The sequence below is a fragment of the Crocodylus siamensis genome, chromosome 2 (genome assembly GCF_052110815.1).
Source record: "Crocodylus siamensis isolate JL-2025a chromosome 2, ASM5211081v1, whole genome shotgun sequence".
NCBI classification, from domain to species: domain Eukaryota; kingdom Metazoa; phylum Chordata; order Crocodylia; family Crocodylidae; genus Crocodylus; species Crocodylus siamensis.
In genome coordinates this window covers 16,223,288-16,359,037 of record NC_143396.1, presented here as the reverse complement: position 1 = coordinate 16,359,037, position 135,750 = coordinate 16,223,288, and the positions used below count along the sequence as shown (strand labels likewise).

General features: G+C 46.7%; 1 protein-coding gene and 1 long non-coding RNA gene across 2 annotated transcripts; both read left to right on the top strand.

Moving 5' to 3' along the window:
• Window positions 1–18,176: 18,176 nt before the first annotated feature.
• Window positions 18,177–31,161, top strand: LOC149870000 (uncharacterized). The gene is made up of 3 exons (XM_090034489.1): window positions 18,177–18,196; window positions 21,120–21,796; window positions 30,206–31,161. Exons 1-3 carry the CDS (start codon window positions 18,177–18,179, stop codon window positions 30,211–30,213), a joined length of 705 nt encoding a protein of 234 aa, XP_089890615.1. The 3' UTR covers window positions 30,214–31,161.
• Window positions 31,162–37,762: 6,601 nt separating this feature from the next.
• On the top strand, window positions 37,763–129,936 carry LOC149869999 (uncharacterized). The gene is made up of 5 exons (XR_016440413.1): window positions 37,763–38,796; window positions 92,388–92,620; window positions 124,701–124,798; window positions 124,962–125,076; window positions 129,299–129,936. It is a non-coding gene; the product is annotated as an uncharacterized LOC149869999 (long non-coding RNA).
• The last annotated feature ends 5,814 nt before the right edge of the window (window positions 129,937–135,750 follow it).

Here is a 135,750-nt window from a genome sequence, read left to right as displayed (position 1 = left end):
GGGCGGCTAGGGCCTGGAACCGGCTTCCAGGGGAAGTGGTGCAGGCTCCTAGCCTGGGGATTTTTAAAAGGAAGTTAGATGAGCACCTTGCCGGGGTCATCTGACCCCGGTGCTCTTTCCTGCCAAGGCAGGGGGTCGGACTAGATGATCTACCTAGGTCCCTTCCGACTCTAGCTACTATGAAACTATGATCTCCTGTCTGGGGTCTTGTGAACCCAGCATTCATTCCTGCCTGTGGCAGGGTGGCAGGTGAGATGATCTGTTCAGGTCCCTCCTGACCCTAGCTACTATGAAACTACTACGACCTACTATGAAGTCAGGCATTGGCAGTCTTGGTCTGGCTCCTCTTTCCTGCACCAGTGAGTCTCTCTGCCCTCCACAGCAAACTTTGCTGACTTTTGAAATGAACTCTGGATTTTGGAGGCTGGTGAAGAGTGCAGTGGGGGAAGAAGCTCAAATGTGATAGTTTTGATATTGCTTATGTTTAAAGGAAACCAAGCAGCCTGCCATCTCACCCATCAGCCCTTCTGTAATGTGAGGAAATAGCTGAAAGAAACAAGAATCCAGCACTTAAAACATTCTCTGCCAAGCTCCTTTCAGAGCCCACGAGCCCTCCTCCTGCATTTTCTGGAGAGGCCTGTTGGCACATGCACTTCTATGCTTCCTTCCTTGCCTCTGGTGTTGAATATGCCAGTTCTACAATCAGACTGCCCAAAAAAGTGAGTACCTTGCCCTCATACTGGACAGTACAAATCCTGGGCATTGTGTATGTATGACTTCCATGGAAGAAAGTTCTGTGGAAGAAGTTGTTATGGAAGAAAGTTGCAGTGGGCGATGTGATAAGAAGCTGTGTCCAAAATGTAGGGAGCCCTGAAATTCGGTGTCCCAGATACCAGTATTATGACAAGCTCTCATTTAAATGAGAGGTGTTGGCCTCTCCATGACCATTCGTCTTGTCTAACTCTCATCCATCCCATTTTATCTTTGGCTTAATCAGTTAGATGTCAGTTTACTTCTCTTTTTTTAGCACATCTGAGGTCACCAGTTGTGATAATGCTGCACTAGGGGTCTGATCCTGCTCCAACTACTCAGAAACCAACGGCAAAACTCCCTGTGACATCAGGGCAAGAGGCGCTAACACTGTGCAAGCTTGTACTAGCCTTGTAATAACATCTGTCTGCGGGATTTACAGCTCATCATTCCTACAAAGCAGTTCCTGACAAACAAGGACTTACTTCCACTAAGGTTGCATGCTGCGAGGAGCAGGGAACTCTCCAATGGGTTTCACTGCAATGGGATGACAACACAGTACCCTCGGAGTAGTAAGGTACTGAGGTAATGCTTACATTTCCCATTTTAGGCTGCTGGGGAGGTGACGGCTGGCAAACCAAGCTGTTAATACAAAAAAGAATTGACTGAAGCCTAAATGTAATCTTAGGGGTGTTGTGACTTTTACATGTGCAGGTAAATGCTGCAATTAGTCCCATACCTGTCAGTTCCTGAAATGTACAGGGGGAAAACCCAAATGCATGTAGTGATATAGGAGACCAAGTGGTAAGCCTCATGCCTCAGGGTCCCCAGCTGGGGGGAGACAGAGATAGTTAGCTGTGTTTAGTTTGAGTCAGGCAGAAGATGGGACAAAATGGCACCTTAAAGACCACCTGGTTCAGAGAAGCAAGAGGTTTAATGAAGTAGGCTATCATCTGTGAAAGCTTATGCCTTTCTAAACTGGCTAGTCTCAAAGGCTGCCTATACCCATGCTTGGGGGAGTGGGGGGCATTTTAATTAGACCAGTTCACATGTTTAAGCCCTTGCACATTTCAAAATGGCCATGGGATGGATGTTTTAACTAAAGCTCACTAGAGAAGCATTAGTTAAAGTGCCCCAGCAGCCATTTTTAAACCTGCAGGAGCTTATACACAAGATGCTGTGGCGATGCTACGCTGTCCTAATTAGAACGTGGAGCAAACTTGATTAAATCGAGTCTGCTCTGATGCATTCTAATTTGAGCAAGTCGGAGCACGTGTATAGGCACCCTGGGCATTTATACACATACCTTTTTGTCCCATGACACCAGAGATCTGCCGCTTCAGAGCAGACTCTTGTTAATTGAGTCTGCTCCGCACATGAGCGCATCACGTGCAGTTGTATAAGTGGCAAAATGCACACAGAAAGTGGCAGTGTGCTTTTGAAATAAAACACCTTCTATGGCTGCTTCTGTTTTTGCAGCGCTGACGTGCATTTCACCGCTTATACAACTGTAAGTGATGCAGCACCAGGAGCTTTTCAAAGTGTCCGTCACTGCGGTGCTTATATGTGTGAAAACGCCCCCTAATTTTGGAGGAGGGGAGGTTGAAATGAATAGGGAAATTCAGGTGTTTCCATGACCACCCATATCAGGCAGTTCAAAGTGAAGGGACAGGATGAGCTTGTGGTTAAAACACTGGACCTGACTCAAGAGTCTCAGCTCCTTTGCTACTGATTCCATTTTTGGCCTTAAGCAAGTAATTTTCTCTGTGCTGATTCCTTTGGTAAAATAGGGTAATACTAAAATAATGGGCAAAATACAAGTATGTAAACAGATCCAAACACATCAGGCAGTTGTCCACTGCCATGCAATGACATAATGACAATGCTGGGAATGACATTAGGAAAATAAATCTACCCTCTGCTCAAAGTTTTCAAGTCACTTGTCAGCCAGAGAGCACATCAGCTTCAGTAAATCCAGCAGTATTTGCTCCTAAGTAGTCCTAAGGCCAAACAGTAAGGGCCACATCCTATTCCACTGGCCAAATATCTAAGTGGACTTAGGTGCATAAATGCAATCCTGTTACACCCTACTTATGTCCCTGAAAATTCATGAATACATCTTTTTTTGTAACACATGGTCATTCTTGCCTTCAGACCAAGTCACAGTTGAACAGGGGAGAGAAGCGAGCCACCCACCCACTTTTTCTAGGATTCAGGGGCTTCAGCAGGATGAAATAGGATTACACTTTAATCGCTTTGCCCACATAAGGCCAATTCACCTACTACATGCCTGAGTGCTTAGGGGTAGTTGCCACCCTGACTATCTTTTCAGTTCTGTCCCTGTGGAAACCATCAGATTTATGCTTAACATATTGAAGCGTGGCATTGTAGGCTGCCTATTGTCCATCTTGTGTATAGAGCACACATGTTGCATCAGTTGTACAAGACAGGAATTATGTAAAGATTATTCTTAGTTTCATAGAAGTTAGGGTCAGAAGGGACCTCAGTAGATCACTGAATCCCACCCCCTGCCCTGGGCAGGAAAGAGGGCTGGGGTCAGATGACTCCAGCCAAGTGCCTGTCTAGCCTCCTCTTAAAGACCCCCAAGGTAGGGGAGAGCACCCACCTTCCCTGGAAGCCTATTCCAGACATTGGCAACCCTTACCGTACAGAAGTTCTTTCTGATGTCTTACCTAAATCTGCTTTCTGTCAGTTTGTGGCCATTGTTCCTAGTGAATCCAAGGGGTGCCCTGGTAAACAGCCCTATTTCTTGTTTTCCCCCCTTGATGAATTTGTAGGTGGCCACAAGATCCCCTCTGAACCTTCTCTTGCGGAGGCTGAAGAGATCCAGGGCCCTCAATCTCTCCTCATAGGGCTTTGCCTGCAGGCCCCTAACTATATGAGTGGCCCTCCTCTGAACTCCCTCAAGGTTATCCACATCCCTCTTGGAGTACTGCATGGCCAGTTTTGGATGCATTACACTCCAACTGTGGCCTGACCAGTGCCACATAAAGGGGAAGTATCACCTCCTTGGACCTGTTTGTCATGTACCTGCTAATGCATGTGTGAGGGAGTGGTGCTAGGAATGGCCGTGAACTCCCTAGCGCCCCCTACCGTCACTCGCGGTGGACTCAGCACCCTCAGAATCTCGGCCGCCACGACTTTGATCTTGAATGGTTAAATGGGAGGCTGCCTTTGTTCTCCTGGTGAATGGTATGCATGTTCTTGCCCCTACTCCAAATGGGGCGCCTCCGTGCGCCCCTCCCTTAAGGGGTATGTGTGCCTCCAAACCTCCCCTTTAGCACACCCCAAGCCTCGCAGCTGTTCCGTGGGACGTTGTACAGTCCCCTGCCCCTCAGGTGCTCTCTCCCTGGCACCCTGGGCTCCTCACCCGCCTGGCGCCCCCTGGGCCGGGCTCCTACCCACCGGCCTGTTACCGGTGCCCCGGGCCTGTCTCCCGCTGTCCGGCTCCTACCGGCGCCCCTGGCCCGGCTCGTCGCCACCGCCCCGTTCCCGGCGCCCCTGGGCCTGGCTCGTCGCCACTGCCCTAGCTCCTACTATTCACTCCAATGTCCTGCTACTGATTAATATCGAATTGGGCTCAGGCGGCCGGAGCCTTACCTGGCCTCCCCGACCCTACTGGGTTTTTGCCAAGAATCCCGGGTGGGCTCAGGCAGCCAGAGCCTTACCTGGCCTCCCCGACCCTACTGGGTCTTTATTAATCAGAGCCTGCCCCACTCTGGGGCCCGGGCCACGCCTCTCGCGCCTGCCGCCCCATTCTGAGGCCTGGGCCGCGCCTCTCGCGGCTGGGGCTACAATCCCCACTCAGCGAGCTCCCTCCTGGCACTCCTTATACTGTGCCCGCTGTGGCACTGTGCCCCTGCTGGGCACCAGGAACCCCCAAGCTCCTGGGGAGCTCCCATGAGGCCTCCTCTCTCCCCTACAGCCTCACCCGGTCCTCCGGAGTAACTATAACCAAGACGCCAGCCACCTGGCTTCAACATAAAACACAGAGCCTCCCGCTCATAACATAAACACTGAGCCCCCCCACCAGGGCCTCCAACCATACCTGTCATCAAGGTGCTCTCCTCCCCAGCATCATCGCAGCCAGTCAGCACCACAATGCTGCCACTACCAATTCAGGCCACTCAGCTCAGCTGCAGAGCTCCTACTCCTGCAGCTGCCAGAAGGGCTAGTAAGGCTCCGGCCTGGGCTGTTTATAAAGGCCCGGTCCTGCCCCTTCTGGCCACTTGACCGGCCTGGTTGCCCTGGCAACCGGCACCTGAGCTGCCCGGTTGATTGGCAGCTCCGGTCCTTTTGCTTCCATGGCACAGGACACCTTGGTGCTCCTGTGACAGCATGATAAAGTGCAGTTGGCTTTACTGATCACTTCGTCATGTTGACAACTCATGTTCATCTTGGAGTCAACAGTGACTCCAAGATCCCTTTCTACTGCTGCACTGCTGAGAAGGTCTTGGGACTTGGGGTTGTGATTTGAATTATGTAATATTTGCCCTATCTATCATAGCTTGGGATGGATGCATCTTAACAACTAAAATATCTACCAAAATGTAGCATTCCTGATCTTGAACTCACACACGTGATTTCTGAATATGTATAATCACAGGCTTTGGAAGATAGTACAGTACAGGTCAGTTAGTTCTTGTCAGCATCAAATTCACAACCAATATTTTATGCAATAAACAGGAGTTGGGTGCCTTCTTCAGGATCTGGCAATTGTAGGGTCTTAATGAAGAACTAGAGACTGACTAAGACTAAAGAAGAATTCAGAATTTATGAATTTTGGTTGCCCTGGAAACAGGACAACAGTATATGAACTTGCTACACACATTTTGAGTGTTTTCATCACAAATATCTGCAGCTTTCTCCTGCTGTGGACATGAATTTCAGAAGTCTAGAATTTTTTTGCAAATTAATAGTGGAGATCAAGATAGACATCCTGAAAAAGCCATTAGTAACAATGGTTTGTGGAAATGAGATGCAGCTAATCAAGATATGTGTATGTCTGTGATCTATTGTTTTACTGTTCACTATTAATGATCCCTAATGTGGTTAATGGTAGAGGTTTAAGTCTCATTCTGTATAGTTGTTTCTGTACCAATGTAACTTCCAGGCTGGTTAACACAGACTGAATGTACTTGATCTTGGAAGTTAAGCAGTCCTGATCCTGACTAGCACTTAGATGTGAGGTCCACTAATGCCTCAAGCAGAAAGAAATCATGAGTGTACAGATGTTCAAACTTTTTCTCCCAGAGTAAAAATGGCTACTCCAAGAAAAAAATAACCTGGGATCAACCGGAGTTTCTCCTGGGAGAGAAAATGTCTGTACATGGCTTCTCTTATTAGAGAACACAGTCCTTCAGCATCCCCTGCCTTTTCCCCCCATACCAATGCAAGTACATTTATACTTCACTTATACTGACATAACTGCATCCAACTAGCATGAAAGTATAAACCAAGCATATTTTTAAGGGCTTTTGGACCCTCAATGCACAAAAGGTCTGAGCCCACTGAAGTCAGTGGGAGCTGCCTTCACTTGGTTTCAGTAGGCTGAGGATTAAGACCTAAAACCTTGAATTCCTGTGGCATAAATTTGCTGAACACCCTTTCTTGCTATAGTGCTACCCCCACTTTTTTAAGGCAGCCCCAAACCTTCTAGAAGTTGCTTATGTTTCCTATGAAACCCTAAAACACTGACATCTGCTCCTTTTCCAATGCTGAAACCAATGGACTTTCATAAGAGCTACTGTAGGCCGCAGGCTCTTGGAGTGCCTGTGCACAAGCAGCAAGGGTGCTCTGATGTGGTATGATTACAGTGCATCAGAGCAGACTTGATTAATTGAGTCTGCTGGAGCATGGTAATTACCACGCTCCAGGAGCCTCTAGCATCTTGTGTATCAGTATCCCTACACTTAAAAATGGTGGTGGGGGTGCTTTAACTAAGTTCATTGGACAAGCTTTAGATAAAGTACCTCTGCCACCATTTTTAAGCACAGGGATGCAGATACACAAGACAGCGCAGGTGCTTTAATTAGAATGGCTCTTGGAGCCCCTCTAATTACAGTATCCCCCCCCCCCAGAGCACATGTATAAATGCCCATGGTCTTGCCTCAGGGTCAGCCATCATGGATTCTAGTTGTAGTGCCAAATGCTTTGTCCATGCCCTGAGTGAAGTTTGGTTGGAGCAGCAATGTCTATCGGTGAATGTACTGCAGATGTTGCCAATCAAAACCTAGCAATAACAAGGCAATGCTGTTGCCATCATAGTATTAAATAGCCTTGTATGCTGGGCTGCTCCATGCCACCCCCTCATACCTACCCAGTCTGGAATTTTTGTGTAATTTTGTCATGTTTTCCATCTTCTCTCTCTTTATTTTCATGTTCCTCCTAGTTACTTTTGCACAGGGGAGTGGCAGATTTGGGTGTTATAACCAGGCTTCTCAAGCTGAAAGTAGCAATGAAAAGTCCTGTCAAAGCTTGCAGGGACTTAATCATTTTTCCAAGCAAAGGGAGGTTCTTAACGCTTATTGTTTATTCTAGTACCCATTGTTTCCCCATCCACACCCATTTATTTCTTCAACAACTGACTATCAAAAGCTCTTTGATAAGGCTTCATCTTTAACTTTTGTGCCAAAGACTTGTACCAGGTATTTTTACTGCTCTATGAACTGACTCCTATGGAGATATTCTGTAATTCATTCCATTGGCAACATAATGTGTTTTCTGGGTACATACTTGCTAGCTAATAAAAACTGCACAGATTTTTTTTAATAAGAATGTGCTGTAGAGCCACTGTTTGTTTTCTTCTTTTCTTTTTTTAAAGTAAAGCAAGAATGAGTTTTATAAAACCCATTTAATGCATAATAAGGTTATTTGTAATGAAGATAATTAATATGATCATAACATATACTTTGCATATACTCCATGTAATGATCTCGGTACTTTCCAGACCTTAAATAATTTCGCTTCTCGACAACTGTATTTTGGGGTAGGGGGAAGATGGTAGTTAAATGTATTGGTTCCAAGCTAAGTGCCTCAAGAGAAGGTGACACGTAACTCTTACTTCTGGATGTTGCTCTGGGGCCAGGTAATGGGGTCTTTTTCTTGGATTTAGCACTTAGTGATTTGCCTAGAAGACATAAAAGGAGTCTGTGAGAAAGCTAAAGCTGGACCTTAGATCTCTTGAATCACAACTTTGTGCTTTGACCTTAAGACTAGTCTTCCTCTCTGTGTTGAATATAAAGATGGTCTTCATGCTTTTAGCTTTTATGTTTTATTGCCTACTGCTTCTCTGATATCTGAGGAGATGAGGGATCTCGAGGGTCGTCTTAGTCCAACTCCCTCAGAGTAGGTCTCTGAGCTTGTCACACTTAACCTTGAATATCCTGGTTGTTATGATGTTGTATAGCAGGGGTGGGAAAATATGGCCTGTAAGCCAGATCCACCCCATGGAGAGATTTTGTCTGGCCTGTGGCAGGTCCCGCCTGGTCCAGGCTGTGTCTGGCCATGGTGCGTCTTGCTGCCCCCTGGGCATGCAGCTAGGCTGGGACAGCTCCACAGCTGGACTGCCTTTCTAGGCAGCCCAGGTGGTGGCAGCTCCTTCCAGCTGCTGCTGCGGCTGGCCCCGACCCTGTGATACCAGAGGGAACCAGCGCGTGCAGCCCTGACCTGGCATGCCCTGCGTCTGCTCCGGACTCACTCATCCAGGCCAAGAAGCAACAGCAGCAATGGCGCTGGGCAAAAACTGTTGCTTGGCATGGGGGAAAAGTGGCCCCACCCCCTCACCACTACTGGGCAGTTCTCACTGCAGCTGCCTGGAGCCCATGTCCAGTGTTTCTGTCACCACCGTCTCTGGGCTGCCCTGCGTCTCCATCACTGCTGCTTCTGAGCTGCACACCAGGGCAGCGGTGACAGTGCAGAACAGCCACAGGGCAGCCCAGAGGTAGCAGTGACAGAGAGGCAGGGCAGCCCAATGTGGTGCAGGCTCCAGGCGGTGGCAGCAAGAACTGCCTGGCAGTGGTGAGGGGGAGGGGCTGCTTTCCCTTCATGCCAAGCAACAGGTTCTGCCCGGTGCCACCACTGCTGCTGCTTCTCAGCCTGGACAGACGAGTCCAGAGCAGGCGCAGAGCGTGCCAGGTTGGGGCTGTGCACACTGGTCCCTGGAAAGACAGTTCAGCTGCGGAGCTGCCCCAGCCTTGTTGTGTGCCCAGGAGCAGCAGGAGACACATGGCCAGGCAGGAGGTGCCGTAGAGTGTGCAGGCTCTGAGCTGTTGCAGGGGGAGGGGAAAGGTGCTGACTGGCTCAGGGGGGGTGTGAGGCTCCCATGCACACCCCACCATACCCATAAACCCTCGCCCACAACCACACCCTCCCTCACACACAATCACACACCACACAAGCACTGCACCCACCCTCACCCTCCCGCACCCCCCCCACACTCACACCTGGGCACCTCTGAGGGGAGCCCCGCTCACTGCTACATGGGCACATCCCAGCACACACACACCCACCCACACATATACCACCAGCCACGCTCCCCTCCACACACCCCACAGCCCCCCCAAAACCCCATACCTACCCACACACATCCACACATACCCCCAAACCCTTCCCCACACCCAACTTCCACACACATACACACACAATATACAAGACTAAGAATTAATTTTGAGCTATTATGGAATCACCTCTATATACACAGCACAAATGCACACAAATCAGGACTTAAAAAAATTAAATTAAAATATGTTATTGTGGATGTTTGATTTTTCGTATATAATTTGTTTTATTTTTCCCATTCCAAGATGGCAAACCCCCTTTCCAAAAGGAGGACTTCCAGGGGCAAGAGGAGGGATGTCCGGTGGCAAAGGTCAGGGGTTAGTGGGTGGGGACTTCCAGTCCCAAGATGGTGACCAAGGAGTGGGGCACATGTTCGATGGAGTGGGGCCACCCTTGCACAGCTCGCCAAAACTCATTAAGCATCCCTCCACCCGAAATAATTGCCCACCCCTGTTGTATAGCAATAACCAGAATATCACAGTAATGGATTTTCTGCAAGTGTTCATAGTCCAGTTTATTTATCTGGTGCTTCTAATTCAGTTCAGTGTATCTTGAAGCACACGATCAGCAAAGACCGAAATGTTCCTAGGGCAGAATGTCTTCTCAGGAGGTGGAAATGTACAATCTCTCCTTCCAGGGCTAGCAAACAGCATAAAAACCAAAGCTTCCCCCCGCCCTGCCCCACCTTCTGCAATTCAACTGGAGGCTTGCCATATCTGACGTCTTTACAGCTCTTCAGCCTTAGCAAGGGAAGAAAGCTGCTCTCAGTTTAACGAACTTCAGCTCTGGTTTCCATGTGCTGTTTTGTTAGCACAGGGGCTGCCCCTTAACTGAGGACATTAACAGACAGCAAACTCCAATTAGGAAAAAAGAAAGAAAATAAATGGAGGCAAAATCATTCGGCTTTCACCAGATCTGCAGTGCGCTTTTTATTAAACAGATGGAACCATGTGGCCATTCGCTTGGCTGAAGCCTGGCCTCCCAAGCAGGTGGTTGTGATTCAGAGGGGCATTCTGGAAATGATGAGCAGTTTGCCCTTCTAATTCATGGCCACCCAGCTTACATTGCACATATGTTGATTACAACTTCACTTGGCTTCTGTTGTTGCAGGAACTGGAACATATTTGTCTTTCCCCTTCCCTCCCTCGCTTCCCCCTCAATAAAACAAAACAACCATAAGAAAACAAACGTTACCAGCATCCTACACTTGTTGCTTTTGGGTGGATAGAATAAACCCTAGTAGAGAACCCCATGGGCATGATTTCACTTAAGTCCTAATTGCTGCCTGCCTTTCATTGAGAGACCCTTCCTGTTATCCCTGCATTTCGAATGCATATTCAGATGGGCAGATGGTCCTTTGCTGTAATACAAGGAGACGCATCTAATGTTACAGATGGATTATTATGTTGATTTATCCACTAAAAGAAAAACTTAACTCACAATAGGGCTTTCATTTGTGCATTATTCCTTCTCAAGTTTATATTCCTCTTCAATGTTTCTGGCTCTTTGCTCTATTTAAAACAAAGCTCTTCCTTAGTAGGGCCTGTGCTTCCCCCCCAAAAATGGGAAAAAATGGTGCAAGGAACCAAACTAAAAACAAACTTAGTCTTCATTGGGACATGGTTTTACAAGATACTGAATATCTGCCATTCCCATTAATCCTGAGATTGGGACCAGGGAAGCTATGCATGGAACAGTCTTGTATCCTACTTGTATTATGTTGTTAGCTAGGCTTGGCCGAGGCCTAGGACAAACTTGTGACACTTAACATAAAGAAACGGAATTGTTTTAAAGCCCAAGATAACTCACATGGAAAGAGATACCATCATGACTATTTCAAAGCATGAGGGAGAATGGTAGGTTTGGTTAAAAAATTGTCATTGGCAGAGCCAATGCTTCTTGTACTATTTTGTTTAATTTGCTCTTCTTGTTCTTGATAGCTGTCGTGGTCTGTTCAGTAAGGGTAGCAAAGATGCGTTCTTTAGGACCCATTCCCCTTCATCCTTAGCAAGGATGAGGAGACAGAGTGTAACAGGAAGAGTAGGAAGTCACCTAGTACACATGCAGTGCAGGTGAAAAGGCTGTTTGCTTGAGGGTTATTCTGTGGCAAACCCAAAGGATGAGTGCTAATGGGACACATGAATAGTTGCACCCCCAAAAAGTTTCAGGTTCTTTAAGATTTATGGCCCTTAAACTTGTTCAGTCCCATCAAAATTAATATCAATCGCTTGTCTGCATCTAACCTCCTCAAAACTCTCTGCATGGGACAACCCATGATGGGAGGGTGGGAATAAAAAGCTTCTTGTAGCAGCCTCTGGGAGACACATATCATCAGCTACATCGCAGGCCTGGCTGTGAGTGTCACTGTCATACCATTCACCTTTTGCAAAAGAAAAAAGTTCCATTTTTCCTTGTCAATGACCCCTCTCCCCCACTTATTAGAGCTCAATGTGCCATATTTGGGTACCGCACCATTTCACGGTGGGGTTATTTAAATGCCTGCATTTTGCTGCCCACTGTTGCTATTGGTATTGGTTTAAAATCTCTGCCGCTCATTCTGTCTCTGATCCGAGTAGAAGTGGAATGAAGGACATTCCCTGGGAGACTGAACTTGGAAAGAAATCTGGTGCAAAAGTCTATTCCATATACCTATTTATAGAGTTCCCTAACAGGCAGATTCATAGAATGTCTCTGTTATTTTAAAGCTGACCTATGCTTCAAGAGTTTTAATAGTGGAACAGCAGCAGAAAGATACAAAAATATGAGCAGAGTTGCCGTACAGCTGGAACATATTCTGCTGATGTCTGAATCACTCGCCAGTCATTTTTGTACTCAGATTTATAGTCTTTATTACGTATGATTTAACCCTCGCACTGCCTTAGTGAGGCGTGGGGTGCTTCCTCTACTCTGTGGGTTATCTCCAAACTCTCAAATGATAAAATTGTTTCACCCATTGAATGTGAATAGCAGGTCATTAGTTGTACTCACTCCAATTTATTTAGGGCTTGACTATGCGGTGTAGGTTCCAGGGTCTGTGCGGAGCCATTATGAGACATGCATTAAAGAAGATAAAGGATTGACTACTACTATCACCATACTACTGTTAAAGGAGATCTCCAATAATTCAAGGTCAAGATTTTCACAAATAGGAATCGGATGTCAGGCCCCTAAATCCTTGCATAGGCTCCTAAATACGCCTACAATTAAGCAAGGCACTGAAGCAAGTCCTTCAATCCTACTGGAGCCAGTTATACAGAGATGGGAAGACTTAGGGTGTGTACAGAAGTGCTCCATGCACATTTTACAGTGTTGTAATTTAGAGCACTTCGACAGCACGATGAAGTTACAGCGCTCTTTTACATGACAGAAGTGCAGTGTTGGGAGAAGGGCTGATCCTTCCTGCACTTTCCAGGCTAGGGGACAGGAGACGCTCTACAGCCTCCCAGGGCTTCACCACTGGTCAGAAATTTGACCGGAGTACAGGAATCATTTAAAGTACTGTAGTTTGCTAAAGTGCTGTAAAATACAGCACTTCAAATTGAATACCTCATTTAACAAGGATTAATTTAAAGCTCTGTACCCATTTTTAAAGTGCTGTAAATCTGTGAACTTCTTTTAAGTCATGGCAATAAAGTGCTTTAAATGGCAGAAAAAAGCAACTTCTGTACACACCCGTAAGCACTTGTTTAAAGCTAAGGGATGAACTGAACTGTAATTTAAGTACTGTTTTGAACTGGTGCTTGTGTCTTTGGCAAGTGCAAATCCAGACCCATTTCCGTTTAAGTAAATAAGATCCTTCCTTCCTTGCTTCCCTTCCTTCTTTAGATTGATATACTGCCTTTCCCAAAAAGACGCAAGGCAGCTTACAGTTATGGAAGACAAAGACTTGCGTCAATCACTGTTTTAAGTTGTTTAAGCACGTGGGGGTGGAAGGCACTATGTACCGGGGCCTGCACCAAACCAGAACTTTGCACCCCAAAATGCCCAGACTCTGCAGGTCAGCGTGGACTTGGCGGTTCAGGCATTTCTCTGTCCCGTCTGATGAGAAACAAACCACATTGTACAATGTTGACGGAGTTGCTGACTCGCAAGCCAAATTCTTTCAATTTTTTTATTTGCCATCAGGATGGCAGTGGGACATGGACTTTCCATGCATGTAGAAAGCCTTATTGCACCGAGGACAGGGCATTGGAAAGGCACGCTAAGCCCATCAAAGACAGAGTTTTCAAATCTCTTGGCTAGTTCATGAAGCAAGTGTTGTCTCTGCATAATTCACAGGTAATGTTACTCTTATGAACTACGTGAGTATGTGGGTTACCAAACAGTCACAGATTCTGAACATCCCACATTTTTTCTTAATGAGAGCGGTATGTGTTTGCCTGGCTTTTGGCCCAAAGTATCCCAGATCAGTCGAAATGATTCAGCTCATCAAAAAGATGCCAATATATAAAACACAGACATCTATTTTTATTTTTCTAAAAATGATTTGCATATGTTTGGGTCCTGAAAATAATCTCATTTGTTTGCATGGATTTTTTGACACATTCCTTTAATTTTTCTTTCACGTATCTATTGCCCTCCTGCTCAATGCAGCATTGGAAGCGTTCATTAGCAGCTCCCCCCAAGCTCCCACTCAGCCGCCACTCCCACCATTGATCTGGCTGCAGCAGCAGCTGAGGTCTCCATGCTCCCTCCACTGGCTTCCACTTCCTGCCCCTGTTTCAAGAGATGGGGTGGTATGGAGCGGCACAGTTCATGCAGGGGGGCTCCTGTGGCTGGAGGGCTGAGGGTGGGGGCGGTGGCTTCTGTGAATTGTAGTACCACCAGGGTGCACCCATGTGGCATCTACCTTGCAGGGCTACAGCTTGCACTGGTGTGGGCCACAGGGCATGTGGCTACCAGCCGCTTAGAAATTGGGCAGCCCTGTCTGAGGCATTAACAGAAGTCCGGCTTGTGAGTTGCACTGTGTGACACTTAGGTTTAGATTTTTATCTTGACCTGTCTAAACCTGTCCTTATATGACTTTTATCATAATAAGTATCTCAAAATCACTAGTGGATTTTTGTCCTTAAAATACTATGAAACTCTTGTCTCTTGCCTCCCGAGAGTCCATCGAGCAGCTTATCTTGTTAGATAGCTTATGACACTGATCACTGACCACACTGTAGTCATCCCATCACGCTTGCATGTGTGTGAAACTTGGACGACATATCAAAAACACCTGAGAGCCTTGGAAGTTTACCATCAAAAATGTCTTTGGAAAATCCCCCACATCAACTGAAAGGACAGAAGAACAGCTGGCAGCATTCTGGCTCAAGCAAACACCACCAGCATTGAGGCCATGTTTATACAGCACCGGCTCTCTCGGACAGGATGTCACAAGGATGCCTGACAACCAGCTGCCAAAACAGGTCCTATACTCCCAGCTTGCCAATGATCACCACTCTAGAAGTGGGCAAAAGAAGAGATTCAAGGATACCTTGAAAGCCAATCTGAAGAAATGCAATATTAACGTCAGTACCTGGAGGACTCGAACGCTGAATCGTCCCCAGTGGAGCCATGATGTACAATAGGGCACTGAGCATTTTTCAAGCAAACTTGCCTCACTGTGGAGCTGGATAGTTGAGAGAGACAAAGGGAAAGAGCTGTGACCTGACGTCACCTGGATCTACTTCTCCTTCCCAGAACTATTTGTCTGGTCTATACAGTTGAATATGCAGAGCTCAGACCGGCCTCCTCGGTTATCTGCAGACTCACCAGTGACGTCCTTATTTACTGGACTGTCGTCCTTGTATTGAGGGCCTGCCAGTGACAATGATGACAACGCTGGGTCGCCCTGATTGAGTGACTTGCTTGGTACATAACTGATTGGGACATGGGGTGGGCATTCAGCTAGCTGAAATGCAGCGCAGAGCAGACTGCATCATGCTTGTGGCTCTGGGGCAACAATTATAGTAATGGCTTGTAACGCGCTGGCTCCCTTGACTGAAGGATTTTCTCTGCCAATCAGGTTAGCACTAAGCATTCCTCCCTGTAGATCTGTTGAATCTTCATTTGTCACTATGGGTGCTCACAGTAGCAGCAGATAAGTTCTTTTATTACCTTCTGCTTGGCAAGAAGGCTGTGATCTTCCCTTGAGGGTGCCAACATCTTTATCTTGATCTATGCCTTTTTTTTTTTACCAGGCTTGCTGCAATGTGCTCTGCTCCTGAAAACCATGCAGAAATTTCAGGGAGGGCAGAATGGGGCTACCCAATCATTAAGCAGTGTATTCACTGCACAGAAACTCACTGACTTGCACTAGCCTTTGCTTGGTTTTTTGGTAGAACTGGAAGTGGCAATTTGGGATTGCGTGGTCAGAAAGGTTTGGGACCTGAGAATCCTAGGGAACACCTCTCAGTAAGACATCTCAGCAGCTGCAATCAGCTGAAGCCCTTGAGAAGAAAGCCCTGTGGTTAAATGGCAGGGTGTTTTCAAGACAGGAGCCTCAGCTCTGGAACCTCCTCCTTTTCTCTGGCCCCAGTGCATTCCAGTGGTGAAATCCTGTCCTGCAAAATCCCCTGGCAGACTTCCCATTGCCTTTAACAAGGCCAGGTTTTCATGCCAGATACGCTGACTCTTCATGTTACCAGGCTTTTGCTGATAGGCTGCAATGTGTGAAAAGGGGATGGGAGCAGGAAGGGGAGATGTTGCTGCTGATGTTTGGCACTTCAGGAGTTACGGGTCATTCCGTGTTCTCTATTAGCATTTGGGGTGGGGGGGTCGCCAAGGGGTATTTTGATTTTTAACTGACTAATAACAGGTGTCTCAGGCATGATCAGCTGCTCAATACAGTCAGTGGAAGGACTCTCATGGATTTCAAAGAGGCATTCAGTGAAGCCACTGGAGCTCTGGATGGGCACTGTTCATCTGCCAGAATACAAAACTGCAATAAACTAAGGAATGTCACATGATGAAGGCCTGCAGTTCTAGTCTTAAGGCAAGAAATAACTTCTACGTGTCTCTGTGTTTTAGTTTCTAGCTGGTGCAAAATAGCTTCATGCAACAGTTAGCCCAACTGTAAAATAGGGGAGTTGTTATTTACCTATATCCCAGGGGTGCATATGAGTCATTAATTAATATTTGCAAAGCACTCGGAGGACTGTGGATGAAAGTCATTTTGCAGGTGCAAAGAATACTCAATAGCATCCCCTCTGCTCATCAAACAAAACCCGAGTTGCAATCTGGGCAATCTCATCCACTGCACATATGCGTACATGTGCGTGTGCACGCACGTGTGCACACGCATGCATGCATGCACGCAGGCACACACATTTAACAAAAAAAATACCTTTTAAAAGGTCAAATTTAAACTGATGGAAGTAAATAAAGTAATTGTGAATTATTTTTACTTTGCCTAATTTCAAGCTTTTGCCTTTAGGCATTGGAATGGTTGTTGGTCGTGATACAAAGTAATGTGTTTTGTGTAGTAAGAATGAAATGGCCAACTTACAGACTTTTGGGCATCCAACTAGATGGCAAAAAGGTTCTTTTTGGTCTTAAAATCTGAGTATATGTGTAGCAGGGCACTAAGGTGCTTGCTACTTGAGAAACAGCAGTATGGGCTCAGGTGCTGGCTGCTGGGGGCAACCAGGCAGGGTTAAGGTCCCACACCTGGTGAGTCAGCTGACTGGAAGGGGCAGGGCTGACTACTATAAAACATGGACTGGAGGCTGTGAGTGGTCTCTCAACTGGCAGCCAGAAAGAAGGAGTACTGCTTGACTCAGGAAAAGAGCTCGGCCCTGAATGTGGGAAAGGGAAAGGGCCTGGATGCACAAGCCGCTAGTTACACGGGTGAGAGATGTGGTGTGGTTTGGGAGAACGTTTAGCCAGGAGGCTTGGATTTGAGTTGTAGCCGATTGGTTTGCGTTAGGGCTTTCGTTGTTGTTGTTACACTGGAGGACCGGGTGAGGCTATTAGGGGTTGGAGGAGGCCTCACAGGAGCTCACGGTAGCGTGGGGCCCCCGGTGCCAGAGAGGGCGCAACATCCAGGGGTGCACCAGCCCCAGAGCAAGGGGGGCAGCGAGGAGCCCCAGAGCGGGCGGCGCGAGAAGCCCCAGAGCAAGGGGGCAGAGATTGACGAGTGCCAGGGAGCGCAGTTGCGAGGCAAGCCAGAGGCGCCGGTGGGGCGCAGGAGAGTGAAATCGACCAAACGACGTCTGGTATGTCTGCGAGGCTTGGGGCGTGGTACAGGGGTGGTTGGAGCCCCGCGTAGCCCATAAGGCTGGGGTGCCCGGAACCCCATTATAGACCCGAGCCACAGGGGGAGCCAGCAGAACCGCAGCCAAGGGAACAGAGGGCAGCCTCCCTGCATAACTACAGTACATCAAAGACGTGGCGGGCGAGATTGTGAGATCACCAACTTGGCACGGTAGGGGTGCTAGGGGAGATCACAGCCACCCCTAGGACCCCGTGCTGTTACAATATGCAACTTGCCATAATGCATGCTACCTGTCATAAATAAAATGCATGTTACCTGTCATAAATCTAGGGTCCAGTAATGTTTATTTCATATCCACCAAGCTATTTACTTTCTGATTTCACCAACATATAATTAGTTTTCAAGCTCTGCATAACTGATTTCTGGAAGCTTAAAACAGAAGTATTCCAGAGACACAAAGGCTGCTGACAGATGTGAACCCTGCCCCCACCCCCACATACTCTACTGGAAGAGGCAGTGTGTGAGTTCGGCCTGGCTCTGCAGCATCTGTATAGATCAGGTGCTTCAGTGGGGCTTTTTGGCCCTTTATCTAAAGCTGTTTCAATCAGCTACTAGATAAAAGTGCCAAAAAGCCCTGCTGAAGCGCATGATTTATGCAGACATTGGGTGAGTCGGGTCAAACTAATGTGGTGCCTCTTTTGGACATGTGCTGTGCTTAGCACGGGGACACACCAAAAAGTAAAACACTGTTTTGGGGGTTTTTCACATCTATAAGCAGCTGAAAGCAGCTAGGTTTTCTAGCATGTACCAGCATAGAGAGTTTTCTGCGTGTAATAGCTGCCATTATCACCTTTATGAATTCTGCAACCAACTTCCAAGTACTTCTTTTGGTGCCCAGATGAACTCCTCTTTGGAAATCCATCTGAAATAGCTCTTCTTTAACTAAAAAGAAAAATAACTGTCATAATTATAGCCAACCCAAAGACATTCCCGCATCTATCTCATTTAAATCTTCTCCTTTTACAATTTTCTAATCTGGCATCTGCAGAACATATTCCCCAAATTTTCAGGAAAACAAGATGGCCGAATGGCAGAAGGAAGGAAATGTAGGAACACATTGATGCTTTTTTCTGCACAGACCGTGACGTAGTAAGTTAGTTTTGGGCACCATCATGGAAAATTATCCACTGAGGTTTTCAGAAGGAAACAAACAGAAAAGCCCATCTGGTTCAGGATAGTGAGAAAAATGTCATGTTTCTGTCGTGGCACAACTCCCATTGCATGACACAAGTGGCCCACAGAGCCACTTGATTTGGCCTACGGAGTGGGGTCTTTAGCAGTGTTCAGTAGCAAGGGCTTTGCCCGCTCTTGGCTGTGCTACACCACGTCATGGCTGAGTAGCAGAGAGAAGCGGTGGCACTGGCTGCGTCCTGCTGCTGGCCTGCCTTTGACTTCAGCTGGGTCATTCCAGCCTACTGCTGGAAAACATTGCCAACTCGTGTTTTAAAGGATGGGAAGGCACAGATAACAAACTTGTACTGTTAAAAGACAGTGGGCACATCTACAAGTGCAACAGACTGTGCAGTTGTTACTGCAGTTGTTACCTGCTTAAGCAAGTACTAAATGACTGTGCAGTAAACAGTGGAATTGCACAGTTGCGACAGCGCACAGGTTTTTTCTCATTTTACTGCATAGTAGTTCATTGTTACTGCACAGTAGCGTCCATGTCATGGTTTGTGCCCGCCAATGCTACATCACCGTAGCATGGTCATTATGGCGCCATAGCATCTTGTGTAGATGCACCCAGTGAGAGGGGATTTGAGCACCACAGCAGCATCCACAGACTTGTCTTGTAAGGACCAAGCACTAAGGCTTCAATGTAGGCAAAAACAGGCTTCAGTTCAGTTTATATGGTTACTTTGATCCTAGTGGTCCATCAGAGGCCAAGACCATGGCTGAGCCCTAAACCTGAAAAAAAAATTCTTCAAAAACCCCAAATTGAGACGGGATGAGGGGAAGTACCTTCCCCTCTAGCCTTTGCAAGGTCCGTCTGGAGCTTTTAGGTCAAATAACTAAACAGTGACTCAATAGTGACCAGAACCAGATGAAGATCAACAGTCAGAAGTGTAAGGTGCTTCGTCTGGGGCAAACAATCCCCAACATACCTACAGGCTCAGTGGTGACAATTTGACTGGCACCATGACCGCAAGGGACCTAGGAGTAGCGCTTAACCATTGCATGAACAGAAGCCGTCACTGCAATGCTGTGGCCAGGGCAAACAACATGCTGGCATGCATTAACCATCGCATCTCACGGAAAAACCAAGGAAGTGACACTCCCACTGTACTCCGCAGCTAGAGTGCTGCTCTCATTTCTAGGTGCCGCGTTTCAACAAGGACGTGAAAAACTTGAGAGGGTCCAGAGAAGAGCCACCTGTATGATCAGGGACTTGCATGACAAGCCATACGAGGAAAGGCTGAGGGACCTGGGCCTCTTCAGTCTACAGAAGACAAGGCTGAGAGGGGACTTGGTAGTGGCTTACCGTTACATCAGAGGAGTTAATCAAGAACTTGGTGAACAACTGGGGCATCCCTGGGGAAGACGAGGAGCAATCGATACAAACTCCTGAAATGCCACTTGAGGCTCAGTTGCAGGAAAAACTCCTTCACAGCTAGGGTGTCCAGACTGTGGAATAAACTCCCTCCAGTGGTGGTACAATCACCTACCTTGGAAATCTTCAAAAGGAGATTGGATGGTCACCTTCCTGCGGTCACTTGACTCCAGTTGTCTTTTCCTGCCTAGTGCAGGGGACTGGAGCCGATGATCTACCACGTCCCTTCCAGCCCCTAACAATCTATGAATCTATGAATTAGAACGGTAGTTCCCAACTTTTTTTTACATTCAAGGCATCCCTCAGAAAATGTTGGCTCTTAGCTTTCATTCCTTTTTTGACTTTGGAAAAATAATAGAGCAACTCTTCTGTTGCAAAAAAAAAAAAAAAAAAATCAAAAAGACCACAACAGAGTAGAATATTTTGGACACTGTGGATTCCTGTTGGACATCTCTGGGTTCATCTTGTGAAACATGCAAATGTTTGCCCACCTAACAGTGCTGATATTGCACAGCACCCTGCAGCACCCTCAAAAGGATCTCACGGCACCCCAGGTTGACATGGCACCCCGGTTGAGAATCACTGGCTTAGAATAACATCTGGGCTTGTACGTAAAACCGTGACTCATTCTTCAGGTGGCTCATGTCGTCTCCCACTGCTTGATTCCCTCAGAGAGGCTCCTTACCAACCTTTTAACTCCACTATCAAAATATGGCATTATATGAAAGATGACTTTTTGAGCTCTGTGACGGCTGGCTCATGTTGGGGATGAATGTTTGAATGAATGTATGGAGAGGCTGAAGAAGGGTGAAATTAATCCTGCTCTCTGCGACCATATAAACATTACTCTTGCTCATCTGTTGCCCTTGTTGCTTTATAATGTTCTAAAGAGGACTTGAATGGTTTAAGGGTTTTTTAAAAAAATGAACAAATCTGCTTATTTTTTACATTAAATGAAACTTGTGTCTCTCTGGGAAGACTTCACGGATGCCTGGAAAACAAGTACATTTGTGACATTAGAGAATCCGTGCCGGCAAAATGTGAAGGGGATTGTGAGGGGGCCAGGACCCCGCGGGGCCCGGCCCGAGGGAAGAACCCTGGAAATCCGCCCCGTTGCCGGGCTAGGACCCGGAAACCCGGCGGGGAACTTAATGTGTGCCGGAACCTGAACCGCGCTGGCGCGGGACCGGCGCGGGAAGATAAAAAGGAGACGCTTACCCACAGAGAAGGACGGAGGCTCCACCCGGAGCCCACTCCAGGAGCGGCGGAGCCACGTGCGGTGAGGCCAGGAGACACGCGGCGGGAGCCGGCGGCAGCGGAGCCAGGAGCCGCGAGCCGCGGACCCGCGGACGGTGAGTCAGGGAGCGGCGGAGCCGGGAGCCTCGCGGCGGGGGCCGGCGGCGGTGCGGCCGATACCGGCGGAGCCGGGAGCATCGCGGCGGGGGCCGGCAGCGGAGCAGCTGGCGGAGGCGGAGTCGGGAGCCCCGCAGCAGAGGCCGACCGCAGAGCAGCCGGCGGAGACGGAGCCGAGAGCCGCGCGGCAAGAGGCAGCGGCGGCGTCCTGGAGGGCGGCGAAGCCCCACACGACCCTAGAGGGACCAGTGGCGCAGGAAACTGCGGAGACAGCAACGGCCGGAGGCTGCGAGGACCGGAAGGTAACGCGGACCCCGGGGGCAACCGGGAAGGGGGCCACCGACGGGGGAACCCTTCTGCAGAGACTGCGGGACACGTGGTCGCGCAGGACGACCCGTGGGCGGGGAAGGCCGGCTGTGGAAACCCCGCTTGGCAGGAGACATACGTACGGGGGTTGGGATAACCCCAGACCTTAGGAGCCAGCGGCGCCAGGGGGACTAGGTGCCGCGGGAACACCGGTGAGGGTCCGGCCGGGGAAGGCCCCCCCCTTTCCCACCGGACTGGGACTCTACCAAGGGAGCCCCTCACGGAGGCTCAACCCGGAGGACCGGGCGAGGGTGTAGGGGAGGAGGAGCCCTCAGGACCCCTGGACTTTGGAGGTACCGTACCCCACGTGGACCGCCAGCTTCCCGGCACGGGTGAACCCCATAATTTCCATCAAGTCGTGGCAGGCAAGAGCGGCGAAGCGGGACGGTCCACTGAGTACCCCTCCTCTCCAGGGGACATCCGGGGTTCGGGGTCCCACGGCACGTGGTACACCCCAACCCTTACAGGGATATTTAATAGGTGTATGTGCAAGTGTATCCAGGCTCTTTAACTTGCCTTTGCCTCTTACATAATTTTATCCCTGCCTGTCCAGTACTAAGTGCCACACGATGTACACAGTGAATCATACTCAGCAGCCGCATTCACAAGCTGGCATGATTTTATCTGGGTCTGCTGGCCAATTATATCAACTGCCTCAACTGTTGTTTATTTTCTACTGTGGCAGCCTCTTGAGTTACTGTTAACAGTGTCCCTTTTGAGTAGGGATGTTTTTTTTCTGGCACTTGGGCCCCGTCGGCCTGCCAAATTAATGGACCATATCTGTTATCTAACTACTTGTAAGGGCTCCAATTTCAGGACAGTTTGCAGTTGCTGTGGCCACCTGTAATGAATTGGCTTGGGTGTGTACCGCTGCTTGGACAGAACATGTCATTCTGCTCAAGTGGATCCTCGCCCTCTAGGGATGAGGCCCTGCCCCTCTCGCTGGTGCGCTTCGATGGCCCAAAGTGTAATGAGATTGGCATCACAAGGCACAGTCGTTTGAGTCCAGAAGGCAGGAGATGACGCTTGTCGGCTGTGCTGCGTCAGTCTGAGACTGTGCAGAAAGAGGCTCTCTGTTTGCCTGTGCGCCTGGGACCGGTTGCACAACACTGGCTGGAGAAGGGACATGACAATGAACAGAACCACAGGTCAAGTTCAAACGCTTGTTATGCCAAATGCTTGGAGGAGAAATGGAGACCTGCCCCGGGGAAGGGGCTGGTTCTACGTGTTATAAAGAACTCAAAAAAGTTGTTAAAGCAGAGTTTGGACTGCCCAGTGGCTGCCTTTGTGCCCTTCCATAACAGAGGAAGTGCCTAACTTACACCTTTGAGAGCCAGGAAACAGAGAGTCAAGGTTATGTTAATTTAAACCTGTGACAACCAGAAAATACAAAGTTGAAGCCGTTCCCATACGTGCTTAGCTCCACCCTTTGTGGCCAATGCTCCAACACGCCCATAACGCACAGACCAGTACTCTGGCCTTACTGGTGATGCAGCACGCACTGGAAATAGAGTGCGCAATCAAGTCTAACACCTGCTCCGCTAAGACAAAGTTTAGGTTGGCAGCTGGGATCTGTTTACATCTGATATACATGGAAGGACAAGGTCTTCCCCTTTCAAATCAATTACTGTACTGTCTCTTCATACTTACCCTGAGGAGCCCTCCTGAGAAGTTGGCAAGGGGAGTTTCTGCAGATACAGCCCACAACGCCCAGCTCTGAAACGAATCGGATGTGATCCTTCAAAGCATGTGTGCACCTCCTCTCATCACAACCACTCTTGATCAAAACCACCTTGTCAAGATGCATGAGCCCTTCTCTTCTTTCGTTAATAGAGTTTCACCCCTCGGCGAATGCTGCTGGACCTGGTTGGAGTGCAGAGGACTGCTGGAACTCAGATCTGTGGAAGACAACCCAGATACTAAGCACTCTCTTGTAGTTCTTCCACGTCTGCTTATTACAGGTCCGTAGATCTTGAAGACACAGGTTTTAAGGCCTTAAATGTCTATCATCCTGTCTGATCTGAACAACACAGGCCATAGGCTTCCATCCAGTTAATACTATGTTAAGCTTAGCACCCTGCATTTGACTAATGTCTTCTAGAAGTGTCCAGTCTTGACTTGGTTTCAAGAGATAGAGAATTCACTTCTTCCCTGGCCATGTTGCCATGTGTGTCAGCTTTACCGATTTGTGCCTAGTGAAGACTACCAGCACCAGGAAGGTAGAGAGAGGTTTGCATTGCAGGGCTGGCGTATACCATAACTCTTAATTTCTGTGTTTCCAGGACTTTTCTTTTCTGCATATTCTGGAATGACAAGAGACACTGCTGGGCAAAGTCAATCCTGTGTTAATAACATTTTAAAGCACTTAATTTCCTTGTTTTCTTTTTAAAATCATTCTCAGAGTCCCCACGGACCACAGCCTCCACTACCTTTGGCCCCATTATAGTGATTATCCTGGCCACAGAATGCACGTGTTTCATCCTGACCTTTTCACTACCCCTGCATCCTCTGCTCATCCCTCATCCCTCTGCCTATCCTGCTTGGCCTGGTTCTCCCTTCTTGCCCCCCACCCCGCCCTCCTCCCCTACAAAGAGACGGGTGCTAGCGTGAGGTCTACAAGCTGAAGAGCTGGGGATAGGACACGGAGACAGGGCAGGAATTAGCTTGGAAGCTGGAGTTATATTCTTTGAAGGGACAGACATTTTGGGGCCAAGCCAGGACTGATGACTGGGGCCAGGGCCTTGGGAGGCCCATGTCCAGTTCTCTGTCCATGTCACCTTGTGCAAGCCTCTCTCTGCCTCAGTTCTGTATCTGTAATACAGGATAGTCACACTGTCTTACCTTCTTGGGGTTGTGAGGCTAACCACAGAGGGCAACCTGGACCCTCCCCAGATCCTCCCTGCAGGGGGGACACTTCAGATCCTGATCTAGTTCCCATCCCACAGGAAGTGAAGTAGCAACATGCCCATGCCCAGAAAGCGTTCTTGCAGGCCTACGTACAACATGTGTAATGTATTTTGTCTCGAAAACGGTAAGAGTGATTCTTAAAGTGGCAACACTACTCAAGATGTGTGTCACAAAAGTAGAAAGGCACCAGACCCCCTCAAAAGCCTCAGAGGTGGGCATTCAGGTTCACTGCCCACAGCTAGTCCCTTTCTGCTACCCACTTACTGTGAAATCAAGCTTCTTAGAGTCACCGTTACTTCTACAGTGTATTGGTGCTTTTTTATGTCCATATTTTACTCTTTCTGATTCCAGCTAACTTTTCACCTAACCCTGAATAGCTTCTTTAGTGTAATTCCTCCCTACCAAGCGTCTGTGAGTGAGTGAGTGTGGGGTAGGAAACCCTGAATTGAAGCAGTGAACAGAAGGAGTAGGTAAAACCCAGACAGACAGTTCTTTAAGACCTTAGGGTGCCTATACACATGCAGCGAGGCTGCTCCAATGCACTGTAATTACCACAGTCTAGCAGACTCTAGCATCACATGTATCAGCATCCCTGAGCTGAAAAGTGGTGGCAGGGATGCTTTAACTTATGCTCATTGAACCGTATGCTATCTGTATGCAGGGTGCCATGCAGCAGTTGAGGTAGTTCCCTCAATTGATCTCAATCATTCAGGTGGATCAAGGCCATGGCTTGGGCCCACGAAAGCTGGAGAAATAAGTTGCCTTTGTGAAAATTGTGTGTAGGGATTTTTTTTTGGCGGTGATGGTAGGGGTAGGGGCTACCACCCCAGAGGCTGTAGCTTAGGGAGGGAGTCCCTTGCTCAAATTGCCCCCAAATTTGCCTGCTAATCCTACCCAAAGCCGGTGCCCTGATGTACTGTCACAACAAATATGGGGTACACAGGCACACTCTGACTATCCTTCTGCTGCCTTCTGTCATGGCTGCTCAGAGTGTTTCAGCGGCAATAGGGAATGACCCCAGACCCTGTTATGCTAAAGCACTCTCCTGACCTGGAAGAGAGTTGTCTTGCATTGTTAGCAGCATATTGCCTGAGATGCACAGGCAATATGCACTCTGAGTTAGAGGTGGGTAGTCATGATACTCTGAGGTCAGGAAGAAGGCAGGGAAGGGTGGCACTTCAGACATAACTGGTTCAGAGAGGTAGAGCTTTCACAGGCAACAGCCTGACAAAGCAGGTTGTTACCTACAAAAGTTTATGCCTCTCTAGACTATTTAGTCTCCAAGGTGCCACCCTGCCCTGCCTTCTGCCTGACTTTAGACTAACGCAGCTAGCTACCTCTCTCTATTTACGGATAGCATCATGCTCAGCTGGATGAAATGGCTTGCAATCAACCTACAGATTCATAGCACCTGACAAAATAGGCTTTCACTTACAAAATGTTATGTTTCTCTCAACTAGTTAGTCTCTAAGGTGCCACCCTGCTCTAAATTGTAGGATTTATGGGTATACAGGCTGGCCTAAAAGCATTAGATTTATTCTGTGCCTAGGGCCATGGTGTCTCTTTAGTGGAGGACTACAGAACATGGCTGTAGGCACAGAATAAAGGGCCCAAATTAAGGACCCCCTTACTATGCTTGATGCATCACGTGGGGTGAAATATTGACCAAATGGAAATTAATGATAGTGCTCCTATTGGCTTTGTTGAAGCTAGAATTTCACATCAGGCCTTCTACTATTAGTCAAAGGAGAGCATTGTGCCAAGGTCAAAGGGAGTAACTCAACTCTTAGTAAAGTCTTACTTGCTGGGAAGAAATGATGCAGAGCTCTTGTTTGTTCATCACCTCTGTTTTTGGCTGTTTGGCAGGATGCAGGTGTAATTACACCCCCTGGGCCATCCTTGATCTTCAACTTTATTTTGCATGCTCATCCTTTTTCCAGCTGTGGTTAGGAAAACTATCTTTAAAGTGGCTTTTCATTGTCAATCAACACACCATTGAACTGAACAGGTGTCTCCCGGGTCTCCAAGCTATTTCTTCTCCAAATGTGTCAGTACTAATTCTGTCCACGTCTGGAAGCTTAATTTTGCTATAGGAAGTGTCAGATTCCTCTTTAATAAAAGAAGCTGCATCCCACAGCAACCTGAATCTTTGTTTGACCCTGGACAATCTAATGGTCTGGATGTTTAGAAAACAAACCTTGCCTGTTCAAGCTCATATTATGGAGCTTGAACCAAGATTGGTAAAACCCCAAGATTGGTAAAACCATGGATTTGTGACTTCTCTCATCCCAAGAGCTAGTAGTTAGGAGAACAAGCCCACCGATACTGAACACAAAGTTTGGGAACACCTTGCCATATGTACCAACACTGCTGATAATCATGCAGTCTTTGCTTCCTGCTGCCTTGGATTATTACTGAGACTGTCTAGGACATTTTTTGTCCTTGCAACCTCACTTCAGACTCTGGCATTCAGTCTGGGTTCCTCTTGGCTCATGCATTGTCCCAGTAATCTTGAGTCAGCAGGGCTGAAATCAGGCTAGGAGGTGTAGCCGGATGTACATGAGACAGAACCAGCTGGAGAAATACACCCCGCGCCTTAATGGCACCTCATTAAGGCCAAGATCATAGGGGTGATACACAAACCAGGAAGAATGTAGCTGACCTTCAGATTCCAGGCTAAGTACGCAGAGCTGGTAGCAAGGAAAAAGTTTGCATTGCCCATTGATTAAGTATACTTGGCCTGGCAGTTATTGAAAAGTAAGTCATAGAGCTCCACAATGCCCTTCATTTCATCTCCTGTCACTTTGCATAATGGGAACCTCAGAATAAACATTGTTGTGCACGTCCCGGGGGGAGGGACAGTGGATGCACCTTAGTTCATTCAAACAGACTGATTAGGAAGTCTCAAGCAGAGCGAGTTTCACTTGGGTTGGCTTCTGGAGCTGCTACCCTTGTTTTGCAAGCAGGGTGACGGTGGTCTGTCTCTGAAACAGGCTAGCTAAAAACAGTTCTGCTATGAAGGCTGTGGTTCCTCTGGCCTCCTCATCCGTTGTTGATGCCTGAATAGTCGGTCGATAGGAAAAGAAGTCACGCTGACCTAACTGTAAACTTTTTTTGGGACAAAGTTGTGTCTTGGAGTGTTTCCAAAGCCGAACACAATCTTCTTGTCTACCAAAAACCTGATAAGGAGTGGTGGTGGGAGGGCACAAATAGTCTTCTGCATATCCTTTACCTAGTATCACAACATGGGGGGCCAAATACTGATCTCCTTTCTGTGGAGCGGGGGGAGCTTTGAGGAGCCTGTCTGCTGTGGTTTCTGTCACATCCCCGAGTGGTGCGTTTCAGGTCAGTGGAAGAGACGGACCTGCTGTGTGAGCCTTTCTAGCACATAAGCGTTTGCTTTACAAAGGGCCTGATTACCAGAGTGAGTGGCAAGATCTGCCAATGGCCTAAGTCCTGCAATCCTACAAGAGTTTGTAGTAGGGTGTGAAGGAGAAAAGGCCATTGTGGATCTAGTTTGGAGCTATAACAACATTCACAGTCTAATCCAATACTCACAAGGCTGCTTTGGCCCTTGAGTTTGGCCACTCAACATCCTCCACCCATTGTTTTGAATATCCACCCTCTTCTCCCTGTGCCTGGGAAGGGCCAGTTGTGGGTTGTGTTGAGATAATCCTTGGTGGCGCTGACATTTTTTATTTCTGCCTTTTAGTGCTCCCCTTGCCCCCTCAGTTTTTACCAATGTTTCCAGGGGGTGTGTCTGAAATTTTTAGGGTGACAGCTGCAATTTTTAGGGTTTCATCTGTTGTTTGTGCCACCCACTGGTTTGGGCGAACTGAGATGGGCTGATGTTTAGTCGTTGGATTTGGATATACAAGAGCTGCTTGCACGTGCAGATTTGAGAGAGCTAACTCTTGCACTCAGAATAGCAGGGGGCACATGGAGAGCTCCAGAAAAGTGGTCCAAGGCACTCAGGACTGCATCTTCAGAAGATCTCTTTACTGGGCTGCACTATCAACATGTCTACTCCACAGTTTGCACATATGCTCATAAATCAGGCAGTTGCATGTGTAGTTGCCTGCTTTGATTGCAAATGCATAGGACTCCTGGATGTGCAAAGAGAAACACTATCCAATATGGCAAAAGAGGTAAAGCAAACCTCCCAAACAAGATCTCATTTTAGAAGATGAGTTTAATGAAACATATCGGGTTCAGTAGTGCAGGAGCTGGGAAGCGGTTTAGACCAGGTACAGACATTACACTTTACCGGTATAAGTGATCGGAAACTGGTCTGTACCCATAACAAAACAGAAGTTGGGCTTACGTAGTTTGGTTTAAAAATGGCAGAACCCAGTCTAAGATTTGCGCCTCCTCCCCTCCCCCACCAAAGGGTGAACGTGTCTTCTGTTTGCTACTGATCTAAACTACCCCACTTACAGAAAGCCATGCAGCTTAGATCAATTCTACCTCAGGCTGTTTGAAAGTCTGTATGTAGCTTTAATGACCTTCCTCAGTTCTGCAGTTCTAGTCTTAACTCTCTTTCTTTACCAGTCTCTGCTGCACTATCCGAGGGCTCCTCTGCAAGGGAGTCCTTTGGTCTGTAGCCTTGGGATTTCTTTAACCTGTTTGCTTTTTCAGTCAGATGAGGTTTATCATTCCCTGTTGAATAATACTGGTGTAAAATGGCCCTGCTCTGGAGAAGCCTTAACCCAGAAGTGTTATAGACTGGAAGGACTTGGTAGCTTTTGGCGCGTAAGAGGTGCCCTGTCTTTTTGCAACATCCTCCCTGCAGCATTTCCATCCCTCCAGTCTATTTCCATTGCTAGCGCCCCTGTGAGGCAGCAGTCCTGCAAATTGTGGGCCAGAATTTTCCAAATGTGGGTAGTCAAAGAAAATACATAGGGTCAGAACTGAGCCTTTCACTTTCACTAGTTCTTGTCACAAGTGAGCCCATTAACTTCCATGGGCCTTTCCGTGCAAGTAATTCCTCCCTATTGTGAGCACACAGATCAGGCTTGCACAGAATTAGGCTCCTAACGACCTAACGTCAGAGCAGGGGTCTGGAACCGCATCCCCAGTGACTCAGTAGGAACGGAGGGTACTCTGTACCTCTGAGAAATCAGTCTCCTTTCCTCTGGGTGCCAGGCTTTATGCTTCCTTGCACTTAATGCAACAGCAGAATATCCCTATGAATTAATAACCCACTTATTTTAGAGGATTTCTCCTTTTGTTCTGAAAGGACGGTGTTATTGGAGGAATTTGCAGGCAGGGAAGGGTCAGCCTGCAAAGTCTGGAGCCACTGCCCTTTCCCAAACAGCCAGAGGCTCTGGATCAGGCTCACAAGCAGGAAGGGGCCAGGGAAGGGCTCCAAAGTAGACTGACACTGTTTTGACCTGTTTTGCTTTTGTTCTAAACCCTTTGCTTTTGTTGCACTTAAGACTCCTGAGAATCGCTGAAATAAAGTCCCGCCTTGCCTGTTGTAACACCGAGGGGAGAGGAACCTGTCTTTTCACTGAGCGTACAGACTTCCCAGCCTTGTTTGCAGCTGAATAGATGCCACCTCCTGGACAAGCCCAGCAATTGAGGGTGAAATAATACCAAAGTGTGTCGGGCTGGGGGAGGGAACGTGCATCTACAGATACAACAGTTTATGGCTAAAGTGGGCAAACAAAGTACTCGAGGTCTGTGGTAGACCCTGCTCTGAGCTAAACGCAGCAGCAGCATCCAGATGTCACCCCAGCAAACTTACAATAATCATGCGCTTGCTGTGCTCTCGATTCCTGGAGTCACAAGAGGAAAGACCTGTGCTGTATATGCTTTGCCGGCCTTAAGAAAGGAAAGTGCATTGAGGGAGTGAGCCAGCATAGGCATGGAGCCTCTGGTCTCTCTCTAGCCCTATATCTATATATCTAGTTTTCTATTCTTCTAGCTGAAGGTAATTGTAGTGAAGGAGAATTAATTTTGAATTTATCAAATGCTCTCTTATGCTTTTCATTATAGCAACTCCATGAACTGTTCATAGGGCACTCCAGCTGTCCAGGATCCTCCTCAACCATCTGGTCTATTCAATCCAGTGAAACCCTTTATACTAACTTTCTTCTGAACAATGCAACATGATGTAAGGCAAATGCCCCTGAAACATGGCACATCCTTCTAGCCCACTTGTGGAAGTGGCTTGTGCTGAAGTGGATCTAGTGGAGAACCAAGAACACACAATTCACGGGGCCAGAAGGAAAGCCACAAAGAGAACATGGAAATCCTGGCCACTGCTCCCAATGCTGGTTGCACTTTTTAGCCAATACATTTTAATGGAAAATGTCTAAAGAGCAGGCAGGGACCAACCTGCTTCATAACCTGATGGCTAAGGCATTTGTCTGGAAGGTAGGGAGATGATTTTTACCCCCCGCTGCCCCGGGGTGGTGGTGGTGGGGGGGGGGGGTTGTGGGAAACTAGAACCCGGCTCTCCCATTTCATGCACAGATGTCTTTACCATGAGATTTTTGAGAAAAAAGGCTGCAGGGTATGCCTCCTCTAAATCCAAACTGCCTTAGGTGGGGTTTTGATGCTAACAGTTCACCTCTGGTTCAGCCATGGACTCGATTGTTCATTAAAGTTACACGGCCTGGATGAACTGCGTGGGTGTCTACAGCAACAGCTTTGCAAACTGTATCAGTTATGGCAGGCTGGGGTTTGCAGCCTTCCTTATCACTTTCAGTTCGCAGAGCTTCTGCTCTTGTGTTTGGGTGCTTCTTGAAACCTATGAGGCACCTGCAAAACTCAGAATAAAACTGGCATTTTTTTTCGCATTACCTCAGTTTTGTGGGAGTTGAAAGGCCAGCTGTGCAGTCTCAAACCATGAATGTTATGAGCATATAAAGAAGTGACTGAGGTAAGCTGGGGGATGAATGTACCACATCAGCTACTCTTCAGTAATGGCCAATGTGCCCGCTCTTATCCTGTGGCGTATGTGAGGTAGGTTAGCTCTTAATGAACTGGAGCAAACTACTTCACATTTACCACAGGGCAAAGAAAACATATGTGGACTCTTACATGGAGTAGCAAATGCCATTAAAGCACATGTTAGCTTATCTTGTTGATGTACCTGTTCCCCTAGCTTTGTAACCCACCCCAACACCAAAGAAACAATTGAGACACTTGTGCCAAAAAGTGTCTATTCAGTGGGAATCACAGAGACAAGGAGCCCAGATCAGTTTGGACAAAACTCACTTGATCAGGCACCCCTTGTTTCTGGAGCTGGTCTTGAATGCCTAGAAAACATCTAGCATGCAGTGGAGCAGGGGTGGGCAAAATGCGGCCCGTGGGCCGGATGCGGCCCGCTAGGCCATTCTATCCGGCCCACGGGGCCCCCCAAAATTTAGAAAATGAATATTTGTTTTCCCCTGGCTACCTGTCATGCAGCCCTTGATGGCTTGCCAAAACTCAGTGAGCGGCCCTCTGCCCGAAATAATTGCTTGCCCCTGCAGTGGAGTCTATTGGGAGCAAGTCATGACAACTAGTCTTGAATCTTCATTTCTAGTGGACATGTGTCCACATCAGAATACCTTTACTTTAAGCTTTGTTTGTAGTCTGGGTAGAGAGGCTATCTTCTGTGGACCTGTCAGAGATGGGGAACATGTAACAAAATTAAACAGTATCATGCACATGATCTTGTGCCAAGGTACACAGTGGTTTCACATGACAATCTTTTGGTTGAATGACTGTGAGTGAGGAGTGAACATGGGGACTTTGTCTCCAAAGGACAGTCCCCTGCTACTTCAGCTCATGGACTTACTCATTAGCTGGGAGTAGTAGCCGGTGACTACCGTGGCTCGTGCAGCACACTTTGTGAGCTACTCCATGTCCGTCCCTGCGTAAAAGGGAAGGTCTTTGTTCTCCAAGGTTGCTAGTTTGTCACCTCTCACAGGCCCATCTTTTCATGGCACAATGCAGTGAATTACAGTGCTTCAAGAGAAGAGTCTTTTAGCTTGTTTTCCTTCTCTCATGAAAATTAAGCTGGGAATTTCCACCCACTGGCACTATTTATAAGCAAATAGTAACTACATTAAGTTGGAATCCCTGCAGTTCCTGACATTGCTCAAAGAGCACTCAGTTGTTGCAGTTCCACTATGTGGTCTGCTGATGTGAAAGCTGCAATTTGTTTGGAACAATTTCTCATTTACTCTTCCAGTGCCTGTGAATCAGAGGTCTTTCTTTTCTCCTCTCTCAGTGCTATAGACCAAGACGGGTGAGTCTAGGTGGTGTCTGAGCAAAAGGTGGTTAAAGCACGCACGCCCATGCACATACACATGCACGCGCGCACACACACACATAACTGCATGCGCAGATACATTTAGAGAGCAGAATTTAAAACTGCTTTAGGATGCAAGGTGGTCTGATTTTGGTGGGTCCCCAAGCCAGCATGTCACACACAGATGATTTGGCATTGCAGAATGGAAGGCCTTAAGCTGGTGCTAGGGCCACTGCCCTTTGCTCATGTTCTGGGTGAAATGTATGTGTCCTTTACAAACTCTGAGCAACTGTGACTTCTTCAGGGCTTTGGAGGAGATGGAACTGCCCCCTCGAAGGTAGAGATAGGAGTGGGGTATCAGCAAATCCAGTTCTATAGATGATTTCCTCCTGCTAAGACCTGCGGACGCCCAAAAGAATTGGAAGCAGTGGACCATGTCGTGGGCAGATCCACCCACTAACCACATCCCTTTTGTTCCCCTAGCCCACCAGTAGGGGAGCTTAGGTGAAGTAGTTTCATGGTGCCTCCCACCCTCCACTGACTTTTACACCTGGCAAGGCAGGAGAAGAACAAGAGAGACACATTTTGCCCTATATTGGTGTGACCCACCTGCCAGGCACTGGGTGCCAGTAACAGGGGTTCAAATATAACACAAACTTCTTAAATCCCGCGCCCCCACCCCAGAAAGCTGGGAAAGAAAATTCAGCTGGGTGTTCGACTGTGAACAGACTTTCCCTTCACGAGCAATGGTAACCTGAAACAGGGCTTATTACAGTGGGGAAAAGGGGCCAATGCACAATCTTAAAACCTTCATTACTGAAAGTTAACAGCCTTGGTCACTGACAAACCAAGCCAGGGGAGCTACCACGTAACCCACCCAGCTGGGAAGGGAGACTCACCCAGGGCTGCCACTGGGGAGCTCTACCATCTGCCGCAGCCAACAGTGGCAGGTGCTGGGTAGGGAAGCCTGCAGAAGAGCTGGTGCGGCTGGGCGTGCTGCTGGGGATTGCGGCTCCGGTGCCTGCCACTAGCGGTCGCCACGGCTGCTCCCCAGGATTCACCACTGCTTTTCCTATCTCCTTTGCAATCCCCAACTCTTTTAGACCCTGATCACTCTAACAACATGCTTAGGGGTTTCCAGCTTCTTTAGTTACAGTAAGTTTTTGGCTTTTACCTGAACCCACTATGGAGGCCCATGCTTATAAGAAGTTTCCCTTTGAGAGTTTGATAAGTCACAACCCATCAAGGGGCAAATTTCTGTTCAGACTCGCCCCTGCTCCTTATACACGCTGAATCTTGACCAAAACTTTGGGCTGCCCAGGGAGTTAAGTTAGTGTACCTCCCCTCTCTCCCTACCTACCACTGAAATCAGAGTTTCTAGTTGCTCCTGGCAAGTATGATCAGTGGCAAGGGAAAAGGAGGGAAAAGCTGTTTGGTCCATGAGAAAACTCACAGTCTGGATCCAGCTCACAGGGCCCAGCTCCTAAACTGTTAGGCTGGAGTCATTGCAGGACAATTGGCAAAGGTATTTGAAGACTTGTGGTGCTTGGGAGAGGTCTAGGAAAACTGGAAAAGCACCAGTGTTGTGCCAATATTTAGGAAGAGGAGGAGGGAGTATCTAGGAGACTGTAGGCCAGTCAGTTTGACCTCGATACTGGGTAAAATTTTGGAAAAAATTATCAAGAAGTCCATTTGTGAGAGACTGGCAGAAGGCATGATGCTGAAGGATAGCCAACATGGTTTCATAGCAGGCAGATCACATCTGATCAACCTTGTCTCCATCTATGATCAAGTAACATACAGCTGAGATGTATGTGGGAGACATGTCATATACTTGGATTTTAAAAAAGCCTTTGATATGATCTCCCATGATGCTCTTATAAAAATACTGGGGGATTGTGGGCTGGCAGGGTCCATGGTCGAGTGGGTAGGGAACTGGCTAAGCTGTTGAACCCAGAGAGTGTTAGTAGATGGGTCTGTATTGTCTTGGTGGAAGGTGGCCCGTGGTGTCCTGCAGTGTTGGGTTCTTGGCCCTGCTGTTCAGCATCTTTATCAATGATTTAGATGAGATTGTGGAAAGCACACTGGCCAAGTCTGCAGAAAATATTAAGTTATGGAGAAAAGCAGTCATGCTGGGGGATAAGAAGTGGATCCAAGTGGACCTGGGCAAGCTGGAAAGGTGGGTGCAGTGGAACTGGATACAGTAAAAAAATAAGGATACATGCAGAGTACTTCATCTGAGAAGTAACCAGTGACATGAATACACATTAGGAGGAGATGTCCTGGCCAGCACAATGGCTGAAAGGGACCTCGGGGTTATGGTTGATCACAGGATGAACATGAGCTGCCAGCGTGATGCTGTAGTCAATACAGCTAATAGCATATTGGGATGCATTAGCTGATGTGTCACGAGCAGGGCTAAGGAAGTGATACTTCCTCTCTACTTGGTGCTGGTGAGACCCCAGCTGGAGGACTGGTTCCAGTTCTGGGCGCTGCACTTCAGAAAAGACGTGGAGAATCTGAAAGGATCCAGAGAAGGGCCACAAGAATGATTAACGGTCTGGAGAACAAACCTTATGTGGAAAGAGTAAGGGATCTGGGACTGTTCAGCCTGGGGAAGAGAAGACTGGGGGGGATCTTGGTGGCTGTCGGTAAGTATGTAAGGGGTGAATATCAGGAGCTGGGAGAAAAACTGTTCACTAGGGGAGGGGAAGGAGCAATGGCCATAACTGTTGGAGGATGGTTTCAGGTTGGATGTAAGGAAGAACTTCTTTATAGTAAAGATGACCAGAATCTGGAATAGACTTCCCAGGGAGGTGGTGAGTCCCCAGCCTTGGAGGTCTTCAAGAGGAGACTGGACAGACACTTTGCTGGGATCATTTGATCTCAGCAGTAGTACTTCCCAGAGCAGGGGGACTTGATGATCTTTTAAGGTCACTTCCAGCCCTTAATTTTTATGATAGAGTATAATTTCTGGCCTGTTCTGATATGGGACACAGCCATACACCTGGATTTCATGCTTCTCAGCTGAGGTCCATGGGAGGCATTAGTTTCCAGTGCTGTTTTCTAGTACCTGTATCTGTCGGTACTAGCAAATGGCTCTTTAAATTTATCTGATGCTCAGTAATTGCTGCACACATATAGATGGTGGTGCTTTACTGATCATTACATTAGTCTAATGTGCAGTAAAGTGCATGTGTAGGTATGCCTGCTGAGTGCTAGACCATTTCTATATAGCACCTGACCACTGCAGCATCAGCCACTTCTTGGATTGAAAAGTACCTTTCAGGTGAAAAGATGCAGGCTTTTCAGACTGTGCACAAGGCCTCTGCCATACATTACACTTAAGGAGTGATTTTACAAGTTACCATATTTACTGTTTTAAAAGATGATGATTTTCCCCCCATTTAAACCAGGGGACAATGCCCCTGATTTTACAATCGTGTTACAAGGCAGCGGCTCCAGCTTTGGCCTCAATCCCAGGTGCCTGCCCCCCCGCCTCTGCACTCCCTGTCACTCCTCCCCTGTAGCCTCAAGCCCCCGCTGCTCCCTGTCTGCCCCCTGTGCCACATCTCCTCCTCTCCCCCCCCGCTGCACGCTTCTTTATGGTCTTCACTGCAGCCTGGAGCACATGCTCCAGCCTGGCCCTGTGGCAGCAGTGCTGACTCTGTGCCACTGCTATGGGGCCAGGCTGGAGCAGGGACAGACCCTGCTAGTGTGGAGGAAAGGCAAGGGAGAGGTGGAGGGGCGGCGGGGGAGGTAGAGTCTTTCAGGGAGGTAGACAGGAAGAAGTGGCAACCTGGGGGTGTGGAGGGCAAAGGTGGTATGGAGAGGGGGAGTGGGGGGCAGGGGAAGGGGGAGCAGGGCCCTGAGGCTAGGCAGGGCAGGCTCAAGGGGGAGCAAGTGGGGTGGCAGGCAGCAGAGGGCAAGCTGCCTGTCTCCCCTACTTCCAGGACCACCACCTCCACGCTGCCTGCCTCCTACCACTGCCTGCCCCTTAGTGCCTCCCTCACTGCCCCACTACTGCCTCTCCCACTGTCTGTTCTCCCACTACTTGCCCCTTTGCTACCCCCCTCATCACTTCTCCCCCCACTGCCTGCAGTAGTAGGGAGGACAAATTTAAGATGATCCTCCAATTATTATGTTCTAATATATAAAAAAGATCATATATATTTTATCATTATATAACATCATTAATAGTATTAGATCATTATATATGTACACACACATATATTATGTGCGTTGGTTTGTGTGTGTGTATATATATAAATATATACATTTATGGTATATAGAATCTCATTATTGGGGGGTCACCCTAAATTCAGGGTTGTCTTAAATTCAGGGATGGCTTGTTTCAGGTAAGTAAGTAATCATGTTTTAAGTTTTGACCTGGCCACACATTGACTCAATGAATGGCATGATAAAATGCGAATAAGCTGCAAAGGTCCACCACAAAAAAATGTGCAATAGCTTCGTGACTGGTTCCTGTCACACCGTGAATTGAACCTTTAGCGCTATTTGCTCCTGGGGCTGGGAGCCCTGTCAGCTGAAGGGACTCTTAGCCTCAGACGCTTGCATCCTGATCCCAGGCTTCCCCTGCACCAGCAATAAGGAACGACAGGATCTTCTGCTGGATCCCATAAGCACTCCTTCTGCCGTGTGTGTGGATTATGCATCAGACCCCCCCATGCCTTTACCTGCAGGTCCGGAGGGGCTCCAAGGATCACAAAACTGGTCTAGAGTGCACTCATGTTGGCAAGGGACCATGAAACCCTGCACAGCTTTATGGGAAAGGAAGAGAACGCCCAAAGTGCGCCAGAGGCAGCGCATAGGCGAGGTAGGCACTTCCCCCTAGCAACATGGTTACGACCGTTACAAATCGCGGACTTCAGTCTGGGTTTCTTTTCATGGGAGGTTGCTTTCTTGTGACTTGGAGGAAGGTGTGCCACCAACTGAATTGCTAGTACCATAATGGCACCATTGCAGAACTTGCTCGGAAGTCTTTTCCAGCAAGTACGGGCCTGTCTTGAGTGTGCTTGGCTGACTGCCGTGACTGGAGCAAAGAAGCATGGGACATTTCTTGTTCAGCTCTTCCTCCATGTGTCCAGTTGGCAAGGTGGGAAGGGTTCTCTCGAGGAAGTTGTTACAGGCCGGGCCAGTTACGGGTCCAAGTCTTACTGGGGTAAGAAGGTGACTGAAGAAAAAAGCTATTGCGAGTGCTTTGCCAGCAAGGTATTTTCTTGAAGGCAGAGTACAGCAAGGCTGTGTGTTGGGAACAGTGGGAACAGATACCTATTCACCATCTAAATGTGATACTATTCCACCCTGCTCAAGTCCCTGACAAAGTATTCACGTGCTATTTTTGCCCATTTTTGCCTGAAGGTTAAGTCACAAAAAGCGGTGATGAGAAGGAACCATTCACCTTCTGTTACTGGTTTTTAGGGATCGGAGGAGAAAGGAACAATCTCAGACTTGGGTGCCCAATTGGCTTCATGAGGCTGGATCCTACTGAACCTACAGAGACCTGCAGGGAAAAGGTGCAAGGATTTACAAGACAAATGATTCGAAGTGCTTGGACCAAAAACTGCTGATATCGCTGTTCTGAAACAGCCAATTCTTTATTGTGGATTTAAGGCCAGAAGGGATTGCTCTGATCATTTGGCCTGGCCTCCTACATGACGAAGGCAGGGGTGGATTCAGAGGGGGTGTATTAGTGTGGCTGCACCTCACTTTCTGACCGTGCCTCAGGATCAGCAGCCAGGGACTAGAGTCCCAAAGAAGGTAAGAATTCCCTTCCTCCGTCCCCTTCTGTGTGCCCATCTCCTTCCCATCTCTCCCTCCCTTTTGTCCCTCGCCAGCCTGCCACCACTTCCCTCCCCACTGTCCCAGGGGTGAGGGGAGCTCCTGCCTGCTCCAGCTGGGCTGTGCAGGGCCTGGGCCTGCTCCCCTTGGGTGCTCCCTGCCAGCCTGGGAGGAGGTGCAGGGAAGGGGAAAGTGCCCACCTGCTACTACCACCACTGCGGCAGTCATAGGTAAGCGCAGCCCCTGCATAGCCTGGCTGGAGTGGACAGGAGCGCCCCAGACCCCCAAGATAGCATGGCCCCTGGCAGTTGCAGGCAGAAGAGGGAATGGGAGGGGAGGGAACGTGCCTCTGAGCATGGCAGGGAAGAGGGAGGCAGAAGTCATAGGTTCTTCATGACTTAAGTCCCCAGCTGCTGCTCCTTTTGTGTGGTCTGCCTGCCCCGGTGTGGGAATGGGGGGAGGAGGCCGGGAGTGATGGGTGCAGCCACCCCTGCAGCACTGCTCACTGCAACTGCACCTCTTTGTAAAATCCTGGATCCACTTCTGGATGAAGCCTATGCTATTCCATCCTATATCAAGCCTCCAACTTCTGGCTGAGTTAATGCATCTCTTAAGGAAGATGCCCTGTATTAATTCAAATACATCAGGTGTTAGGAATCCACTTTATCTTCAGGCAAGTTCTTCCATTGCTGGGTATCCTCATTCTTAAAAGATTTGCACATGGCTTCCTATCTGCATTTGGCAAGTTTCCACTTCCGGCACTAGCTGTTGTGATGCCTTTTTAGATAGAGGAGACCTTTACTATCAGAAATCTCAATCTTGTGGGAGGCAGAGCATACATAGAGAACGTTTCTCATCATTTTCAGATTGTGGTTAAGTTACTGGACTTAGGAAATCTGGTTCTCTTCCAGTTTCAGCCACAGACTTCATGGGTGACCTTAGATTTAGCTCATCTGTGCTTTAACTGGGCAGCTGTAAAGCAGAAGTTATACTCTCTTACCTCACAAGAGTGTTGTGAGGAAAAAGGAATAATTCATGTTACTTGTATGATATGAGAAGGGAAGGTAAGCATGGATTTCAGGCAGACAGATTTCAGAAGCGTAATACCATATTTCAAACACTGTTCACATACTAGCACCAATTTGGAACTGATTCCAATAGCCTTATGATACAAGGATGCGTTCTTTGGCTGTATTTTCGTATACAGGTATTTGCATTCAAAAGACGGCATCTGTCTACATTTGTATGCATCAATGGTTAGATTCTCCTACAAGAGGGAAGACAGTCGGGGAGGGCAAGGGTTAATTGATTCTCTTGTAAGGAGCTTTGGGATATTCGCATGCAGGGAGGCATCGTAGATCTTGCTGTGAGTATTTATTATAGAAAGAGATTTATAAAGCTCCATGTTAAAACGGAAGCTAAGCTCTTTGAGTTAGCTCGTGTATGTGCTCTAATTGGGGCTTTTGCTTGTAATGGAGCCAGTGATCTCAACCAGCATCCCTGCCATTTAAAGTCAGAGGTGTGACTGAAATAGCACCTATTTTTTTTTATGATTTTCTATTTTTATCAATGATCTACTTAAATGCTGACTTCATCCTCTTTGAGCTGCACAGAGCAATCTAACCAGTTGAACATCCAGGAGCTGCACATTGATGAAAGAATGGAAGTTGTATGCATGTGTGTGTGTGTGTACATGTGCAAGGATGCACTTGAAATAGTTTCATAGTTTCTAGGTTTGTAAGGGACCTGAGCGGATCATCTAGTCCGACCCCTTGCCATGGCAGGAAGGAGTACTGGGGTCAAATGACCCCAGCAAGGTGTACATCCAACCTCCTCTTAAAGACCCCCAGGGTAGGAGCCTGCACCACTTCTCTTGGAAGTTGGTTCCAGATCCTAGCCACCCTGACTGTGAAGTCGCGCCTCCTGATATCTAACCTAAACCTACCCTCTGCCAGCTTGTGACTGTTATTCCTGGCCACTCCTGGCGGTGCTCGGGGGAACAGGGACTCCCCCAATGCCTGCTGATCCCCCCTGACTAGTTTATAACAGGCCACAAGATCCCCCCTCAGCCTTCTCTTGCGGAGGCTGAACAGGGTCAGGTCCTGCAGCCTCTCCTCGTAGGGCCTGCCCTGCTGTCCCCTGATCATGCGAGTGGCCTCCTCTGGACCCTCTCCATGTTGTCCACATCCCTCCTGAAGTGCAGCGCCCAGAACTGGACGCAGTACTCCAGCTGCGGCCTGACCAGTGCCACATAGAGGGGGAGGATCACCTCCCTGGACCGGCTCGAGATGCATCTGTAGATGCGTGACAAGGTGCGGTTGGCCTTCCTGACTGCCTCCCCCCACTGCCGGCCCATGTTCATCTTGGCATCAATGATGACTCCAAGATCCTTTTCTGCCAGCCTGTAGGTCTGGTGCCGGTTGTTCCTCCCCAGGTGCATCACTTTGCACTTGCCAGTGTTGAATCCCATTCTGTTCTCATCCACCCACCCCTGTAACCTGTCTAGGTCAGATTGCAGCCTATTCCTCCCTTCTAGCATGCCCACTTTATGAATTTATGAAGGGTGTTCCAGGACATTTTGGTTGTGAAATTCCTAGAACATTCAGCTGCACAGGGGGTCAAGGCTGACGGCCAAGGTCAAAGATAAGACCTAATACAAGGTCAGTTTTGACCACCCTATATCACACCAAGTAGCACATTATTCCATGAGTTTTTCAATTATATGAGTTTGTTCTACTGAAATCAAGGTGTAAGGTGGTATTTCATGTGAGCAAAAGAAGCAGAAGCTGGGCCATAGCTTCATCCCACCCTGAATCTAAGTAGTCTATTTAGATAGGGGCAGACAGATCTTCCTTTGAGGAACTCAATCTATGTTTATACAGTGCCTAGCTCACTGGTATCCCAGACTTAGTTGGCATTGAAAGGTACTGCTATAATACCAGTAAAAACTGAATGCTGTGCAAGGAATCATTTAAGTTGGATTTTATTCCACCTCTTTAGCATCTAAGTGGACTTCTAAGTGCGATTCTGTTCCACCCTGTTCAAATCCTGAAAAGTTATGAATGCATCTACTTTTGTAACCCACTTGTGTTACCGTGAAGACTGAGTCACAAAAAACCAGCGAGGAGGTCACCCATCTTTGTTTGGTAACAGCTTTTCAGAGACTTGAGCAGAGGGGAATAGGATCACGTTAGGATGCCTGACTCTGGTTAGGTGCAACAAAATCTGTCCCATAGAGTCTGATTCTCTTCCCCTAGCATATCACTCCATAGAGTCCCACTGAATGTAATGAAGTAAGGAAGTGTGTGATGTAACAGCACTGAAACCTGAAGTATCAGGGGTGAATTTAAGTTTTCTCTCACTGACTTTATCACCCAAGGTGGGACCTGCATTCCTGGGCTTGTGGTTGATAGTTGTGTAAGGTGAAGAGCTTCCTGGGGATCCTTCTTCTGCAGGGACGGGCAATTATTTTGGGCAAAAGGCCGCTTACTGAGTTTTAGCAAGCCATTGAGGGCAGGGCAGATAAATATTAATTTTCTAAATGTTTTAGGGGCCCTGTGGGCAGGATAGAATGGCCTGGCGGGCCACATCTGGTCCCCAGGCCACGTTTTGCCCACCCCTGTTCTTATGAATTGGACTTTGGCATCCAGAGAAGAGCCACGTGCATGATCAGCGGTCAGGAAAACAGACCTTACGACGACAGGCTGAGAGGCATGGGGTTCTTTAGCCTGGAAAAGTGTAGGCTCAGGGGTGATCTGATGGCCACCTATAAGTTAATCAGGGGTGACCACCAGGATCTGGGGGAACGTTTGTTCACCAGAGCGCCCCAAGGGATGACAAGGTCGAACGGTCACAAACTCGTGCGAGACCGTTTCAGGCTGGACATAAGGAAGAATTTCTTTACTGTCCGAGCCTCCAAGGTCTGGAACAACCTGCCATTGGAGGTGGTTCAAGCACCTACATTAAACACCTTCAAGAGTAAATTGGATGCTTATCTTGCTGGGATCCTATGACCCCAGCTGACTTTCATAGATTTCATAAACATTAGGGCTGGAAGGGACCTCGGGAGATCATCGAGTCCAGCCCCCTGCCCACTCTCCTCCCTTTCTTGAAGATCGGCACCACATTGGCCTTCTTCCAGTCTTCGGGCACTACACCAGAGCGCCAGGAGTTTTCAAAGATCCGTGCCAGGGGCTGGGCTATGACGCTTGCCAGCTCCTTGAGTACCCTGGAGTGCAGATTGTCAAGGCCGGCTGACTTGAAGGTAACCAGCTTCTCAAGGTGTTCCTTCACGAGGTCAGCATTGATGGAGGGTAGGGGATCCCCCTCACCCAGATTTCCCTGTCCCATAGCAGGCATGGGCATCCTGTGTGACTGATGAAAGACTGACACAAAGTACCTATTTAATAGGTTGGCTTTTTCCTGGGCGTCAGTTGTCAGTTGCCCCATCTGGTTTAGCAGGGGTCCAACATTGCCCTTGCTTTTCCTCTGGCTCCCCACATACCTGAAAAAGGACTTTTTGTTGTCCTTGATGCCTGAAGCTAGTTGGAGTTCAGTTGCAGCCTTGGCTTTCCTGGTTTGCTCCCTGCAGGACCGGACCAGCGCGGAGTAATCCTCCTTGGAGGTGAATCCCGTCCTCCATCCTTTGTAGGCTTTCCTTTTTAGCCACAGTAGGTCCACTAGGTCTCTGGAGAGCCAGGGGGGCTGCTGTGCCTTCTTGCTGCCTTTCCTCCGTGTTGGAATAGATTTGACTTGTGCACTGAGGATCGCTTCCTTGAGAAGCAACCACTCTTCTTGAACTCCCATCTCCCTGGGGTCATGGTCCCCAAGGGCGTGACCGACTAGCCTCTTGAGCTTGTCAAAGTCGGCTTTTCTGAAGTCAAGGACTTCTGTGTTGCTGACTGACTTGCCAGCTTTATGGCGGATGGTGAAGGTGATCAGCTCGTGGTTGCTGTCACCCAACTTCCCATCAATCACTAGGTTGCCGATTAGGTCATCCCCCGTAGCCAGTACCAGGTCAAGCAGCGCTTTGCCTCTCGTTGGCCCATAGACTTCTTGAGTCAGGTAGAGGTCATCCACGCACAAGAGAAAGCTTTGCGCCCGCTCAGATTTAGCTGAGTGATCTTCCCAGGAGATGTCCGGGTAATTGAAGTCACCCATGACAACCAAGGTCCTGGAGCAAGTGGCCTCAGTCAGTTCCCGGGCGAACTCCTGGTCAAGCTCGGGACTTTGAGTGGGAGGTCTGTAGTAGACTCCCACCGTTGTGTCCCCTGTGCCTAATTCCCCACGAATTTTTACCCAGAGGGTCTCTAGCTGTCCATGCCGGTCGCCAATATCAGCTTGCAGGGACATGTAGCCTTCCTTCACATAGAGAGCTACATCCCCGCCCCTTTTGTCAACACGATCCCTCCTGTACAGGGTATAGCCCTCTATACCCGTGGTCCAGTCATGGGTGGAGTCCCACCAGGTCTCCGTTATCCCAATGACATCATATTTCTTTGCACTGAGCAGGAGGATGAGCTCATCCTGCTTGTTGCCCAGGCTCCTGGCATTAGTGCACAGGCAGGCAAGTGTGCCCTTGGGGGCTCTTGCCTTGCCCACAGATTGTGCCAGGGCTGGGGCAGGGGTGGGCTCCCTTAAGTGCCCCTTTAAGTGCCTTGGTCCGCTGGCTTTGCAAGGGCCGTTCAGCGGGCTTAGTTTAAAGCCCAGTGGAGCAGCTCAGCCAGCTTGGGTGAGAAGAGCCTCCTCCCCAGGGGAGAGAAGTGAAGGCCATCTCTTCCCAGCAGCTCGCTGCCTCTCTCTCCAAAGAGTGGGCTGTGGTCATGGAAGCCAAAGCGTTCCCGATAACACCAGCTCCGCAGTCTTTGGTTCACCGCGTGGATCCTCCTCTCCCTCCTCAGCCCATAGCCCAAGACTGGGAGGATCGAGGAAAACACCACCTGAGCTCCCAGACCCCTAAGCCCCACTCCCAACTCCCTGTAGCACCCCATGACCTGGCTGGGGGTGCTCTGAGCCATGTCATTGGTGCCCACATGAATAAGGAGCATGGGGTAGTGGTCTGTGGGCCGGAGGAGCTGAGGGATCCTCTCCGCAATGTCTCGGATGCGGGCCCCCGGGAAGCAGCAGACTTCCCGGGCTAAGGGGTCGGGGCGGAAGATTGCCCCCTCAGTGCCCCGCAGGATGGAGTCTCCCACAACAAACACCTTACACTTTGTCTTGGGGAGAGCGGGGCCAGTAGCTGCGGTTGAGCCTGGGTTGTTTGCGGGTGCTGGCAACTGCGTGGGCTCTGCTGGGGCTGCAAGAGGTGCGAACCTGTTGCTAAGCTCCGGCGGGGCAGGGGCCTTGGTGTGGCGGGCCTTCGGGCCCCTGACCACCTTGGTCCATGCCCCTGACTGGGCAGAGCGGGAGGTCCCAGAGTCCTCCTTAGTCGCGGAGGGAGACGGAGCTCTCCCCTGTGGCTCCCAAGGGAGAAGGGCCTGGCAGTAGGAGTCTATCTTCTGCTCACAGTCCCTGATGGCACGCAGTCTCTGGACTGTGGCCTGGAGCTCCTCCAGCTGGCGCGCCAGAGACCCCAGTAGGGAGCAGACCCTGCAAGGGGAGGTGGCCATGCTTCCGGGCCTCAGAGCCTGAAAAAGGGACAGGCAGCCCCTGCAGCCAAGAGCCAGGGGCTCCGTCTGCGTGGAGCCCGGAACCATGGGCTCCGTCTGGGTGGCCGTCTCTGAGGTGCCCAGTGGAGGGGCCGTAGAGCCCGAGGGGACCCTCGGGGTGCGGCGCGTGCCCATCCGTGTCATGCCTCTGGTAGGCTAGCTATGGCTGGGGCTGGCTATGGCTGGGGGGGGTCGCAGGCAGGGTCTCGTGCCCTCCCGCGCCCTCTCCCATGCGAACTCTGCGCTAACTTGAGCGCCTGTTTACGCAGCCTGTTCGCGCGGCTCCGGTCGCGTAGCTCCCTCGGGGGCTGGGCCAAGTAGGGGCCTGGGCAGTGGCTTGATCCGGCCCAGCACCAGGCAGCGGCCTCCTCCCAGCAAGCGAGGAGTTAACCCCTTCCCACCACGAGCCCGCTCACCTCCGGCTGTGCTGGGGGTCGGCAGGGGGCTCAGCGGCTGCTGAGGAGGTGTCTTGGGGGCTTCGGGGGAGTGGGGGCTCAGCGGGCTTCACCCGCGCGTCTCTCACCACTGCAGAGCCTTCCTGAGTGTGGTTTTTTTTCATGGCCTTTGGGCGGGGGCGCTGAACTCGATGATCTTCTGAGGTCCCTTCCAGCCCAAATGTCTATGAAATCTTTGAAATCCTCTTAGTTTCACTGGCACTTTCCAGATCCTTTCTGTCGATAGATAGTGTAGTGCCCGAAGACTGGAAGAAGGCCAATGTAGTGCTGATCTTCAAGAAAGGGAGGAGAGTGGATCCGGCTAACTACAGGCCCATTAGTCTGACTTCTATTCTGGGGAAGATCTTAGAAAAGTTTATTAAGGAGGCCATCCTTGATGGACTGGCCCAGGCTAACATCCTAAGGGATAGCCAGCATGGGTTTGTTGCGGGTAGGTCTTGTTTGATCAATCTCATTTCCTTCTATGACCAGGTGACCTATCATCTGGACAAGGGAGAAGAGATTGATGTCATATATCTTGACTTCAAAAAAGCTTTTGATCTGGTATCCCATGATCACTTCTTGGCCAAACTGGCCAGTTGTGGCCTTGGCTCCACCATGATCCGCTGGCTGGGAAATTGGCTCCGTGGTCGGACCCAGAGGGTTGTGATTGATGGCAGTCACTCATTGTGGTGCCCTGTGACCTGTAGGGTCCCTCAAGGCTCTGTCCTGGGACCCATACTGTTCAACATCTTCATTAACGATGTGGACATTGAAGTCAGGAGTGGACTGGCCAAGTTTGCCGATGACACCAAACTTTGGGGCAAAGCATCCACGCCAGAAGATAGGCGGGTGATCCAGGCTGACCTGGACAAGCTCAGCAAATGGGCAGACAAGAACCTCATGGTGTTTAACACCGAAAAATGCAAGGTTCTCCACCTTGGGAGGAAAAACCTGCAGCTTCCTTATAGGCTTGGCAGTGCTACGTTGGTTAGCACTACAGAAGAAAGAGACTTGGGGGTCATCATTGACCACAAGATGAACATGAGCCTGCAATGCGATGCTGCGGCTAATAAAGCGACCAAAATGCTGGCTTGCATCCATAGATGCTTCTTGAGCAAATCCCGGGACGTCATTCTCCCCTTGTACTCGGCCTTGGTGAGGCCGCAGCTGGAGTACTGCGTCCAGTTTTGGGCTCCACAATTCAAAAAGGATGTGGAGAAGCTTGAGAGAGTCCAGAGGAGAGCCACGCACATGATCGGAGGTCAGGAAAGCAGATCTTACAATGACAGGCTGAGAGACATGGGACTCTTTAGCCTGGAAAAGCGCAGGCTATGGGGTGATCTGATGGCCACCTATAAGTTTATCAGGGGTGACCACCAGGATCTGGGGGAATGTCTGTTCACCAGAGCGCCCCAAGGGATGACGAGGTCGAACGGTCACAAACTCCTGCAAGACCGTTTCAGGCTGGACATAAGGAAGAATTTCTTTACTGTCCGAGCCCCCAAGGTCTGGAACAGTCTGCCAGCGGAGGTGGTTCAAGCACCTACATTAAGCATCCAATTTACTCTTGAAGGTGTTCATCTTGCTGGGATCCTATGACCCCAGCTGACTTCCTGCCCTTTGGGCAGGGGGCTGGACTCGATGATCTCCCGAGGTCCCTTCCAGCCCTAATGTCTATGAAATCTATGAAAATCTATGATAGCAGAAGGCATTCTCCATGCCACCTGCTGTGAGAAGCATGCCAAGGTGTACAGAGAAGGAGGCAGGGTCTGGGGACAGCTGTAAAAGCAAGGTGCTACTGCCGTCTAACCCTGACTCTTGCCCTATCTTATTCCATGGCTTTAAGTAAACAGCTTGCCTCCCTTCCACAATTTTCACCCAGTGCCCAAGTGACACATGCAGCCTTAGTTATATAACACCATAAATGTTCATGGTGCTGAAAGTAGCATCCAGGCTTGAACGGAGGCCCAGAAGTACACTTCTTTATTGGTCTGCAGAGGGACCTATAATTAGCAGAGCCGTAGCACTATCAAGGTTGGTATGGTTGTCTTTCTCTTTTGACACGTTACTGTACCATAAGCAGAGCAAGCACCCGTTCTGTGCACTAGGGACCACTTACCCAGTATAGCAAAAACAGACGCTGACTCAGAAGTCTGAATCTTATTCCAAATTATTCTGCGATGAGTATGGTGGTCATTAACGTTCCACAGCTGCTTGAAATAGTTGCTAGGTTCACACTTGCAGTGTATGACTCAGATATAACCCTTAGTGGCCATGAAGGAAAAAAACTTGCTATTGGGGCAAGCATGTTTCCATATACGTTTGTCTGTAAGATGGAAAGAGTCTGTCCTTGTATTTAAAAGACATTAAATATTGCGTGTCAGTGGATTTCAAATATCTGTCATTTTTTGATATTAAGGAAAGCAACTGCCTCCTCCCACAATGACACCCTCCCCCCCTTCCCCCCCCCATGCTGTTAATGCAAATATCAAAAACAAATTTCCATTGCTTGTCCACTCTCAGTGCTATGGCAAGAAAGTTTGGCACCTGGGGCAGCAGCAGCAGCCCACCCTCGCCCCCGCACACGGATCCGGGGGGCATGCTTGCCTGGGAGTGCATGCAGTGGCAGGAGCTGCCCTCCCCTCACCCCCGCACCTCCCAAACGAGCTGCACGCGGCTGTGTCCCATGCCCTGCCCCAGGTGGGCAGCACCTCTTGGCGCCCCTTCACTTCAGTGCCCATGGCAGTCGCCCTGCTTGGTCCCCCCCACCCCCTTGCTACGGCACTGGCTGCTCTAAATAAAATGCCCACAGCATATCATGCATTTAGTGTGCCACATTTCAAAATGTCAGTAGGGGCACTTTAACTAAAGCTTGTTCGACAAGCTTTAGTTAACGTGCCCCACCACCATTTTGAAACACAGGATGCTGAATACACAAGACAATGCAGCATGCTCATGTGTTCTGATTAGAACTTGATTAACGGAGCCTGTTCTGACGCTTTTTAATCAGAACCCATTGGGGCCGCCGTCCCTACCATCACTTGTACTTGTGTAAACGTGCTGACATCCCTACCGTCACTTGTATTTGTGTAAACGTGCCGACGTCCTTGCCATCACTTGTACTATGAGCTGAAGCAGTGAGATCTGTTACTGGCCCTTAGCACCATTGTTTTTGCAAGCCGGCTGCCTCCTGTGCTGACTTCCCCTAACTGAAGCAGCACATCTCTCGGCAGGCTTTTTGATAAAGTAGGCATGAACACTGTTTTCAATCTAGACCACAGGTGAGCTTCAACCAGCCAGAGTGCCGAGATTGTTATTGTTCTTTTTCCTGGGAGCCCAAGGCCCTTGAAAGAAGAAACGTTTCTGCAAGTCTAATTGACATTGCAGCAGTGTTTATATATGAAAATATATATGAAAAGAAAACATAGGAGACAGGCAGTATGAACCCCTGAATTCAAGGGAACTGCCCAATGTGGAGAACACCCCCTGAAAGAATCGGAGGTAAAGCTTAACTGGTGCAATTTACACTGGTTTAAGATTCTTCTGTCTGCATCCATCTTAGGGTAGCCATTTTCTAAAGGAAAACAGGCCCTACTCTACTGCAAGGTGATGCAGGAACTATGTGCTGGCAGCTACTGCTGTTGTTCAACCATCGCAAGTGAAGATGACCACAACCGGGGGGTGGAGGGGGAGGGGAAGAGGGGAGGCAGAGGAGAAGGAGAGAGAAAGGAAGCAGGTAAGAAAAAGGGAGGGAGAAAAGAGAAAGGGAGAAAGGGAGGGAAAACAGAAGGAAGAGAGAGGAGGGGGTGGAGGCTAGGTCGCATGGGTGTGCAGGTGACTTATAAGCCCAATCTTTTCCCTGAACGATCTGCTGCAGTAGGGGAAGGAGAGTAGGAGAGTGACAAGGATTGGACATGAGAGGTCCTTGTTTTCCTGGCCACACACTTCTTCATTGCCTCTGCTGTGCACCTGAATCAGGACCAGAAACAGACAAATATGAAGCTGTGTAAGAGTAGCACCACTATCAACATGCTACTCCTACACATCTTCATATTTGTCTATTTCTGTTCCTGATATGACTTACATTAATATACAATACTGATATAAATTACATCAGTGTATGTGTTCATCCGCACTGGGCCTAAATCACAGATCAGGACTCCTTTGTGCTAGGCACTGTACAAATTACTTTAGTACAGGGGTAGGTAAAATGCAGCCCAGGGGCCAGATGTGGCCTGCCAGGCCATTCTATCCAGCCCATGGGGCCCCTAAAAAATTTAGAAAATTAATATTTATCTGCCTTTGCCTACCTACCATGCGGCCCTCGATGGATTGCCAAAACTTAGTAAGTGGCCCTTTGCCCAAAATAATTTCCCGCCCCTGCTTTAGTAGGATCACTTATATTTTAGCGTGCCTTTTCTATGGGAATGTTTTCCAATGCAAAACTTGCTTTTTGAATAGAATATTTTTCCCCAAAAATATTTATCTTAAAAATGGCATTTTCCCAATAGCCCAGTTTGAATTTTTTTTGGTTTTAAAGAAAGGTCCAGGCTAATGATAATATTTTGGTTTCATGTACAGTAAAAATTATTGATGCTGTTTTAAAGATATTGGGTCTGTATTTCTGCCCCTCTTCAACTCACCCCACTTCAGGAGTGATCCTTAAAAACAATTGCTAACTGCTGTTCTATTCCCATTTTAGAGTTTTCTGAAATCTACTGGAAATATTCAACTAAATATTTGACTAGCAATTTTAATTATGTGCAAAAAATATTGTTTCTTAAGTTGCTAACTGCTCTGCTCATAATAATGACAAACTAGTACATTAAAAATGGAAAACAGTGTCTGTGAAGTGCAGAAAACCATGTTACCGCTGAACACCAAACCACAGATACTTCTTTTACTGTGTTAAATGTGGTGACATTTCTGTGCTTTATGATGCCAGTAATGTTACTGGAACTGAAAACAAAATGAAGCTTAGGTCATATTTCATGGCACGATAGGGGAGAGACTCCATCCTGCATGTCTAGGTAATTATTATAATTTCTTGAATCCAGTTTCTGGACACTTGAATGCATCTTGCTGTAGTTTTAAAGCACCGACATTGCATTGCCGAGAGAGAACTTTTGTATTTTCAAATGAAAACACAAGAGTAATGTTGTAAGTAACATTTTTTTTTATTCTTTAGTCCTCTTTCCTAAAGGAAGTAGGCAGAGTTGGCAGTATAGAAAATTAGCTAGAAGGTCTTCACTCCCATTCTTTTGGTTTCACTGGGCACATCTACATGTGCAGTTAATGCGGAGCAATAAACTCCAGCCAGTGCTTATTGGACCACAGTTTATTGCTTCTGGGACCACAGCACGCTGAGCTGGGTTGGAGCAGGGGTTCCGGGGGGTCAGATTGCCAGGCTGGGGCTGCTCCAACCTGGCTCAATGTATTGCGGAGGGGCTGGCTGGGGCACAAGGGCAGGCAGCTCCCACATTGCCCTAGCCATCCCTGTCAGCATCTACCTGTGTGCTACTGTGGACTATAAAACTCCGCAGCAAGGTAGTACTTATATTTACATGTGGAAGCTGTGGAAGCTGCCGGAGCAAGGTAGTACTTATATTTACAAGCACTACCCTGCTGTGGAGTTCATAAATTTACTCCAGCCTAATAGCCTTGCACATGTAGATGCTGAGATGTTTACTGTAGAGCTAATTAGTTAACTCCAAAGTAAACATCTCATGTGTAGCTGGTCCCACTATTTCTGATCAAAAAGTCGAATAAAAAATAACCATTTGCCAGATAGACAGTATTTTTCAAAGCTCACCAGATTTAATGTATCAGAAATTGCAAGAAAAACCTATAAAAGGCCAAATACAAATATATGAATAAATCTGCCATATTTTGTCCAATGGTCATGCAGTATTCTGCAAACATTAATCAATACTCATGTGATAAGGTGTGTAGATACCAGAGCCTGGTTTTGAGAAATGTGTTTAACCCCCCGCCCCCCGAGCTACTCATTACAGAATAACTGGCAGTAATGTAGGAGGCCTGAGGAAGTGATTCTGTGTTTTAGAGGTTTGGGCACTCCCCTGATCCCTGTGTCTCTAAATGTTTAAATTTTTTATGTGGATTGGAACAGCCTCAAGAGGAGGTATCAAAATGACACCGTATCAGAATTCCCTATAGCAGTGATTCTCTGTAGGGAGGTTGTGGCACCTGGAGTGCTGTGAGATCCCTTTAAAGGTGCCTTAGGGCCCCCTCCATACCTTTTCAGAATGTAGGGCATTTTTACACATGCTTTGGGATGTGGAACCGGGTGCTTTAATTAGTCAGCTGCACTAATTAAAAGTTCCCGCTAGTCACATGTATCACCATCCCCACATGTCCCCATGCTGAAAAAATGGTGGTGGGACTCTCTGAACTAAAGCTCATTGAATGTGTTTTATTTCAAAGTGCCCTGCCACCATTTTTTCAGTGCAGAGGCACATGGGGACGCTCATGCACGTGATGTGGAAGCTGCCGGAGCATGTCAATGTCTGTGCTCCAGCAGACTTAATTAATCAAGTCTGCTCTGATGTGCTTGATTTCCAGCGCATTGGAGCAGGCTCCTCGCACGTGTATAGGAGCCCAGAGATTTCAACTCAGTGATTTTCAACTAGGGTAAGGAAAAATTCAGAAAAAATTTGTATTATTGTTTTGAGGCTAACAAGGTTGAGAATCACTGATTGTAGGCTTAGGCTTTCTTCTGGAAGAAAGGAGATATGAGTTCCAATTTACTCAGGTGGAAGAAGGATTTAAAGCTGGGGGTCCTATTCCTAAGTAAGCGTCTAACGATGGGGTAAAAGATAACCACTTTTTCATGGCTGGCTGTGAGGCTGTAGCCTGTATTTTTTTTCATTTGCAACTATTCATTGAATTAAACCAAAACTACATTTCCTTCCTCCCCCCACAACTTGTTTTGGGGGATTATTTTGGTTTGCTTGTTTGCTGGTTTTTGGGAATAAGCCATTCACTGGAACTGTGGCACCAGTTCTATGCATAGGGACCTACCAAATACACGATTTCACGGATTTCATGGAAATCATGTAATTGGCAGTCTCCCATGAAATAGCCAGTTCCCCGTGAAAAAGCACAGGGAACTGGCTATGTTAAAAAAGTTGGCAAGGAGGTGGCAAAAAGCTGTTTCCTAGAAGGGTGGGGGGAGGGGAAAGGGAGAAAAGAGGAAAAAAAGGCAGATTAACAGTCTTCTGAAGCAGGGGAGGGGGGAAGGCAGGAAAAGTTCCCATCTCTGTCTCCAGAAGTGGGGGGGGAAGAGGTAAAACCCACCAAAAGACCCTTTCTTCTTAAACAGGGGGTGGGGGGGGCGGGAAGACAGCTGGAGCAGAGCCCCTGGTGTCAGCCCAGTCCAGAAGCTAGTCAGGGGTCAGCCTGAGAAGCCCAGAGGGCTTCCCTGTGACTTGGGCTGGGCAGTGATGCTGTCCCTGTGTGGCGCTGGGGGATAGAGGGCTGCTTTAAGCACCAAAGAGTGGGGAGGAGGCGGGGTGCCCACCAAACGCCGGGCGGGACAAGTGGGAGGGTTCGTGTGACAGGAGCCAGTGACGTGGAGCTGTGGGGCTGGGAAGGAGCTGGGTGTTTGTGCCCTGCGTGCAGCACACATGACTTGGGTGGGAGTGGTGCTCCCCTCCCCAGGCCCAAGGTCCACCTGTCAAGTGCAGCACTGAGGGGCCACCTCCCAATGCACACTCCTTTCCATGTGCCATTGGCCATTGCTTGCAGGCTGAGGAGACACGGAGCAAACCAAGAGGTGCGTGGCTGCTAATTACTAATTAGCAAGTGGAGAAGGAGCCTGTGAGAGTCTCTCTCTCTCTCTCTGTCTCTCGTGCAGGGCAATAGGGAGTGTGTCCCACCATCTGAAGGGCATTTAGCAGCAGGAGGCCTGAACCTGCGGGTGCAAGCAGCGATGCCCGGTGCCCAGCAGCTACCCACCTCTTGGTTTGCTCCATGTTCCTTTGGTCCACCATCGGCAGCCAATGGGGTGTGGGAGGGAGTGTGCATTGGGACGTGGTCCCTCAGCCAATCAGAGGCATGGGGGGCCCACTTTGATCCACTTTCAAAATGGTGCCCCCAGCTATGATATGGTTGTGAAATCTGGGACCCCACTCATGTTACAGCCATCTACTTGGCCACTGGGGCTTGTGAATTTGGTAGGTCCCTACCTATGTAGTATGCTGTGCAGCATGTGATTGTCATTACCTGGGGATGTGGCATGGCCCAATAATAGGTTTTATATGCACAGTCATGGCTAGATCTCTCTCAGTGCACCTGCTGATGCAGGTCCAGATCTTCCCTGTGCAATCATGGGTGTATTACTGAAGGGTAGGTGATGAACCCAAGGCCCAAGGGAGGCTACCCAACTGGGCAGCATTGGAGTTCTCTTGGGCTCCCTCGAAGGAACTCATACTCCCCACCTAAGCTAACGTTTCCTTCATGGGGTCTTTTTTACTGAGTCCTCTGGTTCTTTAAACAGACCTTCTGCCCCTAGCATCAGCCTTCAGGGTCCTAGATGACCTGAGTGATTACTTTTTTCGCTTCTCGCCCCTGCCACCCGCCCTGCCTCTCTCTCCACCTCTCTCTTCACAGGAGACTGCCTGGATCCTGGAGTACTTTCCCAGATAGTTCCCATCCTGGCTTGGCTGCCAGCCAGCTTTCCTGCTCCTTGCAGGCCTCTCCCATGCATATATAAGCAGCCCATCTTGTATGCAGCATTGCCTCTGAGCTGCCCTTATTTGACCCTTGGTCATCTGACTCAGGCAGTGGCCTGAGCCTTTGGGTCTTAACCCCTTACGGTCCTGGCTCACCCAGAGAAGGGGTATTGCCTGTGTTGAGCCTTTTGGGCATTATACATTGCTTACAGGATCAGACTTGTTCACCGTGTAGTGCAGTGGCACCCGAGCCTTCTGTCTATTTGCCCTATAGATGGCACGTGATGTGGGCATTGCACCAAAGAGCTTCAGTGAATATTTTTTCTTGTTCTCAAACTTGGCGTGATCTGTGCTCCTTTGCTAGCACTGCTGCAGCAGAGGACAAAGAGAGAATTGTATGCCACATTGCCCCCACCAAAGAGAAATGCTTCTGTGTTTTATTGGTACATCGGTGGCTGGGAGTGGGGTCATGTTTTCCAGCGACAACATGCACCTGTGACCTTCTATCACAAAGATAAAAGTGCTGCTTACTGAGCCATCAACACAGTCTTAAACGAACAACAGACCAAAAGATCTTAACCCACTAACTCATTTGTCAATGATCTCATTGCATTACTTTCACCGGGGACTGAGCCTGTACAGTCTGCTTTTGTGTACATCCGTATAGAAAGTGCATGCATACAATAGATGAGATGTGAAATGAATTTCATGGTAGAGAAATGCTCTGGAACTTATTTAGCTTGTCACAGCTCTTTTCAGTGCTACTATGTTTGCTTTCTTTTGGCCAGTATAGCTAATGACCCCTTAAATGAATATTCATAGCTGGCTTTTTAGGCTAACTTGAGGGGAAAAAACAGCATCTTTTGAAAAGTTATTTTTCTGGCTTTTTTGAATCTGCAGCTTTGAGCTTAAAAAAAAAATCTTGTTGTCCATCATGTTTTATTAGGTGTTTTCGATTCCATTGCACTGTGTTTTTTAAACGGTTTAAAATAGGGACCTCAAGCTATTTAGGAAATTCATGCTACCATTCCTGCTTATTAGAGATGGATTTTGTGTAATGTCAGTATATGGGATTCCTTCTGGATACCCCAAAATTTGGGGTTTCACTTGATGGCTATCTCTAGCGTTGATGTAGAAAGAAGAAAAGTAGAAACTATGTACTGAAATGATTCAACAGCAGAGGTGAATGTTTGGTTGGATGCCTTCATAGATTACATGAAGATCTGCAGCAAGTCCTCTTCTCTATCACTGTCGAGACTTAACCAATAGGCTGAGGTTTCATGGAAAAGAGCTATAGGGCATGTGTGTGATCTTTTTGTTCCTAGACCTTCATTTCTGGCCTGTTCCCCTCCATGTGTGGGGAGGCTAAGGTCAGGCTTGCCAATGACCTAGGGTAGTGGTTTTCAACCTTTTTTAATTTGTGGATCCCTAAACAATTTTGAATGGAGGTGCAGACCCCTTTGAATGATAAGTGTGGGTATTCACATACTTTTGATTGATCATAGGCATCTTTTACAGACCCCTGAGACAGTCTGCAGAGCCCCAGGGGTCTGTGGACCAGAGTCTGAAAAGCACTGATCTGGGGAGAAGCTCTTTGTTAAAAGGTTTTAATTTGAAAAAGAGGAAAGAATTTCTCAGTGCAGATCTAAACAAGAAGTGTCTTATGCTAGGCAGTAGCAGGAATGCAGTTGGCTGACTCCCAGACTGTAAACATGGTTTAGTTGCATTTGCACTAATTGTCACTTCTGAGTGAAAGAGCTGGACAATCCACTCTCAGGACCATGCAAGCATAGGCACACAGCTTGTGGTTGAGGCAGCCCAGGCATAGCAGCATGGTATGTTTGAAGGCATGGTCACCTGGCATGGTAAGTATATCTTATAGACTTGGATTTAGCACAATGAACCTACAGAAAAAGACATTGACTCATAAGCCCCACCTTCCCAGTGACACTATTCCTGGTCCTCCAGCAGCTGTAGTAGGTTTTTGAATCACATTGGCCATGGAGGGCTGGAGGGGGTTGGAGCTCAGCCCGGGCACCATCTTAGCCAGCTGAACTGGGGGAGTAGGACCAGGCCAAGTGGCAGGCCCTCCTGGGTGGGTGCCAGGTGGGCACTGCTTTGATGGGGATGACGAGGGGGATGGTATGGTTCTTAAAGTTGTATTTATTGGGGACAAGGCGAGGATGTGTGTTTTTGGGGAGGGCGTTGTGGGCTTGGTTGGAACATTGTGGGTGGAGGGAGCAGTCTCCCCTGGATGTGAGGCAGGGGATTGGGAGTAGGTGGGTAGACATGGCAGGAGGGAGTGGGAAGAGGTTGAACGAGGTGAAGGTTGAACGAGTGGGTGAGGTTGAACGAGGGAGTGGGAAGAGCATGGCTGGGGTGAGCGGATGGTTTGCTCTACTGGTGAGAGGCAGGAAAGCAGGAGGGGATGAGGTGGGGGAGAGTTACAGAGTTTTGGGGTGTCATTTGGGGAGTCTTTGGCTGTTTTTCTTTTTTTTTATCTTGTGTCTTGCTTATCTGTTATGGTGAATCATGCTGAGCCTTTCTAGAAAGGTGGGATATAACTCTAAACCTGGGCTATCCAATTTCTGAATGGCCAGGAAAGACATGACGTGTAGCCCTCATCCACAGACTGTCTGGGCTCCTGCAGGTTGCCTTGCCACAGGGGTGGGAGCAAGAAGCAGAAGTTAGAGGAGGCAGGGGGAGCCTGCAAATCCTGACAGCAGCAGAAGACATGGTGGGGGCAGCAGTAGCCAGAGGGGAGCCTGCTGGCCCTAAGCTAATTTGTTGTGGGCTGTCATTAGGAAAGTGCTCATCTAAATAAAAATAATAATGATGATTATAATAATAATAATAATAAAACAAAATGGCTAGATCTTATGAGATGGCACTAGAGGACCCAAAGAAGGTAAAGCTGCCTTGCTGTCATGGCTCAGGTATAACCTGTTGATCAGGAAACATCAATCGGATGGACAGTAGTTGCTGGAAGAACGTAAGTTTGTTCCTTGAAGGGTACTGATTGCACAGGGAGTGCTGTAGCGTAGCTCAGATTTGACAAGGACTGTTAGAGAGCAATTGGACACAAGGAAGCCATTAAAAGGAAAAGAAAAGAAAAAAGCACCAATCTTTTCAAAGCTGGACATGTCGTAGCTGCCTATGGAGCTGTCTTACAAAGTGATGGGTTATGTGTGTGTGGGGGGGAAAAAAGGCTATTAAAAATAATAGCATAATTGGCTGGCTGGCATGCTGAAACTTCAGTAGATATGGTGATTATACTTGTCACTGCTGGTTAACCTTCAGAACAGGTGTTGTGCATTTGGAGTGCCAAAGTGCTGTTTGCACTGCAATTTGTGTGTGTGTGTGCGTATTTTGCTATAATAAGGATTGGGGGGGGGGAGGGGGAGGAGTGACTTGGGCTGGAGATTGCCAAACAAGAGAAGAAGACATGGCCCAAGCAGACCTTGCGTCTGGAAGCAGTTTGCAGAAGAGTCTGGCTGGCTCTAAACTGTGGACTGCTTCAAGATGGTGATAGGAAATGGCAGGCCAGCTTCTCAGCTGGTATTAAACAACATAGCTAGGATGACCATATGTGCCAGTTTGGCTGGGACAGTCCTGGATTTTGTAGACTGTCCTGGCCAGTTGGTGAAAACTGAAGCAAAAGTCTTGGATAGCACCACCCTGCCCACATGTGCCCTGCCCAGCTCCTCCTGAGCAGTAGCTGGTGGTGGGAGTGCGGGGGGGAGGGGGTGGGGAACTGGGCTGAGCATTGCTTCTCTTGCCTGGCATGGGGATTGGCTGGTACAGGGTGGGCCAGGTGCTGGGGCTCATTCAGCTGTGTGGGGCAAGCTGCTGAAGCCACTGCTGAGGCTGGGGCTGCATAGATTCATAGATTGTTAGGAGCTGGAAGGGACCTCATGAGATCATTGGGTCCAGCCCCCCTGCACTAGGCAGGAAAGACAACTGCAGGTGACCCCAGTGAGATGACTGTCCAGTCTCCTCTTGAAGATTTCCAGGGTAGGTGATTGCACCACCTCTGCGGGGAGATTATTCCACAGTTTGGACACCCTGACTGTGAAGAAGTTTTTCCTAGAATTGAGCCTGAAGCAGTCTTCCAGGAGTTTGTGATCATTATTCCTGGTTTTCCCCAAGGATGCGCTGGTGAAAAGTTGTTCACTGAGCTCTTGATGCATTCCCCTAACAGAGTGGTAAGCTGCTACCAAGTCCCCTCTCAGCCTTCTCTTTTTTAAGCTGAAGTGACCCAAGTCCCTCAGCCTTCCCTCATATGGCTTGTCTTGCAAGTCTCTGATCATATGGGTGGCTCTTTTCTGGACCCTCTCAAGTTTTTCCATGTCCTTGTTGAAGTGCGGCACCCAGAACTGGACACAATACTCCAGCTGTGGTCTCACTGGTGCTGAGGACAGTGGAAGAATCACTTCCTTGGTTTTACATGAGATGCATTGGTTGATGCATGCCAGAGTATTGTTTGCCCTGCTGGCAAAAGCATCACACTGACAGCTCATGCTCATGTAATGGTCAACTAGTACCTCTAGGTCCCTTTCAGTCATGGTGCTAGTTAAATTGGCACCACCTAGCCTGTAGGTGTGTTGGGGCTTCTTTGCCCCCAGATGGAGCACTTTCTGATTCGCCCAACTCTTCAGCCTGTCCAGGTCCATCTGAATCTGCAGCCTATTTTCAGGTGTGACCACTCCCCCATAATGTGGTGTTATCCGTGAACTTGGCCAGTGAGCTTTTCACCCCCATGTACAAATCATTGATAAAGATGTTGAAAAGCACTGGACCAAGCATGGACCCCTGAGGGACACTACTGGCCACTTCTAGCTAGAATGACACAGATCCAGTCATAAGAACTCTCTGGGTCCTACCTTGAAGCCAAGTACCTACCTACTTAAATGTCAAGCAGTTAAGCCCACAATCTTCCAATTTTCCTGTGAGGATATCATGGGATACTAGATCAAAGGCTTTTTGGAAGTCTTGGTATGTAATGTTGACGTCTCCTTTGTCCAGGTGGTGAGATCCCAGCCCTGACTCCACAGCTCCCAGGGGCCCTGATGGTAGAGGAGGGCAGGGCAGGACAGTGCAGAGGCCTGCGGTTGGGCTCCATCCCCTGTGTGCAGAGGCTGGACCTGGCTGGGAGCAGCCCCTGTGTGGTGCTTCCTGGGCTCTGCAAGCCCATGCTATGCAGCCATATGGCACCTCCCTCCATCGTCAGCAGCCATCTGGCACCATCACATGACCTTCTCCCTAGTGAGCATTTTGACCTTGTAGGGATCCCAGAGACTTGGTGAGACTCTTTGCAGGATTGGAGCATAGCCATAGAGGGCTACACCCTGCACAGAAGGGACTGAGCAGGGAGAAAAGGCAGAGGCATAGCTCTCTATGTGAAAGAGCAGTAAACCTCCCTGGAGGCTGACATTGGCTTCAAAGATAAGCAGCTAGAAATCCTCTGGGTCAAATTTTGCAGAGGGGCATGGTGAGAGAGACCTAACTGTAGGCATTTACCACAGGCCACCAAACCAGGAGGAGAAGCTTGATCTGGAGTTCTCTCAAGAACTGAAAGAGCCTGTGCATGGAAGAGACTTGGGTGTCATGGGTGACTTCAAGTACCCAGGGGTAGATTGGGAGGAGCACTCAGCTAGGTCAGATTGGTCATGTTTCTTAACTGTAATTGAGGAGCTCTTTCTGACCCAGGAAGTGCAAGGGCCAACCAGAGGTACCACTCTCCTCAACTTGGTCTTGGCCAAAGGAGATGATTTGGTGAGCAACTTGAATATTGAGGGTAGCCTGGGTGACAGTGACTATGAGATCATCATGTTCACTTTCTGCCACAAGGTAGACAAATCACTTAGCAGGATTGAAGTCCTGGACTTCAAAAAACACAAATTTCAACAGACTTGGGGCAATAGTAGGGGAGGCAACATGGGACCAGGGACCAGAGGTGAAAGGAGTGCATGCAACGTGGTCGTTCCTCAAGGACATGATCCTCAAAGCACAAAAGAAGACCATTCCCATGCGGAGAAAAGGTAGCAGAAGGGCTGGCAAGCCCTCTTGGCTGTATCATGGTCCTTTGGAAAAAGAAAAAAAGAGGCATACAATGGAAGCTAGGGACAGTCCCTAGGGAGGACTATACAACAGCAGTCTGTACATGTAGGGAGAAGATAAGGAAAGTTAAGGCAGTGACTGAATTTAAGTTAGCAATGGGAATTAAGGACAATAAGAAGTTGTTCTTTAGAGATATAAGGAGCAGAAGGAAAACAAATGGATGTGTGGGGCCCCTGCTTAACACCTCAGGACAGCTGGAAACTGACACTCAGGAAAAAAGTGGACTCCTGAATGCTAACTTCATCTGAATGAACTCCTGATGGACTTCACCTGCGAGTGCTAGTGGAGCTGGCTGAGGTTATCGTGGAACCCCTAGCAAAACTCTTTCAGAAATTGTGGCACACAGGGGAAATCCCTGAGGATTGGAAGAGGGCCAACATTGTGCCCATCTTCAAGAAAGAGAAGAGGGATGACCCGGGCATCTGTAGGCCAAGCAGCTTAATCTCCATCCCAGGGAAAATTCTGGAAAAACTCATTAAAGAATCTATGTGCGATATGCTCATTGAGGATAAGATTCTGAACAACGGCCAGCATGGCTGTGTCACGGGTAGGTCTTGTCTCATCTCCTTCTATGAACAGGTCTCTTGTCACCTGGACATGGGAGAGAAGGCCAACATTATATACCTAGACTTCCAAAAGGCTTTTTATCTAGTATCCCATGTTATCCTTGTGGGATAACTGGAAGATTGTGGGCTTAACTGCTCAAAAGTTCAGTGGGTGGAAAACTGGCTGCATGATAGGACCCGGAGAGTTCTTAGGAACGGATTTATATCTTCCTGGCAAGAAATAGCCAGTGTTGTCCCTTAGGGATCTGTGCTTGAACTGGTGCTTTTCAACATCTTTATCAACGATTTGGATGTGGGGGTGAAAAGCTTGCTGGCCACGTTTGTGGATGACACCAAGTTATGAGGGAGTGTGGTCATGCCAGAAAATAGTTTGCAGATACAGGTGGACCTGGACAGGCTGGAGAGTTGGACGGACTGGAACCAGATGAAGTTCAACACTCAGAAGTGTAAGATGCTCCGTCTGGGAGCAAACAATCCCCAACGTACCTACAGGCTAGGTGGTGACAGTTTGACTTGCACCACACCCAGAAGGGACCTAGGGGTAGTGAATGGGGACTGCTTGCATATGCCAGTGGCAGTATCAATGGCAGTGAGTGGGGACTTCCCGCAGACACCAGTGGCAGTGTTGACACCGGTGTGGGGGGGAGGTATGTGTGTGTGGTGAGTGGCGACCACCCACAGAAGCCAGGGACGGCTTTGGCAGTAGCCAATGTCAGGGGGAGCACGTGCCCCCCCGCAACCCTGTAAGCCCCTTATGTATCGCCTGTAATTCTGGAGTAGGTCTCATTCAACTTCCTATTGGAGCTGTTCCACTTTGCATAAATAATTAAGTAAATATTTAAGGGCTTGAATGTTGGTCCCCCACATCTTAGTGATTACCTAACAACCAGCAATCAGAGCCTCTCACTCTTTTGGGCTAGAGACAGAAGTTACACATACACTAGTTTAAGTGATCAGAAACTGGTTTAAACCTGTAACAGAACATAAGCTCAGTGCACATAAACCAGTTTAAAAATAGCAGAAACTGGTTCAAGATAAACCTGGTTGAATGTAGTATCAGACTTAACTGATTTGGGTCAAACTAGTTAATGAAACTTCTGCCCCAGACCCCTTCCTGGTTCAAGTTAAATCACGGTCCCCCAGCATCCCAACATGTTTTGCAGCTCTGGGCTGCGCTGTCCTCTTTGCTGTAGAGAGCAGGGCTGGCTCCACCCCTCTCCTCCCTAGCTGGAGGAGTGAGCATTGAGAGCTGGCTGATGAGGGGGTAGGTGGGGGGCAAGTCCAGCTGGGGTTGCAGCCCAGTCTGCAAGGGGGAGAGGGTACTGCCCCCACCCCAGGAAAACCCTGGCTGGGGTCTGGGGCCAGGGAGGGGGGTTAAACATCCATACCCCCACTCAAACTAACTGCTGGCTGTGACTGTGGACTACAAAACCCAGGCGCAGCTGGAAGCAGGAACAGGAAGTGATGAGCAACCCTGCAGAGTCCCACTGCTGTGAGTTTGTACTATAAATCCCAGAGACCTCAAGGGCAGCAGGAAGAGGAAGCAAACACACAGCCCATACAGGCTTTTTGACTGTCTGTATTTAGCCCTGCTGTCTCATAGAATCATAGAAAATTAAGGTTGGAAGGAACCTTAGGAGGTCATCCAATCCAACCCCCTGCTCAAAACAGGACCATCCCTAACTAGATCACCCCAACCAAGGCTTTGTCTAGCTGGGTCTTAAAAACTTCCAAGGATGGAGATTCCATAACCTCTCTAGGTAACCTATTTTACTACCCTTGTAGTGTGAAAGTTTTTCCTAATATCCAACCTAAACTTCCCTTGCTGCAACTTGAGACTATTGCTCCTTATTCTGTCATCTGTGATCATTGAAAAAAGTCTGGCTCCATCCTCTTTGTAGTCACTAGGGATGTGCAAAATTTTGCCAGCTATTTTGTTTCAACACTGTTTCAACTCATTTTGAGCTCGAAACAGCAAAATTGAAACAAAACAAAAGGCTTTGAAGCAGCGGTGAAATGAAACAAGGGCAGTCAAAACATTTCAAAAGTTTCTAAATGTTTTGAGTCTCAAAGCTGAAGCTGGGCTTACCTGCAGGGAAACAGAAAGAAAGGAGAAGGAGGGAGAAGAGTGGGGAAGGACTACTCTGATATTGACTGTGTAGCTGGTTAGTGATTGTGATCCTTTCCTGAGGTCCCTTCCAATCCCAGTGCTCTGGGGGAGGGATGGAAAAACAACATAAAAAGCAACATTGTTTGAACTGGGCTGATTTCTGCCTTGGGGTCAGTTACTGAGCTGTGTCTTCCAGCAGCTCAGTAGCGTCAGACAACAAAGGCTTTCATTCTTTTCCTACTTGCTAGCCTAGCAAGTGAGATTCATTAATACCTTTTGCTTTCTACACCCTTGTATTTTATTATTATGTTCATTGATTCCTTTCAATTTATTGCTTCCCCCAAATCCTCTTTTTGTTGGTCTATTTCAGTTCTTTTCCCCCAGAAAATGAATCTATGCCTTCTCTCACAGTATGCATTACATTCACTGTGCAGGGAAGCACAGCATATATTGAATATTATAATATATAATTTATACAGGAACACATACATACATTTATGTATTTTTATTTTATTTATTACATAAAAATTGTATTTTATTTATTACATACATTACATAAATACACATACATATACAATTATCTACATATATTACATAAATCAGATTACATTACAGAAGAGCACAGATTTTCCAGCACTTCAAGACAAAGACTTTATGACACTCACCATGAAGCATGCTGGAAAGGCATGGAAGCCCTGAGGGAGGGGTGGAAGAGCGGGTAGAGGGAGAGCTGTACGTCCTCCCCTACCCCCAAAACTGAGAGGCAGCCTCTTTGCTACAAGAAGCAGGCATGAGGCTTCCACTACAGGCAACAAGGAGAGGGAAGCAGTGCCATTGCCACTGCCTGTGCCTGAGTCTGCATCCCCTCTAAGAGCACCATGACCCCCCCACCATGACAATAAGCACCAACATGACAATCTATTCCACTCCCATTTCATTTCCCATGCTGAGCCTTCCAGTGCCAGAGGAAGAGCTAGAGCTAAACCTGGATCTGAGTGCCATAGCAAGGGAAATTCTGGAGAAGGAGGGGGAATCATCTGAATTTGTGCTCCATACCCCTCAAGTTTCCCTTAGAACCAAGTCTCCAAGGCAGCATCTGCACATGAACCAGACCCCAGAAGGTAGCAAGTAGTGTCTGGGATCATTTTGAGCTGGCAGATGATCCCACATATGCTATCTGCCTGCACTGCTGAACCAAAACCAGCTAGTGCAAGGGAAGAAAATTCATGAGCACTACGAGGATGCTGATGCATCTCCACAGACACCATCCCCTTGCCCTTGCTCCTCCTGAGCCTGGCACCAGTGGGAGAATACCCAAAAAGAAGTCCCCCTCTCACTCCAAAGCTCCCGTGCCCCCAAAACAGAGGCAGGCCACTTTGGAACATCGTGGAAAGGAGTACAGAAGGGGTGGGGGGGGCATGTTGCAAAGGTGAGCAAGATCACCCAGAGTATCAAGGAGATGCTTGCTCTGGATGGTCAGCCCTTCTTCTTAGTTGAGTGTCCAGGGTTCAGGTGGCTCATGGCTCTCATGGCCCCATCTTACCAAGTGCCTGCACATACCACCTTCAGTAGGATGTGGTGCCCATCCTTTATGAGGCATGCAAGGAGTACTTGAGGGAGGAGCTGCACAAGGCAGGTCTACAGATGGCCTGACACTTTACCTTGGACATCTGGAGCAGCTGGGTTGGAGATCATGCATACCACTCCCTCACAGGGCACTTGTGCAATCAGGCCATCAGTGCGCTCTTCTTCAAGCTAAGGTGATGGATGAGTCCCACAGCAACAGAGATCATGTGGGCCATGAATTGCTTGGTGCAGGGGTGGCTTGTTGGGCAGAGCAAGCTCACTTGCAGGTTCATGGTAACTGACAATGGGGGCAATATGGTCAAGGTGGTCCATGATGCCAACTTTGTTGGCATCCACTGTGTGGCACACAAGTTCCACCTCATTGTCAAGGATACCTTGGAGGGGGACAGGGCTCTCAGTGATGGTGCCAGCACCACCAACAAGCTAATTTCAAAATTCAGGAAGGTGGCAGGCTACTTCCACCAGAGCATCAAGGGGGGCAAGATGCTTCAGGACAAACAGGCAGAGATGAACATCCCACAGCACAAAATCATGCAGGATGTAGGGACTCGGTGGAGCTCCAAATACATGATGCTTGAGAGGCTGGAGGAGCAACAGAAGGCCATTCACGAGATGGCCTTGCTTGGGGAGATTGGGATCAGCGGCCCCTTTAACAGAGCTGAGTGGGATACCATCTCCCTGATCTTGGTGGTCCTCAAGCTCTTCTTTGAGGCCACCAAGACCCTTAGCGCTGGCAATGCCCCTGTAGTGAGGAAACTCCAAAACCAAATGGAGAAGTTCCAGGGGATCAATGTTCCTGGCTGGGGCAAGCTGCTGTCACTAGACATGCAGGCCCTGGTGAGGTGTTGAAGGAGGGCATCAGGAAACAGATTGATCCCTTGTGGTCCAGTACGGTCCACATGCTGGCCACTGTGTGTGACCCAAGGGTGAAGGGCAATGTATGCAACATCCAAAGCCTGAATCAGTGGACAGAGGGGCTGGTGAAGAGAGTTAGGGAGGCAGAATGGCAGAGGCAGGGGGATGTGGAAGAAGGGAATCCATTGTCTCATCCCAGCATGCCATCCACATATCAGTCTCCTCCTCCACCACAGGTGCTGTCAATCTGGGCAAAGGGCATGGCTTCCATGGTGGGGTCCAGAGGCACCAGACCCCACCGTCAGGCAGGTAGTGCTCAGGCCTTGGTGGCTGCCTATCTTGCTGAGGATGTAGAACTGCTGCTGTGTGTCCAGTTGGCCTACTGGGCAAGCCACAGCCAGATTTGGCCAGATCTGACCACAGTTGCTTGGGTCAGAACACCTGTCCTGTCCACTGACCAGTGTTCCAAGCAAGAGGGTGTTCAGCATTGCTGGGGATGTAGTGGCACCCCACAGCACCTGCTTGGATCCTGGTTTGGTGGAGCAGCTGGTGTTCCTCAAGGTGAACCTCCTGCTGCTGGGGTTCCCCAAACTCCAGGTGCAGATGGAATGAGTGCCACTCTCCTCACTCGGTCCACACCTATTTTCTTTTTTAATTTTTTAAAAACCATGTAATGCCCTGCTCTCAGAGCTGGAGGAAGCACCCACTGCATCACCAGCCAGCAGGGGAAGAACATGTCCCTGCTGAGCTCCCATCCCAGGATGAAGATGGGGGTATGAACTGGGGCTATGGGAAAGGAGGAGGCCCCAGGTCCTGGGCATGACCACTAAAACTGCATTCTGCCAGTGCTGGGAGGCCTTGTGGGACTGCTGGTGGCACGGAAGCCCCAGAAAATGCCAGGACTGAGGATCTCCCTGGTGAAAGGTGGGTAGGAGAAACCATAACCTTTTGGCTCAGGAAAGCCCAGACCCGTCATGTCTTTGACAGTCCTGAGGCTTGCTGGTTGCAGTGGAGTTCTGAGGCTTCAGGTGAGCTCAGCTTAGCTGCCTGGGATGTCAGGTTTCAGGCTGAAAAACCCTTCTTCAGGCTGAGGAAGCACCTGCAGTTGGTGTGTGTGTGCTGTTCCTGGATGGAAGGAATAGTAATCAAGCCAGAGGCTGACATGCAATGCAGGCAAGAAAGCCAGTCAGTGAAAATGGAAATGGAGGCATCAGGGCATGAGGGACAGGCTGGGGTGGTGGGGAAAAATGGGGATGTAGCAGCTCAGGTAAGAAAGGAGAGGTACCTGGGGAGTCAGATGCCCAGCAGGTTGTGGTGTGTCAGAATTCCACTGTCTATATTGAGTCCATGAGCTTCTGTACCTAGGAGGTAGATGCAATGTGAACCTAGTTGAAAGCCTTCCTCACTAGGCTAGCAAGCCTGTCTGCGAAGATGCTCTTCCCTCTCTTCAGCAGGTGGATACCTTCTCTTCCTAGCAATCCTTCGTCTTGGAATAACAAGCTGTGGTTGAAGAAGCCAAAGCCCTGCTGGTGACGCTATATGTGCAGTCATGTATTGCCCTGCGGGATGCACCTACTCCTGCCTGGGCCCTTCCCCTTGACTGTAAGGAACCAAGAGGACACTACCTTAGCCCCTATCCCCTTCATCCTTGAACCCAGAGCCCTGTAGTCACTTTAATCTGCTTAGGGTTTCCCCTGGCAGTATCATTAGTGCCCACATGGATGAGCAGCATTGTCTTAGTATTCAGAGGGCTGGATGAGTCTCAGTAATCCTTCTCTCCCTCTCTGTCTGGCCTAAGAAATAGGACTTCAGGTAACAACTGGAAAACTAGAGCACTGGAGAAGCCTCATTTTTGCACTGTGCCCATTTGTTGCTGCACATTATGATGTCAGGGATAATTCAGCCAGTCATCATTCATTCCCTCCAGTTCATTTATATTCTTCAGTCTTGTAGGTTGAAACAAGGCAGTAAATGAGGCTGGAGGTCAGAACTCAGCTGCTTTGTCAGAGCTGGCGGCATGAAAATTAAACCCTGTTGTTCTGGTGAATGGTGTCATGGCTGGAGCTATAAAAACTGCATAGGAGTGAAGCTAGAACTTTATACTGTGGTTCCCTTCATGCTATGATCACTTGCTTTTGGACTAACAAAAATGCCACATGGGCATTATTGATGGGAGAGATGACAAGAATTTAAGTGAAGAGTTACTGGAAAGAGGTGGGGTGGTGGTGACTGGCTGCATGACCTTGGATGTCACACTGTTCCTCTGCGAACAGCACCAATGGCACTTGTACATGTGATAGGGGCTTAATCTCAAAGGTTTTATTCTATGATTCCTAAACTGAAACTGAGTTTTTAATTGAAATCCACTATTTCATTTTTTCTGTCATTTTATGGTGAGGGGCTTGAACCTGTCCACCTCTCTCATGGCTGGGGGCTGAGCTGACAGTTGCATTGTTGCAATTTGCAGCATTGCAAACTGAACTACATCTGGATGTAGTTTAGTTTGCAATGACGCAAAGTCATTTAAAACCCCTAAAACTCTTGCATGTGCACACCATTAAGCCACACAAAGTAACATTATCATCACATGTACATGTTAATGGCATCATGTGTACAAGTGCCCCAAATGAAGGTGAAGTTGTCAATACAAAACTGATAAAACAATAAAGACAAGGACAAGAATGGTGGAGGTGACTTAAAAAGTAACATTTATGTTCAGCTGCAGAGCCTGCAAGTTGTAAAAAACAGAGCTAAGGACTCTTTGTTCATGCTTTACCCATAGATTTTTTTCTACTGCACCATTGTCAGAAGGAATTCCCTTTCCCTCCCCTCCCCTCTCCTCTCAGAGCAGGGTGGAGTCACCAATGTGTTGGGATGATGGTGCAGAAGTACCCTTGATGAGGTTTGAACTCGCTCATGGTCAATTTAGTACATGCTTCATAACTCAAACTTCCAAAATATGACCAGCTCCTCAAGAAAGTAAGCCACCTGTCTTTCTTCCTCCTGCCCCATCCAACGAAGGGAGGTCCAGGTACTACCCACTGTTAGTCTTGTGATGTCAGTTACTGCCTCTCAGTACAGCTTGATACATGGACGCTTTTCTCAAGAAGGGGATTATGGCAATTCTTACGTCATGCCTTTTGGAAGGGCATTGAGGTCTGTGGGCGTTGAGGCCATGTATGTTTCATTTGACTTTTACCTTGGCCTCTGACACTGGCCTTCAATACTTCCTGGTTTTTGGGGAGGCAGAAAGCCTTCTTGGCCCTTCAGATATAGAAGTGAATCAGGAGCAAGAGGCTTTGGATGCTCCTTAAAGTAGTCTTCGTTATGCTACATAGGGTTTGGGGAAACTCCCTCCACTGGTCTCAGTCTCACAAGAGGTGGGAATAAAGCTCCATCTGAGAGGCTTAGCTAGCATGCTTCACACCTGGGTCCCAGCTCCAGTGTCCTATCTCCATCCTGCCCATAAAAGGCATCTGAGTGAGCCTGAGGACGTAGCTATCAATTCCCTACTGCTGAGGGAACCTGAGCTGCACAGGTCTCTTTACTCAGGAGCCTAAAGGTTCCTTTTTGGAAATATGGTTGAGTGTTATTTCCTTCTAGTATTTTAAAGTGCTACCTGCAGCCACTGGTTCCCCGAATGACAGCAGGTAAGAGACAGCGGATGCCTGGATGTTTTGATACATTCCTAGCTTCTATCCATCTGCATAACCCCACACATGGGACCATGAGTTCAGTGTGGAACTTCAAATAGACCCTGTGGAGACTTTGAAATTAGCTAAAGACCACTGAAGGCCCAGGGGAAGGTTCTGGCCCTGTCTTGCATACCCTAATCATCTGATACTGGTTTAGGTTTTAATCAAAATGTCATGTGGTACCAAGTCAAATGCCTTAAGAAAGTCTAAGTATATTACATCAAATCACTGTTCACATTTTTCTGTTTAAATTCTTTTCCCAGCTGATTTGTTTCATAATTGTTTCAGCTTTATGACACTGGACCTTTCAATATAGCAGCTGTGTGTGATACTGGTTTGAATATAATCAATTTCATCAAGTCATGATCACTTCACCTAACAACCATTATTTTTAGCTCTATGATCAATTCCTCTATATTAGTCAAGCTGAGGTCTCATATATGATTCTCCCATATTTGATGCAACTTTTTGGAAACAGACATCCATAATTGTTAGAAGGTTTCAAAGTTTTGGTGCTTGTAGCATGAGACCAAAAGTAGGTATTCCTTGAAATAAAGTGTTCCATAACAACACAATTCTTTTCCTACAAGGGATAAAAAGGTATTTAGAGAGTTTGTCATCATGTTCTGCATTGTGATTCGGTGGTCTGTGCAGAGACCAACAGGTTTGTTTGGTAGTACATTGGTTTCAAGTTCATTTGTTTCTGAGTTGTCAGTGACTCAGAAACAGCTAATACTGTGTTCGACACTGTGCCACTTTCCACCAAAACCTGCTATTCGATCCTTCCTTGGTAGGTTAGAGCCATTCATTTTAATATCTCAGTCATGGAAATATTTCTACTTCTTAATCAGTTTTTTATTACATGTTTTCACCATTTGGTAAAAAAAATATTTTGTAATATTTTGGTGGAAAAATGTTGACATGCTTCAACTTGTTTGTACAGAGGCTAAAATGGGGGTAATTTTAATGTTTCGACTAACAGTATGATAAAGTTGGGTAGCATTGGAATGATGCTGTAGCCATGATGGTCCAGAAAATATACAAAAGACAAGGAGTTTTGGGGTCAATCTCTTTTATTGGGCTAACTGCCTGGTTGGGATAGACTTAGACAGGCTTCTGATGGCAGGAATAAATTGCATGCAGAAGCTCACCTATCACAACCACATAGTTGATCCAATAAGGGAGATCACCCACAAAAATCTTTGCCTTTATTATAAAGTTTGAATTGTTTAGCAAAAAAAAAAAAAATCAGTTTTTCATCCTAGTCTAGTTTTAATGCCCCTAATAGATATCAGATTATTTGTTTATCTTTATAAATAAATGTATCCAGTTTTCATGTTAGAAAGAAAGCCTCATCCTCCTTGGTATTTGGTAGGCTTTTTATGAGCCTTAATCGTCTAGGTTTTCAAGATCAGACTTAAATAAACAAATGATAAGAAAGAACAGAATGTGTTTTAGAAGTTAAACCACAGATTCTTCTGCTCCTGTGATAAATGTACAGCTGTATATATAGGGGGCTGGATATGGAGAAATCCATGTTTCCATTTCTCTTGAGGCAGGACAGGATGGATCTTATGGTTCCTGTTTTCAGTTGTTCTAGACCTAAGACTCTCACCATCTTTTACGGAGAGATTTCTGTAGTCTAGCAGACCTTACAGTACTGGGACACATTTTCTGGTATTTAGGCTAACCTTCCTTCACTCACTTTTAGGGAAGGGCAGGGACAGATCCAGGATTTCCTATAGCAGGGTGCAGCAGCAGCAACCCATACTGCAGAGGCAGCTGTATCCCTCTCCTAGCCTCCTCCATCTGCACCAGCATGGGTAGACGAAGCCACGGGAGCCTTTGAGGACTCTGAAGTTCCTAAAATGCAGAGGCACACCCCCTTCCTTCCTCTTTCCCCACCCCAAACCCCAAGTCCCCTACCTGCCAGTCCATGGTCATCAGTGCCTACTTTGGTTTTTGCCCGTGGGTACTTGCAGACAAAACAAAAAACATCTGGTGCTTTAATTTAAACTTTGTGTGCTCCTGAGCCAAGCCCTACAAATGCCCAGATAAGTTTTTTCTTTTTTTTTTTTCCCTGCAAGCACCACAATGGCCATGGCTTGTGGGTGCTAAATACCCGCTAATTTTTTTTGGTGGGTGCTTGAGCCCCAGAGTGCCTATGTCCATGGTTCAGAGTCATGGCAGCTCCAGAGTCAGCTGAGTTAAGCAGGGGCTGGGCTCAGGTGGGGAGTGGAAAGCAGCAACAGGGTGGCTAGAGAGTAGTTTGCCTCCCAACCTTGCCCAGTCCCAGTGCAGGTGTGCTGCCGCTGTCCCTGTACCCAGCTCACCCCAGACCCTGTGCAGGGGAGAGGAACAGCTCTCGTGGTTCCAGGCATCTGGGACAGCAGGGCAAGGCAGGTAGGGGAGAGGGGAAAGGGGCAGGAGGGTGAGAGGAGGCGTTTTGTCCTGCTTTAGGGATTTAATAAGTCCCTGGAGTTGCTTGTGGTGCAATGTAATCCAAAATGGGGTTCAGCTGCACCATTGCACCCCTGGGTAAGGGTGATTATCACTCCACATGGATATATGATACAAGATAAATATATTTTCAGCTAGAACAGCGTTTCCCAAACTTTTCCTCAACGTGGTAAATGCATTTATGGCCCCATTTCCTCAGCATGGCCCCTCACTCCCAACCCATAGCCCCTGACCCCCGCAACCCCATCCACTGATGTTGCAACCCCGCAACCCACTGTTTGGGAACCACCAAGCTAGAAATTTTGGAGCAGGTCCTGCAGTAAGTTATTTAAGCCTTGGTCCTGAAAACATGTATAAACTTATTTAATCTTTAAATCCCATTGACTTGAAGAAAAAATAATGTGCTTGCTGGATTGGGGCTTTACTGTGTACGCTCTCCACAGAAAGGGAAATCTTTTTGTTTTCTGTCTGTGCAGTACAAAGCACCATGAGTCCTCCAGACCAGGATCAGACCCTTTGCATATTAACTGCAATACAAATGCTAACTAAAACTGCAGAGTGAAAAAGGCAGATCTCATGGAAATTGGTCATATCTTGAGATATGATCCTAGGCTATTTATTTTATTATCTAGAAAATTATTAAAAGCTAAAGCATGTAATATGAACACAGTACATACTTTCACAATATTTCAAAGAGTTATTCATGTCTTCACAAGTGGAGTCTGCTAGTTATTTTAATTATTGCCCTTTGTTTCCTCAGTAGTGAAATGGGTCCAGTGACAATGAATTTTATTCACTTTGTAATAGATGAAAGAGAAGTAGACTTCAAAAAATATAATGATTTTCTTCTAACTTGTCTGGAAACCAAATTGCCATAATTCTGATTGATCAGATATGCTTAGTCTCAGAGAGATACCAGATGTGATGCAGATTTTAAATAGATGCTACTGCTGTCAAAATGTATTCACTCCTTCCTGGTATAACGGAGTAAAGTCCATCTGTCCAGAGTAATGTAATTTTTTTTGGTAATAACAGCTAGCATCAACAATAAGCTTTGTCTCATTAGCATCACATAATCCCCACCATGGAGTCCCCAATTTTTGCTCCCCATATTATCTGCCATGGAAAAAAAACACAGCAGGAGCTAAGAAGGTCAGTGCATTCTCAGGGTAATCAGCTGTAGTAAATTCAATTCTGACAAAACAGGGCTTGCAAACATCTCGGGAATTAAGGGATCATCTATAATTTTATAGGTTGAATGGGAAAGGGTCCTTGCAAACGTTTATTAAATACAGATGGGAATGCATATGGTGGTCATCCTTAGGGAGTCTTCTTTTGAGGGGGACAGATTAAAAGCAAGACAACAGATTTAACTCCTCTCTCGCTTCCAGAGAAAAACAACCATTGTCTACTATATGCAGCCCGGTAGTAATTTTAGTAAGTGTTCTTTCCCTCCTAGCTGTTATCCCTGGGACCTTGTATTAGCAACTGATGCCGGTGGCCCACTATGAAGATTTTGCATAAAAGGCTTGATCTAACACCCCCTGTCCAAATAAAAAGGAGTTTGTCCACCAACTTCAGTTGGAGCGAGGCTGAGTCCTATGTTACCTCCAACCTTTACAGCTCCTAAAAAATAGTAAGTAAATAACAATAAAACTTTGTATTCAGAATTGCACCTTTCATCTGCTGATCTCAAAGCATTTTGCAAATACTAATCCTTCCCTTGTGAGGTCTTTATCCTCTCTGCTTTACAGCAAAGATGTGATGCACAGAGAGGTTCAAGTCTAGCTGTTCAAACTAATGGTAAATACCTAGGGTCAAATGAAAAAATAAATGTCTAAAACAAGACTTTGGTGAATTTTGGTGCCTTTGTGAAGTCCAAAACAATATCCATCTGTGACTGCTTAACCCTGGAGGCACCAAAACTCACTAAGCTCTGCAGGTTTTGACCTGAAAGTTCCCCAAATGTGTGCTATTCTGCTTCTGTACATGCCCAGAACTGCCCCATTCTGACTAACTATGCACCGAACTCCTACCTAAGCTATACTGGGATCCAGAAACTAGGCAGAGTAGCACTTAAATTCCCTAGGGGGGCCTGAGTCAGGAGGCAGGAGCTTGGCTTTTCAGTTTAGTGGTTGTTGTTTCATTAGACAGTCATTGGATACAAAACAAGAATAATCCTGGGAATAAGGACTGGACTCTCTCCCCACTCACATCAGGCCAGCAACCTAACCAGTGGGATACAGAGTTATGTTTCCTCTCTTTCTGGCTCTATTAATCCTTCCTGTGTAGCGTCAAGAGGAAAATTGGAGGGTGCCCCATCATCTCCATGCTAGCCCTTGGCCTGTTAGGACACTCTTCTGGACAGTGAAGATGTGGGTGTGAATCTTTGCAGGCTGAGAAGGGCATTTAATCCAGGTCTCCCTTTTCCCAGGTGAATGATCTAACTGATAAGCTTTATAGAAAAAGGTGGGTACCACCACACTTTCTTCTATGGCCTCTTTTAAAAAGTAATCACAGAGCTCTGCTTAGGTGTTTGGAGGATTAGCTATAGGTTCTTCTAGGATCCTGAGTGGATTGATAGAGGCACTTGCCTGAAGCTCTGAGGCTGGGGGAGGGGAGTGAGGGGGGGCTATACTCCCAAGAACTGAGGGGGAAGGATTTCAGACACAACCTTGCATTTGGCAATTCCTGTTGTCTAGCTTTAGGTTCCTCCCTGTTCAGCACACAACTTCTGGATTACAACTCTGAAGTGCTCTAATGACTCCATGTAATGTATGAGTTGTTGAGGCAATTGGACATGGTTCGGTATTGCACTCTGGAGAAACTAGCCAGACCACAGAAGTTAGTGGTTGCAGGGCCTCACTTGTGGGTACTTAAGTCCTTTATTGGATCTACCCCTTGGATCTAACCTTTGGACCTAGGATCCTGTCCCACATGAGCAGTGAGTGCTCATCCCTTCTGAAACCCAGGCCTGGTATTCAGATATCAAAATGTGGACAACTGTCTCTATCATTATGCATCCTTGCTTGAACAATCTCACATCAAGTCATGGGCAAAGCTAAAAAAGTTAATCCAGTTGCTTTGACAAGAGAATGTGAAAAGAGATTGACTTATGTGGGTAGAGAGTGGATGAATACGACTGGGAATAGGTTTAGGCTGGAAGTTAGATTTCTCACCATCAGAGGAATGAAGTTCTGGAACAGCCTTCCAATAATAGTAGCAGGGCAAGAAAGTCTAGCACATTTTTCAGATGGAGCCGTGTTAGTTTATGAACAGGATTATATAATAATAGCAACTTGCCTATCAAGAACGACGGTGGAGCTGGAGGGGATAGGGGTGAGGTGGGGTGAGGCCAGCGCCATACTGCCACCACCCTGTGCCACCGCTACCTTCAAGGAGCGGGGCCGGGGGGGAGGGAACGAGGCCAGCAGCACTGGCCTCCCCCCCACTCTGCTCCCTCCATCCTCTCCATCACCACTGTCATGGTGACACTCCACTGTCCCACTCCATCTCCGTCATCCCTTCTGTCCCCCTCCACCACCACCCTGTGCTGCCACCACCTCCTGCCTTGCCCCCACAACTCCATACCCGTCATCCCTGCCATCATGGTGGTGCTCCATCCCGACCATCATTCTCCCCCGCCAACACTCCATGTCTGCCCCCGTGCAACACCCCCTGCTCTGTCCCATCTGTCATGGTGGCACTTGGTTCCTGCCATCATTCTTGATGGGCAATTCACCCCGCATGCAGCACTGGCTGAAGCCATGCCCCACCGGGAGCCACCCCCCGCACAAAAGCATTACAGACAGACATGCAGACAGATGGACTAAGCCCTTATATATATATATACACACAAACACACAGAATGGTTGCCTGTAGTAGCAGGGGCCTGGCCTTGATATCCCTTGTAGTCTGGTATTTTCATTCCTATGGCTTTTTTCCACCTGCCCAAACTACTAGACACGTTCTACTGAGCTATGGCATGGACGTACACATGAATGGGAAATCTGTTTATTTTTTCTCCCCTCTCTCTAACAGTGGGGCAAGCAGAAACTGGAACAAGAACAGGTGGGAATGATGCTTAACCCCTTTACATCTTTTCAGCAGCTTAGGGCATCATCTAAAAGGCTACGGAAAAGTATGACCTTAGCTTCAGCACTTGAGGAGTTAATAGAAGCTTCTCAGCTGCTCTTATCTCAGGCAAATCATTCCTTCTACTCATTAAAATAAATGCAGCAGCCAAGGCCCACATGTCACTCCTCTAGCCATGTGCATCGTTTACCAATCAAGCAGGCCAGATGCTGAGTTCAGTGCCAATGGCATGTCTCTGTAATGATTCTACCGGTATCAACAAAATGTCCAAAAATTTACATCATATCCTATCAGATACATGCTTGAGGAAGATTTGAGCATCACTTCATTTCTTGCTTGATAATGGTGCCATTCCCATTCAGGAGAGCCAACCTTTTCAGCAGGTGTGTCACAATTAGTGCCACACCTGCCTGGGATGCAATTCTGATCCCCTTGCCCTGCCAAGCTGTTGCTCTGCTTCCTGCCTGATCTGCTGTTGTGTTGCCTATCTTCCCCCTAGATAGTGAAATGGGTCAGCAGAGCCCCCGTTGTCTCTGTGTACTTCAAACCTGGCACCTTTAACACTCTTTTGGAGTGCCATTTGCTGAATCAAACTGGTTTCTTCTACCCAGTGGGCTCCCCTGGGTATTTATTTGCTGTTTTGGTTTTGGGTCTTTCCAATTGTAAAGGGCTATTGCTACTGCAGGAAGAAAATGAATACCTGGAGTTATCAAATACCTTCTATTCTTTGTAAAGCAGCAGTCCCTCATATGCCAGATTGCATCTATTGTAAGAAGAATTTGCGGTTTCTTTTTGTCCCTGGTAGCTGATTGAAAGTTCAGATTATTTATGGCAGGAAACAGCAGTGTACTTTTTAGCCTGAGGAAGCTGAGAAAGTGTGGTGGGTGTCAATCAATCAAGCTATTCAACTTATTTATGAAACAAGACAAAACAATGTTGAGGATGTGAATTCCCATCTCAATAGGATCCTCCCTGATATAAAATGTCAGAGCTTAAAAGGGGTCATCTCTTGACCCCAGAATATTCTTTTAAACTATTTGCAAATCAATACCTCGCCTTTGGATTTGTTCAGAGACCATCATTCCCTTTTATAATAAAACACAGGGCTCAGACTGCTTATCAGCTAATATGGAGACAGATCACTCTGCTAAAAGAACAGCTGGCTTCGAGATGATTAGGCCCATTTCTCACTGATTCTGAGGTTAATTTGCAGCACTCTGGCAACATTTGAATTTGGTTTAACAGTAACTTGTGCCCATTTTAGGGCTCATTTATAGCTAAAGGGGCATAAAAGATCTCTTTTGTCCCTGAGAATGCAGTGCTTCTTATTCAGAAAAGGGACTCTCAAACTGATGACCGTGTGGGGTTTTGCGCTCTTTCTGCCTTTCACGCCCTCGGGCATTAATATAGATTCTGTCTTTAGTGCTGAATTTTTTAAAGTCGCCTACACAAAGCTTGGACACTTAGACTCTGTGAATTTAAAAGGGAATTAATTGTCCCAATCCTTAAGGCACCTTTGGTATTCCGAGCCTAGATCTTCAATGATAGTTTTGTTCCTGAAGAATTAGGATGAATTTAATCCACCCTGGCCCTTCGGAGACCTAGCAAGAGGTCAAGAAATTTTAACCTATTAGAGCTGCTAAGGAGAGAATGGGTTAAAAAAAAAATTCAAATGGTGAATGTTTAAGACAGGAAGAGCCTTTTTAAACATGTGAAGAGATTCCTCTTCTGACCCGCATCAACTCTAGCAACTTTAGTACCCAAGGGACTTCCTGTGTAATCAAGGGAAAGAGAGAAACTAATTATCTTCTCCTTAGGATAGAGATATCATATACTGTAAGAAAGAGTTCAAGGGAAGTTTCTCTCTTGTATCTGAAAGAAAAATTAGGGCTCATACTGCATGTCCTGATAGGGCTGATTGATTCTGTCATCAGCCTTGCATTTTGCAGCTGCTGTGTTGGTAAACTGTTCTGATTATAAAAAGAGGAACAAAAGATCTCCATTACTGTGAAAAATAGTTATGCTTGTTATTAAGGAGCCTTGGAGAAGTTAGGTGGGCCCAAAGGGCATTTATACACATGCTCCAGGAGTTGAGTTTTAGAGTGGCTCCGAGAGCAGCTCTAATTAAGGCATCTGGAGTGTCATGTCTATCAGTGTCCCCATGCTGAAAAATGGTGGCCAGGGCACTTTAACTAAAGCTTGTTGAATGAGCTTTAGTTAAAACGTCCTTGCTGTCATTTTTCAGCATGGGGATGCTGATACACTTGATGCTGGAGTGAGGTAATTACTGCGCTCCAGCAGACTCAATTATTTGAGCCTGCTAGGATGTACTGTAATTACAGCATGTCAGAGCAGCCTCTCTGCACATATGCAGGTGTGCAAAAAATGTTCAGTGAGCTCCTAGATTCAAACCATTGTGTCTTCTGTCCTCCTTGTCAAGGGTGAGGGTGCTAATGGTCTATATTTTTGGAGGCTCTTTGATAAATGTGGGGTAAAAGGAACTGGAGCACCAAACAGTAAGTGGCACATCCGTTACTGCAGACAGTCACATTTCTGGCTGAAACATAATGGGCCAAATCTTATTCTCAGTCTCTGTATGTGCTTAACATTATATGCAATCCAATTCAATGTATAGTATAATGAAATGGGTCTAGTCATGTGCTTCGGTTAGTTATAATATGCATAAGGAGGTTTACAGAAGCATAACCAAAAGCAGAATTTGTCCCAGTGTAACCAATTAAAACAATACCTGTTCAAAGTAAAAAGCAAAAATTCCCATTTGATAGTAATGTAGAAACTAAGTAACAATTTAAGAAGTCATGTAAAAACAACATACTGATATAGGGAGCAATTAGCAAATAAGCCTTCATTATAGCGAAACAATGAAACATTATATTATGCAATCGCTTGGGAAAACATTCTAGGCAGATATGTCGCAGCAGACTGAAATCAAATTGGAGGAAAGTGTATCAAACAATGGAATATGCTTGTTGAAAAAAAAATTTCCATCAGCCCATGGTTTGTTATAAATAGATCTTTGCCACGCAGTATTTCTTAGAAATAGATTTGGACTTGGAGGTTAACCATGATGCAGCTATAAAAAAAAATAGCCGATGAATCGCAGTTGCTTCCTTCTAAATAAAGAGTAACTAACCACCGAGCCATCTGTCAGTGTATGATTACCAACTTTCTTTTTGTCTTTCAAAACAGCCCAAGAAACCAAGGGTGTGTATAGTCAAAAAAGACTATTTGCCCGTACACATTACAGCCAGTCTGAAAGGATCGTGTTGTTGTTTCTTTCATTTTATCTCAGACTTGATGCAATAATTTCATCCTGACATTTTTCATCTGTCACGAAGCCCCCAAGGGATTATTTTTTCATGGTTTGGGGTTGGTGCTGGTACAGTTCAGACATGAAAGTAAAACTTTTCTAAAATCCTTAAGTCCTTTCTTGGTTTAAGAGACCAACAGTTGATCAGAACAATATTAATTCATTTTTTTTTTGGCTGCTGAATAGTAAAAGGTCTGGGATACCCTGGGAAAACATATTCCTAACGGTTTTCTTAAGGCTGAATGCCTGACTAGCAGTAGGAAAGACAAAGAAATAAGATCTAAGGCCTCTTAGCCTCCTAAAAATGACATAGGTTTTTATGCTTGAAAAATGAGGGATTTATTCGTTCTTTCTTTTTTTTTTTTTGGTCAGATGAGTTCAGGGTCATTGTACAATTTCTCTTTTTTGTTTCTATTCTAATGACCATTTATATTGGGGCATTTCAGTCCCTCTAATGCCATCTGACTCTGATAAAGTTGTGTGCCTCTGGTTCTTTGTTATAGAAAGAGCTTTGTATTGTCTGGGTGGCTACGCACATACACATATGCATATAATATATCTCATATAAAACCCAACGCTTGTCTGAAATACTTTGTTAAAGAAGAGTAAGGGCTGCAGGTTTGTTTTTCAGTAGATTCCAGTTTACACGCCAGCCAAGCATTGCTCTCTCTAGACAAAATTTCTACAAATTTGAAAGAGAAAACCACCTTTTCTACTCTTTTGCTCCCTCCTTTTATTACCTCTTGTCTTCTCCCCATACCTCTGGGTCCCCTGCATTTTTCTATGCTACCTTAAGTCTCCTTTCTGTGTCTCTAACTCCCTGGTACAATCTGGCCCATGACCCCTTCTCCGCCCTCCCTTGATCTCCCTTAACTCTTCTCATGCCCTGAGCACCCCTTTCCATGCCCTCCCTATTCTCCCCTGTTCTTTCACCAGTGCATTTCCCCCTTGTCCCCTACCCTCTTTAATCCACGCCTCCCACCTCTGGCTGAGCTCAGCAGCTGCTGAAGCAAAGCCTGTGAGCGAGCAGAAAGTCAGTAGCTATCATAAATATTTATGCTGTAGATATTCCCTGGATGCACCTCAAAGGGATTCCTTATAGCTTTGTAATTTTCTTTCTCAAAAAAGCCCAAACATGCAAACAAAAATACAGAGGTTCCTTTCCTAAGCAAGGCCAACAGAATCCAGATTTATTGGGCAAGCTGTTTGAAGTTGGGACTAGCCCCTTAAAATGAGTGAGAGGTTTAAAGTGAGCAGAGAGGTTTGTGAAATGCCAGGGCTTTAAAACTTTTTTGAATTGTATCCAGCTTCCCGTAACTGGGCAGGTGGAATTGCAAAGGGAGTAGCTTCTTTTGGGAGCAACGTAGGCACTGATTTTGCAAAGACTTATGTGCATGCGTTATCTACGCACCTGAATAGTATCGCAGATGTTGACGCCACTATTGGAGTGCATGAAATTAACTGGAGCATAAGTCTTTGCAGGAGCCTAAATATCTGTATTATTTAAATATGAGCCTTCAGGTAGGAAACTAGCTTCAGCAGTAACTCTAGATGGGTTACTGCTATTTATGCAAGCATGTTTAAGCAGTAATTTAAATGTACATCTCATCTATGTGATAAACGGGTGCCCAGTTCTAAGGGCCTTCCATGTACCAAAAACCCCCGCAATGTTATTTTATATCTAATTTACTGAGCTGAAAGCTTACATTGCAACAATCCATATAATCGCAAGGTGCCAAGAACTGGCCCGTTGCCACATGATTAAGCAAATAAAATGTGTTTATACTCAACCCACAAATATTCGGGCCCCTGCAAAACCAGCAATTCATTAAGTGCTAATGAGAGAGGTTTCATATAAGGCACATAAAAAGCTAATAGGAAATAACGAAAGGAAACCCACTTGCAGGTGGGGTTTGTCAAAGACAGCATAAGCCACAAGAGCTACAATATATTTAGCATTTGTATGAATTAAAGCAGCAAATGGAATAAGTGGCAGAACTATTTTAAACAAATCAGTTCTATTAATAATCAGAAGGTAGATTTAACAGGGGCAACAGCAGCCTTTTACTCTTCCAGAAGGAAGTTTCTTTTTGTTGCTGAGCTGCTGTTGCTTTAGTTTGACATTCAATACATGTTTTCCCTGGAGTATTAGATATCTTGGACTCCATCCAGGACACATTTGGAAAAAGAACTGATCTCTATAGTTCCAACGTAGCAATGAGATTTACTACTTAGGTCAAAATACATCTCCTGTGAGTCAAATAAACATAAGGAGCATTAATTAGACCTCCTTACTGAATTTAGCTTGCATTCACACAACCTGATACAGTAGCCATTGGGGCCATGCTAGTTCAAGCAAGGTCAAACAGGGTGAGGTAGCAAGCAACAGGGGCCTTTATCAGCCTCAGGCTGAATAAATAAATCAGTTCAGATCATTTCAGTACCCAAATCTAATTGAACAGGGCACCAAGCCTACTGTAGTGGGCTCTTCTGAATTTACCTTAATATAAAAAGCTAAGGTAAAACCAAAAAAAACCCCTCTGTAAAATATAAAGGGCAGTTCCAGAAGGAGCAGAACTGGTGCATGTTCCTTTCATGGAAACGCACTTGTGTGCAGGTGTTACAACTTCAGGTGTGTAAGAGTGAACGTCATAACTTTACAGATGCATTTTAGAACTGTTTAAAAATCAGGTTTTCACTTGGGAAATATTTTGGAGTAGGAGACAGAGAGTCTGAATCCCCACGCTTTGTCTACTGCTCTACTTCAGATAGTCTGCATCATATTTAGGAAACAACTTGACCTCTCTGACTCTGCTTACCCATCTATGAAGTAGAAGTAATAGCCTGCATCCTCAGTTTTCAAGAGTAACCACCGATTTGTGCTTTTTTTGGTTTATGGAGGCCCAAGGTCCTGACACCTCAAATTCTGGATGATTTTTTTTTTTTGACGGGGTGTTTGCATGGCAGCCCCTACAGCTGAAGCCCCCACAATCAACAGTCATCCTTTATATTTAAGCTAATGTTTATAGATTTTTTCTTTTATGTTTTGCGTAGTGTGTCCAATACCAGGGCCTGGAGAAACAAACTCAGATGGGAGTGGAATAGCACTTGTTTTCCCCAGGTATGATTTGCCAGAGTGCATCTTCTGTATCTCTATCCAACCTCATTTGTGATTGATTTAATAGTAACTCTTAAAAAAGCCATGCATTTACATTTTTGGTGCTAGGAAAAGAGTGCTGAGGTCCCAGTTTAAAAGCAGCATTCACAGTGTTGCCATCATTCATGACTCCTTCACTAGGGATGGGATTTTGAAATGAGAAGCTGCAGCCCTCTTGTGAATTTTACCCCTGTTTAGGGGAAAAAGCCTGTTATGATTGGCTGCTTACTCCTCTGGCCCACCTCCTGGGGAAGAGCAGCCAATTGAGATTGCTGTGGGAAGATGGAGGGCCGTTCTCTCCTACCTCTCAGGAGCTGATAGTAATTTTTGGACAGGAGGAGAGGAGGGACCAGAAGATATCATTCTGTGGAGAGGTTGGGGGGAATTTTAAAGAGGAAACGGAAAGATGCCAGCATGTATAAAGGCCTTTTCCCTCCTTCCTCCCCTTTTTATGAGCAATGCACCAGCTTGCTTCCTGCTATACCCTCTCCCATCCTTACACCACTGTCATGGGGTACGGAGAGAGGGATGAAGAGCTCTAGGAGGAGGCAAGATGGAGACCAAAAGGGTGGAAGCAACATGGGGACTGAGGGCTGCATAATTAACATCTGAGCTGGGAAACAGGCTAGTGTGGATATGAGGGTGCCAGAGAATTAATCAGGTAGACAACTGGGGAGAAAGAGGAGGCTTTTCACTGTGTGGTAGCAAGCAAGACCTTCTATACTGGCAGCCAAAACTCACCTTTCTCCATGCATCTGGGAGAGCTGAGGCTGCTGTTATCCTGTGGACAGGTAGAATTCAAAAATAAAGAAAAAAAACATTTTAAAAACAGTTTATTATGTTTTGGCCAGCTCTGCAGCATAGGTAGGGAAAGCCTGGTTCATGGTTTTGGACCTTCTTTTTGTTGGCAACCTGAGTATGAATAAGCAGCCCAAAGAATGACCATGTGGATGTAAGAGATGCGTGTACAGGCCATGACAACATTGCTGATCTTTCTGCTACACCTTTTTTCTCCAGTCACAGTTCCTAACCATGTGCTATAATCACTGGATGTTGCAGGACTGGGGATTGCTAAGGCAGAAGGGGGCATTCTCTCAATTGTTAGTGAAATGATTCTTCAGCATGGTGCTAGGAGGCAATGTGATGCCTGGGGTGCCTTTAGATGAAACATAAAACTGAGCCCCTGACTACTTCTGGCCATTTAGGATTCCAGGGTTCTTTTTGTCAAACTAGAGGATATTATTCTGTGATGTTCTCACTACAGAAAAATAGAATAATTTCTTTCTGTATATCAAAAGTTCCTCCCTGCAGTGTCCATTGAATATATTATCCTTTACTCTCTCTCCTGAACAGTTGGGTACCCTTGCCCTGTGCTATTTAAAGATTGCCACCTTGTGCTCCAATCAATAGCAGCTGAATTCCAGGGAAGAATGGAATCAGCCTTATTTGTATAATTTGTAATCAGTTTACAAAGTTGGTGGAGCGGTGAGGGATCTGCAATAAGAAAGGTGCAAGAAACAAGAATTTGCAGTTTGGCCCAGCAGGATGAGGTGATTCGTTTAGGCCATGCCCCAGAGGTTTGCCCCTGTGTGAACATACCTCTTCTTAAAGCAAACCATAAGGATAAAGCAGACTCAACATGTCTCAGATTTTGTTCTTGGTAAGGCCCTGCTTTGCCACACCATCACTCGCCATCACTTTCTGTTGAAAAAAGGCTAAGCACGAGAAGTTCCCAAAATACCTTGATTAGAGCCTCACCTTTCATGAACATCTATGGAATATTGCTAAAAAATGAAAGCACAAGTTAACTTTGTGCATAAACTGACCGGAACAACATGGGGAGCAATTGCAACCACACTTTGAATGACCACTCTAGCACTTGTTTTCTTTGCAGCAGAATATTGTTCCCTAGTCTGGAACAAAAATGGCACACAAAGATTGTTTATACACAGTGAGCATGTCTGGTGTCTATACGTGGAGGCATTAAAGCGCATTAATGCTGTGTGTGGATTGGTTAGTCCCAAGCCAGTTCGCACACATGGTGTTACTGTGAAGTAAGGCGTCTACACATGTTATTGCACAGTAACTAATTGGGTATAAATTTGATACTCAAGCTCAAGTTGGCGTAAGTCACCATATTTACTGTGCAGTATGAGTATGTACATGTAGACACTGTTACTTCGTAATTACTAGTAATTTCGGTTACTATGCAGTAAATGTGTACATCTAGATGTGCCCAGTTAAATGCAGCTCTGTGGATTATATCAGGAACACTGAAAAGCATGCCATTGCCATGCCTTCCAGTCCTAGTGAACATCGCTCCCCACACATCTGTGCCATGATGCCACATGCATGAGTGAATACCATAAGGCCATCAGGAACATAAACCTTCCGATCAACAAGGACATCACTACACCACCACTGGATAGGCTCAATATAGAAAACCCTTCTGGAAGTACACCAAGAAGCTCCATGATGATAACAAGAGCACCAAAGAACAATTTTCCTGGGCAAAAACCAACCTGCCACAGAAATATATCACATCTTCAGCAACCCTACAATCCCCCAGCTAAGATTTGACCTACTGAGAAAGATTTGGTCCTCCCTGAATCGCATCTGGACACTTCATGGAAAATGAGGACACTTACTCCATAACTGGAGAATAAAAGAGAGTCCAGGTTGCGATTGTGGTGAGATTTTTCAGATAGTGCAACGTATTGTGAATGATGGCCCAATTAGATCATTTAATGGCAATCTAAAATCAATCCATACAGCTACCCCTAAAGCAGTTGAATGGTTATCAAAATTAGATATTAATCTATGAATGTTGTAACCCTAAAATGTCACGTGAAAGAAGACTGCAGTGACAGGGTACTGGCAGTGCCCTCATCTCCTCTGCTTTTACCTAGGGTATGTTATAGGGTGTTCTTAGGGTTTCAGATATTGTTCCTTGTAGCCATTGATGTTGAGGATCCCTTGGATTAATGATTGTCTGTGACTACAGGGGGCTGATTTAGATGGGCTAGGCAACCCCTTCCTGTCCTTTGTGTATGTGTCTGTAATGCTGATGTAATGCAAGCATCATGAATTACTGAGTCCCTGCCATGTGTACACTTCTTAGGATCTGAGTCTGCAAACTTCACTTGGACTGAGTGGTGCTCAGTCACGCCTGTGAGTTTTCCCTTTGTCCTAAATGGCCCTGCTCATTGGCCACACCTACATGAGACACTGATTATGCAGTGGCCTGTGACTACTGCTCAGTAGCATTGTGTGGCAGAAAGCTGTCAGGGTAAACCGAACAGAATGAATCGGGCCCCAAAGTCACGGGGTGGCAATCAGATACGGACAGGTGGGATTATTGGCTTGGAGTCAGGAGATATGGACCCGGAGTGGATTGGAATGAAGAAGAATTTATTTAACTTACGCTTTAGGCGTAGGCAGCGATGTCTTCAGTTACAGCATTAACAACAGTGAACAATGAAGGGGTCTGTTGTCCCACGAGGTTCAGTCCGAAGACCTAGTCCCAGGGCTGGTCAACAGCTAATTAATGGGGAACACAAACAATAACAGGTAAACTGTAACACGCTGTACACGGTAAGTCGCGTGACGCCAGTCCCGTAGGACAGCGATGAGAAGCGATGATGTCGGAAGCTGAAGTCAAAACCAGGTGAGTCGAGCCGAGGTTGCAAACAAAGTCCAATGGATGATCTGGAATCGTAGTCGATAGTCAGTGCTAAGGTAAGTCAGAAGCCAGGTGAGCGGAGTCAAAGCCGTAATACAGCAAGTAATACAAAATGCCAAGCGAAGGAGGCGAAGGAGGACATTGATAGGCCCTAAAGTCTGACTGGATGACAGTCCCTGGAGCACCAGCCTCTGTCTCCAGTTAATGCAATCTCCCCCTGAGGGAGGGGTTCACAGAACTTTTATATGAATTTGGTAGCCAATCAGAACCCTCTCAGCAGAGAAATTTCTAGTCAGATTACCTCATGGCAGGTTTTGACTGAGCATGCCCTCAGTCAGAAGCTGACACAATCTGAGCATGCGTCTGTGGGGAAAGTAGGTCAACAATGATTGACAGGTCCGCAGGTCGCCCAGGGGGCACGGGCTGGGTGAGCCCTGGAACTTTCCACTCACAGAGTCAAACCGCGCATGTCAGTCCAGCTCTTCTGTGTTGGCAGCATATACTCAAAATTTTGCTCTGACAAAAGCGTGATGTGACGCTGCTGCTTAGTAGTGCAGTCAGGATCACGAAACAGCCATTCGCAGATGCCAGTGAATACTGGCATGAGACCGATCGGTACTGTGTCAATTTTGGGGGACCACTCTGGTTACTGTGAAGTCATTTAGTACTTGTTGATACTAGTATTAAACAAGTACTAATGTTTATACAAGTATTAAATCACTGCATGCTAGTGACTGAGCAGTTAGTATCTTGTGTAAAATGTGGCCACTGAGCACATTAGCCAATGAGTGTAAGACGTGCAGAATAGAAGCACCTTGTTATTACGTGATCAGACTCAAATTGTGTGTAAAATCCTCTTAGCTTGTTGGCATAGAATTGTTTCTGCTCAACAGCTGCGACCACTTACGCGTTTTCCAACCTTCAAAAATATTTTAGAGGGTTTTGTATGTGTGTATGTGTGTTAATAGTATTACAACACTTACCAGCTTTATTTTGCCAGTGTTACCCACATTTACTATGACTTTCCAAGAGTGATTTGAGAAGTTCCTGCAGAGAGAAAGGGATTTAAATCCCAGAGTGGAGAAAAGATTTGACACAGAGCTATGTGGCATTCTCATAAGCAAACCAGGGAAGGTGATCTGAAAGAAATGATTGTGAGGTGGGTGCACAATTCTTTCAAAAGCCAGTCTCAAAGAGTATTATCAGAGGCTTGATATCAAACTGGGGGGCTGTATCAGGAAGGGACCCCCCAGGATGTTGAGCTCAGTACTATTCAATATTTTTATTAATGATTTGGGTAATGGAATAGGCAGTACATTCATACATTTTGCAGTTGACATCCAGCTGGGGCTGTTGAAAGCATTTCAGAGGACAGGATCAGAATTCACAATGGTCTTGATAAATTGGAGAAATGGTCTGAAATCAATAAGATAAAATTTAATAAAGACAAGGGCAAAGTGCTGCACTTAGGAAGGAAAAATCAAAGGCACAAGTACAAAATAAGAAATATCTGGTGAGGGAGGATCTGGGAGTAATAGAGGACCAAAAACTGAATACAAGTCAACAATATTATGACGAATGTGAGTCTGGAATGGTTTGACAGGATAGTCATATCTAAGACATTAGGGATAGTTATTCAGCTATTCTATACCAGGGTGTCCAGCTTGTTTCACTCCTTGAGCTAGATCTGGTTTGTGGGGCTCCCTGCAGGATGAATCTGGACCCACATGTGGCAGTGAGACAAGCAGCAGTGGCTCAGTGGTTGACACTGCCATCACTTGCCTCTCTTTGCCAACACATCCCCAGTTTTCACCAGTGACCCCTGGCCCTGCTCACCCTGCCTCTGAACTCTCAACTCCTCTAGGAGCCCTACAGGCCAGATGTCATGGCTCTGTGGGTGCTGTGTGTCAATTTTGGGGGACCACAATATATGAAGGTTATAGATAAATCAGAGAGAGGACCAGATACAGTGTTGCCAACTGTCTGTAAAAATCAAAGCTGAAAACACCTGTCTGTAGTCTGTAAAAACATGGAGCCATCTGTAAAAACACTAAGCCACTCAGAGCACCCTGCATGGAGAACTGTCAGAACTCTGTAGCCCACAGGAGCTTCCAGAACCTCCTGGCACCAGCCATGTGGTACTTCTGTTGCTGCTGGGTCCTGCCACCTGCCTGTAACACTACTGTGTTGCAGGTAGGCAAACAGTCCTTCTTTGGGGGTCTGTATCAGGATGTGGAGGCAAGTTTGGCAGGGGTAAGTCTAGGATGGGAGGACAGGAAGCATGGTGTAAAACCATTGTTTCAGTCAAGACAAGTTACCAAAGCAAGATTTTTATTTTTTTGCTGCTAGTCTACAAACTTAAAATATAGGTCAGTAAAAAAAGTATGGCCATCAGTAAAAAGTTTGCAGACTGTCTGTAAATTTTTTCTTGGTTTGGTAATCCTGGCCAGAGTAGACCAGTATGAAGGACAAGAGGTTTAGAACATACGAGGAAAGGCTAAAGGAGCTGGATATCTTAATTGCACAAAAAGAGGTCTAAGAGGGAAACATGATAACAGTTTTCAAACATGTAAATGGTTGTTATAAAGAGGAAAATGTTAACTTGTTCTCCATGTCCTCTGGGGCTAGGAAAAGAATAATTTGTTGAATTTATATCAAGGAAGATTTAGGTTGGATATTAGGAAAAGCTTTCTAACTATCAGGTTACCTGTAAGAACATAAGAACTACCATTTATTGGGTCAGACCATAGGTGCATCATGCTTGGTGTCCTATGTCACACAGTGGCAGAGTAGATTCTGAAAGAGAGAGCAAATAGAATATGACTAGAGTTTTTCTCTTGCTCCTCTCCCATTTGCACCTTCAGCATTTAAGGTCTAGGAAGTGCTGATTCAAAGGCTGTACCCCTAACTCTCATGTTCAATAGTTACTGATGCACCTTTCCTCCAAGAAATTGTCCAATCCATTTTTGAATCTGGTTAAATTGTCAACTTACACAACATCTTGTGGGTAATGAGTTCCACACTTTAATTACTGTGTAAAAAAAACCTTTGTTTTAGTAGCTTTAAACTTACTACCTACTCATTTAATTTTCTGACCCCCTAGTCCTTGTATTGTAAAAGGCAGTAAATAATATATCCTAATATGCTTTCTCTTCACCATTTAGTATTTTGTGAACCCTTATTACATCCCTTCTCAAGTGTCTCTTTTCTAAACTTCCCTTCATTTGAGATATTTAAGAACAGCTGAATTAAATATCTTCTAGGGATGGTCTATGCATGTTTGGTCCTACCTCAAAGCATGGGCTGGACTAGAAGGCCTGTTTCAGTATGTAGACTAAAGTAGACCTGAAGCTGTTTAATTGTCATATGGTGTAGCACTTGCTTGCCTTCACTTACCCAAAGTATGGCTAAAAGAAGAAGAGGCAAAGAAAATGATCAGGCCAGAGGATATCACCAATTGTGAGTCATTTTAGAAAATTCAAGGAAGATGGAATAGAAAAAATAATAGGTTAAAGATCTCACTAAAGATTGCTTAGAGTAAATTTAGTGGTTTGCAAAGGCTAATTTTAGACAAGCTATAGCTGAGATGTAAAATAAAACTAGGCATATGAATATTAATTAAAATAACAGAAATGCTTTTAATTTTTTTACCTTATTCAGTAAGTTTTTGCTATTGTACCCAAGCCATGGAGTATAAAAACCTGGGTTCAATTCAGAACCTGTGCTCTTCTGGTCTGAACTACAGTTCTTGCTGAATAGCCTTATTTGCAGATGTGCTAAGATAAGAGCTCTTTTAAAACTTCATTTGTAACCTAGGTGAGAAGTCCTTTTTCCCTAGCAGGCTGCCAACCTGTTAGAGGCTTTTTAAAGACTTTAGGACTTAGAAATTTTACAGTGAAGTTGCTTTCAAATATCAGTAAGATTTTTATGCATTTAGAGAAATGTGCACTTTATAAATGTTTAATCAGTTGCCTGATATGCCTTATTTGTACCGTTTAGTCATTTGTATCTTTTCTGCATTTCACTATTAGATTTTCCAAGGCACCTCTTGGAAAATGTCAGCTTTGTTTTCACTCTATTTTTGAATACTGAAAAATAATAGATCTTGTGAATTATGTTTGCCTAACACTACTAACATTGGGTGGTACTCCATGGCACCCCTGAGAGGATCTCAAGGCACCCTAGGGTACCTCAGCATCCTAATTGAGAATCACTGGCCTACTGAGACCCCTTCTAGCCAATCTTTCCATGATTTCTATGACTTCCCCACTGCAAAGATGACCAGCTTAGGAATGTATTCTCTGCTGTTCTCCTGGATGTTCAGATAACTAGAATTAACTTGCAATCTGTTATCTGACCATCTAAGTTAAAAATATAAGATAGAAGTGGCTAGATTATAGGTAGTCTATTTGGCTAGGGACAGACATTCAAAAAGCCTGAGCCTGAATTGATTCAATCTTTGCAGGTTAGTTTAACCTGGCTAGGTTGAATCAGTTTGTAATTGTACAGACATACCCTCTGGACTGAAGAAATGTAGGCACATGCCTGCAGTGGCTCAGACTAGAAGCCAGGGGGGTGCTAGAGCAGCCCTCCCTTCCCTTCTAGAGTGCTGAGCTGGGGAGAAGCATGGCCAGGTCCTGGCAGGATGCTCTGATAAGGAAGGGGTTACCCTCCACCTCACTGCTCCTGACCAGTGACAGAGCCAGTAGGGAGTTACATAGCATTTACTTACACAGCAGGGAATTACACAGCAAGTAATACAGGCTAAGGGCAGACATTACACATAAACCAGTTTACGTGATCAGAAACTGGTTTAAACCTGTAACAGAACAAATGTTCAGTGCACATCAACCAGTTTGAAAATGGCTGAAACGGGTTTGAGATACACCTGGTTGAATGTAGTATCAGACTTAACTGATTGGGCTTAAACTGGTTTATGCAATGTCTGTCCCAGCCCCCTTGCTGGTTTAAGTTAAATAAGAGTCCCCCAGCATCCTGGCATGCTCTCTGGGATGGGAGGGACTCTGTTCCACAGCAGAGCTGGCCCTTCCCCTCTTCTCCCTGGCTGCAGCTTGGCACAGACTTACAGGCACAGCAGGGTCTGCTGGCTTAACCATACCCCCCATCCCCCATTCTCCCCCCATTTGCTGCTTAAGTGGAGATCCCTTCCTCCTCTCTACCACAGCATGGACCATAGCCAGCATGTGATATACTTGCTAATGCTGAGAGGTGTCTGTGTGCATGTCTCTATGCAATTTCAGTGGGATAGGCAGACAGATCAGTGACTGATTAGGGGTTTTTGGAGCTAATCAACAGGTCAGCCAGTAAACTGTTTAAGAAGTTTGAAGTAATGTGGAGAGAGGCTATTGTTTTGCTAATCGGGTGATAAAGACTGTTATCAGCCCCCAGGCTGGCTTGCTCACCTGTCAGTTTGCTGCAGACAGTATGACAAAGCAGGGAGGGAGATTGAAAAGCTCTGTATCATCAACAGGTGTATGTACTGCACACCCCCCTTGCCTCAGGGTGCTAGCCTGGGGCTGGGGGCTGGCACCACTCCTGCCCCTTGAGCAGTGATGGGGAAAAAGCCTGGGACCATGCAAGCAGACCTCCCTAATGAGAGAGTCCTGCCAGGGCCTGGCTGTGCCCCTCCTCTGCTCAGCTCCCTGCAGAAGGGAAGGGACGTTGCTCTAGCACCCCCCCAGCTTCTAGCCTGAGCCACTGCAGGCATGTGCCTGCATTTTCTCAGTCCAGAGAGAATGTCTGTCCAGTTTCAAACCAGTTCAGCCTAGTCAGGTTAGCCTAGCCTGCAAAGATTGAATCGATTCAGGCTCAGGCTTTTTGTTTACCTTACTTATAAGTTATTGGTCCTGGGAATTGCTCCTTGCCTACAAACCTTAGCACAATCTGGCCTTGATCTATTCTGGAGCTGCTAGTTACTACTCTATATAAATAATAACAATGGCCTTGATTCCATTGCGGGGAGCAAACAAAGACGTTGTCAACCTTTTATTATTAGTAACAAACTGGGGGCGGGAAAGTGGAATGTAATGAAATAAATGCAGTTGCATGCATTATCTAATACTTTATGTCATTTAAAAATAACGAATGAGACACTTTACCTTCCTTTTCTTCGAGGCATGCCGAGAGGGAGGACTTTGAGAAGAAGTGGGAAGCTGCCATTTTTGAAGAAAATGTTCCAATCAGCGTGGAAGGTGTGACTGTTGTGGAGTTCACTAGTGGCTTGGGAACATTGGTAACCTTCCTCCAATTGAAAAAGTGAGCTGTGAAAAGAAACAAGAGCACAGCTGGCAAGTCCTTCAAAAGGAAGAGGATTGGAATTAGAATTTCCATCTATTTGTAAATTAAAGGTCAGATTTTGATCCCTTTCCTCATGTTTGGTTTCAGTGGCATAGCAATATTCTTCATGTGTTGTTGAGGGAAAAGGCAGTGAGTAGTGCCTGTCAGAACTGGGACCTGAGAATGCTGGGCCAAACTCCCGGCTCTGGTAAATGAGTGAAGCTTTATTGATTCCAGTAGGGTTGAATCCCCGTAAGCTTTGTACTGGTCCCAGTAAAGCCAAAATAATGTCCCTGTTGGCACCTCTAAGAATTTTCCCATCACCAATCCATTGTCAGGGGTTTTTTTTAAATGATCATTCTCTAGTCTCTCACAAAAAAGAAAAATGTTACTTATGTGAGAGGGGATGCAAACCTTGTGAAGACAAGGAAGCACACAATTTCATGGCTTGCTGAGTAAGATTAAAGAAGTATATATACGGCAGCGTATGTGAGCTTCATGTTTTGCAAAAGCTTTGGTGTATTGATCCCAGTTTGATTTATTCAGCTTTTGGGGTGGTGTTCCTCTTCTATTTATGTGGCCAAAGAAAAGGAAAAGAGAGAGAGAGCCTTGGGAAGCAGTGACCCTCTCTTTATTCAAACCTGAACAGAGGGAGGGTCTTTACTTCCAAGAACTCACTTTTTCTTTCTTCTTGCCACACAATAAGGTTGCCAAAAGAATAGGTCCTTGGAGCTAACAAGGTTGATCATCAAGGAAACCTCTCTGCCTTCTGAATCCTAGGGCTGGAGAAAAGATTTTGCACTTCACTGTGCCAAACTTCGGTAACAGAAGTTCTAAAAGCCAAAATGAAAGGGGGATTTTGAAATGGCCTCTGCACAGACATTTTCTACTTTTCTCTGTTCCTGACACAGCACAGCCTGGCCTGCTGTATGGATTTCATCACCCTAAATACGAAATGTATTCTACATGATTGCAACAGATGCCTTCAGCAGTGGGTGGTGGGACTGGGGGTTAATGTTTAACGTTGGGCGTGAAGATACAACAGCACTAAATTATGGTAATTACATTAGTAGGTTAAAACTAACTCTGCTACAGAAAGGGGAATGATTATCAGCGCTTTTACTCTCCTCACACAGAGGTGCTAAATAGTCACCTGCAGGGAAGGGCGGGATTGCACATATAAATAACGGCAAACCAGAGGACAGTAAATGCTTTGCTGGACTAGAGCAGTGCAAGATTTGCTGTTGCATTTTGACTGATGTTAGCGTGTTTTATGTCTAGGTTATGTTCTTTTCCTTATGGCTAGTTTAGTGGAGGGAACAAGAAAATGGAAATGAGAACTCCTGGGAGATATTTCTGGCTCTGCTACTGATTCTCTAGGTCACCTTGGACACGTTGCTCTACCTTTCCATGATGCAGCTAGAAAAACAGGTGTAGCACTATTTATGTGCTTGTTACATTACTACCAACTTTCTTAGGTACCTTGATGGTATCTCAGTACTGGGCATACCTTAACGTATTGATCTTCATAACACCCTCGGCATTAGGGGACTGCTAGTGGCCTCTACTTCATTGATGGGAGCTGAAACAGAGAAAAATTAAGCCCAGAGTTTCACAGGAATGTAAGTGCCTATACCAGATATTACAAGGAACCTATTTTCAAAAGAGCCCAACTAATCGGAAGTGCTAACACCCACTGACTTGTAAGCACACCTGCTTAAACCTCTTTGGAATCTCACTGGGCACCTAAATACCTCTGGGGATAAAAGTTGCACTTTATGGGTGACTTCTTCTCTGTTCTGTATTTTTAAAAATAGTTTGGGTCAGCTGCTCATGTGGTTTAAATCAGGATGGTGCCACTGAAGTTGAAGCTTTGCCAGGTTACCCCATCTGACTGCCGGGTAATTTGTCATGGGTGGTGCAAAGCCCCTCTTTTCCAGCTGCAGCTCTAGTCCAGGTGTCTCTCTGAGGAAGCTCACACCCTTTGTCCTCTAGCTGTCCTGGTTTTGTTTGGATGTATTTTAAGCATTTCATCTCTGTCCTGCAGTGTCTTTGACTTCATGTCTCCCTGCCCCTGGCTTCCCCCCAGGATGCTCACTCCCCCTCCTTCACTGGAATGCATTGATATCACACCATTGAAGGAAATAAAGGAGCTGACCATCAGGTAGAGGGGATCTCCATAACAATCCCAAGTGCCGGCACAACCCAAAGGCCAAGGGCAGTGCGCTGGGTTTCATGCCCTTTCTGGCCTCTTAGCAGCATGGCTCCTCCTCCTGCTGCTCCACAGAGAGTAAATGGAGGGCTCCGCAGAGGTCATGAGCAGCGTGTATAAATAGATACTGATGTTGCTGGGCACATAGTGGACAACCCAGTCTGTGTAGGCTGCAGGAGCACTTACCTACTTAGAAAGGTCAGTGATAAATGATTCTTGACCCTGCATTCCTTGTACATCCCGAACTCCCATTGAAGTCAATGGGGCCCATTATTTGACATGATTAACTTGGAGAATTTATGTGTTTTTGTGGGGAAGGCTTGATTTAATTTCCAGTAGAGTTTCTGTTTCCTAGCCCCCCACTCCTGTGAATTATCACAGAAGTGAAATTCTGCTCCATTCAAGCAGCCGGAGAAATAATGAAGGTGCAAGCCCTGAGACTCTCGGTCCCTTTCAGATGCTAACTGTTGGTTTGTTATTTAACAAAGCCGTTGACAGCTAACAGTCTAATTGAGGTAGCAATTGATTTTGGGTGACATTTTAATACTGCAGACTCAGCTCAATAATTTATAACCCCAGTGGTAGTTTACTGTGTTAGCAGAGTTAAGTGGATTGATTGGCTATAAACTTCCATTGGTTTCTTGTTACTATGAACATAAGGTAATGCATTTTATTGATCTATTATTTTCCAAAAAGCTAGATTCCTCTAAAAAAAAGTGATTGTGGTCCATACAACTGTGGGGTTTATGAAGAATGATATTATGCAGCGTATGCACATGCTACACTTACAGGAAATCTCAAGCCCTGTCACACTTTGCCCATTCTCAAGAAGTGTCAAGAGCCAGGGCTCATACTCAATTTGGCTTGTAAGGTGCTACACAAACCTAGTGCCCATTGGCTGTCATGGGAATTGAAAATGCCATGTGCCTTGCAACAGTGCTTTCCTGAGGCAATGGCAATTGATAGAATTATCTCTGATACTAGCAAGCATTAATACTAGTCAGGGTGCTGGCTACTATGTGAGATGACCAAGGAGAGTCAATAGGGAGACTGACTTTGCATATCTCAAGCCTTATCCAAGACCAGTAGGATGGTCTTTGAACTGCCTTCAGAGACCTTGCAGTGCAATGTGTGGTAAGAAGGAAATAATAAAAGATGATTCCAGTTCTGACCTTGGTCCCACTCTCTGTGGCCTTCATAGATTTATAGATTCATAGATGCTGGGGCTGGAAGGACCTCAACAGATCATCAAGTCCAACCCCTTGCCTAGCCAAGGAAGAGTGCTGGGGCTGGGGTCAGATGACCCTATCCAGGTGCATGTCCAGCCTTCTCTGAAAGACCCCCAAAGTAGGGGAGAGCACCACCTCCCGTGGAAGCCCATTCCAGATTTTGGTAACCCTTACCATAAAGAAGTTCTTCCTGATGCCTAACCTAAATCTGCTCACCATCAGTTGTTCCTAGTGACTCCAACAGGTGCCCTGGTAAACAGCTGTATTCCTTGCTGCACCCCCGGGATGAATTTGTAGGCGGCCACAAGTTCCCCTCTCAACCTTTTTTTGCAGAGGCTGGCCTGGGGATGCTCTGGCCTGGTTCGTAGAATCATAGAAAGTTAGGGTTGGAAGGGACCTCAGGAGGTCATCTAGTCCAACCCTCTGCTCAAATCAGGACCATCCCCAACTAGATCATCCCAGCCAAAGCTTTCTCTGTCTGGGTTTTGAAAACCTCCAAGGATGGAGTTTCCACCACCTCTCTGGGTAACTTGTTCCAGTGTTTTACTACCCTCCTAGTGAGAAAATTCTTCTAATATCTAATCTAAATGTCCCTTGCTGCAACTTGATCCCATTGCTCCTTGTTCTGTCATCTGCCACCGCTGAGAACAGATCCTCTTTTGAACCCCTCTTTCAGGTAGTCGAAAGCTGCTGTTAAATCCCACCTCAGTCTCCTCTTTCTAGATTAAATAAACCCAGTTCCCTCAGTCTTTCTTCATAAATCACGTCCTCCAGCCCCCTCACTTATTATTGCCCTCCGCTGGGCTGTCTCCAACTTGTCCACATCCTTTCTGTAGTGAGGAGCCCAAAACTGGACACAGTACTGCAGATGTGGCCTCACCAGTGCTGAACAGAGGGGAAGAATCACTTCCTTTGACCTACTGGCACCACACCTACCAATGCAGCCCAGGCTGCCGTTAGCCTTCTTGGCAACAAGGGCACACTGCTGGCTCATAGTCAGCTTATTGTCCACTGTAACACCCAGGTCCTTTTCTGCAGAGCTGCTGCTTGGCCAGTGTTTCCCCAACCTGTACATGTGTATTGGCTTGTCCTGTTCTAAGTGTAGGGCTTTGCGCTTGTCCCTGTTTAACCTCATGAGGTTCCTTTTGGCTTAATCCTTCAATTTATCTAGGTCACTCTGAATCCTAGCTCTGTCTTCCAGCGTACCTACTATTCTCCCCAGCTTGGTGTCATCTGCAGACTTGCTGAGGGTGCACTCTATGCCATCTTCCATGTCACTGATGAAGACATTGAACAAAACTGGCCCCAGAACCGCCCCCTGGGGCACTCCACTTGATACCGGCCTGCCAAGTAGACATCAAGCCATTGACTATTACCCTCTAAACCCGATGCTCCAGCCAGTTTTCTGTTCACCTTATAATCCATTCATCCAGCCCATACTTCCTTAGTTTGCCTGAGAGAATATTGTAGGAGACTGTATCAAAAGCCTTGCTAAAATCAAGGTACACCACATTCACTTGTCTCCCCACATCCACAGAGCCAGTCATCACATCAATGAAGGCAATCAGGTTGGTCAGGCATGACTTGGTGAAACCATGCTGACCATTCCTAGTCACCTTTTAGTCCTCCAAGTGCTTAGTAATGGATGCCTTAAGGATCTGCTCCATGATTTTTCCAGGGACTGAGGTGAGGATGACTGGTCTGTAGTTCCCTGGATCCTCCTATTTCTTTTTCTTAAATATGGACACCATGATTGCCCCTTTTCAATCATCCAGGAACTCTCCTGATTGCCATGAGTTTTCAAAGATGATGGCCAGTGGCTCTGCATTTATATCAGCCAACTCTCTCAGTACTCTCGGGTGCATCTGACCCCCTGAACTTGTACACGTCCATTGTTTCTAACTCCAGAGGACAGCCATGTGCATGATCAGAGGGCAAGAGAACAGGCTTTATGAAGGGAAGCTGCGAGCAATGGGACTCTTCAGTCTGGAGAAGCACATGCTCAAGGGTGACTTGGTGGCAGCCTATAAGTACATAAGGGGTGTGCATCAGGATCTGGGGGAACGCCTGTTCACCAGAGCACCCCAAGGGATGACAATGTCCAGTTGTTGCGAACTCCTGTATGACTGTTTTAGACTGGACATAAGGAAAAACTTCTATAGTGTCCGAGCCCCCAAGGCCTAGAATATACTCCCCCCCAGAGGTGGTGCAAGCACCTTTTCTGGGCACCTTTAAGAAACATTTGGATGGTTACCTTGCTGGGATCCTTTGACCTTATCTGACTTCCTGCCCCTTGGGCAGGGGGCTGGACCTGATGATCTTGTGAGGTCCCTTCCAGCCCTAATGTCTATGAAATCTAGTCCTTAGCCTGTTCTTTCAGCACTGAGGGCTGCTTATCTCCTCCCCAAACTGCGCTGCCTGGTGCAGTAGTCTGTGAGATGACCTTGCCTGTGAAGACTGAAGCAAAAAAGGCATTGAGCACTTCAGCCTTTTCTGCATCCCCTGTCACAAGGTTGCCTCCTCCATTCAGTAAGGGACCCACAACATGCTGTAGAGGGGCTAGCTTGGACATGAGGGTGCTCCAGTTTGGGGCTAGCCGCTTGCAGCTTGCCTGGGGCTGCCTGTGCCTACTCAGGACAGCCCTGCGTGGGCTGCAAGCGGCTGCAGCAGGGAGTGTGTGCCACAGGATGGGCAAGGGGCCAATTTTCCCTACGCTCAGCACCAGCTCCTTCTCTGCTGCCGAGTAAGGAGTTGGGGCTGCGTGCTGCCCCCTGCCTCTACCACAAGGCTGGAGGGGCACTGGGAGTGAGCGGGTGCAGGAGCAGGGCCTGCACCCATATCCCAGGGCCAGCACCATCAGGGCCCAGAGCAGGGCAGCAGGGGTACAGGGTCCTGGGTGGCAGGGCCTCTATGGAGCCAGGCCAGCTCCCCCCTCTCCCTGCTGGTGCAGCCCAGCCCAGCTTCACAGACCCTTGCCAGCCTGTGCCCTGCTCTGGGCCCCACTGGTGCTGGCCTTGGGACCACCTGTCAAGGAGCGGGGACCTTCTGTTGTAGAGCATATTAGTCATCTTTGCAGTAAACATCTCATGTAGACATGCTCTTGTGTTTTTCAGCACCTAACACAACAGGACCTTACTCCTTGACAGGGGCTCCCAGGTGCTACTGCATTCCAAATACTAGATAATGGTCATCATCAGAATAATCTGACTTTCCTAGAGAGACTCCTGTGCATAAGGATCTGCCAGACATGGGTATATGGGCTAAAGCAAGACTGCACACGGGAGCGCAAAGATCAAATGCAATGGGAAACAAGGCAAGTTTGTGCTGGACTGAACTCAGTGCCAGGGCCATCATTGTTTTCTGTTATTGTGAATAAAGTGAAAGAAATGCTATTACATCTGTGCTTCTGCAGTATTTTCCTCCCACCTAATGCATCTCCAACTTTTATACGATTACTAAGGAGCTCTTGCTCACATTGAAACATTTGCCTGTTTTTTGCTATGCAGTCCATTCTGGGACAGGCCTGGGTAGCAAATATTTTACCCTGGAGAGAGGTGTGTGCCAGAAGTATGTAGAACATTAATTGCCACAGCAAGTCATGCCAAATGGCAAACCGTAGGGCAGTGATTTTTATAGTTACTTTTTTCAAGTTGGGCCTTTTATAGTTTTCATGCATATTCAAACTGAGATGGATCTAGGATTCTGAAAAGTGGGGTGCAGATTGTGTGGTGCATCATCCCATATAAGGCAACATCTTTTTCTCCAGTTAATGAGAAACTAGAAGCTTTACTAATAAGCTATGGACCTAGCGCTATATTATTCAGTTTAAGGCCAATGCGAATAGAAATAGCTTTATTGGCATGTTTACTAATTTGGTAGATTAACTAGTCAATTAAAAAAAAATGAACACATTCAGCAAAACATGGTCAAAATAGGCAAAAGATATTGCTTTTGCTAGTCCTATAGTCATTATAGTTAACTGTGCACATCTTATTCAGATTTGTAGAAGAAAATCTAGTTTTCTTGAGCATCTTGACAGTGCCTCCAATACTTCACCCGTCATTTCTACACCTGAATTAATATTATCATCCTGAGTTAGGATTTTTAGCTTGAACTTAAAATAGTCTGCGGGGCTGTGGAAGAGAAGAGAGACATTGCTAGGAATGGCTAACAGGCAGCAACACTGCAGAAGAAAGGATAGCTTGAAAAGTGGAATACTAAGAGAAAGGATAACAAGGAAATATGGTCATGAACACCTATGGAATAAAGAGAGATTAGCAGGAATCAGGTAGAATATAATGAGCCATGAACACAATGGACTTCCTCAGTGGTGCCTGAACAGAAATGCTGCTGCCCTTCCAAGGCAGTTGGTTTTAATGTTTGAACTCTGCCAGCCTGTAAGGGGAAACCCATGGATTCCTGTTTTTTCCTCTGTTAAAGGAGAAAATCTAGGTTTCTTTGCAGCAAACAGAAAACCCATATCCCTGGTAATGAGTATACCAGTCTGGGTCTTGTATAACTCCATTAACTACACTAAGGCTATAGCAATCTTATGTACTTCAGCTAAAGATCCAGAATAATTTGTCCAAACCTTCTGACCTATAAAGTATTTCTATGCTACACACATTAATGATGCTTCCCTTACATTTCCATCATTTCCTGGAATTATCTCCTGCAGATTTGGCCAACACATTTGGAATCAGAGGGAAAAAATTGGTAAATAGCTTCAACTTGATGGGTTTTGGAAGTGAAAAACCTACTTTTGCATGTATGAGATCAGTACTTCCATTGAAAATGGTCTCCCAGCTTCTTTTATCCTAGCAAACTGAAAGGGGCTGGGTTGTAGGTGGTTTTGCCTAATGGTTAGGCCACTGAGCAAAGGCAGGGGACAGGGTCTGGGAGCCGAATTTCCAGGATCAGAGGGGAATCCAGGGGCAGAGTTCAAAACACAGACCATGGTTGGTGTTTGAAATCAGTTGTCAAATTACCAAATCCAAGGAATAATCCACAGGTCAAAGCCTGTGAACAGAACAAAATTGGTGTCAGGAGCCAGGAGGTTTGACAGAGCAGGCTGGGGTCGGTACTGCTGTCTGGGCTGGGAGTCTACTGCCACAGCTGGGGCTAAAGTAGGTGGTCACAGTGGATAGCACTCCCAGCAGCCAATCAGGAAGCCAGTTAGTTAATTAACAAGGTGGATGTGGCTGCCTAGATAATTAAACTAGGCTGGTCTGCCTGATTAGGGTCCTTGACAAACTGCATTTTTTTGCAGGCAACTACTGTCTCAACTTACCCTGTTTTACACATCTCTTCCTCTGTCCATTTAAGGTACCATCAGCTCTTTATCTCATTTTCTTGGAACTAGTTCTGGTTTTAAGATACTGGGGTTATTTCCTATTCCTCTTTAACTTTACACCAAGAATCTAATCAGTTTGATGCCAAGTTGCACACAGGATCTCATAGAGGCTGATTTAGATTTTGTGATTGAATGGGTGGGACTTAGTTTTTGGTGATATTCCCAGGCTTACCAGAGAGTCAGAGTAGGTACAGCCATAGTCCTCCAACTCTAGAATAGAGACAATAATGCTTCCTTGTTTTCTATTTAGCTTGAAAGCCCTTAGGGGCATGTATTTTTTCTCTGTGTGTTTATAGTCAGGACAACAGGACTTCTAGTTGTTGCTATTAAATTACTGACTGTTAGCTCTGTGCACGTGACTGAGCACAACATCCACCCACTCTACCTCTCTTCAGTTCTGCTTCACTTGGAAAACAAGAGCATGAGCCAGCTGTGCGCACCAGCCCACTCAATGTGGGCCACTAGGGACTGCTCCACAGACCACTGATGGTCCTCAGACCACAACTATGGGGAACAAGAGATGTACCCTACCTGCCTGGACTGAACTAAGGTAAGCGAAAGGCTTCCCCCCCTCAATACCTCCCACCTTAGCATGTGGAAACCTCTTCACTCATTGAACTGTGCACCTACAACCCCATCCACAGCTGCACTGCACATTAGTGACCCCACTCCTATCTTCACTGCATGCCCTCATCACCCCAACCACTGAACTGTGCAGCCATACAGTCCCAGGATCCCCCTCATCTCTCCAGGCCATTCCAGGCTGCCCTGTCCTGGCCTCTTGGGGCAGGGGCAGGCAGCAAAAGCCAGAGGGAGGAGCCTGGAGACTCCATTTGCTGTTGCAGCCAGAGTGATGTGGGGAGTAGCAGCTGGGCAGGAGCCCAGGACTGCAATGTAATCCCCTGGGGCCCACATGCGCCAGTTGGACAGCCTCGTCTTGAAGTCTGAATTTCTCAATTAAAATCTGAATCTCAAATATCCATTAAATCTTGAAGATCTGTAACAACCTTATTTTCTTAAGGCCCTCAGTTCTGATACATTTACATTGTGCTGTACATTAAAATGTTTCTTTTTGCAATTGTTAATGCTAGCAGTAGACTATTAGCCCCTGAATTTGCCTTGCTTCCACCTCTCCTATAAAACTCCTTCTAGGCCTGGGTGGTATTGTGTTACGGCATGGGCACAATTTAGTTACATCAGTTTTCTTCACCAAGTTATTTTGCTCTGGGATTGAGTGCAGACAGATGTCCAGCTATCCTGGAGTAATTCGCACAGTAGGTGGCTGTTACTAGCTTTGCCACCAGGTGGCAAGGGAGTATGTAAGTGCCCACTTGTCTGTAGGAAACGGCTGCTTTGGGATGGACACCAAGAGGTTGAAATTACATGGGCAGAATAATTATCAACTAGACTGGGCATAGATCAGGGTTTGACTGATCTGTCCACGTCTTTTTTTACACTAGAGTGATGTAGATTTAACTGGTATTAACATGTCGTATGTCCACAGCCTCAGTGTTTCCAGGGATTCATCTAAAAAAAAACAGAGGAAGTGGGACAATTTAACAAAATTATCTTCAAAATGCCCTATTCACGGTTAGTTATCTAGATCCAAGCTTGAGGTATAGGTTTCCCCATGTTCAAAAGAATGTCATTAAAAGTAGCCCCACCCCATTTTATGTAGACCTTTCCCCAAGTGAATAAAATAACAGCTCTAGATGTGAACATGGCCTTATGTGCTTTCTTGTATTTAGGATTAGAGCTTTAGCTAGTATGAAATGGACATAGCTTTGTATACTCCAGTTTACACTGGCTGAGACTCCAACCCTTTAATTTTTTTCGGAGGTTTCCCTTTCACAAAGTTGACTGTACTAGATAACGTACGGGTAACTCTCTCTGCCAGTATCTTCCAGTCACAGTTGCTTGTTCTCTTGCAGAGTGCCGCGGATGGCTCTATTCAGTACTGTTACCGTAGACCAGACATATAGCTGGCTGGGAAACAGGAATCCTGTTTTGCAAACCATATCAAGGTTTTCATTCCGATGTGGTAGAATTTGACATTTCAATTTGTTTCAGGGGGAAAAAATACAATAGAGAGCGAGCCTCAACACATTCCCTTCCCAAGGAGCCGGTAGATTAATGGTTAGGGAACTCAGCTGAGAGGCATGAAATCCAGGTGTATGGCTGTGTGCCATATCAGAACAGGCCAGAAATTATATTCTATTGTAAAAATTAAGGGCTGGAAGGGGCCTCAGAGGATCATTGAGCCCAACCCCCCTTCCCTGGGCAGGAATACTGCTGAGATCAAATGATCCCAACAAGGTGTCTGTCCAGTCTGCTCTTGAAGACCTCCAAGGTTGGGGACTTCACCACCTCCCTGGGAAGTCTTCCAGATTCTGGTCACCCTTACCGTAAAGAAGTTCTTCCTTACATCTAACCTGAAACCATCCTCTAACAGTTTATGGCCATTGCTCCTTATCGTCCCCTGGGGCACCGTAGTGAACAGTTTTTTTCCCAGCTCCCAATATTCACCTCTTACATACTTACTGATGGCCACCAAGTCCCCCCTTAGCCTTCTCTACCCTAGGCTGAACAGTCCCAGATCCTTTGGCCTTTCCTCACAAAGTTTGTCCTCTGGGCCCGTAATCATTCTTGTGCTCCTTCTCTGGACCGTGTCAAGATTCTCCATGTCTTTTTTGAAGCACAGCGTCCAGAACTGGACTCTATCTGGGGTCTCACCAGCACCAAGTAGACTTCCTTAGTCCTGCTTGTGACACATTGGCTAATGCATCCCAATATGCTGTTAGCTCCATTGACCACAGCATCACACTGGAAGCTCATCTTCATCCTGTGATCAACCATAACCCCGAGGTCCCTTTCAGCCATCATTCTGGCCAGGACATCTCCTCCTAATGTGTATTCATGTCACTGGTTACTTCTTCCCAGATGAAGCACTCTGCTTTTGTCCTTCTGGAATTGCATCTGGTTCTGCTCCACCCACCTTTCCAGCTTGTCCAGGTCCACATCCAATCCCCTACCATGACTTCTTTCCCCCATAGCTTAGTATCATCCACAAACTTGGCCAGCGTGCTTTCCACATCCTCATCTAAATCATTGATAAAGATGTTGAGCAGCATGGGACCCAGAACTGAACCCTGAGGGACACAGAGCTGTCCACTAACTCTCTCTGGGTTCGACACCTTAGCCAGTTCCCAACCCACCTGACCATGGATTCTGCCAGCCTACAATCTCCCAGTTTTTTTATAAGAGCACCATGGGAGACCATATAGAAGGCCTTTTTAAAATCCAAGTATATGACATCAACTACAACTCCCACATCTAAGCGGTTTGTTACTTGATTGTAGGAGACAAGGTTGGTCAGACATGACCTGCCCACAATGAAACCATGCTGGCTATCCTTCAGCATAATGCCTTCTGCCAGAAGAATTTGGCTGAAGGCTATCCTAGACTTAAAGAATTTTTTTTCCTGAAAACGTTAGATTTCTATGAATGAGAACTCATGGTAGAGACAATATCTTTTATTAGACCAACTAGATATTTATAAAAAAATTGTTTTATTTGCAAGCTTTTGGGTACACTCACCCTTCTTCAGGCATGGGAGAATGCAAAGATTGTAAAATTTCTCCTAGATGGAAATGAAAATTCATATGTCACAGAAGAGCTGAAGGTGTTGTAAACTCTCCTGGTTGGAAAAGTTCATTTTGTGCCAATTGGGCTTAGATAAAAGTTAGAGCAGTCTGTTTACCTGAAAGCTGGCTGATGGCAAGCAGGATGTTGAATTATGTATCTTTCTGGTTATGGTGTTTCATGTTTCGCAGGAGGATGGGGTGATGGAATGCTCTCCTGGGCAAGGAATTTCTCTTGTGTTGAGGCAGGTCTGTGCTTTGTGAAAATGCACACTTTAGGTCAAAAATGAAAAGCAGGAGCAAGGGTGTCAGCTTTCAAGTTTCCAGGCATTGAATTTTGCTTCTTTCTTGTAAAACAATAAAATTTTCATTTAAAAAAAATGGTGAAATTCAATATCTTCCATATTTCAGGGATACAGGTTGTAGCTGTATTGGTCTACAGGCAAAAGTAGTCAGAACTCATGGTAGAGGTCTTTTATAAGACCAACTAGAGATTTGCAAAAAAGGGCTTCTTTATTTGCATTAGATTTCTGTGGAAATTTTTCATTTTCCACAACTTGGCATATTTTATTTAAAATGGTTGGGAGAATTTTTTTTTTAGCAGGTTCTGACCAGAAGCTCTCCACCTGCTTTCCTCAAGAAAATTTCAGAGGCATTATCTTAGGCCAGAGCTTGGATTAGCAGTGTGGGTAAGGGCAGATGCCCTTTTGGAGGTTGGAGGAAGCAGCCAGCTGCAGCAAAAAGTTGTCTACCCCGTCCTAGGGGGTAGCATGTGGGCATTCATACATGTATCCGTCATCACCAGGGTATCTGCATATTAGGTTATCTGGCAAAGGCCTCATTCATCTTTAGCTCTGATTTAGACTAGTCCAAGTTTTTTTCCTCTCCTTTCTGTAATGTAATTTTACCCAGAAAGTGTCTTTGTTCCTCTGGGGCTGATTTAGTTCTATATGTCTCTAATATTTTGAGTGATTGCTCTTGCCTCCTGGTACAAGACAGCTCCCTCATTAGTCTTGGTCTCTGAAATAGTCATATATTTTTGCCAGAAGACTCCATGAGCTGTACCCTTATTAGCTTTGGGAGGTCTAAGTGCACCATACTCCTCAATAGGGTATTAACTCTTAAGAATTGGTGGCCGGGCGGGGTTTGTACTGCTCGTACGCACCCAAACCAATGCAGCTTCCCTGGTAGAGGAGTACTGAGGAGTAAGTACTGAGGGGAACCTTGCCTCTGAGGGGACAAAGGAGAATCCTGCTGCTGCTTGTGGTCGGGACAAGTGTCCCCCCTACCATTGCCACTCTAATGGAAGTCCAGGAGCCGACCCATTTCTTGATGTGCCTGGAGCTCCATATTACTGTGATCAGGCCTTGTTTCTAACTGATTTTTCCTTAACAGCTCTGCATGCTGTGTGCTATGTTTTCTCTTCTGTGAAGAAACTTGCTAGAGGCAGAATGAGGAAAGGAAATCTTTGCAAGGGCCCAGTAGCAGAACTTGTTCTTCACCCTCCATTCTAGTGGGTATCGGATACTTTAGAGCAGGGGTCAGCCACGTTTTTGGGCAGAGTGCCAAAAACACCCACAACTTCAACTTGTAAGATGTTGGTGTGCCGGGGGTGGATGGTGGGGGAGCCCCAAAGGGCCTGATCCCTGTGGCCATACAGCCCTGGCCCCTTCTCTGCCATCCACTGAGAGGCATTCGTGCCAAGCAAAATGTCTTTGAATGCCACACTTTGGCACCCATGTGGGGGTTGCCTACCCCTGCTCTAGAGGAAGAGGTAAGAACACCACAATAGGCAGGTTGGATAATCTGACCCCTACTTTCCAATGTTAGGTCTCACTTCGGTCCTTGTTAGTTAGAGAGAGGCTTATACCTGCAAGCACCAGGTTTAATATACACCCCCCAATGTTGTTAACTGGCTATTCTAGTTATACATATCAACTGTCCAACCCTGCTTGGAAATCTCCTGATTTTTCCACTATTCTGCTTTGCTCTCCCTAGTTCAGCCATAGGCTTTAGTTTTCTGGGATTTTTATATTTGGAAGCTCTGCCCACTTCCTTCATATTTGAAATATAGAAACTTATGAGGCCTTTTCAGTATATTTCCATGAGAAATACTTGTCTCACAATAGGGTTCTTTCTGATCTTTTAGGGGACAAAGGGGTAATTTTCTCGCATAAACTTGACTATGCATAATTGTGCCTACTGTAAACCTCTGTCAGAGGCCTGAAGAAGCACTAGTTCCCTTCAGCTAACAACACAACCGGCTAATTGGTAGAAGGAACTATCCCAAATACTGGAAAAACTCAATTAGGAGAAAAGGGCAGTAAAATTTTGTTCCCAGATATTCCACCTTCATTACGAGAGACCACCCATGTGAGTGGAAAGTTCTGCATGTTATACAGAGGTGTTATTATTTAAAAAAGGGCAAATTTGTAATAGGGAGAGTGAAGGCTGAGGAACCTATTAAGCAGGAGACAAATTACTCCTTTTGCATTGAGAAGATAGAACGTTAGAGCAATAATGAGACATGTAATGAAAGCCAAGTGCCAGGACTTCATTTTTTATAATGTGTGGTCCAAAGCCATTGTATTAAATGCAAATGTGGGGGGGAGGAGGAAATTATATTACATATATTCTATACTGTATTGTAATCGTTCAGGCAGCTGGCTAAAGTGCACGCAGCCTGAACCACCTCTTTGGTGGTACATGCCGTCCTCACTGAGGTCAGTATTATTTCTTGTCCTGACAAGGATTCTCTGCTCAAAAGGCTTCATTTTTTTGTCTGCTTCAAGCACCAGCAGGGGGTATGAAAAGGGCATTTTTCTCAAGTGATGAAGTCTGTTCCCACGGCTGAGAGAAGGAAGATGGAGGGAGAGAGAGACAAACAGGCAGAGGAGTCAGGGACAGACCTTTGGAGGAAGATTTGGGAAAAGCAGCTAAAGGAATTTAGCAGCTGGGCATGTTGTTTGCAGTCGGTGTGGAGCCTACCTCTGCAACATGCATTTCTAGCGAGTGGGAGGATTGGTGTGGCCTGGGGGTGAGGTGTGACTGAGCTTTAATACAAGCAAATGTTGTAATATTCCTCACTGGTACGTGTCAGCATGCTTAAATCTGTCAAGTTCTCCTTTCATATTGATGCGCCAGTCTCATCCACTTTTGCTGCTAAGTAAATATTGTGAGGTAGGAGTCTTGATGTGCATAGGATGAGCTAGCAAGCATGAGCTATGCAGAGCTCAAGTCCCGCCCCATTCAGTATTAGTAATCATTTCTAGCATTGTAGTGTAGAGAGTGGAGCATCCAGTCTGTTCGGCTCTGTACAGTCCTTGGCCTACAGAGTTTCACTGACGTGTAGAAGCAAGAAAACACCATTCTCCCTATTTAAAGAGGTGAAACTGAGGCATGGAGAGATGACTTGAGGTCACAGGAAACATCTATGGGAGAACCAGGTAGGCTGATGCCTGTGCCTCTATTGCCAGATCTCCTTACTATGAAAAATCACTTGAAGAACACGGGATGCCCATAACAGTGAGATGGGTAAGATGCTATTCCTGCTCACCCAGCCCACATGATTATGCTCTGTAGAAAGCATTTGTACATCATTGGTTCACCCCTCACAGTGACCATTGTACACATTGGGTGCATCTACACGTGTGCGTTAATGTAAAGTAGCCTATTTACTGTGTGTTAAAGCATTGCGTAAGAAAACATGCTATTACCCTAATGCACAGTAAAATAGGCTACTGCACGTTAAGCGTCACCTAAAAAGCATGTGCTTGTGCTACTGCGCATCACTGCAGCCTAATTTAGGACCTCACATTGGAGGTACAGAAAGAGTGCATTAATGGATGGGGGAGATGTGCCCACTGGGCCCTGTTTGCAGGCAAGATCCAGGTTCTGGGTTCCTGAGGGAGAAAGGAAAGAAGTTGTCCAGGAACGAGAGTAGTGTAAGATATCTGCCTTCCAAGCTCTCCGGTGGGGCCCATGAACCAGCCAGCACAACTCCTAGGTTGGCTTGAGTCAGGAGTAGGTAGAGGGCTGTTCCAATCTGGTGATGAAAGCTTGTGCTATGTGTAGATATCTCTCTCTACTTTGGTTAGTTTATGAGATGAAAATCTACCCTGCCTTCTACTTGACTTCAGGCTGACTCAGCTAAGTATGTCTCAGTGACTGTCCTCCAGAGTTGCAGTTGCTGGACTGCCTCCTTTGGAAATCCAGATAAATTCTAACACTGCCATCTCCTGGCAGGATACACCTACAGGACTATTTCCTCCGCGCACACAGCTGGAGTAGGAATCTGCAGCTAGCTAGGCCCCGCTTTGGGCTGCAGGAGTGAGTCTAGCCCACTGTTTGTCCTTTACAAAGCCAGGATGCCTATCAGTGAAATGATCTCTCCTCTCTCCTTTTCCTACTCTTTAAAACAAAATTAAAGCAGCAGCAATATGCATATAGCCAAGTGTAAAGAGTGAGAAAACAAGGGGATAACATTTGTAAATACAATGGGGGAAAAAGTGTGTTTCTCTCCAGTGGGTGTTTGCAGACGTGCCACAAGACTGCTCCAATGTGCTGTAAAAACAGCACGTCAGAGCAGACTTGATTAACTGAGTCTGCTAGAAAGTGCTAATTAGTGCACTCCAGCCGGCGTCTGTGTCTTGTGTATCAGCATCCCTGTGCTTTAAAATGGCAATGGGGCACTTTAACTAAAGCCCATTGAACGGAGAAACTGATACACAAGACCCTGTGGACATTTTAATTAAAGCGGTTCTTGCAGCTGCTCTAATTAAAGTGACCCCCCCACACACACACACTCCTGGAGCACGTGTAAAAACACCTTTAGTTAAGTTAAATGTCACTTGTGCCTAGGCTGAGGCCTTTGGGCAGTCTGGCTGTAAGTCTCAATGGGAGCTGCTGGTTGCAAAGCAGTATCAAAAATCTGGCTCTGATATGGTGTCAAGCTCTTTGAAAATCTACCTTCAGTGGACAATATTAGCCTATTTTGTGAATTGACATCTATCCACTTGTCCCACCTATAACCAGAGGTCTTCAGTCTCTATTGACTCTCTCTGGAGATATTGAGACACCAAAAGATGAAATGGCTTGTGATGATATCGCACAACACAATCCAGAAATATAATCCACATCTTCTGAGTCCCAGTGCAGCGCCCTTTCCATTTGGCCTTGATACAGGGAAGCAAAACAGCCTGGAAACATACATGGAAAAATGATTGATGTACTTGTGCAAAAGGCAAGGATTTTTTGGGGAATATCTCTCATTGGACCAACAGCATGACTGGGATAATCAGACAAGTTTTTGGAAGTGAGGCATTCTTCGTCATGTATGCTAATGTAGGGTGGGCAGAAAGGACAGTCTTCCAGAGCCAGGAAACTTTCAGGGAGAGGGACCCGCTTCCCAGTTTTCTGAGTTCATGAAGAAAGGATCAGCAGCACCTGTGTCCTGACTCGGGGAGGTTCAGTGAGTCTTCTGTGGCAGAAAAATGGGAGTTTTGTTATAAGAAGGATTAGTGCTAAGCAGTCCAAACATAGTCCTGCGTCTGTAACTCCTGAATTCAGTGGGAGACTTTGCATTAACTTCAGTGAGCTCTGGACTGTGATATTCCATGCAGCATCCTCAAATAAAATAGAGAGCTTTCATGCTAGTAACTACTAGGGCATCTTGCTCTCCTGGGCCCTACAGTCCTCATTCTGGCATAGCTCCCTTTGACTTCATGAGGAGGCTAGCCTGAGTAAAAACCATTATGATTTAGTCTGTGTTGATCATTTCACAGTAAAAAAAGGACCAATATGCTCATAGACAAATTCTAATAATGTCTGACAAATGATATAAATAAATAGGATGCAAATAACAGCAAAATTATGCAGACATGCATTGTAATCATTTAAACTGGATGCATTCATTCAATAACATGAAACGAAGTTTTATACTAGCTTGGAGCACACAATGAATGCATTTAGAGGGTAAATGATATTAATGATGTTATTCAAAAAGATTAATGTCAGGGTATCATACAGTCCTGAATGCATCCCAAGATGTGATCTATTAATGAACTTTTGAATAAAGGCATGCTGAGCAAAACAATAGTTAATTGAGCAATGGAAAAAACAGAGAGGAAGATATTATCTTTTTGAAAGCAAATTTATACAGTTTAGTCTGAGACAAAAATGTTGTTTGAGGTACATGGATTCCCATGTGCAATCAGAGAATGCCATTGCCTGTTGGACAGGACATAGGAACTGGCCATGATGGGCTTCTTGCCATTTGATATTAACCATTGCATATCTGACCTAGCAGGATTTAGAAATACCTTCCCATTTTAGCATAAAGGTGTCTAAACCCTTAAGCCTTTTTTTGGCAGTTGCAACCAGTGAAGCTAAAGGAGAAAGAATGAAACAAAACCATGTTTATGAAAGTGAAATATCAGTAGTTTTTGCTATCCCCCAACAAGAGGTAATGATATAACTGAGGTGTATGATCTAGCATTATCCCAGAAGTTATAGGAAATCACTTGGCTAGGCTTGATCACTACTTCGTCAGCAAACGTACAAGAAAGACTCAAAAGGAAGTTGGAAGTGGTGTCGATCTTTCACTGAAGGTCTTGGCATACGATGTGGTCACACTGGTATTGTTATGCCTGTTTGTTGTATACCAGTGGGCACATGTACACGTTCCCCCGACTACGCAGGTGTTACTCTGCAGTCCCAGTGGCACAAGGGACTTTTCCAACCCTCTTGTGCAGTAGCAATAGCTTGTTGCTACTGCGTAATAGCATCGGCATCAAAGTTGGTGCCTGCCAACTCTATGTCACCGTAGTTAAGTTGCTATGTCGCTTGTCGCTATGGTGACATAGCATCTTGTGTAGACGTGCCGAGTGTTACATGTTATACTGTGAGTTGCTCAAATGTTGATCGGTGTTAGTGCTAGCTCGAGTTTGGAGAAGTCATATTTTCAGGCCAGCAACTTCCCCCCTGCTCCCGCTCCTTCCCCCCATCCATGCCTAGCTTGTGGCTACCTGCACTATCTGTCTCAGGGGAACAGGCGTGGGAGGATTAACCTGCCTGCCCTGCTGCTGCTCTTTTCTGGCCTGAGCCTGCCCAGAGCACAGCAGCAGCAGTAGCAGGCAGGTTAACCCTTCCATGCCTGCCCTCCTAGGACAGACAGTGCAGGCAACTACAAGTAAGTGGGGGCAGGGGAGAAAGGGTCAGTGAGCAGGGATCTGGGGTGCTGGGGAGGGTGGAGGGAAGCAGTGGGCCCTATCTGAGAGAAGGGGGGATGGGTTGGGAGTTTACATTAAGGTGTAGCCTAGAGTGGCTCCACCTGATTGTAACATGAGCTGGGTAGCACAGACGAGAGATAATCCTCCCCTGGAGTGGCATAACTGTGAGCCACCAAAAAAGTGATTAAAACTAGTTTCAGTTGTTAATGTGCAAATAATTAAGGTGTTAGGAGCTCCAGTAGCTGCCCAAAATTACTGTGTAACGAAGCCCTTACAAACCAATCCAGAGCGGTCTAGCTCACCCATGCTAGGGACATGGTGCTAGCACAATTTTTGTCTCTCTCCACTAGATGGCAAGGGAGACAGGAAGCAATGGTTTGCTTTGAACAAAGCTTCCCTGAGATAATCTGGAGATGCATGACACTTACACTGGTGTAATTTACACTGGTATAATTTTATCCTTGACTTCCCCAGAGTAAATCTACACTATATTTGAGTAAGTTAGAACTGTACAGGGCTGTACATGTGTGTATCTCTTTTTTTTAAAACCACTTTAAAGAAGCCAATTACAGTGGTATAACTGTGTCATATGCCCATTGCCCAGGCAGCTTTTTTTTCTGTAATTCATTACAGATAAATGTCTTTAGCATCATGTTAAAGAACAATACAATGATACAGCTGATCTTTCTTATGGGAATAAAACACTGAGCTCTTCTGCTCAGTGAAGAACTCCTGCACCACTTCATAATGTTGCCCACTCAAAAACAGCCAAAGAGACTTTCTGCTTGCTTTTACATTTTTCAGTCCTAGGCTAGTATTTGCTGTGGCCTTTAAGACATCTGCTTTGTCTCATCCTGGAGATTACAGACCAATCACTGAAGTGCAAAGGGCTTTGGTTGAAATAATATGCATAATATAAGCAATACAACATATACCAACACATAGGTAAGAGATTTTGACCACTATTTATATAAAAATTGTTTATACAAAGTGCATTTTTGTGGATTGGTGTCCAAGAAATAACAAGACTCCTGTCAGGGGATAGGTCAGATCTAACGTAACTGGATCTCTTTAAAGGGAAGGATGAATGTGAAAGGATGAATCAGTGATACAAGTAGATTGTGACGTGAGTGGGAGCTCTCCAGTTTTGGGGAATGAGTTTCTGTTTCCATGTGGGAAAGAGGGAAATCTACTCTCAGGCTTTGGGGACAGTGCCCTCTATCTTGTAAATCCTGTCCGTCTGTAAGCAGGAGTGTTTCCTATTGCAATCAGAACTGCAATGACTTTGCAAAGGCTGAATTTGGCTCCAAAGCTCATTGAAGCTCATGAAAAGACTCCTCTGGACTTCAGTAGGCCAGGTACCACTGAAAATCAGTGATTAAATGCATGTGAAAAAAAAGCCTGAGTGCCTTGCAGAAGGAGCCATATGTTTTATTGTTGTGCCATGCACACATATGTAGAGAATACAAGCAATGGTTAGTAATGGATCCCTCCATTTGGCAGGTAAACTGATGGGGTGAGCACATGTTGTGTGCTTAAGTAATGCATCACTGTGGCATATACTGTCCTAACACATCAGGAGACACTCCTATTTAAACAGGCTGGCCATTTATTTGGATTAAATCCTCTAAAGTCAATGGAAATGCATTAGAGGAAGTGAGAGCAAAGCCAGGCTATGGGTGGCTTTGCCTACCTGTCCTCTGAGTGTATGTCAGCTGCTGTCTTGGCCACCAGCAGGTATCGAAGACATCTAAAACTGAGAGCATGAGGCCGTGTCTACGTAGCAAACATATGCCATTGGGCACTGCATACAGTTCTCTGCAGGCTACTGCCTGAACTGGAAATAGTGTGATGTGTTTGCGTGGCATTGTAGGTAGGCTAATTAGCAGAGACAGGCTAACTGGCCCTGTCACTTGGCAGTGCCTACTAGTCTTCCTGAAGTGCTCTGTGGATACTCCCAGTTTAGGAGACAGCCTGAGTATCTACTCAAGGTAACGTACTGGGCTCTGTAATAGGCACAGATGAGGACACATAACCCTCACTGGCCAACAGGCCATCCTGCTTTGCTTTGAAAGCCAATGGCAGCAATTGGTTTTCTATTTTGCTTCCTCACTTTCATGTCAGTAGAGATTGCTTTGTCTTTAAAAGAAGTCCAGTCCCTCGCTCTACTTCCCCCCCCAACCATGCGAGTGTGCAATGCGAGTGCTCATGTGTATATTATAATGGCTGTCCGGCCCTTCCTTGGCACTACCATGGGACACATCATTTAATGGGAGGCAGCATGATCTCACTCTGGTCACAGTCGTTTTCTTCCTGCTGGAAAAAGAACATTGTGGCTATTAGCAAAGAGGAAGCTCATAGTGTCATGAAAGTGTATATCTCATTATTTTTTTGAACAATTGTACCTGTTGTTCAAAAGGGCTGGAAAAACATTTTTTTCCTAATGGCACAGTATCATTTCCCACCAAATTATTATTATTATTATTATTATTATTATTATTATATGTTTTAGCTCAAGTTCCTTTAGTCATAAAAAAATCCTTGATGGATTAACTCTTTAAGGTGCCATCAGCCAACACTGAAAAATGACTAAACATAGAATCCCCAAATAGTCTCTGACTTCGGAAAAAAATTGAATGTGTATCTAAGTTCCAAAACTCAGAAGAGGGGGAAAAAAAACCCCTTTGAGTGAATGTTAAGTTAATGGCAAGAAAGTACTTGCACAGCCCTCTTCTATCTTCTTCCCAATGATTACAGAATCATTTAGCAGGCCTTAGTGACACAAACAATGGAACTGGATCAATACTAAATGGAAGCTGCCTATCCTTGCTGTGCCCTTTCATCCCTTTTCTAGTTTTACCCTCAGTTTTAGTCCATAAGTCAGTACAGCAATACTTAAAAAATATTTTTTTTTACCTGTTAAGTAAATCAAGATACGTTAAGATGAGATAATGCAGAACTCTCTACCCTAGGATGGCAACACTTGCAAAAATATAAGTAACAAACACGTAGTTGATTTTATTGATGATCACTTAAAACATCATTTCCCTTGGGTAAGCTGAGAAAGAAAAAACAGACCCAAATTGCATATCACAGGGCTCTTGCACAGTTATTTTCCAGAGTTCTGCTTTCTGAATTTTCCTAAATAGAAACCAGAAGCTTGATCCTAGATCTGCTGGGGGTCAATGTGAGTTTTGTCATCATCTTCAGTGAGCCCAGAACTCCAGTCCAAGTTTCAGGAGGGAGCAAGTGCTTTTCCCAAGCTGAGAGAGGTTTGCTCTCCGCATCTCAGGATTTATTTCAAAGGCAGTAGAGACAAAACAGTTATTTGGATCATCTAGTCTGACTCTCTGCTATACTCTGTTTTCTGTATGTCCTTTCACAGCATGTGATGAAGTGAGCTACAACTCATGAAAGCTTGTGCTACATACATGCACACACACACACACACACACACACTTTGGTTAGTCTGTAAGGTACAAATCTACCCTATATTCTCTCTGTATTTTGCAAGATTGCTTACTGTGCCAGTCTCTGGGAGCATCTACACGTGAAATTAATTCAACACAATAAACTCTGGAGCATATCGATATGCACATGAGCTTATTGCTCCTGGATTTTTTGACTGTGTACCCAGCGCAACACATTGAGCTGGGTCTGACAAGCCTTGGCTGGCAGAGTGCCCAGGGGGGTCAGGCTGCCAGCCTGGGGCTGCTCTGACCCAGCTCAACTTCCTGCAGAGGGGCTAGCTGGGGCATGAGCATGATCCAGTGCAAAGCTAGCCCCTGCACTGAAGCACCCTTGTGCCCCAGCTAGCCCCGTCAGCATCTACATGTGTGGTGCTGCTCACTAAAGAACGCTACCATAGGATAGTACTTGTGCTTACAGGTACTAACCTATGATGGAGTTAATTAATTTATTGCAGCCTAATAGGGCCACATGTATTGATGCAGAAACTTTACTAAGGCGCTGATTAGGGAACTCCACGGTAAATATCGCATGTAGACGCTTCCTCTGAGCATGTCCAGATGAGCATGCATGTGCCTGTTGAGGCATCTCAAAGCAGTTGACACTGCAAGATGCATACTGGGAATGAAAAAATGTTCCCCATGCTGCATATTTACAGTGCAGGCTCTAAATCTGACACCGGGAAATCCCTGCATCAGAAAAACCCCCAAACCCTGGAAAAATGTGGCAAAGGACGCACTCCAGGAGGCAACCAGAGGCTGGGTCCTTCAAGGAGACACTGGCACCTGTCCAGAACATCTCTATACCTGCACCCTTCCCCTGCTGCCCCTCAGTCCTGCCCGAAGGGGCATACCCCCAGGCCGAGCCAGGCTGGGTTCGTTCCATGTGGCACAGGAGGTACAGGGTCTCAGCCATGCTGCAGTGTGCTGTGCTACTGGGGGCTCTGCCAGCAGTGAACCCTGCGTGCCCAATGACCATTGCTACTGCTGTGGTGGGGAGAGGGAGGCTGGGCTGTGTGGTGCCTGCGTGCCCAATGGACATTGCTACTGCTGGGGGGGTGGGCTGTGTGCTGTGCAGTGGGTGGGCAGGGAACCCACCCCTACTGAGCAGTCTCCCCCCACCCCTACACATTCCCCCCACCCACATAGTCGCCCCACACCCACAACCCCCCCACAATCCACCCACAAACCACCTCCACAAACCCTCAACCCCCATATGCAGTCACAAATCCCACACCCCTCCAGCCCCTGCCCAAGCCCCCTACACCCACCCACAAACCCCATACCCATGCTCCCACACCTCTTTCCTCCCCAACCCCCCCCCCCCCAAATCTCACACTCTGTGTGCCCAGCTGTCAAATGGGATGGGACAGGACCTGCTGGCAGGTGCTGCAGCTGCAGGGGCAACTGGCCTCAGTTGCAGTGCTAGGACACATGGCCCCAGCCTGTGGGGGCTCCTGGTCCCAGGAACCACGTGGGAGTGTGATGGGTTGGGACAGAGGTGAGGTGTGTGTGAGAGAGAGAGCCCAGGTAAGAGAGGCAGCCAAAGCCAGGCTTAGAGCCCTGCTTCCCCCCTAGAGCAGCCTGTGCAGGGGTAGGCTGGTCTGGAAGGAAAAGTGCTTGCTCCCTGAGCTGCAGTCAAGGGCTCCCCAGGAATGGCATGGGGATCGCTGGGGCCTGGGCAAAGGCACAGGGAGCAGAACAGAAAGGGCTGGCAAAGCCACAAAGCAGTGGGTGGGACAGCTGCAGCTGGACTCATGTCCTGGTTCTGGGATGCAGTTGTTGCTGGGGGAAGCTAGTGGGGGCAGGCAGGGGCTGTGGGTCAGGAGTGAGGGATAGTGGTATGGGGGGCTGTGGGTTGAGAGTGATGAGCAAGGGCAGGGATAGAGTACTGACATATCAGTGCTGCTCAGTGCCCCACACCCTGATGAGCAAAAGGGGCAGGGGCAGCTCTGATTTTTTTATGATAAAAAAGCCAAAAACAAACACCTATCTATACAGGGTATAGATATTTAGAATCCTTTTTGTTATGATGATAGAGGCAGTGGTAGGCTTCCAAATTGCTTTAAAATTGTAAATATATCAAGAAAACATTGCCCAACTGATTTCTCTCTATATAGTGGCATTTCATTTAATCTAGGAAGAACACAGATTTTGGGTATTTTAATGAGAGAATTTGGGGTTTTTTATCAGAGAATTTGCAATTTTTAAACAGGGAACACCAGGATCTCTGCAGGTAAGACAAGTGGTGAGACCCAGACAGAGGAGCTTATCCAGGGCCAACATTGGGACCCAGCTGGAGGACAGACGAGGTGTCTGACCTGGCCATTTGGGGCAGGAGGACATGCTTTGACAGTTCAGAGTGGGCCACCACAAGAAGCACATCTTCTGGGTGATAGCTGCCCAGATGGCAGGGAGGGGGCACCAGAAGACATGACAGCAGTGCTGCATGAAGGCTAACTGTGCAGACATGGCCCACTGGCAGCTGGCCCAAAGGTGCAGGCGGCTCTGCTGTGGTGCTCATACCACAGCCCAGGTGTCCATGAGGTCCCTATCCAGGTCTGACAGGCGTGCAGCCATGGGGCTGCAGGTCAAAGCGGGTGGATGCTGTTGCAGGTGGCAGCAGGTCACAGCCAGGCAGCATCCCCTGTGCAAGGGACACTCTAGGTTAGGGCTGCTTCTGCAGTCCAGCTGGCACAAGGGACTAGTGTCCCCTGATACCAACCAGCTGGGCCTTAGAAGTTCCTGAAGGCAAGTAGCCCTGAGCTCTTTATTAGGGCAGCTTCTTATACTGCTGGGGCCAGCACAAGTACTGGTGCCAGTCTCTCAGTCCCCCTGGCTGAAGATCCAGGAGGAGCTGGGATGGGTCAGTTTGCCCCAAGTGGCGCAGTTTGCCCCACACCAGAGTGCACATTCAAGCATGTGTGCTGAGGGACAAATCTCCGGCACAAATTTGTGCTGCTGCTGTTTGAGCTGCTGCGAGTGCATGTGCCTGCACATGTAGACGTGCGCCCTGGGCGTGTCCATTTGAGCATGGCCGTGCTGTATGTGGTGCTGCAAACACGTCTGCAGTGCCACATACTGCACAGTCAGGCGTGCTCTGTACTTCAGGGGCACACTGCCCGCGTGTGCACAACTCTGGTTTTTTTTGACTCCTAGATATCCAGGGGTCAAAAAAACCTGCAGGGAAAAAAAAAACAGAGCAGCACATGCTTGGGCAGTATACACTGCTGAAAATCGAGCTGGGCTGCCTGGAGCTGCACTCCACTGCTGGCTAGGCTCTGCCCAGAAGGATCATCACAGCTGCAGCCCTGGAAGGTCCCCAGGACCCCAGGTAAGGCTGCTGGGGCCAGCACAGTGCCACCCCCAGCCTCCCCTACTGCCCCTGGGATAACTTTCTGCATGCCCCGGGGACAAGTAGCTGTGGTGCAAGGTGTGCCGCTGTTACTTGTTCCTGGGGAACCAAACGTCCATGCTCATCTGGCCATGCCCCCTGAGTCCTTCTAGTTTACTGAATGTCAAGTGCAAGCGCTTCAGTGTCTCGCTGTGGATGGCTGCTACACTGCCAGGTGGTTCTTATTTACCAATGTGCTCCCATTCTAGTTCTCATAGGCAAAGAACAAGAGGACATGTAATAAAATGGAAAAGCAGGAAGATTAAAATTGATGAAAAGACATTTTTGCTCCATGCTTAATTACCCTGTGGAACTCAGAGCTGCAAGATGAAACTGGAGCAAATGACCTAGCAGGATTAAATAAGGAATGAGACATTTCCAGAGAACACGCACAGTTACCTTAGAGGGGATAATTAATCATGTTGTTTGGAAAGGATAAAACCTGGTGCTTCAGGGTTCAAGTCGTTGTCTTTGTGCTGGGATTAGAAAGAACAATGGCCTGGGGCAGGTTATTTCAGAAGGACTCACTTGGGTGTTCTTGGGAACCCCTCTGAAGAAGCTGGTGCTGTTGTTGTCAAACATTTGATCCCCTGGTTTGATTTTGTCCTGTATTAGTTACTCGGGGGGGAGGTAATGTGAGTGACCTTCCCAAGGGAATGCTGTTGGATGGTCCTGTAGCTTTGTTAATAGAACAGAGCCTGTGTAAAGATATGGGCTTTGCACTATGCTCTGAATCAGGGCATTGCTAGTAAAGGTGACAGTAGGATATCCCAGTCTAACTAGCTCAGTACACATGGCCAGTGCCTACGTATAGCACAGGGGCACACTTGTTTCAGCTTCTGTAGTGTCAGTTGGTGCGAGAGTTTAACTCTCTATTGTGCCATTTACTGGTGCTGTTAGGGAAATTAAACAAGTAATCGGGCGAGGGGTTTCTATAGCTCCTGCTACTCCACAGTCATTAAGACACTGGGGAGTCTGGCTGGGAGCTCTGATCCTAGGTATCATATTGAAGCCTGAAATGTATATCATTATACTATGTTTTTAAGCCTTAGGTTATTTTCGAAAGGTATCACGATCATGGTGCATTAAGCCATCTGCTCCCGAAGGCTGGTAAAAGTGTGAAGAGAGTCTCTTGCATATGAGGAACACATTCTCTAATTTCCTTCTCACAGATATATATATATTTTCTTCTGGGAGAGAAGGGTAGTGGAAGGGAGAAGGAGAAAGCAATTGTTCTCAAAGCAAAAACACACCAGGAACATAAGAGTTACCAAGCTGGGTTTGACTTATTGTCCATCTAGTCAAATAGTCTCTCTCAGTCTCCAGGACCATGTTTCAGGGTAAGGTGTAAATAACCCTGTCGCAGTCACATATGAAATAAGCTGTTCTCGGGGAGAGCAACCTGGTTGTTTAGAAATTGGTTTATACCCTGCAGTAGGAGGGTTTGTATCTTTTGCAAAAACTCCTGTTTTCTTTCCCGTTGTTGCTGCTTGGCTGCTGCACGTTCTCATTATTTACATACGTGACCAATAATTGGTTTAATTTCCTGGGTTATCTGGCTGAGATATGCAAAATAAAAATCAAAGGACTTAGAAATCATGACAAATTGAAGATCAATAATGAATTCAGCTGAGGTAATTAATGATAGATGTGATGTGTTTATACCTTGTAACTGTTATTTATTTGTTTGATTTATATGCCCTCCTTCCAAACAAAGGCTCTCTTGTTTTTTGCTTACAATAAGAAAGTAGAATAGTTTGTAAAACAGGAGATTTACAAGGGAATAAAACAACTTACAAAAGAAGCAGAAAATCAGCATAACTGAGAGATCCCCTAAACCAGGGGTAGGTAAAATATAGCATGTGGGCTAGATGTGACTCGCCAACTGATTATATTTGGTCTGTGGGCCGGCTGCTGCTAACTCATGGGATCTGGCCCACAGGTGGCCAGTGGCTCTGGCTTTGGTTGCCACGTGGTGCCAGGTGGGTGTATGGGACTGCTTCTTCCAAGTGCTGACGTGCAGGGGTGTCAGCTGTGGACACCCTGATCCCCACCCAGAACCTGCTGGGCACCTCTCCAGCTGATCCTGGCACTGCCCAGGGCTGCTTCCTCTGCACGGGGCAGGTGGTGGAATATGCTGCTGATGGGCCTGGCAGGTTCTAGGTGAGGGATGGGGATCGGGGCATGCTACAGCTCCAGGAGGCTTGGGAAGGGAAGGAGGGAGAGAAAGAGGGAGAGGATCAGGGAAGGAGGGGAAGGGGGCAGGCAGGGAGAGAGAGAGAGGATTGGGGTGTGCTACAGCGCTGGGGAGGGAGAGACAGATGTGGCCCTCAAGAGAGCACCAAAACTCACTTGAATGCCATTGAGAAGACACCAAAACTGATTGTGTCCCTCCAGCCAAAACAACTGCCCACACCTACCCTAAATGATATGTCAGCCTAGCTTTGTGGTTAAGCCATTAGGAAGCTTGTTGCCCAAATAGAAAGGTCTTAACAGCACTACCAAAAGATGTCCAGGCTCTGGTGGTCCTCAGGAGGAAAGGTCTTCCAGAGCTGAGGAACAGCTGGTGAAAATTATTTCCCATGTGTTTTTGCTAAGGTATTTGGTGCATTGATGGTACTTACAGGAGGTTATTCTCAGATGACCTTAGAGATTGCTATAAGGGAGAAGGTGGCCCTTAGATACACAGGATTCACACCATTTAGGGCCTTACAGGTCAAAATCAGCGCTTTGAATTGTTCCTGGAAAGCTATTGGGAGGTAGTACAGATTCTGGAGCACTGGAGTTTTGTGGTCCTGGTGACACACCTCCATCAGAAGGTGGGCCATCAGGTTCTGTATCATGCTGGTACCAATTGCTTTTCACTTCTATCAAGTATAACATCACAAAATAGTCCAGAGAACGTCATAAAATCTGCTGCATAATGTGTCAATGGCTGACAATAATGGATTTTGTGTAGGGTATACAAAAATGATAGCCTGAATTCCACCTTGATGCTAATCATCACAGGGCATGTCTACACCATCCTTGATGTGTCTGAGGAGAATTGCTTCTTTGAATACTCCAAATACTTGCTTTGAAACATTCCTGCCCAGACATCTCATGGGTGTAATGTAGATATATTTATGACATCCTCACGGTAATTCAAACCTGGGAAGGGGGATTAGCCTTTTCATCCTCCCTACTGTCACAGGACTTCCTACAGAGCTGGTACCACAAATCTGACTACTAAGTCAGTTCTGAGGCTATTTTCCCATCCCTAGTTTATATGTTGTATAACAACAAACTAAGTACCTACACTATGGAGAATTATGGGTGTGAATATTTTTCATGTAATAAGCTTATCCTATACATTTATGATAGGCAAATTAATAGAGGTATACAAGATTCATAAAAGTATTATAGATCTTTTTTCCACAGTGGACACATCTACACATGCATTTAAGCATGAATAAATTTAATGCACATTAAGCTAAACATATTAAATGATTTTTGGCAGGTGTCTACACATGCAGGACTTGGCACTAAAGTTAGTGGCGGGTTGCGTCTATACATGCATTAATGGTCTTTAACTAATTGCACCTAAATTTGATGCCTGCATTTGCATGTATCAAATTTAGGTGCAATTAGCCTAATTTTACCATTTGTAATGTGCATTAAGGGTGCACACATGTAGACACACACCCATAATATGCATTAAATTAAGCTAATGCACATTAACGCATTTCATGTAGATGCACCCAGTCTTCTGTATCTATATAATCCAGGCTGTGAAATTGGAATACAACTGTACCCTGAGTAACACTGTTTTAATATTTGTTCATCATTAGACTGCATTAGACTACATAAAGGCACCACATTCAAGGTCAGCAACACATTTGTGCTGGGCAAAATGTCAATTTATCTATGAATTTTTTTTGAAAAAGCTAAATGTCCTTAAATTAAACCCATGGCAGGATAAATGTTTTGAGTCCTCTTGCAATCACAGTTTCATTAGGCAGTTGAGTACTTCTGTTGTGCTTGTAAACTTTCCAGTTTTAGACCTTGTAGGGGCAGTAGTTAGCAGTGTTGGAATGATGTTGCAGCCATGATGGTGCAGGAAATATGCAAGGAGAAAGGCTTTTGGGTCATATTTTCAAGACAAACAGTATTTTCTAAGTAGGAATGTCTAACGAGTGAGTGCATGCCTGGCCTTCCTCATCTGGAAGAAAGTTGCGTAGGATGAAATTTTGATATGTGCTATTATCACATTGTATTAGATCATTTCCACACCTCGCAGTATCGTGTTGTAAAGCTAAAATCTGTTCATGATTGTGAACTGTTCAAATATGGTAATGAAGAGGGTGATATAAGATTGTAAACAAAGATCAGGACAGTTCCCCTTAGTGCTCCAAATAGTCATTTGTGCCTGTGGATAGACTCTTAACACATCTGCTTCTGCTCCTTACCAGGAAGTAATAGCTAGGAGAGAAGAACAGCTGACTAATTAGCTTATTTTGCTTCAGGGGCTTGCTGAATCACATGGGCTTGGGGGCTCAGAATGTTACCATAAGGCAATGTAACTTCTGACCCTACCTGAGGTCTTAATCTAGTCGCTAGACTCCAATGAGCCTTCAGAGAGAGAGGGTCCAGGTTCCCATAATACTGATCTGTGCTTCTTGGATTTTCATCCAGCCCTGATTCTGAATAATCCCTTAAACCAAAATTGATCCAACCCTGCCATAACTATCATCATTCAGCCATAAACAGCTGTCTCAGCGTGGCTCCCATTATATAACATGGAAACTGGCCTCAGGCTACTGGTGTAGTTGCTGGGTTGTGTAACATCTCATAATGCTCAGCAGTGTAAGTTGAATGGATCTGGCTCAATGATTACAACCCAGAGATTGGAATTAGAAAATATTTAAAAAAAAAAAATCTAAAAAGTGGGAATAATTAAAAGAAAAAAAAAGAAAAAGATGTGTAGATTTCAACTGTCTCTCAAGTTCCAGGAAGTTCTGATAAATGAAGAAAAAAGGTGTTTTACATTATGAAAAAAAATCCTGGAATGCCTTATCAATTACCTATCCAAACTCTCCAGGTTTTTATAGAACAGGCTTTCTAGACTGAGATATGTCTCTGGGGGGAAATGGTATACAGAGGCTCTCATATCAGTACATAAAGAACCTTTTCAAGAGGGCACGTTAGGATGTTAAAGAATCTACAGCGTGTGCCAGCGTCTAAAAGCTGTGCAAGCAAACCAGCATGTAGAGGAAGGAGAATGCCCAGGGCAAAAACAGGATTAGCTTTTTGGAACATCACCTGTGCTAAATACTAGACTGGGCCAGTGACTGATTTAGTGGGAACTGAGAGAGAAAGCCAAACATCTGTTTCCCTAGATCCATTTGAAATGTTTCTTTCATCCTTTCATAATACCACACTTACAAATGTTTCAAGATCAAAGTGTTTAACTTCCTGAGCATTTTTTACATTTAGCAAACATCTGAGAGTGAAGGTTTGACCTTTCTCAAAAAGAGACGAGTTGGGAACTGAAAAATGTGAGTCTTGGAGACGCACAAAATTATCTTCCAAGTATCTAATCTAGAAGAAGAGTCCTACTGACTGACCTATGCTTATGCCATTTCAGTAACAAGGCTTTTTGGACTCAGACCATCTGCTAATCAGTGATGGAAGATGTGAGGATGATCCTTTTGCAATGAAGTTTGTATGGAAGGTGATGCACAAGTAAGAAATGATTTTCCAAATTGTTAAGCAGATATGATTTTTCCAGATTCTGAAGATTTTCATGGTTTTGTAAATGTTAAGTGGCCTGTATTGGAATGGGGGACTTGCTAGGGTGGGATGGGCTTCACCTCTCTCCTAAAGGTAAGTGTGTCTTCTCTTCCAGGTTGGCTGATCTCATATGGCGAGCTTTAAACTAGCCTCGCTGGGGGAGGGGGATGCAGGAAGATGAGGAGACACCACCCGAGCAAGACAGGGTGACAAATGCAAGGAGTGCCCAGGTAAGGAACAGGGGTCCAGACAGTATCCCAAATTGTGGGGTGGCACACGCAGGTGGCAAGGTCTTAAATGCCTATATACCAATGCTCGTAGTATGGGGAACAAACAGGAGGAACTCGCCCTCAGAATAGCCAGTTCAGACCCAGACATAATAGGGCAGTTAGCATTAGGAGCTATAGGCTTTACAGGTGGGATAGAGAAGGAAGGAAAGGTGGGGGCGTGGTGCTCTATGTCAAGGAGCAATACACATCCTCTGTCAGCAGAATGGGGCCAGAGGAGGGGCAAGCTGAAGTGCTCTGGGTCAAGGTACAAGGGGGCCATGAGGAGAGGGATCTAATGGTGGGGGTCTACTACAGACCCCCCAACCAAGGGGAGGAGCTGGACTGGGAATTTTCAGGCCAGCTTGCAGAGGCACTTAAGGCAAGGGATGTAGTTGTCATGGGTGATTTAAATTACCCAGACATCTGCTGGGAGGAACAGTCAGCCAGGTCAGACCGTTCCAGGAAGTTCCTGGCCAAGATACAGGACCTCCACTTAATTCAGGAGGTGCACAGTCCCACCAGAGGAAATGCCCTGTTGGACCTGGTCTGGCCACGGGCAACGACCTTGTCCCCGACGGGCCTTCGTGAGTCACTACCGGGAGTCCTGATCTCCGGGTCGTTGGCTACTCCCTTTTCCGGACTAGGGTGTTACCGTGGTCGTTCGCCCTCCCGCGTCACCAACCCCGCTCTCTCCTGCAATGACTTGCTGTTACACTAGTGGGGCGGGGCTAGTTCATGGGTCCCTCGGTGGCCCAGGTCTGGCTCGTCGATAGCACATGGGGCTCTGCCACCCCTACACCCCGGCCTCATGCCACCTGTGGTCTCCACTTCCCCGTGCCCACCCAGTGATGGTTCTGCAGGCTTCTATAACGGCTCTCGTCTTCGAGTTTCCCTCAAAACCCGTGGGTTACTCCTGCCCTGATGTAGATTCCTTCACACCAGCCTGAACCGGTGCCTTAGCCTCTACTACAATAGATATCCTACCACAGACCTGTCACCCTATACACCATGTGCTACGTGCCTCCTCAAAGGGGTCCTACCATACCAGCTACCTCACTGACCCACCACTAGCTCCCTATTATCATGCACAAAAGTAGCACCTCTCGGCTGTTTTAGAGTTGCACCCTTATCCCTTACTTGGCGTCCTCTATTCTCGGCGGTGATCCCGCCCTGATCTCTCGCCAGCCAGGTGAACCTTCAGCCTCTCACCCCTCTTCAGTGATGCCTGCACCCACCTCCTCGGCACTTATTTTGGGGTCCTCTAAATCCTCCTGGGTTGTCTCAATCTTCATTCACTCACCCGATCCATCACTTTGGGGTCGATCCACTGGTGTTCCGGTCGTCACTCTTCCCCTCCGAGCCACTGTTCTCTCTGGCACACTGGATCTTCTTCGTCTATCCAGCAGGGCTAGCGTTGTGGATGGCCCTGACAGCTGTTTGCTCCCCTTGCTATCCACTGCCTCTGGAGCGGCGGCCGCCATTTTGAAATCTGCCGGCCGGCGTATGATGTCACCGTCAGCTGCCGGCCGCAGCTGTACATAGAAGTGGCTAACGAGCCACGCGGGCTTTCCCTCCATTGTGGTGTCTCTCCTGTCCTGCTTTCCCAGTAAGTTTCCCTTGCTTTCTCGGTCCCTGGGACAGACCTGGTAAGGGGCCTCTAGGTTCTTGACCACCTGGGTGACAGTGATCACCACTTGCTGGAATTCATCATCCAGAGCAGGGTGTGAAAGGTCTGCAGCAAGGCGGTAGCCCTAGACTTCAACAGAGCCAACTTCAACAAGTTGAGGACATTAGTGGGAGAGGGGCTGGGGTTCTCGAGAGCAGGGGAACTCAATGCCCAAGATGAGTGGCCGTTCCTCAAGGAGATGATACTCAGGGCCTGAAAGCCCTCCTGGCTCACCAAAGGCGTTCGGGAATGCCTGATTGCCAAAAAGGCAGCGTACAACTGGTGGAAGGGGGGTGCTATCTCCAAAGAGGAATATACCTCCTCTGCTCAGGCCTGTAGGGGGGCTGTCAGGAAAGCTAAGGCAGACATAGAGCTAGGACTAGCATCCAAGATCAAAGATAATAAAAAGTCCTTTTTCAAATATACAGGGAGGATGAAGAAAGCACTGGGAAATGTGGGGCCCCTGCAAGATTCTCTGGGCAATCTGGTGGTTGCGCCAGAGGAGAAAGCAGACCTCTTTAACCATTTCTTCACGTCTGTTTTCTTGTGCAGAGACTGGACTTCCCCACCATGATGCAAGACAGACTCAAGGGGAACGCCTCCAGATCTCAGGTTGGGGAGGACCGGGTTAGAGAGCTTCTGGAGGGGCTAGACATGTTCAAATCAGTGGGTCCAGATGCTATCCACCCCAGGGTGTTGAGGGAGCTAGCAGGGGTTATTGCAGGGCCCTTGGCATGGCTTTTCGAGCGCTTGTGGTGCTCGGGCCAAGTGCCAGATGATTGGAAGATAGGCAACGTGGTCCCCATCTTTAAAAAGGGGAGGAGGAAGGACCTGGGCAACTATAGGCCCATCAGTCTTACCTCAATCCTAGGGAAACTCTTTGATAACATCATCAAGGAGCACATCTGCGATGGGCTGGCTTCAGGGGTGATGCTCAAGGGCAACCAGCACGGTTTTATTAGGGGCACATCATGTCAGACAAACCTGATTGCCTTTTATGATCAGGTCACAAAAGCACTGGATGCAGGTGTCACCATGGACATAGTCCTTCTTGACTTCAGCAAGGCCTTTGACACCGTCTCCCACCCCATCCTCATTAAAAAGCTAGGCAACTGTGGCATTGATGCCTACACCGTCAGATGGATTGCTGATTGGCTGAAGGGTGGTACTCAGAGGGTGGTGGTGGATGGGTCATAATCGACCTGGGGGGAAGTGGGCAGCGGAGTCCCCCAGGGCTCGGTCCTTGGCCCTGTGCTGTTCAATTTCTTCATCAGCGATTTGGACGATGGGGTGAAAAGCAACCTGTTTAAATTTGCTGATTATACCAAAAGTGAGCATGCTAGTAGGGAGGGAAAGACTGCAGCAAGACCTGGATAGGTTACAGGGGTGGGCTAACAAAAACAGGATGCGTTTAAACACTGACAAGTGGAGGGTGCTGCACTTGGGCAGTAGTAACCAGCAGCACATTTGTAAGATGGGAAACTCCCTTCTTGAGAGCACAGAGGCAGAAAGGGATCTTGGAGTCATTATTGACTCCAAGATAAACATGGGCCGACAATGTGAGGTCACGGTTGGTAGGGCTAACTGGACCTTGTCGTGCATCCACCGGTGCATCTCAAGCAGGTCCAAGGAGGTGATCCTCCCCCTCTATGCAACACTGGTCAGGCCGCAGCTGGAGTACTGTGTCCAGTTCTGGGCACCGCACTTCAGGAGAGATGTGGACAACATGGAGAGGGTCCAGAGGAGGCCACTTGCATGATCTGGGGACAACGGGGAAGACCCTACAGTGAGAGACTGTGGGACCTGAACCTGTTCAGCCTTCACAAGAGAAGGCTGAGGGGGGACCTGGTGACCGTCTATAAACTCGCTAGGGGGGATCAGAAGGGTTTGGGAGAGACCTTGTTTCCCCTAGTGCCCCCTGGCATGACAAGGAATAACGGCCACAAGTTGATGGAGAGTAGGTTTCGATTAGACATCCATAAGAACTACTTCATGGTCAGGGCGGCTAGGATCTGGAACCAACTTCCAAGGGAAGTGGTGCTGGCTCCTACCCTGGGGGTGTTTAAGAAGAGGCTTGATGCCTACCTGGCTGGAGTCACTTGAGCCCAGTTTTTCTCCTGCCCAGGCTGGGGGTCGGACTTGGAGATCTACAACGTCCTTCTGACCCTACATCTATGATTCTATGATTCTGTGAAGTAGTTAACATTTTTTTAAATTATTTTCCCCAATTGAAATATTTTATTTTGAATTTTTCAAATAGTTTTCAAACCCAGAACCATTTATTACATTTCTATTTTAGTACTATCATTATCATCATCTTAATTTTCAAAATGAAAAGCTTTTTTGACCTGGAAAATTCTTTTTGTTTGTTTGTTTAGAAAATGTTTTAAAGGGACATATGACCATCTCAAAACTCTTTTCCAAGTGTGTTGTTGCTGTTGTGAGATTTGTTAAAACTCACTTTTTCCTGCAGCAAAGTTTATTTTCAGTAAATTATCTTTATTTTTTTTATTGCAGGGAGGAGGGAAGCAAGGTTTCATTGCAAAAGAATTCCTCTGGCTCTATGTTGAAATATCAAACGGTGGCGGTTGAGCTGAATAAGCAAGATATCTAAATGACAATACCTTAAATTGCAAAACACTTCAATGCTGAGAGATAGCAATGTACCCTGCATGTTTTCAGTACAGTGTATGTAGAACAGAACGGATATTAAAGTTGTACAGAACCACTGAAGGGATAGGACAATACTTCCAAACATGGAGGTGAGAATGGCACAGGATCCTCAGACTGGGATAGGTGGGAGTGGGTAACCCAGGGGCAGGCAATCCCCAGCACGCATGCCAATTAGTGGCACATGGAGACATTTTCCTTGGCATACCAGGAAGTGTGCAATGAAATTGTCTTTAAAAACAATATTTTTTATAAGTTGCTGCTCTGAGCTCACCAGAGCAGCCACAGGTCCCAGCGCCATGGCAGGCAGTGGGGGCAGTCAGGAGAACATGGGCAAGGCGCCTGTCTGAGTTCTGCAGACTCTGCCCCCATCCCAGGCTGAGCCCTGCAGCCGGGCCTAGACCGTGGAGGGGAGCTGTAGGTGGGCAGGTGCTATGGAGGGCTGCTGTGCTGGAGACTCCTGGCTCGCTCAGCCCCGAGCGCTGCCTGCAGATGCTGTTCCCAGGACCCAGAGGGCTCCTGCAACCGGTCCCTTGCACCACGGTGGCTCCACACTGCTCATGCTGTGCCCAGTGCACAAAGAGGCTGAGCCAGGAGCCTCCTGAGCCTGCTGTCCCCCTGGCTAGGCAGTGTTCCCCCATGGGCGGGGTGACTGTGGCCCATCCCCGTGGAGCTCTGTGGGCTGGGACCCTTTCCACCCATCCGCACACTGTGGGCCCAAGTCTGCAGAGCCCTGGGGAAGCCACTGCTTCCCTCCCAGCCCCTGCCCTCCTCCGGCTGCCACCTTCCCAAGGGCCCGGCAGGCTCCTCCCCCTGTGCCTGTTTCTCCCTGAGCACCCAGCCCCAAGGCTCAGAGTCCCTGTGCTGCCCCAGCCCAGATGGGACGCTGTGTTTGTCTGCCCCAGCCCTGGCTGGGTCCTCGCTCTCAGCCCTGGGCCTGGGCTTCCCCTGCTCCGGGACCGTCAGGGAGGCCCGAGCACCCTGGCAGCTGGTGCTGGGGTGTCACTGCCTCCCCCTCCTCTTTTCTCGCTTTTCCTCTCCTTTTTTCTCGCTTTCTTATTTGCTTTTTTTTCCTTTTCCTCTTCTTGTTTTTCCTCTTTTTCCTTTTTCTTCTCTCTTTCTTTCTCTTTCCCTCTTTCTTTCTCTCTCTTTTCTCTCTCTCATCACAACATGCTTAAAAAATACACAAGAACAAAAGTAGTATATGAAGTTTTATTTATTGTCAACAGGTTTAGAATTTTTAGAAAAACTGGTATTTACTGTAAAAAAAAAAGCAACATTTAGGATTATTAAGTATATTATTATGCAGGGCATTCTGCCATGTACACCCCAACCCATTTTGTTTTCCTGGCATGCTAACACTCTGGCACCTTACAAAGTAGACATTGTGGTTTTTTCAGCACTCTGGCCAAAAGCGTGGTCTACCCATAGGCTAACCTGCTTTGAATGACTTTTACTCATTACTGTGAGCTGGTTTTTACTGTCACCTCTGCATCAGTTTTGCAAACTTATTTTGCATTGGCATCAATCTCTAGTGAACAGCAAGCAATTCCTAATCAGCAACAACCTATAAGCTCTGTGGCTCCATTAGGATTTCATGCTACATACTACTCATTACAATTTCAGAACAGCAACAGGCATAGAAATCAGACCCCAGAAAATAAAGACCCTTACTACATGAAATATCCTTATTAGAGGAGCATCTACAGGCCTCAACAGAGAGTGGCAACTTACAGTAACCGCTGTACATGCACACTAAGATAGTCCCCAAACATTGTACGGTCTAAATAGACAAGACAAAGGGTAGGAAGAAAACCAGAGAGATTGTGTGACCAGTCCAAGTTCATTGTAGACTGGGAAACAGAGCCCAAGATTCTTGACTTAAACTCCAGTGTCCTACCCCCAAAAAAACCTTGTCTGCCTAGAGTCCAACCCCAGCACCATGTTGCCTTCACTGAAGGTGAGTCTGCATTAGCTGTGAAAGGTTAAGGACACACAGTTGAGCAGTTTGGTCCCATTCAAATAAGGGCAGGGCTGTAGAATAGGGAATAGCCAAGTTGTTACACTGTTGCTAGGCTAAGCCTACACACTCTGCAATGTCTTTGTGGCTTAGAAAACTTTGGATGTGCTAGTGATGTGTGACCAGTGATCTCATGTTTTTTTAGTAGCTCCCCAGTGCCAAAATCACCAGGCATATCTAGCTGCCATATAGGAATTTTAATCATTGGGTGTAAATGCACTTTGCAAATGTGGTCAGTCTTATTGTCCCTGTTTTAGAGAAGGGAAATTAAGGCACAGAGAGATGAAATTATTCAGCAGAAGTTACCCAACAGGCCAGTTGTAAAAACCAAGACTAGACTCCTAGAACACATCCAGACGAGCAGGGGGGTGTGCTTGCAGCAGCACAGATTTGTGCCGCTACTTGGTGCAGCAGTGCATGCCCCTGCATGTTCGCTTTTTTGCAGGACACACTGTCCTGCCATGGGCAAACTGCCCATGCCCAGATCCTCCCAGTTCCTGGAGTGCTGCTTGGACTGGGGTCCATGTGCTGGGAGAAGCAGTGGGGGGTGGGGAAGCTTGCTGGGGCACAAACTGCCTCATCTTGGGGCTGCCTGGCAGCCCCCGCCCTGAGGGCCCCTGCACCCCAGCTAGATGGGGAGTGGTGGATGGAGACAGGGGAGCAAGCAGCCCAGGGCTCCCTCATCTCCAGGTGCTGTAGGGTCCCAACTAGCACAGGGGCGGGGAGCCTTGAGACAGGGAGCAGGCAGCCCACACCCCTGTTTCAAAGCACATTGCACCCCAGCCAGCGTGGAGCAGCTGGCTGGGGCACAGTGCTGCCTGCTCCTCCACCTCCACATTTGTCCTGGCACACACTACTTTGGTGTGCTGTGCACCACATTTTTTCAAGGGCTTTTTTTGCTACTGGGGAATCTTGGTAGCAGATTTTGCCCCTGCACTGCAAATTAGCAGTGCTGGGCATGGTTTAACATGCAACACGTGTGCTCTGCATGTGTGGATGCAGCCCTAGGGTCCAGATGTTCAGTCCAGTGCTATATCTAATAAGCCTTGCTACCACAGTAGAAGTCTTGGTGGGCTGTTGGGTATAGTTTTAGTTTGTAAAAGACCCACAGGCTAGTAGCTGCTTGTCCAAACAGCCCAGTGATTAGCTATGGATATTCCACCTCTCCCCAGGAATAAAGATCCATCCATTAATGATTCACAAACAGGAAAAGAAATTATTCTGCCCAGCTCTACCCAAGTCCTTCTTCCCACCCAACACAAACCATTGTCCACCTACAGCCCCAAGTGCCCTCCCTTAATATGCAAGCCCAATACTGTTTTCCCAGGGTAGGAAAGGAAGTAGATCCAATGGTTTTCCACTGTCTCCATTAAGGTCTGGGCATAGCTGGCTTGATTAGTCCCCTTCCCTGTTCTTCGGGAATAGCGTTCTGAGAAGGGTGTGGCAACCAGTGCCATTGCATGAGACAACCGTGCACAAAACGCACTCAGGTAGAAAGTGTTGTTATAGCTACACAAAGTGTAGTCTATTGTTCATGTTATCTGCATCTGATAGTACAGGTTTTTTTTCATTTTATTTTCCATTAATAGAGCCGTGAAAGTTTTTATTTTAAAGAATAAGGGTAAGGGAGGCAACTGTATCCATAATTACCTTCCCAGAGAGCTTCAGTAGGTAAAAAAAAAGTATTTACAAGAGCAGAGTCAAATGTCTAATTTTGTTTCCTAGAATCATGTAGAGGCAGGCACACAATGTTGTCATTTTATTTCCCACAGTTCGGTACCTCCTCAGTGTCCACATTCTTCTCAATGTTGCTTAAATGGTTCTTTTCACATAAAAATATGCAAAAATGTGGGATTATAATATATTTTCTAGGAAAAAGCAATCATCTCAACTTGAAAAACAGGCCAGTTTCCATCTGGAAACAGATGTAGTCTTGCTTGAACTCTGGCTCATTTTGCTGGAAGAGAGACTCAGTTTGACCTAAAAAATATCCCACGCCAGCAAAACCTTCTGGGTAAACGTTTTATACAATTTGAGTAACTACCCACGTTTGAAAGAGGACTGGATCCCAAAGTTAAAGCTTTATTGTAGTGACTGTGTAATACAGACAGTTGAAAAGCTTAGTTTTGTGTCTCATTTGGAAGTTGGCGTCTGCCATGGTGCAGTGACTCCTAGTGTCATTTGGGGGCATTCAGTCTGCACGTGGAGGGAAGATCACCCCTGGCTGAGTCCCAACACGGTGTGTTGCATGGCTTTCTTTTAATATTTGCCATCTAAGAACTGATTAACCTGGGCCCGACAAATTTATGGCATTGGAGTTGTATAGCTGAAGGCCTAAAACTCTGTGAATGAATTAACACAAGATTCAGGGAGGCTTATCCTGTCTGAGTCGGTAGAAGTTTGTCCATAAAAATCCCTGGGCACCATGATAAGAACTCACTCTAGGAATGTGTCCACGATAACAGTGATTTTAGGTCTGTCACTGTACTCCTGCACAAAGGAAGTCTTTGCTTCTAGCAAGCGATGCCTCGTTTTCTACTTCTAGTTTTCTCCAAAACTATCGGAGAGCAAGGAGTTCCCTGAAACATCTCCATTTGACAGTGGCTGCTCTACGTTTTCTGGGGAGGAAAACCAGTCAACTAAGACCAAACCTTTTGTACTCCTTCATTTATTATTCATTCCTAGTCACTTATTTTTCCTCTCCTTGTTCCAGTTGTTCTGGCTTCGGGGTGGTAGTGTTAGGCTGGCTCTTTGGGGTGTTTGAGAGTTTAGCTGTGGGACATGTCCAACCTTCCTTGAGGAATACAGATGAAAGAAGGACAATGGTGGCTTTTACCAGCTTTTATCTCAGCCAAAGATGACTGGAATTCAAGGTATGAAAGAAAAGGCCTTCTTCTAGCTTAGAGATATTACTTGTGCTGTATGTCACAGGTCTGCTGGAAATGGTGAAGGTAGGAGACCTTTTGGTCACTAGAGCCATGGTAGGGGGGCATGAACAAGTTACCATGGGGTAAACTTGGGTGTGAATTAGAGCACAGCATCTGCTCTGTAATAACCACCCATATGCCTGATCTTAGTGTGCAACACAATGGATAGGTTAGCTCACTTGTGCTGGGGGGGTGGCTTCCCATCTACTGAAGGATCAAAGCATGCACACAGTTACCATGGAGGGGCTTGCACACTGTAAATCAAACCTATCTGGTATCAGCTCTTTTTGTGTAGCCATGCTCTTACACAAGCTTAACGTAGGAGTTGCTCCCAGCTTCTCCTGAAATACTGAGGCTGACTGGCAAACACAAATGAGTAGGAACAGAAAGTGTATTCTGCAGCTGGAACCACTGGAGACAGACCTAACTTCTATTGTTATAAGGGTATAAATAGGAAAAATTAAATAGCCAGCCCATTCAGAGCTTAACAGCTGAGGATATAAAATGAAAGTAGTTAAATATAGCCCGTGCAAGATCCTAAAAGTCAGTAAAAGAAAGTACTGGCAGACTTTATGAGGCCTTCAGGATAAAAATACGTTGCCATATCAATATGTTTGTTAAATGGCTCAGCTTGCAGGACTGAGTATGGTGATGTGTTTCACAGCAAACCTCTATGAGAATTGGGTAACACGATGAATACTGCATACGGTAAAGACTGGTAGTTAGATTAGTAGATATGAGTTCATTATGCCTTGAACTTCAGAGCTCAGCACTCTCTTTCTTCAGAACACTTTAAAAACATTAATGAATTAATCATCACAAATTGAAGGTAGGGCAGGGTAGTACCTTAGGGCATTTGTACACGCCACGGGGGTTTACTTTGGTTTAATTCTCCCTAAATTGAAGCGGTGGCTCTTTAAAAACACCACTTCAATTTAGAGCAAAGTAAACCCCCGTGGCATATACACAAGGGTCAGGCCTGACCCTTACTCATCTCTCCGGTGGTAGGGAGAGGAGGGCAAGCTGCTGGCGGGCTGAGTGGTCCCTGAGCTGTGGGAGTGGGGTGCAGGGGGCTGATGCTTCCTCCATGGCAGCAGTGGCGCCCCCCAGGTGGCATCCGCCAACAAGCACATGGCCCAAGCAGTCCTGGAGGGCACCACAGCTGCAGAGGGAAGCACTGGGCCCCTGCGCAGCTCAAGCAGGCAGGCAGGCTCTGGGGAGAGAGAAAAAAAAAAGATCAGGCTCAACATTTTTTTTCTGCTTCCTTCAGTGGAGCCTGCCTGCCTGCATGGGCTGCCTGCACAGCCCCCAAGATGCATGGGGCCTGGTGCTTCCCTCCATGGCAAACTAAA

Bases quoted from the DNA above. Each gene is read 5' to 3' on its own strand.
- LOC149870000 (XM_090034489.1), top strand. From the start codon at position 18,177: ATGATTTATGCAGACATTGG. The intron at 18,197-21,119 runs GTGAGTCGGGTC...CTCTCTGGGAAG, and splicing joins ATGATTTATGCAGACATTGG to ACTTCACGGATGCCTGGAAA.